Source organism: Phyllostomus hastatus, unplaced genomic scaffold (assembly GCF_019186645.2).
Source record: "Phyllostomus hastatus isolate PE091 unplaced genomic scaffold, TTU_PhHast_1.1 phas_scaffold_1066, whole genome shotgun sequence".
In the NCBI taxonomy this organism is placed as follows: domain Eukaryota; kingdom Metazoa; phylum Chordata; class Mammalia; order Chiroptera; family Phyllostomidae; genus Phyllostomus; species Phyllostomus hastatus.
In genome coordinates this window covers 27,829,998-27,972,936 of record NW_025334004.1, presented here as the reverse complement: position 1 = coordinate 27,972,936, position 142,939 = coordinate 27,829,998, and the positions used below count along the sequence as shown (strand labels likewise).

Below are 142,939 nucleotides of genomic sequence, written 5' to 3'. Positions count from 1 at the left end.
CGGAGGAAGACATTTGGCTTATTAGGAGATGACAGACTCACACAGGGGTCATCAGAAAACTCGTACGAGAGGCACCGCAGCCTGGTGGTTTAAAGTCTGTGCCTTGGAGCTTGATGGAGTTGGGGTAGATGTTCATCCTGACTCTTATCAGTTGACCTTGGGCAAGTGGCTGAACCTTATCCATGATACTGGGATAACAGTGTCATCCATCTCTTAGAGCATATGAAAACGGACCAAGATGATGCTCATAAATGCTGAGGCACTCGGTCAACATTTACAACACCCAGGACAGTGCCAATGGCAAAGGTGCCATCCTAAGCTAGTGCTGGATGCAGTTCAATAGGGGAGCTATTCTTACTCAGGAAGTAGAGACCACCGCAGACCCCTAAAACATGAAGAAGTGACTTCTTCTAAGGCTCCACCCTCATGACCTAATCAATCCCCAAGGGGCCCACCTCCAACTACCGTCCCATTGGGGTTAACGTTTCAACACAGGAATTTGGGGCAGACAGAAACATTCTGTCTAGAGCATCATATAAGCCGAATCTCAGATTTTACATGTCCCATGTTCTGTGACCTAGGTTTTAGGGCAGTACATATCTCTACAGGGGAGGCCACAAGCATACAGCCACAGGAGGAATGAAGAAAACAACCATCCTAATACAATGCCACTGAGTTCTCAGGGCTGAGGAATACGTGTTTCTAGGGAAAGCATGGTACCCAGCTTCAAAGAGTTGTTCGGCTCAGGGACTTAGTAGCAAAGATAATGAATCCGGAAAACTCAGACAAGAGGCTCACATCATCATGGAGACAGCTTTTCTCCAAGAATGAACATGAGAAATTTGAATACAGATGTTTTCTAAAATAATAGCTTCCATCTCTAAGTTGCATTAGCAAAACTTGGAGGGAGTAAATAAAAGCCTATTTAACTTTTCTTTCTCTTTAGATCAGGTCAGAAGGTACTGTTTCACTCCCGACTTTGATGGTTGTGGAAACTGTAGTTTAAATGTTCCTTAAAAGACTTATGAACAGCCTGTAGGGCTTTCACTCTAATTGGAAACAAAGGCAAACAAACTACGATGAATGTTGTGAAGAGGAAGGGAAAACCAAGGTAATAGTGAGGAGGGAAAACCAAACAGAACTTCGCCCCATCCCCAAAAACACCCCCGAAACCACAGAACAAGAGATGGCAGAAGTAAGGCCAAATGTCTAAAAATTACCTCAGTAATTGAAAGTGGTTGAACTTTATCTACTGAAAAGTAAAAGCGAGAAAGCTAGCGTGAGCTCACAAGCCCAGCCCCTCCCTCCCCTGCTTCCTGCAGCCCCAGTGAGGTGACGAGAGAAAGAGGAATTGGGCGGGGGCAGGGCTGAAGTTCCCAGAGACCTCCCCGCTGCTCCTGCGCGTGACCCTGCCTGGAGACCCCTGAGCTGCACAGAGCACCCCACACGGTGCAGGGCAACCTCGTCGATGAAGACCAAGCGCCATGTAGCCTCTCGGAAGTCCTGGAGGTAGTCAGTTAAGTTTTGTAAAAAACAGTAACCTGGTGATGTATTATTTGAGAAAGCAGGAACAGAGTGTGCAGGTGCCCCGCCAGAAGTTTCCATGGACATAGGTTCAGAGAGAGAGGTCTGTTTGCACATTTAAAATCCAATGGGAAATTTTAGGGGAACGTGAGCCAGTGGTGCTTTCCCAGGGCCAGGCTGGACAGCTGCGACCTGCTCTGGGGGAGCACAGCCCTGGCTCCGGGAGCGTGGGCTCTGCTCAGGTGCCCGGGACTCCGGGCGCGTGTTGTGGGACCTGAAACTCAGGCAAGTTTTTGAGCTCTCTTTAAGAAAAAGAGAACAAAAGTATAGCCACCAAGTTTATTTGGAATGAGAAAAGGAATTACAGCAAATTTCTTTTTTTAATTTTATTTTAATCATTATTCAAGTACAGTTTTCTCCCTTTTACTCCCATTCCAGCCCACCCACCCAACCCTCCCCACTTCCCTCCCATTACCACCCTCCCCCTAGTTTTTGTCCACGTGTCCTTTAAATTTGTTCCCGTAAACCCTTCCCATTCTCCCCCAAAATTCCCTCTTCTCTCCCCTGTGGTCACTCTCAGCCTGTCCTCTATTTCAGTGTCTTTGGTTATATTTTGCTTGTTTCTTTGTTTTGTTGTTTAGGTTCCTGTTAAAGGTGAGATCACATGGTATTTGTCTTTCACTGCCTGGCTTGTTTCACTTAGCATAATGCTTTCCAGCTCCATCCACGCTGTTGCATAGGGTAGGAGCTCCTTCTTTCTTTCTGCTGCATAGAATTCCATTGTGTAAATGTACCACAGTTTTTCGATCCATTCATTTACTGATGAATTACAGCAAATTTCAAATGTGACAAGTACCACAGCCTGTAATGTCCAGAGAAATAGCTACCTGTGCTCTGATCTGTTCACGAGACAGCGATTGTGACATTTTCTAACCAGTGGAAGAAGGAAAACCTGGCCTTCGCTCCGGCATGATTGAGCGACACGTTTTTGCTGTTGTCATTACTGTTGCTAAGTTAGAAATATTTTTTTGGCTTCACAACTTATCAGTAACATTATGCTTTTTTAAATAAAGGACTGTTGTTAAATTTGGGCAACCTCTATGATGTTCTTTTTATATATTTGAGATGTGACATTCAGAAGAATTCTCCAGAGACCAGCTGCATAGTTTCATGCAATCCAAACCTTGTCTCTTCGCTTCTGACTTAGTTCCGGTGTAAAGTACCCAGTACGACCTGTCCTGACTTCAGGTGGATGGGTGCACGTGGTGGCCGGAGTATTCCGAGACCTCCTTCTTCCAACCAGAAGGTAAGTGAGAACTTGACTCCACGCAGAAGTGACTGGAAACCGTGAAAACTACCCCACTAACTGCGTGAACTGTCCCCCAGCTCACCCGCCCCTCAGCCAGACCCCCAGGGCGCCCTCAGCCACTCCGGCGTCAAACTGAAGTGGGGCGGGGCTGACGTGGAAAGAGGCAGGCGGTCTGAACGGCCTGCAAACAGAACATCGTAACTTTGCAAATTGTACCAAAAACATGGCCGCAGGCACACCTTGCAGAACTCGGGGAGCAGGGTGTGCCAGAGAGGGGCCCCAGAGTGTACGGCCCGTGCGTTCCTGGGGAACCCCCCTCTGCCTGCACGGGCATCCTGCCTCTGACGCCCACTGGGCCTTCGGCAAATTGCTTACCCACTCGGTCACCTCACCTGTGCACTGGGGCGGAGACACCTACACAGAACAAGACTGACTGTGAGGATTAAGTGCAGAATCCGTGCTTACCACAGAGCCAAAACGTTGGCCGGCCCTGCTCATGCAACCACAGTGACAGGTGCCGACCGTCCAGCTTACACTTGGTGCCCGACAGCATAGCCTTCATCCCAGGTGACCCTCACAGCGCCGCCAAGTGCGTGTGCGGCTCCACAGTGGCTCAGGGAGGCGGGCCCTTGCCCCAGGTTACAGAGGCGGTGTGTAGATTGACCCAAGTCTGTGGGACTCCAGACTCCGGCGCCTCTCCATCAGGCCACCCTGCCCCTGGAGTGGGCCATGTAGGGCCCAGGGCCATGGTCACAGGGACACGGGAGGGAGGGAGGAAACAGCTGCCAGTCGCTGGCTCCCTCTGTGGAGGTGGCAGTGCTCCGTGGCTGGTGGCAATGGAAAGCTCCCTGCTGGGCGGGCTGGGCTCCCCTCCACCCTGCAGGGTGCATGCGCTGCCCATCTCCCCATGAACGTGCTTGATGATTGTAAACAAATCATTTTACTTAAAGTGAGGTTTCAAATTGTGTCCCGGTAGGAATCCCATATTCAAGCATCAAGAGTTTGATTACAAGTGTTTCTCAAGTGATTTTAGTATTCCAGCATTCAAACGGGTTGTCAACGTTTATATTTTGCAAAAAGTAAAAGCAATTGGTTCTTTCAGGAAGCCTGGCCAACTCTGCAGCCCCTAAGAAGACAGAAAAGCCCCCTGAAAAGGAGTGTATACTGCAGGGACCAGAGGCCAGTCACCAGGAGCAGCTCTTGAAAGATGGCATCCCGTGCCTGTCCCCAGAGAGAAAGTCTCCGTGCCCCCATACCAGCAGGGGACAATCAGAGTTCCTGGGGTCTCCGACGCCCTCCCTGAATAAGGAACCCCACCCCCAAGGGCTCCCTCATTTCCCTTCCTCCCCTTCCTCAACCTCCCGGGGACGTTCAGAGCCCCGGGACGACCAGAGTGAGCTGTGGGCTGTGCAGCGCCCCCTCCTCACCGGGCCTCCTCTGCTGCAACCACATCTGTTTATGGGGAGTCACTGGGGGGGGGGGGGAGCAAACCATTGGCTGCGGGCAGGTGGACGGACTTCAAACCCTCTTGCTACAGATCTGTCCTGAAGCCCACCCCAAACCCCCCCTCTGACATGGGGGTTTCTCTGGGGCACGGTGGGGTGGTTTCATTTGTGTTGGGTTGGGACAGATGTTTCGGTCACCATCTGAGGGGTGTGGGCATCAGCTACAGACAGAGGACATCCCTGTGGTGAAAATGACCCATTTGGTGTGGTTGTCAGTCGTGTGTTCTTTATAGACTCAAAACCTGTGGCGTTTCCCGTGTATTCCTTTTCCATGCTATGAATAATATAGTAGAGGCGGCCACCATAAAGAACACATAGTAACCAGCGGTGCCGAGTTGGATTTCAGGTGCCGGGATCCCTCAACTATCCTCAGGAAGTTTGGTGGGTAGAGGGAAGGATAGAGACTGGACCTCGCCTGGGTGGCAAGATGCCTCCTGGAGGGAAGGTTCTGGAACTCCATCAGGACCCCTGCACTGGGCACAGGACGGGGGACGTGGCTTTGTTTTCTTCCTTTGTTCCCCTTCCCAGAAGGAACCCCCACTGAGCTGGGGCCCTCAGGCCAGGCTGGTGGGGACAGGCCAGCCCGGAGCTCAGATGGGGCCACCCCTTCAGGCCACATGATCAACCCACACGCCCGCCAGCCGGGGAGGGAAGTTACCCATCTCTGGTGGACGGCCAGGACGCAGCATACCCAGAGTGACTGTCAGCCTAGGCTCCTGCTCACCAGTCTGAAGCACGGGTGCCCGACAATATCCAGGGGCCTTCAGAAGCAGAGGGAAAAGGCCCTGCAGAAATTCAAGAAAACTGTGGCCGAATTGTCTTCAGCCCCCGCTGCTGTTTTGGGTGAGGGTTCCACAAGGCGAGCCTCTGTAATGTGGTGTTGTCGCCTCCCCGCTGTAATTTATAACCCGTGTCTGATTTCATAACGCGGCCCTCCCTCCCACGCCGGCCGTTCCCTGGTTCCCTTCCTTCGCGGCTCTGGCTCTTTGTCACTGTTCGTTCACGAAAGGACACTGGGGGCAGTAAAATAACGTCCCTGCCATCTTCCCTCTGGGCAGAGCACTGAAGTGGGAAGGGCTGTCCCATGGGTGTCATCAGGACACCTGACTTCTGAGTTCCGTGCCCTTGACCAATAAACTTAACCCCTTGTGAATTGACTCAATTAACTGGAGTTAATAAAGAAGTGGATTATCTCTAGGATCCTTTGCAGCCCCCAAGTCTATGACCCTAAGTAGGGGATCAGGAGCTGTCTGCCAACGATAATGGCAGGAAAATAGATGCTTCACTGATGTTTAAGAGCTGAGTGGAGCACTGGGGATCCAGGATGACTGGGGAGGAAATATCTGCCCTCTGAGCCATTGTGTGCTCTGCGTGAACCATACACTGATGGTCTCCAAGAGCAAAGGCACACTCCCACTCACCGTCGGTGCAAGGAACTCAGCTGAGGCACGCGCAAAGCCACGCCGGTGAACAGGAAGTGAGATCTACATGCCCTCCACCCTGAAACATGAAACAGATCTTGTCGCGAATGAAACTACTTTTCCTGACGGGGAGGGGGAAGTCCTGCTGCTCAGGTAGAAGGCAGTGCCTGGTTTCCTCCCGAGGGCGTGCACGGAAGCTCGTTGCTCCGGGGCTGTCACGCTCAGCTTCTTCCTGCCTCAGTTACTTTTCTCTTTGATCGAAATGAGACGACCCTGTCTGCGGGGTTATGGAGAAGAACACCACCAACCCATCTGCCCGCGACCGTCAGAACGGCAAGACACCAACTGGTAAGCGGTGGGCTGCAGAGGTTTTTATATAAAGTTTGTGCAATGATTGTTACACTTGAAGAACCCCATGTCGCGATAGATGGCAAAGAACTTTTTATCCTTAAAAGGATCGTAGAGGTGTTAGTCATTCCTTGGGGCTGTCCAGCTCAAACCCCTTCTTACAGCTGGAGAAGCAGAAGCCCAGAGAGAGAAGCGGCGTGCCTGGAATTACCAGCAAGAGACTGGAAGAGCCACGCCTGGCAGCTGGGAGGACCCCCCACCATCACGGCCTCTCCCCTAGATGACGTCAGTGGCCCAGGGAGGGACGCTTCATTGGAGGCAGGCCACTAGCTCTCGGCCCCAACTCTGGGGCAAACTTACACCAGCAGGAAGCCAGCTGGGGCTGTCATTCTGGGCACAGGACCCCCAAAGGACAGTCCCCAAGTTCCTACTCCAAGACCCCTAGAGTTGGGCCAAGAGCTTTGTCTTTCTCAGGTCCATATGCCCGGTGTCCTTCAATTCCTTCCTCCCAATACGTATGAACTCCTCCCCTGTCCCTGCTTTCGTGTTACATTATTCCAACTGGTTTCTCCTACTCGTAAGCAAAGAATCCAAACTATACTGCATTGTGACACAGGAATCCTTTGTCTCACTTTTAAATATCGACATTTATGACAACCTTCTAAAATCTGTAACATCCACAGCCCTGCCTTCTTATTCATAGTAGTGAGTGTTTCGTGGGAGAGCTGGCACTGTGAATGCATGCACGCAGAGGGCACCGTGAGGTGGCCTGGCTGTTTGCTGGGCCCACAACACAGAGTGAGGGATGTTCCTGGGGGGGGCATGCGGTTGTTCTCCTCTTCGTTCGGTGCCTGACTTGAACCTCTATGCTGCGCCTGGGTCCCGGGAGTCTCTGGGGAGCCCTGGAGTCCCTGCTACAAAGCCCCAGGCTGACCCGCCCCCAGCCCCAGGCCTCTCCCAGCGTCCTCACCCCCCTCCCACTGTGTTCCAGTTTGGAATAACCCTGCCTTCCACAACCCTTCTGCCTTCTCTTCCCATCCCCTAAACATTCAGTGCTGTCTGCTCGCTGTCTGTCTGTCTGTCTCTCTCTCTCATTCAACTTCCTTCCCCCAGATCTCTAAAATTGCCGGTGCAGGTCAGCTTCCCCATCATAAAAGAAGTTGTATAAGTGAAGTGTCCGCTTCACCCTCCACCCTATTCCCGGCACCTCTGGAAGCACCTGACGTCATCAGTACTGACCGGATGTTGTTGAGTGAATGACTAGATGGTTGGTCCCTCTTCAAGTTCAGCTCTCACCCGAGTGGCCATGACTCTGGTCTCAGACTTTCTCCCACATGAGCCCCACATCCCCAGCTGCCTGTCTGCCTGCTCACATGTAACACACTTGAGACGGAAATCTTTTCCTTCCTCTCCAAACCAGCCTCGCCACCTGACCTTCCTGTTTCCGCCGCAGCAAGGCCAGTCACCCCGAAACTCCGCACGGAACACCCAGGCGGGGCTGCCTCCTCCCCTCCTCCCGCTGACCACAGCCTGTCCTAGAGCCTGCTTGTTCACTACAAGGCCTCAGCCACCTTCCCGCCCTCAGCAGTCCAGAGCCCATGGTCCGACTCAGAATCTCCTCCCCTCAGAGTCGCCCATTACCGCAGGACCCTTGCTGGCCTCACCGCCTCCCGAATCCACTGCACACCCCCCGCCAGGTCAGGGTCCTTGGGTCCCACATCCAGCTGCCGCTTCTCTCACCCAATCACAAGTGGCCAGCCACTCCCTACTGCCCACTGTTTTGAACCTTGGCACTCAGAGTCCTCCAGGGTCAGCCTTCAAACATCGGGTCCAGTCTCACGGCCGGTGACTCCCAAGTTCGGACCCTTCTTCCATCAGGCGCTGTCTCCTGAACGCGTCTTACATCTTCCCCCATCTGGACGCGTGTCCTCCCCCACCCGCTGCCCCAGGGGTCTCTGTCCTCAGCTTTGCCCAGTGAAGTCTCCCCTAGCCTTCGAGGCCAGCCCAGATCACACCTCTTCTGTGAAGCCTTCCCTGACCAGCTCTGCCCACAGCCCTCTCCCCCTCATCGGAATTCTTGCAGCTTACTTCCTCTGCACCGTTCGCTCGGTCTCAGAAAACAGTGCGAAGTGATTACAGTGGATCGTTGGTAATTTTGTCATGTGACTGTCTTGTCTCCCCAGCTCGCTTCTAAACCCCTTTTGAACTGGGCTCGTGGCTCACGTTGTCTTACATTCGCGACAGCAGTTAAGCTCCCTGCCTCCCAGTCCGGAACTCAGTGACAACTGGGTGATCTTCAAGTAAGACAAGCCCGAAATAAATGAACATCGGGCTAGGACTCAAACTACACAGATTCGGGGAACGTCATTTCCTCAGAGTGCTTTTAAATCATTTTCCCTGAATAAAACAGGGTGTTTGGAACAGCATTAACATCACATATTAGACGTGATATATGCTAGTTTACTTTAGAACTTACGTTACTGTTACTAATGTATGGGGGAAAGAAAACGAGGCAACCTATCGAGTTCTAGTAAGGACAGCAGGCCGTCTGAAAGTGGATTGTCATTTTCCACCTTAAGTCACCTTGTTCGGCGATGACGCGGCAGCGTAGGGGTAATGCAGGCTCACAAAGAGACCCTTCTGTAGCGTTTGTGCTTTCAAGCAACAGAACCGAGTTGTTCCTTTTGTTCGACTTCAAATACTGTCGGTTAAACTCCCTACAGCCACTTCGGATTTCAGGAAAGTGTCCAATGTGGCTTTTGAGCCCCGCCCCCACTTCCTCTCCCCTCTGGACTGACTGTGTGTGTGTTCCCCCAAATTCCAGTGCTGAAGCCTCATCCCCAATGTGACATTGTTTCAATAAGGGACCTTTGTGCCATGATTACGTCACGAGGGTGGAGCCTCACGAACGGGATTAGTGTCCTCACAGGAAAAGGCAGGAGGGCCTTGCCCCAGCCTCTGGGCTCCCACCACGTGGCCGGCCATACAGAGAAGGCGGCCGTCTGTAAGCCAGACACAGAGTCCGCCAGCCCCTGGACACCCTGATGCCGAGTACATGTGTGAGAGGTAAACGAGAAATGTCCTTTTGGTTGAAACCACCCAGTCTGTGGTGTATTCGTCATAGCAGCCTAAGCTAAGACACTAAGCTGTCCCCAGGCGTGTCCCCAGGCCTGGCTCAGCCTCTGCCACTGAGGGCATCTTCTGACAAACACAGTTTCCTGGGTCCAATTCTACAGGTATGGCTAATAACCTCTTGGGGCGGGCCAGGGAACAGGTATGTCAGCATGCTCCCCTGGCGATGCTGATGAGAAACAAGCCCTGGGAATCCCTGCTCTCTGGGCACGAGGAAGCTGAGTGGCCTCTGAGAGCCAGGAAGCGGCCACCGAGGCTCCGCCGCCCTCTGCCCACCAGCACCGCCTCCGTTTGGACCACTCCTCTCTCTCAAGATGTGCGCGCACACACGTCTGAGTGTCCACTCACACCTCGTGCCTCTGCAGAGCTGTTCCACCTGCCTGGGTCACCACCCCTGCCCACCTCGCCCAGCCCCAGTCCCCCCTTGGACACGCATGAAACGTCGCTCTTTCTGCGATGCCCTGTGGAATGCCCTCCGGCAGCTCGCGGCCCTTGCTCCGCTTCCTCCCCGTGCGCCCCTCCAGCTGCACATCCTTCGTTCCTGCGCGTGCTCAGTGAGCACCCTGGGGCCCCGGGTGGGTGCCAGGCCCTGGGCCGGGGCCGGGCCCGCGGAGATAACTAGGACACCGTTCCTGGGATCAAGGGGCTGAGAGTGTAACTGGGGACACCAACCAGGACGAGAGGTACCGCTTTGAACACCTCTCACCCAGAAAGAACACGAGAGCGCACCGTGCAGTCCGACTTCAGGGTCAGGCTGTCCTTCTTGAAAAGCTAGCTCTTCAGCGGAGATTTTGTTTTGTATGGTCTTGCTTGGCATTGTATTTTTTTTTTCGTCTGTTTGTTTTCATCAAGGGAAACACTGTGGGAAGATTCAAACAGTGTTCAAGCCTTTCTTGTTCGTTTCAAAGCAGGCGCATGCGCCCCCTTGAGCTGAGCTTTTTTTTATTTTAACCTCCACGCCTTTAAGTAGTGTTCTTGAACTGCTATCTTTTCATTTTTCACCCTTAAGGGCGTTTTTTATCGACTCTCCACCGGGGAAAGCGAGGCTTTGGTGCCCTGCTCATGTGCAGCCTTCTGTCTCCCCTCCTCTGGACACAGCGTTATTCTGGTTCCCACCCTGGTTCTGATCGGATCACCACCCAGTGTTTCCGATGTTATAATTTTATAGCATAACTAACATAACTCTGTTTGTTCTTTTTTAAAAAAGTCAGCTTAGTACACTCTGCTCTCATTATGAACTTAAGATCATATTCATAAATAATTATCTAAACATCCCCCCAAGAAGCTCAGGGCATTCAGTGCTCCTTTGAGCTTGTCTCCCCAGGGAAGCTGTCTCCCCAGCAGCAGCCCTGCCCGGGGTGGGCCCAGGGCCGTGGGTGCCCAGCCCCCAGCCCCCGTCCTGGGACCTCCTCACAGCGGCGCCCTGAGGACACCCCTCCCCTCTCCCCTGTGTTGGATACTGCTCTCGGCATCCCAAGCCTTCCGCTTCTGTGATGGACGGCCTGTGTGGGCAGACCACATTCTCTGGTGTCCTCCTAAAAGTGGTTCCCAGAGGGCTTTGCCTGTCTGGAAAGGTCTTTCATTTGAGTTTCCCCAGAAGCAGATCCCGAGAGAAGGAAGCGAGTACAAGTGGTTGCTTTAGAAAGTGATCCCAGGAGGCACCGATGGGGGAGTGGGGAGCTGAGATGGTGAAAGGAAGGATGCCTGTAGGAGGGTGTTAATGATCGTGTCACTGTTGTGGGCAACTGGGCCTCGGTCCTGCCGGGACCTCTGGCCACTGCATGGAGCACGCCCGAGAGACGTGCCTCCTGAGGAACAAGAATGCCATCCTCCGTTTAATGAGCTGCAAGGATTAAGGGCTCATCCGTTAGAACAGCTAGTCATAAGCCCCCTATACCTGCTGATGTCAGCGAAGCAGGGAAGTGAACACAGAGGAATCTGTCAGGACAAGCATATTGAGAGGTATGCGGGGTGGGGGGGTGGCAAAGAGAAGATCAGGGCAGAAGGGCAATGCTGAGAATCAACTCAGCCCGCTCATTTTGGCTATGATGTCCCAGAACCCCTGTATGGTTCTGGTTTGACCTTGTTAATCAAGCATGACACAGATGGAGAGAAGAGCAGAGAAAGAATTACGCAACACACATTTTCTATTTTTCTCCCTGCTATTTTAGGAAGAAAGAACATGTATGCCTTTGTGCTATAACAAGCACGCAAAGACGGAGCAGACACTCACTCATCTGGGCTCCCCGGCAACTGCTGTCTGTGGAGTCGACCCCAGGTCCTGACCTACTGCAGGTCGACCAGGTGGCCTCCAGACCCTGTCTTTCGCACAGTCTATGCCCAGAGGTCGACCAGCACTCCGATCTATTACCACCTGTCTTTAATGTCCTTCTGCTGCCTGCAGGGACATCTATTATCGGTGGCCCCAGGCGGGCAGCCGACTGAGCCAGTGAGGAATGAGAGAGAACAGAGCAAAGTTCCTGTAACGGGATACAGGTCTGCAAAGGGTGTAATGAGACATCAGAAGTCACCACACACCGGCCACAGTAATCAGAGCAGTGTTTGGAACTCAGCTCCTGTCCGGGGCGTTTCACTGCCCACTCAGCAGGCGCCCCATCCGAAAGCTGGGGGCACACGCCCACTGCTCCTGCATGGTGGAGCTGCAAGGAAGGAGGCATTGGCCGTTCAAACTGATACCTAAAAAATCAGTGTGTGAGCAGCTACAAGGCACTGGGCATGGTGCTGAGCATCTTCCATGATCCTGATTCATTTCACAATGACAGAGTTGCAAGTTTGCCTTTAGGTGAGGACCCTTTCCAGAGCTGGAAAGTGTAAGCGCCCACTGATTTAATGACGGGACCACAGCAAGCATTCCTGAGCATGCGCTATTTGGGGAGGGACCCAGGGTGTAAAGAGCTTGGGCTCTGGAGCTTGGGTTCAAATCTGGCTCTGCCTCTTAGCCCCGCTGTGCCTTGGTTTTCTTATCAGTAAAGTCGGAGTCCTAAGAACATACTTCATATGTGAGGATTCAATGGGAAGCACACGGATGCTCTCGGTAACTAGCAGCTGCTGTTACCTGCACTGAAATCTTGCATTCACTAGCCCTTTCATCTTGACGACAACACTATGGAGTAGGTAATTTATTATTCCCATTTTTCTGATAAGGGACTGAAACTTAGCTAGTGAGCAAGGCCAAATACAGACACACCTCAGGGCTATTGTGGGTTCGGGCCCAGACCACCGCAGTAAGATGGGTGTCGCAATAATGCGGGTGTTGCAATACAGTGAGTCATTCTCTTGTTGCTGGTGGAGGGTCTTGCCTTCAATTTGTGAACAGTGCAACATCTGTTAAGCTCCATGAGAAGAAGTCTGTCTGTATCTTGTTCAAGGCAACAGAGCTGGAGGGAGCCAGGGAGAGGCTGTGCGCCCAGGGCCCCGGACCCCGAACACCCCGTTCCTAATGAAGGTTTTCCCACCTCACCCCTCTACCTCTCGTGTAAAGGACCTTTGCACAATCAAATACAAGCAAAACTACGTTCGGTAAGTGTATTGTCATGTTAGTTCAGGTCCTCTGAGAAACCGATGGGACTGGGTATGTAAGAGATTCATTGGGGGAAATGCCTATGAAAGACAGTGGGCAGGGAGCCTGCAGAGGCTGGGACCCTACCTGGGACCAACCCAGTGGAGGAGAGAGGGCGGGAAGCGCATAGTGGGAGGAGTCACAGACCACAGGCCAAGGCCAACGGGGAGCCCTGGAGCCGACACCTCCTGGCAGAGGATCCTTGGGTCTCCCAGGCACGAGCCTCTCTTAGAATTCCCACAAGCTCAGCCACTGGCCAAGAGCAGTGTGTGGGAAGAACAGTGCAAACGGGGTGGTGGGCTTCAGCCCGGACCATGGCCAATCAGGCTCCTCGCAGTTCAAGGTGAGAGGTGCGTTTTCACAGCTGTCACAACTAGATGCCAGCAGCACCCCCACTGCTGTCTCACCCTGTCCATTGTGACACACAAAAATGTCTCCGGAGATTGCCAGATGTCCCCTGGGGAGGAAGGACAGAAATCCCTCTTGACTGAGGATGACTATTCTGAACAGAGGCTGTGACTACTTGTCTACCTGTCCTTTGCAGCTGCGTGTCCTGCCGGCACTTGGGAAACAGGTCTGCCAGGTGTGGCTGGCCAGGTTATTCACTGCGCGAGGACACCTGGCCACAGGGATAAGGAAGAGCGGAAATCCAGCCCTGGCTCCGCTTGCTGAGCCACGAGCCCTGAAATGGGGCGGTGTCTTGAAGAAAAAGGCCTCTTTAGAACTCACGTATCGATACCTCATGGGCTAGCTCCTATCAGCAAAATTAAAAAGTGTTAGGAACACTAGAATGTCGGATGCTCAATTCATGGAGCCCAGCTCCTTCTATCTTACAGAGTGGAACACCGAGGCCCGGTGAATTCTGGGAGAATAACTCTGAGGGCTTTATCCAGCCTTTAATTTAGGCAGAAAACTAGGGAAGAAAAGAGAGAAGCTATTGAACTTCAGGGACCATCACGCAGAGGAAAATCCAATGCACCTTTTGGAGAAGGGCCCGTCCATAGGCGGGGGCGGGAAATACAATCCAGGACGCGGGCAGGTGCCGACAAAGGAGAGAGGAGCCTTCCGGGGAAAGATGGCCTGGGGGGAGGAACGGGACACACTTGACCACACAGGACCTGACCCCAGAGAGGATCAAGCTGGTGCTCAGCGCAGACTGGGATCAGTTCAGAACCAGGGCTAGCGTCGGACTGATCTTTGTGGCCTGCGGGCTTCTGCCTGGCCCCTACTGGCACGGAGCAGGCACACAGCAAAGCCCAACCCCGGGCAAAAAAAAGTGTTGACTGTGGACCTGGCCGAGGCGGAAACAGGAAGTCCCCCCAGTGGAAAGGGCAGACTGGCCAGAGGAGGCAGAGGGTTCCAAGAAGCCACGGCCCCAGTCGGCTGGACCCACAGAGAGTTCGCCTCTCTCTGTAAGAAGCACGGCTACATGTGGCGGTGCCCTCCCTCCAGAGGATCTGCACGCTGAGGGAGGGAACACGAGTTGTGTTTGCCATTGGCTGCACCCACCCGCCTCGGACTCAGCAGCTGGACCGTGCTGCTCTCCAGAACCAGCAGGTCTCCAAGCTCTGAGCCCGTTGACCCCCTAGAACCCCAGCCCCAGGCATCTGGCCCAGGCCCACGCTGTCCGTGCCCTTGCCGGTTGACTTTGCCCAGACTGAGGGCTCAGCCCCTCTCCCGTTCCCCAGCGGGAATCCTCTAGCAAATGGCACAAGAGCTCGTGAAAAGCCGTGAACATGTTGCGCCTCCCCGGGGTTCCTGCTGCAACCTGGTGACACCTCCCCTTCCCTTCTGCCCAGGGAGCTGGCACTCCCACTGGTTTCTGTCTTTCCTGCTCCCTCAGGGGTGATATGCAAATATTTAGGAAGCAACCACAATGCACCAACTAGTCTGAGCAGGTGCCTGAAGACCCCCTGCTGGGCAGAAGCCAGCGGCTGGAGTCCCTGTAGCTGGATCCCATGGGCCGTCCCTACCGGTACAGGAGTATTTCAGTGTTGTAACGCCAGTAGGGTCCTACCAGTGGATATCTGTCTCAAGCCTCTCCCTCCTTTTGGGGAGCACCACGGGGCTCTGCCTGGCTCCCGTAGCTGTGAGCAGGTCCCCTAAGGGCACCACACGCTCTAGAGACCCCATCGCGATGTTCCCTTGTAGTTTCCCTTTGCACAGAGCACCGGCTCTCATTAAACTGGAAGAATCAATGCAGCAGCAGCGCGCAGCGGGGCAGGGATTCATTTCCCGAGCCATCCTCAATGGCGCATAACCCTCCTCTGGCTGCCATGGCACGTGGCACAAGGCACTGTGCTGGCAGCGTGGAAGCCCACAGTGCACCTCTGGCTGCTCTGCCCACAGCAGGGGTTCGGGAACCAGTCACCGGAGCTGTGACCATGACATGGAAAAACAGTCCGTAGGTGAGTGCTGTCGGGACGAGAGACCCTAAGGCTGGAACTCCGAGAATGCCTCAGGGAGGTCGTAAGATCTGGTAGCAGGAAGGGACCAGCCAGGCCTGGTGTGCCACTGGGCAGAGAGGGTGGGACGCCTGAACCAGGAGAATGAAGAAATAATGTGACGCAGGCTGACACTCCAGACCGAGGTTTTCATCGGTCCAGATCGCCCACCGGACTGCTTGTCTACATCTGCAATCTGCTTCGGTTAACATACGTGTGTGTGTGTGTATCGGGGGGGGGGGGTTATTCTACAATGTGAATTTCATTTCCCATGATTCCTTCTGCTCTCCTCGTTCCACTCTGGAACTGAAGGATGTTACAGCGCAGTGATAAACTAAGTCTGCGTTGGGCACAGGTGCTCTGCAGCCAGCCCAGACTGGAAACAGCAGGGGACCACGTTCCTTACGCTGATTTCTCTCATACATGGTTGGCTTCTCTCCCCCTCCCCCAACCCCACTCCCAGGATATGTCCACCCGAAACCTATGATGTGTTCTTATTTGGGGAAAGAGTCTTTCAGAAGTAATTAAAGAGCTCAAGAACAGATTAGGGCAGGTCCTAAATCCAATGACAAGTACCCTTTTAAGGGGAGAGAAAGGGAGAAAAAATGCAGAGAAGATGATTAGAAGACAGAGGCAGAGGTGGAAGCGATGAGTCTACCAGCCGAGGGTCGCTGGGGATTGCCAGCAGCCCCCGGCAGCCAGGAGGGGGCCTGGAGCCAACACCCCATCAGAAACACCCCTGCCAGAAACCTTGGTTTCAGACTCTGGCCTCCGGGCATTGAGAGAGTACCCACCCATTTTAGGGAAATGCAAACCCATGGTGGCAACCGCAGAGAACCCACACACTGGATGACAGGTGACATGGGCAGTGGCAACTAATGCTGGCCCTGGAGTCTGGGGAACCTGGATGGGGGTTTGAATGGTGCCTCTGCCATTGTCTGCTTCGCACAGCTTCAGACAGATGATCTCTCTGAGTTCCCTTCTGCGTATCAGAGACCTCACGCAACATTTCCCAGGGCTGCGAAAATGAAACCTGACGCGGCTGCAGAGCACCGGGCTCAGAGTAAGTACTGGACCGAGTTCAGGTTGTTATCACAACCTATTATTAGAAGTTGGTTGAGAACCTAAATCAATGACGACTTAAGACAGGGGAAGACACGGTTACTGGGAAGAAGATGTCCCAGCGCTGACATTGGCTCCGCTCCCGAGACGCAGCAGGGGTCGGGGCCTTTGGGAGAAAAACCAGAGGAGCTGGAGGAGCGCTCACTGGCTGTGTTTGAAAAGCGTGAAGAAAAGGGGAAGAGAGGCGTGGGCTGAGACAGACACGGTGGAGGACTGGTTTTAAATTTAAACAAGTATTGCTATTTTGGAAGATGAATGGGGGGTGTTGATCTGTGTTTGGGAGGAGGATGGAAATGGAAAAACTATTACAGGACAGAGGGAGCGAGGCTATAATTATGAAGGGGTATGCCCACCGCATGCTGGCTGGTTAAGTGGATATGCTTTAGGGAGGGGTGAAAAGGAAAAGCCTGGGGAAGGGTCAATGTCCTGATCAGGGTGCCCCCGGGGCAACAGAATGGGCACCTGCCCAGCTCCTTGGCTGGGTGGGGGTCATGACAGGACACTCGGAGATCTCCAGGCAACTGTCCGGCGCGAGGGAAAGGACGTTGGCTGGTGGTTGTGTTGGGAAGAAATTGAAAATGTGCCTAAAAGGGTTCACAACACACCCATGGGGTCTCATATAGCACATCCATGGGGTCTCATCAAGACTGAGCTAGCCCTGGACATACAGTTTTAACGGGAGGAGCATGGAGGTGTTCTGGGAGCAGAGAACAGGCTGGGCAAAGATAGTGGGCGCACCCCCGATGAAGGGGGTACAGGGGCAGGGGAGAGGCACATGGGGTGCACACAGAGAACAGGGGGAGATACGGGGCACCCATCGCCCTGAGCAAGGGGAGCTACGACCAGTGCTCAGGAAGGTCGGTCAGGCAGCTCGGCCGAGAATGGATGCAAGGGGGAGGAGCCCTCATCGTGCTTATTAAAAAGTTTAACTTAGCATAATACTTAAGAATCAAGGGATTTTACTGAAAAGCCAAATCACCGGCATCTCCAGAAAAACCAGAGGGTCTGGCAGTGCTGGGCCCACCCCCTGGTGGGGTGGCCCGCCGGCCTTCTCCGCCGCACGGCAGCAGCGTCTCTCAGGCGCATCCCGCCCAGGCACTGTTCCCAGAGCCTCGGGGACAAAGACAACGCATGGTCCAAACTGGCTGATTAGGTCAAGACGAGTACCTCCTGTCACTTCCCCGAGAGCGGGCCTGAGACACAGGGCGGGCCAGCACTGATAATGGGAAGAGGAAAGGGTTTTTAACACCAGGCTTGGGTGGGCATCGGTGTGGGGGCCCTGGACAGGGAAGACCAGGCCCACCTGTGCCTATCAGCTCTCCTCCCTCAGGGTGGGCTTCTTTATGTGGCTGCCTTCCCACTGAGTTATGATCTCCTCTCCTCCTCCGACCTCCGTGTCTTACTTTCCATTCAGCTGCCTACTGCCGACGAACCACTGGCAGCAGACACAGTGCAACAAAGGCTCCAAAAGACTAGGCAACTGAAAACTTCCACTTCGGGCCAGAGGAACTGAGATACCAGACTTGTCTGCCCACCATTACCTACCAGAACACTGAACCGAACATGCAAAACAGCTGTTTTTCAGGCATTGAACGACAGGCAGCATAAAACTGAGTAGAGAAGAGAAACGAAGAAGGTGAGCTCTACAGATCACCTTGACTTTCCACCTGGAGGCACTTTCCAGCTCTCAGTGCACGGAGAGAGACCCCGAGCAGAACACAGTAGTCTGTTGAAAAGACAGAGGTCAAAATTCAGACTGACTGAGGCAGCTCCTTGGGCAGAGTATTGGAAGGGAAGGAGCTACGTAAAGCAAGAGCTCCAGAAGTCTGCCCAGGCGCCCCTTTGAGTCTCCGGTTGAACATTAAGCTGTGCATTTTGAGAGTGAAACACCACCAAGGGGAGGCCAGCCTGAGCACCCAGCGTGGCTGGTAGAGACTTTACTAGGGTTACACCTTTGCAGGGGGGCTAGAAGAAGGCCACCATGGGACCACTCTGACAAAGCTCAAACACAAGCCCCCATGGGCTCCGTTTGATCTTGAACTGATTTAACTGCCTGCCATAGCAAAGTCCAACTCTCTTTAAAGGAAGGCGACAGAATCCAGATGCCCAGCAAGGTAAAATTTACACTGTCGAGCATATAACTAAAAAATTACTAAACATGCCGAGAAGCAAGAAATGGGGGCCTACAACCAGAAGGAAAATTAGTTCATAGAGACAAAAAGTAAGAAACGAAATCCTTAGATGTATTTTTGTCTCTTATCCAAATTTCCCTTCTCATAATTAGCAACTGATTTTACCTGTGAGACGACTCCTGTTTATCTACCATCTGATGTGCTTGACATCTAATTAACTAAACATTTACAAAAAAAAACATCCTCAGAGACCATCCGACAGCTTCTGCCATGGAAGGGCCAAAGGCGGGGCTTGCTTGGGTGAGACAAAGGACAGCTGTGCACGAGAAAAATAAATACCAGATTCATTCCTTCCATGGAGAGGACGTGCCAACATCCTTTTCAGGTTCTCTGCGATTCGTAAGGTCGTCTCCCATCCCTACGGCCCCAGCCTCACCTCCCCAGCCCCACGCCTATAGTTAAGTACGCACCAATGAGAAAGAACCCCCGTAGCAATGGTTGGCAGACTCCCAGAAGAGGAAAAGAGGGAAATGCAAAAGGGAGACTCTATGTGCATAGCACCTTGGTTTTCTCTGTCATTTGGGGGAAATTATGCCAAGTTGTTTTTTTTCTTTCATGAGTGACCTACCATTCAATAACTGTGATTTCAGACGTAGCTGCCTCCCACCACCTGCAGAAAGTGGCAGTCACCGTGTCCCCTGCAGGCGGCAGGCTAAGAACAGGTGGGGGAAGGAAAATCGCCACCTGGGCTTCTAAGTGGTAGTGTAGGAACTTAGATTTTGCTTAGTTTCGTAAAAAGTGCGATCAATTAAAATTTAAGCCTTTGTTTTAAATGCCCCCCCTCCACACACAAGGTTTTCGATGTATAAGATCTCGCATGTGAAAGCAAGCCCTTGACCCTAAGAAGGATGCCTATCTGCTCTCAGGCTTGGCGGAGGCTCCCTGAACTGCAGGGGCACGCAACAGCTATTCCAAGTGTTTTTCTGCTGTACATCTTGGAGTTCAAGTGCCTTCTGTCATGCCTCTTGCTCGTGTCATGGTGTGGGTGGCAGTGTCCTGGCAACAATGACCACGCACAATTGGGGACGGAGAGACTTTTACAGCCTTCTCACCAGGTTCTGAAAGCTCTCCGGAGCTGACAGCAAAGGGCTAATTAGAAAGGCAATTCAAGTTATGTGCTAGGCAATGTGAGGAAATGCCTATGATTTAACTTTTACGTGCTATTGTTCCCCGTGGGGTTTTTGAAGGGACGTAATCACCTCCTCATTACTGCCAAGTGTTACTTGGGGCATGTGTTGCTGTTGCTGCCATAGTTGTTTCCTCCTCCGAACACTCCATGAGCCTAAGAGTTATTTGTTCCCAACTGGCTCTAGCTTCTTTTGGGCTTTCCAGCAAGAGCACCTCTTTATTTCCAACAGTGCACTGTGAACAGACTCTCAGTGGTTAGTCTGACATTCTCCCCAGTGCGTGAATCCCCTGTCAACACACCCCGAGCGTGCTGGCCTCTGCTTGCACATCTCCAAACAGGGAATGCACGCCTCACTCGAAAGCCCATTTCTCCATTAAGAAAGTTCTTAAAAGCCCTGGCTGGTGTAGCTCAGTGGATTGAGCATGGGCTGGGAACCAAAGTGTCCCAGGTTCGATTCCCAGCCAGGGTACATTCCTGGGTTGCAGGCCAGAACCCCCAGCAACCGCACATTGATGTCTCTCTCTCTCTCTCTCCCCTCCCTTTCCTCTCTAAAAATAAATAAATAAAATCTTAAAAAAAAAAAAGAAAGTTCTTAAAGTTGCCCTTGCCTGTGTGGCTCAGTTGGTTGGAGTGTCATCCTGTAGACTGGAAAATCATGGGTTTGATCCCCTGTCAGGGCACACACGAGAAGACAACTGATTGGTGTTTCTTTCTTCTCTCTCTCTCTCTCTCTCTCTCTCTCTCAAAAGCAATGAAAAAAATGTCCTTAGGTGAGGCTAAAAAATTTTTTTAAAGGAAGTTCTTAAAATTGAACTGAAGTCTCCTACTTACTGGTTCTAATTCTTCTTTCTGCCAAGTGAGAAACAAGTTTTGCAAAACAAAAAAAAAAAGATTTTGAAATGATGGCTCTGTGTCGTACTCTGCCCCAAGCCCTTGAACCACTTCCTGACCCTGTCAGCGCCCCCAGTGTCCTCCCCTCCAGCCCATGACGCTGCAGTAGAACTCTGACCCTCCCAGTTTCTTTCTCGCCCCACCTTTTTTCCTGCTTGTGTTGGTTTTTCTTTCTGTTCTTCCTGCCTCCCTCCCCTCCCCCTTCCCTTCCCTCCTACTTCCCTCCCTCCCGTCCTCCCTCCCTCCTTTCTTCCTTCCACTATTTCCTACAATCTCTTCAGAAGTCTAGACTCAAATGTGACCCCAATAAGAATATAAGCCATTGCTTATAAGAATATGCCATTGCTAATAAGAATATGCCATTGCAAAGGGGCTAAAAAAAAGTATTCAAAGTAATGAAAGGCAAGGACCTCCATCCAAGATTACTCTATCCAGAAAAGCTATCATTTAGGATGGAAGGACGGATAAAGTGCTTCCCAGAAAAAGTCAAGTTAAAGGAGTTCATTATTACCAAGCCCTTATTATATGAAATGTTAAGGACTTATCTAAGGAAAAAAAGATAAAAACTACGAACAGCAAAATGACAACAAACTCACAACTATCCTAAAAAAAAACAAAACAAAAACAAACTAAGCAAACAACTAGAATAGGAACAGAATCACAGAAATGGAGATCACATGGAAGGTTATCAGTATGAAGAGGGCAGGGGGAGAATGGAGAAAAAGGTACAAAGAATAAGAAGCATAGATACAAAATAGACAGGGGGAGGTTAAGAACAGTATAGGAAATGGAGAAGCCAAAGAACTTATGTGCACGACCCATGGACATGAACTAAGGCGGGGAGTGCTGGTGGGATTAGGGGTACAGAGTGGAGGGGGATAAAGGGGAGAAAAAAATGGGACAATGTAATAGCAAAATCAATAAAATATACTTAAAATGCTTACAAAAAAAGTAATATGTTATTGCTCTATGAAAATAGAATTTCGGATCTTATTTACCTAAGAAATCACGGTGAAAGTCGGCTTTGGGGGTCTTACTTTTTATATAGCGCCACTATCTACCAGACCAGGCCTCCACTTTTCATCTCATTGTGTGTCTTCTCAACACAACAGGAAGCTGAGAGTCCGGACATTTATTCACTCAATTAAGATGACAAGCCTTTTGATTGAATGTAGCAGCTGATAGAAGGAAAAACATTTCAGAACACGAGGCCTTCTGGTGAGTGCCCTCGGCTTCCCCACGGCCACGCCGTGCGGGGACAAGGCCTCTGCGGGCCACCGAGCTCAGTGCAGTCCCCCCCCCCCCCACTGAGACGTGGGGCTTCCGTTTTCCCAAACACAAACGGAAATCCTAGAAACTGCCCATCTGCCTGCAGGGGGATATGTCATTTATGAAACGAGGCAACCGTTACAGCCTTCCCTGAAAAAACTAACCTCACAGTGGTAAAAAAAAAAAATTTACAAATGGCACTGAATGTGTTTTATTATTGCTTGTGACGACTGATGGTATATTAACCTACTTTCTTCTTGTTCCCGCAGGAAACAAACCGCAAAGACTACATTTCCCCCTCCGATTACATCAAAGGAAGAGCGGACTTACACGTGTACTTATTTATCCACACACACACACATTTGGCGGAAGCAGACTGCCGTATCTCTGCATGTCCCAAAGGGACATAATGGGGAGCAACACCAGGGTGGCATGGTGGCTCTGAGCCATCAGATGGAAATGGCAGGTGCAGCCCAGCTGCACGCGCACGCGCGGGCTGATGAAGGCAGGCCGTGGGATTCAGACCAGCGCGGCGGTGCTTTGCGTTCAGCCTGTGTCCCCCAACAGAGGAGACACTGTTCCGATGAGGGGGGAGGTTCAGTCACACAGAGTCCCAGTCTACGAGGTTCCGAGCATCAGCTGCATGAATGGAGAGCCGTGGCTGGCTCGGGGGGCGGAGGGTGACCACGAGAAGGGACCGGGGGCAGATGAAACTCATGAAAGAAATGCAAGGCTCAGGCAGACCCCCGCCAAAGGGAAGGAGACCCGTGGGGAGGGAGGAAGGGGGCACACTTGTGTTTCAGAGTGTGGACCACTATTGCTGGCCCTTGTTGAAAGCAGTTCCATTTAGCGTAGCTGCACGGGATGTGAAATGACACTAAACCTGGCTAAGAAGGGGAGGAATTCATTGGCTCAGGTCACGGAAAAGCCAGAGGTAGGGCTGGGTTTGGGAAGAGCTGGCGGAGAGGCCCAGGTGGTTGCACCTGTTTCACTCCCTCCATCTTGTACCTCTGGTGTCCTCCATGTGGGCTCCACCTACAAATATATGTCCATCATCTTCTGGTAAGGTGGCTACCCCAGCTCCAGATTCAATTCCACCCTCACAGCGATCCCAGGCAAAAGAGGGCTTCTCGTTTTCATCGGTGCCCACGGAAGTCCTCGAATAGAGTCTCAGCAGCTCTAATTGGTCTGCTCTGGACCAATCAGTCACTAAGGTCAGAGGGATGTGATATTCTGATTGGCCAGGTTAGGTCACATGCTTCACTTCTCACCACTTAGAGGAGAAAAAAATGAGTAGTTCCCCCCAAAAGTTGAACACTACCAAGGGGAAAGGGTGCAGGATAGAAAACAAAAGTAGGAGACACCTCAAGGTGACTAAACTGAGTGAAGGGACTGCAGCAGGGTTTATGGATGGACTCCTAAATACAACAGAGTGGTGGCTTCGGCCACACTCTCGGGGGAGTCTGCCACTGATCAGGACTATGCTCTTTCCTGTCATTATTGTGACCAGGGCCACTGCTGAAGAACAAGCGCTCCTCACTTGGTCTGGTCTGAGGAGAGAAGCACGCGACGACCCAGAGCAGTGGAAATGAATTTGTCCTCATCAGCAGTCAGATATTTTGAGAACTGATGACATATGAAATATAGAGTGATTGCCTTTAATTATTCTTGACAGCTTGTAAGCTCCCGAGTTTCCTTTACTGACTCTTAACAAATCATTGTTACACTCATGACTTACGATGGAAGTTTCCCATGTGAACTTGTGAAGTCTTAGGCATTTCTTCATTATTTTCTGCCTTGTCAGAAGTGCCCAGGATTAGCGTTGCTACGTTTGTTAATCATGCCGATGGCTCTCCCAAGCATTCTCTTCCTCTTCCTGTTAAACAACTGGGAGGGATTCTTTGGAAAGTCATTTAAGAGGCCACAGAAAAGCAGTATCTTCCCTCTAGAATCTGTTAGTCACTCCTACTGACTCACAGACATTGCCTCTTTGAGCAGAAGCTCCTTTGAGACATGTCCCCACCATATGGCGATTCCAACTGATGAAAGAATCTGGAGTGATGTTTTCAAAGCAAAGAGGTCTTATGACTCTCAGGCAGCAGGTCAATGTCAAGTGGAAGAGGCCGGACTTGGCTCTGGGGCTTATATAGCCCTGGCTGGCACTGCCAAAGGTATCACTTTAACCTCCATACTCTGCTTCACAACCACCCACTCCATGTCTAATCTAGCCATTCACTTCTCCGATGCCCGATCACAGATGATGCAAGGGCTTAAGTGAGGGGGACAGGGAACATAAATCTTTCCTGGTCAGATTCCTGAGCTTTCATACTCATTGTCTCGCATGAGCCTGAAAAAACACCAGTATGTGTCACCCCAAAATATAACACGGAAGGCAATGGAAAAGTAGGTATCTCCCCCCCAAAAAAGCTCTGCTGGCCCCCTACTTGCCTTAAAGCTGGACATACCGTATATTTACAAAGGTGCCCCTCCCCCTCTCTCTATCAGGAAGCACAGAAGCCAGTCGATCTCACTGGAGACACCTTTACATCCTTAGCAGTCTGGAGACCGAACCAGAGAAATCTGCGTACAGCTTCACTCACCAGCCTCTGCCCACCGTCACTTTCCCAGACATTCACCTGCCCACAATTTGCCCCCTTGGGAGCCTAAAATTGCTTTTTTTTTTCTTGTCATTTCTCTGCACATTTATTGTTCTTGGTTGAAGGTGCTACATAAGGCTGAATTCAAAGCCATCTCTCTGAGCTACTCATTGCTGGGTATTCCAAAGTGTCCCATGTGTGTGACATGTGGTAATAAACTTGGTTTTCTCTTATTAATCTGTGTTTTGCTATAGAGCCCCAGCCAAGAACCTAGAAGGGTGGAAATGAAGGTCTTTTTCCCTCCACACAAGCCTGATAGCGTCCCTGTGAGTTAAGCAGGGCACGTGCCATCGTCATTTGATAGATGAGAAACCAAGGCTTTCTCGAGGCCATCTTGGATCCACTACCTAGTAGCGCTGATGAACCCATCCCCAAGGACTGAAGAGTTTGCAGGTCTGTTTGTATAGCTCCATCCCAAACTCTAGGCCTGTTTGAGGCCAATGTCCCTTCCCCTCCCAAGGAACAAACGTGTAAGGCAGCCGAAGGCTCCTTGCTTCCCAGCAGAGACTCCTGTTGAGGCACGTGAAAGGCTCTGTAAAGACATCACCACTCGCCAGCACACTCTTTCCGGTCAGATGCGCCAACGTCTCTGTTTCACGATCTTCTCCACTTTTATTCTTCTTTTCAGTTTATTTGTCAAGATGGTCACTTGCTCTCTGGGGTGGGCTTTATTTTTTACTGGTGGGCCCAGTGTTCCAAAGTAGGGAAGCTGTGTTTGTGAACTGTGGCGAGAGCTGCTGCGTGGACGCAACCCAAACCCTGCCCTGACTTCCCCTGGACGCGACTGAGTTTGGCTGCTCTTCTGCGAACCCAGATCCTTCTCTTAAATATGTTAAGACACTGCATGGTCGGTCCAATTTGTAATCGTGGCTTTTGGCCACTGTTAGTTAAAGAGAAGAGACTAAGCCACGTGGGAGACCCACGCCTTTGGCACTTGGAGAAGGACAAAACTCCCAAAGCCTTCTAGTTCAAAGCTTCATGGTGAGGGATGACTCAGAGTGCCTTCTCCACTATTAGTCAGCAAGAAATGGCAAAAGTAAGAGGCCATTCTTCTCAGGGACTTGTCAGGTGCAAAGCACTTTTCCCCAGTGCTTTATTCTGCACTGATTTATCTCATTCTCTTAGGGATCTCTCAGGCACACACGGTCCTTATCACCACGCTTCAGATGAACAGGGTGAGAGAACGCAGGGAACTTGCCCCAGCCCACGCGGGAGAGCCGGGATATAAATCTGTGGGTGCTAATCTGCTCGAGAGAGGTCTGAGCGGTTCTAGAGCTATTACTCGTACCTACTCTGCTGTGTTACTTTCAGCCAAAACATGGTACCCAGCTCACGAACTATACAGGGAGTAAGGGACAGTATTCTGAAGAGCAAAAACATCCCCTGTTGGTGCAATGCACACACCTTCCGCCCACACCTGGGTGACAGTTGAAAACGGCAGACTTAAGTGGGCAAGATACAGCATGTTACTTTATTTTCTTTAAAGAAAATTCACTTTGACTGAGTCCCCGCCCCAATCCCATTGGCCTTGCGAGGAATTCAGGCTCAGGGAATTGTCCTTACACCGGCCTCATGGAAAGGCTCTGGGCAGTTATAAGAAGGGGAACACTTTGGAGCACCGTGGTTGCCCGAGATTGTCGGCCCGCCAGCAGCCTAAACCCACATGGTTCCCCAGCTACAGAGTTTCCACTGCCTTCCTGCTGCTCTTACACCCATCGGTCCCTGCTGAGGCGGGGGGCTCCGAGGGGCGAGGAGGCCCCCTCCTCTCCGGGCAGATCTCACAACCAAACCTCCATCCCTCTCTGCCTCATTACCCACCCAGACCCCTTCTCCCCCTTCTGTTAAGGCCAGCACAGTTCTCTGTCCCCTCCCAGTGCGACCTCCATGAGCGCAGGAACGCTGTCTGTTCTGTGCTCTGACGTCCCCTCCATGTCTAAGCCAGAGCGACACACAGACCTGTGCTCCTTCTGCCCCTCCCGCCCCCCCCCGGCCCTCCTGCCTCCCCTCCCCCAACGCCCAGCACCGTCCCGACAGTACCCTCGGGACTGGGGGAGAGAAAAACCCAGAGAACAGGAAAGCGAAGGTTCTCACCCTTTTTCATTTTCTGTCAGCAGCAGAGACACAACCTACACCAACATCTCCATAAACGACCCTGCACTTCCTGGAACGGCCAGTGCGTGTGTAGTTCTACACGCCCAACTTTCCGTGGTGGGGGAGACAGGGCAACAGTGAAGATACCTGTAGAGGTTTCAAAGGCCTTTGCTACTAAATGACAGCGTTTGAGAGGCTCCTCCCTCCAGTACCGGGGTAACAAGGCAGCATTCACACCCTTGGAGCGAGCATTCACTCTCTGCGACACTCTTCCGTTCCACGAAAGTGCTCACTTTCGCTGCAGGGGACGTCGGTCAAGTCCCACGCCCACCAACCTCATTAGCACAGCGCAGGCGGCCAGATAATACGACGAGAGAGTCGGAGACACGTGGACTGACACACTGAGGAGCAGAGACACGCTGGCCGGGAACAGAAATGAGCACTAAAGTCACAGACCCACGGTGATGCATGGACGCCCAGAGGAGTCACTCTGAGAGACACAGAGAAGGAACCACTCAAAAGGACCTACAAGAGTTAGGACACACCGGAGCTGAACCGCACATTAAACATTACATCGTTCCCCAAACTTAACCAACTTCGCATTAGAGCAGTAGCTACACTACTTAGGCACCTGAGGGGGGGGCGGGTTTCATTGAATGGGCCAGGTTGTTGCAAACCTGCTTCAAGCTCCGCCACTCAAAGAGATACCATATTTGCAATGCAGTCCTCTGCTGCCTCCTTCACTACCCCCCACCCCTGCATTTCTCCCCCCACCCCTGGGGTTTTGAATTTGCACCCTCATAGCCCTTTGGGGGGGGGCGGCGATGGGTTGGGGGTCTGTTTAAAAGCTACCCTGGCCTCTCCTTTCCTGGCCTTTCTGGCAGATGCCTCCTGGATCACCAGCATGATTTAACCAGCAGGCCTGCAGCTCTGTGTGTGCAAGAGGCTGTTCTCAAAAGACCTCTGTGTCAGTCAAACGGTAATAAACTCTGTCACGTGAGAACAGGACTGGGGCATCTGCTTTACAAATTAGTTGGGGGGTCAGCACCGAGGTTAAGAAAAGAAGGCTTTTGTTAAGTCGGTTGGTCTGCTTTGTTTCTTGTAGCACCTGGAAGGCATCTGGGTTTGGTTGACCGATCTTTTCGCTCCTCTCCCCACATCCCAAGGGCGTAACTCCGAGCCCACCCAGGTACCACCAGACCGGCCCTCCCACCACCTGGGAGAGGAGGGGGACAGGAGGTGGCGTATTCCTCAGGGAGACCCTGGGCAAACTACGGGGTCCCTGAGAGACACGGGACCGAGAATCAGGAGTCCTCTAGCTTTGAGAGGAGTCGCCTTGAGCAGGTGACCTGAACTTGAAGAGCCCCCCTTGTAGGGATAATGGAGAGAAAAAAAAATAAACTGACGAGCCCATGTATTGAGGGTCAGAACTGTGAGCGAGACAGAGGGATCCCTGGGGTGAAGGCAGAAAGAAGAAAGAACAGACACATTCGCTCAAGGGGCTGAGTAGCCGAGGGCCGCAGACTGGGTCCCTGAAACAACAGGAATGTTTGTCTCACGGGGCTGGGGCTCCAAGTCCAAGACCCAGGCATGAACAGGGAAGGTTCCAGGCATTCCTCTCCCCTCCACTGCTGAAGCTGATGGCCGTCTTCACACGGTCTCCCCTCGGTGAATGCCTGTCTCCAAACGGACCCCTTGTCAGGGGACACCCGTCCCGCCGGATAGGGCGCACCCTGATGACCTCATTTGAACTGCCTGCCTCTGTAAAGACCCCGTGTCCAAATGAGGTCCCCTGCTGAGGTCCCCAGGGTCAGGACTTTAAAACAGAAATTTTAAGGGGCAAAATTCAACCCATGAGGATTTATAAGAATGCTATAACTGGGACATGTGGGAACTTAGTGGGAAAATATAACAGGAAAATATTTGTGTGTGTGGAGAGGGGGTGTGGCGAGCAGAGGAGTGGAGGATCGTGGTGGTGAGTGGGGGAGGGCTTGAGGGGGGGCCATCTGAGCTGAGCCCCGAAGGGAGAGTCAGAGCCAGGCCAGAGGCCCTGAGGAGCAGCTGTCGGGCGCCCAGGGCCCCTGGGTGCAGAAGCGAGAAACCGGGCAGCTAGTCTGAGCGACAGAGAGGAGGCACCCTGTGCAAAGGGGGGCGGGGCCAGGAGGAGACCCCTCATGAGGTGGATATCAGGTGGATGGATCGCCAAAAAGGCAGAAGCAGGTAACGGAAGGCCACGTGGCGTGTGACTGTATTTCTGTGACATGTCAGAAAAGGTGAAACTTTAACAACAGTTGACGAGAGAGGACGGAAAGCAGAGGAGCCCCAGGAAACGGCGGGAATGAGGGAGTTCTGTGCCCTGACAGTGCTGGTGGCTGTGCTACTGCACGCAGTGATCACAACTCAAAAAGGTGGGCGCTTGGCACAGGTGACGTGTATTCGATGTAAATGATGGCTTCGTGCAAAAGGAGCACACGGATGCAGTCCGGCCCGCGTGGACCGTGGGTTAGGAAGCGGAGGTGGACGTGGTCATAGGAGGCGCGGCATTCTGGGTGACACAGGGTGGCGACAGCGAGGGCGGGAGGACTGGGAGGTGTGTTTTGAGGGTGGGACCAAGAGGAGTGACCGACGCACCCGACGAGGAGAATCTTGGGAGAGAAACCCTCGGGGAGACGCCTAGGTTTTGTCTTAAGCAGATGAGGTGACGGTGGTCCCACAGCACACACGTGCTGTGAAGTCTCCACCGAAAGTCAAACATTGTCATTTCAGAGTCCCTTCCCTCCCCGGGCAGAGGACACCAAGGAACAGTCCCCTCTCTGTCCTGTCCCTCGGGGACTAAGGAGGCAGGGGCAGGGGCTCCCAGCCACAGGGGCCTGAGAATCGCCTGGGGGGGCGGTATCCACAGACTCCGGCTCTCCTTTCCCCGAACGTGACTCAGGACCCCAGGATGGCACGGAGGAGCTGGTAATGGGAGGAACCAGAAAACCACCCCAGGCCCGTGGGAGCGGTAACCTGAGGGCTGAGAGAGAGGGCACAGCGGCCGCTGTCCCGCTACAATCAGACGCAGGCTCCGTCTCCACCCGAAGCCACGGGGCTGGGGGGCTTTGAGCCCAGAGGCCTCTCTGCACTGGTCTCGACACGCTGCGCCAAGTGCCGCCTACTGAGGACGCACAGGCTACCTGTGGGGGGGCTCGGCGGTTCTCCAGGGGCCGGGCTCCTGCCTCCAGGGGCCATCAGAGCGGGGCCCCGAGTGTGAGGCCGCAGCTCGGCCTGCCCACCGGCCCCGGCCTCGGCTGTGAAGCCCACGCACGCCCGAGCGACCTTCGCTGCACCGCACGGCCAACGCCACATCATCCAGGTGGGAGGTTTTATTATGCTTTACAACCATGAACACAGACAGAGGAAGGCGGCTCGCACGGCAAACGCGGCAGACAGAAGAATCCACCGGGCGGCACCCACCCCGCCCGGGCAGCCTCCTCCACGCGTCTCCCCGGGCTGGGATGGTTCCTGCGTCCTTCCTCTGCGAACTCAGGCGCGCGGAGAGTCGGCACGTCAAGGAGCGGGAACCATCGGCAACATGGAAGCGGAAGGGTCACTGTGAGAAACGACGCATGGCAAACACACTACAGGAGACCTCTCCTACTGCGTGGTGATGTCGGGTGGAAGGGCGCGCCCCGGGCTCACCATCCGTCCCCCTGTCCCCAGGGCGCTGGTCATACGGGGCCCTCGGTGATCCCCTCCAGAGGCAGGGTGGGTGCGGTGTCGGCGGGCGAGCCCTCCTCTTTCTTCAGCGAGGTCGGGACGCGGAGGCTGACGTAGGGCTTGTGACAGGCCGTGTTGGCCAGCGGCGGGTAGTGCTGTCTGTAGCAAATGTACGCGAAAATGAGGCCGATGACTCCGCCCACAAAGGAATCTAGGCAGGAAAGAGCAAATACGGGAGAAACGAGTTACTACTCACTCAAACGTGGCCAGAAAGCTCTTTGCCCACCTGCTCCAGAGACTGGCTCGCTTATCGGGCCAGGACAGGCTGAAGGAAAGAGAAACCACGCTGGAGGTACAAATCTTGGTGGCCCCTGCAAACTTTTCTAGAACTCGGTAAACATCCCTTTGCAAGGTGTCCTTGATTCCTTCTTCTCTTTGCCTCCTTACTCTGCACCCGGGCATCGCATGAGCTCAGGTTTGCATTGTTGGTTTTTAAAAGCGATTCTGCATTCTGCAAGAGGGATCCCAGCCGTCTCTGTAGGATCTGACTACCGTGGAGAGCTGGAATGCCTTTTTCTTCAGCAAGTTCCCGCTGGAGTCCTGCAACATTGCAGGGGCGCCAGCGAGACCCAGCGGGCATGCCAGTCTCCGCTGGGCGGACAGTGAATTCCCAGGAAGAAATGAACCTTCTGAGTCACAAAGTGAATACAACGTTTTATGATACACCAGGACTGGCAAACTCAACAGACAGCTGGTCGGGGAGGCCCAGCCCCTCCGACAAGCTGCAGGCCCCTCAGGTAGGAGGGGCACGTGCCAGTGGAACAGGCCCCTCCACGTGGGGCGGCCCCTGGCCAGCAACAGCGTTTGGCGGGTGGCTGATAGAGACCCCGCCGGAGCAGCAGGACCAACAGCCCTCCTCGAGCGTGTGTGTGCACACACGTGCACACGTGCACACGCTTTTAACTGTGTCTGAGGATTATTCTTCCCCAAAAGAGCTTAACACAACGGAATCCTTCCCCTAACCAGAGAGCACTTTGAACTCTTTCGTGAAGGTCGCCGTCGTGCGGAACCGTCCTTCTCCATCTGGGGGTCTCCGCTTCCACAGTTACCACGGTGGATCGCACACACCTCCATCGACGGGTAGCATCGGCCCCCTTTCACAGAAGCAGCTCAGGCTCAGAGAGGCCAGCGGAGCTCTGCACACACACGCCCCTCGTTAATGACATCACGGACTTGAACTCTGGGGTCCTGACTCTGCACCTGCGCTGCTCGGGGGGCGCTGTGCTGGCTCCCTGGCAGGTTCACTCCGGCTTTCTGCGTCCAGCTGTCAGCAGGCAGCGGGCCGTGACTAGAGGTCTGTCCCCCTGGGTCCCCTCCCCACACCGGTGCGCGGGGGTGAAGCCCCCACGTGCCACCCGGAAAGCAGCACACTGCGTGCGACCTTCCGTTTACGTCACAGGCGGATTCTCCTCGGTCTCTGCAGGGGTCGGGGGGTGGGGGTCCAGGGGATGTATCTTTCAAGAAAACAAACTGCTTAATGCTTAGATCTTCGCACCTCACTTCCTATTGTTTTTTCGAAGCCTGTTATAGGTGTCCTGGCTCCACTCAGATGTATTGGGATAATTTTTGAAGAAGGGAAAATACTTTGGTATTTTATCATCTGTTGAAGAATTGTTTCTACTGTCAGTATTTTTACTAGGCTAATGGTAAAAAAATATATAAAGTTCTGTAACAAAGAGCTCTAATCTCTTTTAAATAAATTGAGCAATTCAGTGTGTGTAATTTCACTTATGTGCGGAGGTCAAGAACACGGGCACTGCTGGGAGGGCGGCACGAGGGCCCACGGGGTGCCCAGGCGCTGCTCAGGCGGGTGGCGGGTGGACACAGTGGCTGATGATGGGCTTATTTAAGCGCAAACAAATGAGGTCATTCTCCTGATTAAATCCTTCCCTTTATTCTTTGGGAAATGAGCAGGTCCCTGTGGCCTTCAAGGCCACAGGCCTGGTCCTCCTACGCCCCAGCCCTGTGCCCTCTCTCCCCCGTTCTCCCACGCGCCTGCTCCCCCATTCTTCCTCTTCCTACAAACGCTGTTTCCGTCCTGGGAGTCTCCTCCTCTCACTGCTCCCCCCTTCAATTTCTACTCGTCCTTCGGAGCTCACCTCAACACCATTGTGCAACAAGGCCTCGCCTGGGCTCCGGGCGAGACCACCCCTCCCGGGTGTGCAGGTTAATTGCTCCTTCCGCACCCCACGTGCAGTCAGAATGAAAACCAATGACAAACTGCCACTGTCTCGTGTTTAAGGTTGGGCTCCAATCTCCGTGAGTGCAGGGGTGGCATCTGTCCTGTTGGCAGTGGATACGTAAACATCTGGAACACTTTCTTCGCGCAGCACTAACGTGGCGAGGGAAACGGATGAATGGCCGCGTGCTCGGTAATTGGCTGCCGGCCGCGTGTGTCCCTGCAGGGGCCCCTCTCACCTCCCTGGGCCCCAGCTGCCTCATGAGTAACACAAGAGCATCCAACAACTGTGTGGAGAGTTAGGGGCCTTCCCACGCGAGTGTGCCAGGAGTCTGACCCCAGGCTCAGCCTACGGAGACCAAGCAAATTATACAGAAACTCTGCCAAGGCATATGTAGGAAGCAGGTCATATCCTCAGTGGGGATAAAAACATCACTCAGAAACGAAAGTTGTTCTGACGGGCCAGAGGAAGAGCCCGAATAATTGCGGCCACTTTCCTCTCCACAGCTGCTCACACACAGCGAGACTGTGTGGCCTGCATCCCGCAGAAAGGACAGGAAGACATATCGGGGTGTGCTCGGCCCAAGCGGAAGACCACCTGGGAGACACCGAAGCCCACCCCCGCTCCCAGGACCGGCACCTGGGGCTGAGGGGGAGGAAGAAACGTTCCTCCACCCTCCTAGGTTCTTCCGGCTGCTCTAACAATTAAGTCAGCATGGTAGACTAATCAGAGAAAATGACCACATTTAATTGCACAGGTACATACAGGAAACCCACGTGCATGAGCGTCAGAGGCTCCCCAGACACGGCGGGTTCAGGGACACGCAGGTGCAATGAGGCCCGTATGACATCCTGAGCTGAGGGCGAAGCAAGGCGCCCTGGCCTTCGCAGCGGGGGGCCGGGGGGAGGGGTGACTCACAAGACGACAGGAAGAGCAGACAACCGGTGATGGGTGTTTGCCTGACACACGGGTAGGTTGTAAAAGGGACTTCTGGTGATCACTCGCGTGACGGGCAAGGTCCCTGCTGTAGACTCGTCAAGGCAGTTGAGGCGCCAAAGGTTGTCCTGAACATGCAGGGTCCTGATCGCCTTCAACTCAAAACAGTCTGCGTGCGAAAGTGTCCCCTCTTAGGAAGGCTTGTTCTGAGCCCCTTTAGGGCCACGACAAGGTATCCGGGACCTCCTTTCCCCTCCACCTGAGACCCCCTAGGCAGAGGACCCTCAAGCAGAGGCAGCGCAGCCCCCGCCGGGGCAAGTGGCCGCCCCCGTGCGGCTCGGTGTCCCCGGCTCCCGGGCAGGGACCGCAGTGTCTGCTCCCTGAGCTGTGAGGGCAGCTTAACGGGGCTGCTCTTCTGAGGATCACGCCACAGGGAGTGCCACAAAATGAAACAGTGTCTAAAGCATAGGGTGCCCACCACTGCTATTCTTACTCTATTCCTTTCCAGAACTTCTAGGAGCTTCCTGACCTTTCCCCATCCTTCACCTCACAGAACGACTCACCAGTCTAGACTTCTAATCTCTTCAGAATGGCCAAACTTCATAGCACTTTAAATACACTTCTAATGAACTTAAAAAATACTCGTCACCCAGGAACTGGAAAAGTAATATGTACCGTGATTTCCTGAGTGGGGTCGCAAGGGGCAACCAATGTGACTGAGTCGAGTTCCTCAAATGGAGCAGCTCTTCATGTAGCCCGTGGCCAGTAGCCTTGTCTAGTTCAAGGTCTCAGACTTGCACTATTGTTTTGTTCTTCCCCCAGCCACAGGGAACAGCCCCATGGGGTGTTATTTTTATCACCATCCGAAACGATCCCCAGCACCAGCACGTGAGCCGTTCACTACCGCACGGACCAAACGGCAAATTTACAAATACGGCCGTTCGACTTCCTATTTTCTGTGACACCGTGTTTCATCAGCTGCATCGCTGACCAAGACACCAGATCGTCCCAAGGGCACGTTCCCCAGGACTACTGAGGGGGCAGCAGGCAGGGGCACAGCCATGCCTGTGGAGGCGGTTTTCCCGTTCAGTGGAATGCATGACAGGTGGGAACTCAGGTACCGTCAGAAGGAACCAGGGCATTGAAAGGTCTAGCTGAGCTGCCTTCTCAGCCAAGTCGTTCGGGGCTTTGTCTTTTGCCAAGGTGGTGAACGAGACCCAAGTGACCACTTACGTTATTCGGGGGGACCGTCACCAAGCACCTCGAGTGGGTTGCTGTTCCTGGTGGACTCGCAGGCACGTCCTGCAGGGCGTGTGCTGGCGGCACAGCGGGCCGAGGACGAGCAGAGTCTCACCAGAGGGAAAACCCTCTTGGGACTGGCTTCGCCCCGCACAGGGCAGCATGGGGCTGGGGGATTCGGAAGGGGAATACATGGGCCTCGGTGTCCCCAGCGTACAAAACACGGCAGGCTCCTTACCCAGCACGGATGTCATCTAGTCATCACGCATGCACTGCACGGTGTCAGGTGTGCTGCCCGGTCCTGGACAAAACAGACAAGGTCACGGTCCTAAACAGTGGCAGCCCTATCAGTGAGCTGCAGCTGTGACCCTGGCCATGAAGGAGAAGCACGGGTCTCTGAGGGCACAGTGACCCACTGGAGTGACCTGGCTGGTCTGGACCGGGGGCGGTCCAATGAGGACGTCACCCACCGGCCAGCCCTGCAGGGGGGCAGGTGTGACCGGGGGAGTTGAGAAGGGGAGGCAGGGAGAGCACCTGCAGTCTTCCGGCAGAAGAGGTGGCCTGGCAAACTCCAGAAGCTGCGGGAAGGCCCACCTCTTACCCTAGGGGTGGTGTCTACCATCGTGTACTTGACCAGGCTGCTGGTGTGGGCCGGAGAGGAGGGTCTTCCCTAGCCCTTCAGGGCTCTGTTGAACTTCAGCATGAACCAGGGGCCCCCCTGGCTTTCTGGGTGACTGTCTGTGTGTCTTTTTTAACCTCACACCCACCACTCGGTATTTTGGTATTGCTCCACCCCCCCCGCCTCACTCATCTTGGTTTCTCCAGAGCCCAGCAGCGGTCACTCAGGAAGTGTCTGCGGAACTGAGGTGCACTAAACAAGGTCCACACGACGCACTGAAGAGGCGACACCACCAGCCACGACAGGCAATGCCTTGTGGGACCCCACGGATGTGCGACGCCCAGAACAGGCCAACCCGGAGGGAAGGGAAGCAGATTAGTCACTGCCTGGGAATGAGTTTCTTTCGGGGGTGATAAAAATGTTCTGGAGTCAGACAGTAGTGATGGTTGAACAACTCTGACATACTAAAACATCACTAAATGGCACACTTTAAAAGAGACAATTTATGAATTATGAGTTATGACTATATCTCAATAAAGCTATTAAAAGGGGTTGGAGGAACCGATACCAGTGGGTTCTGATGGTGGTACCACCAAAGTCTAGCCTTTGAATCAGGCAACTGGGATTTGGATCTTTTCCTATAAAATGGGCATGACCCCACACCCTTATCATGAGGTTCAAGGACAGGAGAGGACCTCACGGGGTCTGGCGCACTAAGTAAGGCGCCGGCTGCACTCACCTGTTCTGGTGCAAGCAAGCAGACACGCTTCCGAAGATGTGCTATCAAGCCCAGGAGGAACACATCCTTCCCTGTCACCATGGCAACATCCAACATCACTGAGCTGGCTGACTTGGGACCTTGTACGGCTTGGGTTCCATGACCCGAGATACTAGGGTTAAAATCAACTCTGGCAAATTCGATAATCTCACGTGATCATTTATGTTTGTTTTATTCTGTTACTAGTAAAGCTTCCTGATTCCGTGACTTTGAGTTTGTTTGAAAGGACTTACACAGCACGGAGCATCCACGGTGTGGTGCCCTGGTACCCTACAAGCTGGAGGGCGGCTGCCATGTCTGTCTTCAATGCTGTGCCTCCAGCCCAGAGCGTGCCTGGCACACGGGCACAAGAGGATGGATGGAAGGAAGGATGGATGTACAGATGGTTGGATGTTTAAAGTGTAATTTCGGTTCATTTTGAAAGGGAAAGAACTTGCGGAGAATAAGGTTGATTTTTGTAAAACCAGTATAAAGAAAAATCAATGCTAGTAGAGAGGGACGTGATTCATTCATTCACTCAGCACATATTTACTAAGCTCTGTTGTGGGTTGAACTGGGTCCCCCCCAAAGACATGCGGACATGCTCACCCCCAGCCCCTCGGAATGTGACCTTATTTAGAGATGGAGTCTGTACAGAGGTCACCGAGTTAAAATGAAACCATTGGGGCGGATTCTCATCTATCGTGGCTGGTGTCGCTGTAAAAAGGGGACATTTGGACATAGGGACAGACACACACAAGGGAAGATGATGAGAAAATACAAGGAAAACACCATGTGGAGATGGAGGCAGAGGTTGGAATCACGCTGCCAGGAGCCAAGCGACATTTGGGGCCACTGGGAGCTCGAAGGGGCAAGGAAGGAGGTGTCAGAGGGAGTGTGGCATTTCTGACTTCTGGCCTCCAGAACCGTGAGATGACTTCCACTGCTCCAAGCCACTCAGTTTGTGGAACTTGGTTACAGCGGCCCTGGGGAGGGGGAGTCGCAGGGGACCGCGGCAGAGGAGTGGCACACGCTGGCGCACGATTTAACGGCTCACTCAGGCCGCGGTGGGAGGGGCAGAGGAGGAAGGAGGGAGACTGGCAGGGAGGGATCTATCAGCAACGATCCAGGCAACAAATGGTGGTGGTTTGGGCTGGAGTGGGAAGAGGAAGTCGGATTTTGGAAATACTCTGAACATAGGTCCAAGAGGAAAAACCAGAGAAAACCCTGGAAAGCAGAGGCGAGGATGCGATGGGGTGAAATGAAGCAAGGCTGTCCGCAGAACTTGGCAGTGGCCGTGATAATGGACAGAGCAAGGCGTCTGAGATGATGCCTACTTCCCGGATATGAACATGCAATTGAGAAACCGTATCACTACATAATGGGTGCCTCCAATTAGGCACAGTGGCTTAGACTGAAATTGAAATGGAGTCATAAAAAGCTCATAATGTTGACTAAAGTCTACAAGGAGAGGCCTCAGGTTTTGCGGATGCCCACGGGGCTCCATGGAGTCTCATCATGATGGATGGCCCCTGCCCATGGCCGCTGGGCAGCTCAGTCTACTGAAGAAAAGCAACTTATTTATCTCAATCAGGCAGCCTGCCTCAAACCCTCACCTACGCGGCAGTCAGAGGCCTCACAGCCTGTCCCTTCTCTGAGCTGGAAGCCTGGAGGCCTCCTTGATGACTCTCTTAATGAATGAGTGTTGCGTGAACACGGTTTCCCACACCTGGAACAGTGCTGCTCCTTAACGTGCAATAAGGAAAGGGCAGAGCTGAGGTGCTGTGTAGTTCAGGGTTTTGCGACCTCAGGGGCAAACCTCTGGGCATGGATGAGTCTGCGCTGTGGGGGAGGCGCTGCCTCGTACACGCAGGATGTTTAGCAGCATCCCCGGGCTCCACCCACTGGGGATGTAGGGACATCCACTCCCAGTTGCGAAAACCGGACAGATGTCTCCAGACATTGCTAAACGTCCCCTGGGAGGTAGAATCTTCCCCGCCCCAGTTGAGGCCACTGGAATAGGCAGTGACAGACGACCTCTTGAAAGGGGAATTCAGGTAAAATGAACCTGACTTAGAGCATCTAAGGAAAGGCAGTAAAGCATCCAGGGAAAGGCACCCCCCTCTCGTGGCTGAGTCGGGGGGACAAGCTGAACAGAGGATGGCACAGCTGACCTGGCCCTTGAGCCACATTGATGACCTGTACCAGCCAACGCGCCTTCAGTTCTGCCTGCAGAAGTCAACTGTGACACGGTGTTTCTTCCCCCGCAGGCCCAGGTACGGCCCTAAACATTACTGAACACGAGTTCCCTCGCTTTGCTTCCCATCGGCCCACAGGGCATTCATCATCTCCCTCTTCTGCACCCCGTTCCTTCCTGCGCCAGATGGATGGGACGGATCTGATACCGCATTGCCAGCAGGCCTCGGGGACACCAGCTGCATAATGGGTCCACCAAGAACGCTCCCTCAGTCTCTCGTCCTGCGCCAGCCACAGCCAGGTGACGAGCAACAAAGCTGGTAGGACCAGGAGTATCCTGGAGAGGCCAACCTTCCGTCTCAGGTTTTCAGGACAAAATCACTACACAAAGGCTCTTACTGCCTTCCGAGAGTGAGCAGAAATCTTTTCAATCCTGAAACCCTTCCTCATTTCTCAAATCCAGAGTGGCTGAGCAGAAGTGAAAACCAGGACGCCCAGCTTTACTAATAGAGCGTGTTCTGCAAACCACTGCCTTTCATCAGCTGCTTGGGCAACACAACACAATTCCGGGCCCCGCTTTAGAAACAGGGCACTAAAGAAGGACAGTACCGATTTTCATTTACAAGGTACATTCAGATCCACTGGCGCCTTCGGTCTATGAACAGCTCTGTGAGATGTTTGGGAGGGGCCGCTCCCAGGCTGCCCCCCTGATCAGGAGGAGGAGCTACAGTTCACAGGGGAGAAATGAGAAGTGGTCACAAAACAGTGGGTGGCCTGTGGTATTCTTCATGGGGAAACGCCCCAGTCATATAGACGATTTTGTTGGAAAACATTCCCAGTTCCAAGGGGGCGACGGTATGCCCCTGGGCTGGTGGCTCAGCGATGGGCTCCCTGCTTCCCTCGCGTGATGCGACTTCGTGCTACCTGGGACTTAATCCAAGTCACTGACGGAAGCAGAGAACAAGGGAGGGCTCAGGGCCCAGCTGGTGGCCCTCTGCTGACCGCCCCTATCATGCACCCACCTGGCCAGACCACGCATTAGCCTCTCTCTCTCCTGCATCCTCCACCCCCTTCACCCCCAACCCCAGCTCAAAGCTACTGCTGGAGGCTCGGCAGGCCCAGAGCATGAGCTCCAGGAAAGTAAAGGGTGGAGCCGAGGCCAGGGGAAGAGCAGGAGAAGCTAGGGAGGTGCTGGGAGGAGCAGGAGGTCCCCAGAAAGGATGGGGTGAAGGCACCCCCAGCTAGGAGTTGCCCTCGCCTGGCCTCAACCGCTGTCTCACTACCACTGGGACAAACACCTGGGAACAAGTGAGCAGAGGGCGGTCCAACGAGGCACTGGGCTGCAGAAGCCGAGAAAGAGGGAGGAGGGGAACAGCGCCCGGTGGCAGAGCAGAAAGGAAGGGGCGGTGCAGGCCACGGACTAATCGTGAAAGGCCATTGGTCCAGGGGAGCCGGATTTGGGCGCACCACATTCAGTCTGTTTGCTTGAAACCGACCCAGTGCAGCGCCTCGCCAGTGCCTCTCACACTTCACCAGAGACAACAGACCTGCTGGTTGGCAATGTGGACTCCTGGCCAGCGTTCCAGACGCACCCCCGGGAGCTCGACTCCCGGCTCAGGGCCCCCTGATCAAGGTGGGCTGAGGACTGCCCTTTAGGAGAGCCAGCCTGAACCCCGTGCTCCCAGAGGCCACACGTCCTGGGACACCGCCTCTGCCTCCTGTTTGCGGCGGCAGCTGTGGCAGCTGATCTGCAGAGGCTCACCACATGGCTTAGTTTTATTCCAGGAGCAAGCCCCCCATGTGTTGTGGTATCTGACTGACTACTTATCGGTCAGCCGCCCCCACCTTGCAGCGGCTGCTAAGAACACTGCTGGCATGGATCCCGGGCTGAACGTGTCCTTTGGAATCACATCCACGGGGAGAAATGTGTCCTCGTGGAATGGATCTGAGTCGCAAAAGGAGCCAAAACCACATGGCACCAAGTCAGAGGACTGAGGCAAATGACCCAGTAGGGAAGTCACGCGGGGGTCCAAGGTCAAGGGCCACCATCCTGGCGGGACTTGAGCAGTCCCTTGAGCTTAAAGGAGGAAAAACTCCAGTTCTGTCCCCAGCAAGGGCCAGAACTCACTTGAACAGGTGTATTTTCTTCAACACGATGCCCCTCTGTCACTCAGCCTACTCTGGTTTCTGACAGCAGGCACTTACCTCTCCCCAGGTGGGTGCCCGTCTCCTCCCACCCCCGCAGGAGACCGGCGGGGACTCACCTTGCCAGTGATGCTTGTAGTCGCACATGCGGGACAGGGCGATCATCATGGCGCAGTACAGCGGCAAGATGGCAGCGCACAGCCTCCAGCTCTTGCCCCGCCCGCTCTCAGTGAAGCAGTGCAGCTTGCCAGCCAAGTAGAAAGTCGTGAAGCCGAGGCCAGAAAAGGCAACTGCCAAAGAGAAACAGCAGGTGTTACTCTGGCAGGTGGCGAGCAGCAGGGACGCAGAGCATCCCGGGCATGCTGTCTGCCACCGTGCACAGCCCCGGGCACAGGACCGCACTGGCACCAGGCACCGTCTCAGCAATCTGTGCTCCTGCTAGAACCACCCTGGTACGAAACTTCCAGCCATGAGAATGACCTTTCAGGCTTTCGGGTGATCAAAATCCCTTCTATTCCATTCTTTCCTTCGTTCATTTGTTCATTCATTTAACAGTGACATAATGGGTATCTGTCATGTGCCAGACAGGCACTATTCCATATTCAGGCGTGGGGAATAAAAAGAGACATCAGATGCTTGTGTCTGGTCTCAAGGCGCTCACAGTCAGGTTGAAGGGCATGGTCATGCTGATAGACAATTTCAACATAACGCATTGAGTTCTACGAGGAAAGAGGTATACACAGAACAAAAGAGTGAGACGGTGACTTAGATTTGAAGGGCAGGGAAAGGAAGGGATTTGGGGCTTGCTGGCATTCACTAGGATGGGACCAGAAAATGCTATGGAGGAGTGAGTTTGCAGAGAAGCCAGTAATGTCTAATTCCTTATTTGCACTCTTAGAAGTCATGGTTATTGATTTTTACTATTCAAAGATAACTTTTGGCTATGCTAAATCCACTGTCCAAAGTGTGGAGTTGGGTGTAGCCTACATAAACCCCCAGCTTTTCATCCAGTCTGGTTTAAAACACGGAAGTCAGTGAGATTGCAAGTGGGTCTTCTGTGGGCTTAGAACTACGGTCCTCAGCCCCGGCTACACATGGAGTCACTTTAAAGCCTGGAAGCTTTAAAAAAAATACCTCTAGCCAGAGCCCATTGCTAGACATTCTGTTGGTTCTGCTCTACTGGTCTGGAGTGGGCCCTGGTGTGTGTGCATGGCTGTGTGCGCATGTAAATATGTGTGTGTGTGTGTGTGTGTGCATATGTGTATGAACTCTAGTGGCAACCAGGATTGAGCTTAGATACTTTTGTTGAAGGCAGGTGCTATAGCTCCCTCCTTCTCTGGACACTGGCCAATCAAAACTTCCCTCCTGATTAGACAAAGACTGCTGAGGGGCGGAGCTCCTAGGTGTCCGGCTCGCACAGCGACTTGGTGGAATAGGTCCTCCGAAAAGGGAGTCCCCAGGTAGGAACACAAGCGTGTAACAAATATCAGCAACCGAATGAGACAAGGCAACAGAGAGGTGTTTTTTTTCTTTTTAAAACAATATTAAACCAGGTTTATCCCAAGGATAAAAATAAAGCACTTCAACACTTTTAAGTAATAATTAGCACTCAAACAGCACAGCAGTGCCAACATATATTGAATATTCTGTTTAAACTCAAAGAACTTATATGCACAACCCATGGACGTGAACTCAGGGGGGGTGGCTGGAGGGTGGAGGGCAGGGTGGAAGGGGGACGAAGGGGGGGAAATTGGGAAAACTGTAATAGCATCATCAATAAAAATACTTTAAAAAATAAATAAGTGTAACAAAAAATAACAAATAATAAAGTCCCTGGCTGGCATAGCTCAGTGGATTGAGCACAGGCTGCAAACCAAAGCATTGCAGGTTCAATTCCCAGTCAGGGCACATGTCTGGGTTACTAGGCCAGGTCCCCAGTGGGGGCCACGTGAGAGGCAACCACATGCTGATGTTTCTCTCTCTCTTTTTCTCCCTCCTTTCCTCTCTCTAAAAATAAATAAATAAAATCTTAAAAAATAATAATAAAGTAAGAATATGCATTGCCCAGGCCATTTGCTTTGATGAAGGCTACTGAATGATATTTGCAAAGTGGCCCCACAGGGCCAGCATCCTAACCAGCACTTCCGGTTCTTAGTTTCCGGTCCTCACCCACTTTCCTGTGTCCCTGCCATTCACTGACCCTCTCCCTTGAAGCATCAGAGTCGGGTGGGTGCGGGCTGGACGGCTGGCTTCGGTGGGCACTGGCCTCATCCTGACTCTCATGGGAAGGGAAATGGACTCCATTCCAATCAGACAGCCTAGCAAGTCTATCCACCTGATTACGCAAAGGTGGGGGGCAGAAACCAACTGCCCTAGGGCTCTCCAGGGTCAGGGATGAGACTCCCCAAGATTCAGAGGGGAGGCAGCCCTGGGTGCTGCCCAACTGGCACCTCTTTGAAAAAGAAACAGAAAAAAAACAGTGAGTGACGGCTGGACATGGAGCAGAAATGTGTGTGTGTGTGTGTGTGTGCGTGCGTGCGTGTGCGTGCGTGCGTGTGCGTGCACGCACAAGCACAACGGCTATGGACTTTCAGGTCCTGAGTGCACCAGCCAACACCGCCCGAGCCTCCGGGCACACTCGGGGCGTGGACAAGGAAGAAGCTGCTGAAAACCTCTGAGGTCAGCACCTGGGGCAGGTGGTTTGAGGCCAGACCCTCGATTCCTTCCTTGTCCACCAGGACCTGGACTTGAACCAGCGTGGCGGCAGAGGGCGTGGCTCACCCTTTGCTGAGCAGGCCAAGTGTATTCCCACCCACTCGGCGGGGCCCATACTGCAGGCCTCCAGAATGCAGAAGCATCTGCTTCTGTGAAAACGAAGTGGGATTCAAAGGCATTTTTAAAGGTCCAGTTCAGCAGCCTAGACTCTGAGGGCTTCCGGCAGCCGCTGGTCCTCTCCAGCACATTCAACGGGGCCCTGGGGCCGTACTTCTAAAGCAGCTCTACGCGCCCTTATTGTTCTAGGTGACATGGCAGGCCCCAAGTCTGTGGAAAACCTGTGCTAGTCTCTTTCTCACTGACATCTCCATAGTTTCTAAGCCGGCGTGATGCCCTTCGGCAAAGGGCTTCGCAGGCACTTCTCTCTAGCCGGGGCAGGTACACTGGGGAGCACGGGCGCGCGGTGCTCCTGCTTTTCCAAACACTACCTGGAGAGGAATTAGGCTGGACCAAACTCTGCTGGATTCAAAGGATCCCGGTTTTTCCACCACCTCCTCTCAGAGACGGGGGCAAGAAATGCTTTCCAACTCTAGCCAAACACCACTGTGTTCTCTTCTCGAAGAAACATGCACTTGAGGCTTGGCCGGGATAGCTCAGTGGACTGAGCACGGGCTTCAAACCAAAGGGCCGCTGGTTCAATTCCTGGTCAGGGCACATGTCTGGGTTTCGGGCCAGGTCTCCACTAGGGGATGTATGAGAGACAACCACGCACTGATGTTTCTCTCTCTTTCTCCTTCTCTTCCCCTCTCTCTCAAAATAAATAAATGTTAAAAAAAAGAAGGAAGGAAAAGAAGTATGCACTTGAGTCACTGAGGGGCTGTAAAGCCTGGCATGCTGGTGGGGAACAAGAGAGGGGATCGGTTCACTCAAGCAGCTGGCTTTCCCTTAGCCACAGCCCTTGCTTGCTCCCCCAGGATCAGAACAGAACTCCACGTTCCCAGACGTCGGCAGGGCACTGAACATCTTAGAAGACGAGGGTTATAAAATAGGGCAAATGCATTCACAGTTCGGTACCATTAATGACAAAAACATAATTAGAAGACTCTCAAGCCAGGGATGAGAGGATGCAGACCACCTCCCGGTCCCGAGGACTCAGAACTTATTGATCCACTCTCCGGAGGCTGAAACACATGGACAGAAATCACACGCGCACCCACAGCGACCGTGCTTTCGGCCTGGAGCAGGTTTTCTTGGCTGGAAGCGGCTGACTGTAAATATTTATGTGTTGATCTGGCTGTGAAAAGCGAAGATGCGCGCGGAGTCTCTGCACTGGAAGCAGATGAAAGCGGAGGGCTCCCCACCCTGCTTCCCGCACTTGAAGTGCTCGCTCAGCTGTCGTCTGTGAGGGCACAGAAGCAAAGCAGCACAGTAGGAGCTGCTGGCCCGGGAAGTGATGCAGGCGCCCTGGTCACGCTGAGGGGGAATCACTGACTCTTCTCTCTGGCTGCGCAGACGGATTGCCAAAGGGTTGTAACACAGTCTTCGCAAAGAAAGGTGTATTTACTGAGAAGGCTTAGGGACGACAATGTGGTTTGCCTTTCCTCCCCACTTGACTTTTAATTTTATTGATTGATTGATTGATTGATGTTTAAAGAGAGTGGAAGAGAAAGGGATAGAGAGAGGGGGAGGGAGGGAGAGGGAGGAAAGGAGGAACATCCGTATGTTGTTCTACCTGTCCACGCATCCATTGGTTGATTCCTGTAGGTGCTCTGACTGGGAATCAAACCCATGACCTTGGTGTATCGGGACGAGGCTCTAACCAGCTAAGTGACCCAGCCAGGGCTCCCATTTGACTTTTAAACTAAGTGGAAGGCCTTTGGACCCAAGGAGGGCAAGAAAAAAAAGCTTCAAGAACAAATAGGATAATAATCAGGGGACAGACACTACTTTTGTGCTACATTTTTCACTTTGGCTAATTATAATATATTGTCCCAAACGGATCATTCTTGGCACTGAAAATGGAATTATGCCCCAATACAGTAATCTCTACAGTTGTTGTTTTTTTCATTTTACGATGTTCAAAGAGTTGATACTGTCTCATCCCAGAGGGAGGCGGGCCTACCAGGTGGCTGAACCCACCTTGGGTTGGAGGGCGTTGTGAGAGGGATGTCGGGCATCTCCGTAAGACCACTCAGCCAAGGCCATGGGGACGAGCGTGTGCGCTCAAGGCCTGCAGGCCCCTCCCAGGCAGCAGCTTGCTATAGGGAACCAGGGACCTGGGTTCCCATCTCGGCTTTGTCATTAACTAAACACATGATCTTCGGCCAGTCACGTCCCCTCTGGGAGCCTCAGTTTGCTTTGTAAAATCAATCTGCTCCATGAGGTGGGGCCCCGTGGAGTCACGAGGGGCCACCACGTCACGCCATGGGCTGGGCAGATGGTGAACATGAACCAAGTTGTTGGATGTTCGAGTCCACGTTTGTGCAACAGAAAACCCTCTCGGTCTGGTTCCTACTCCCCCACCATTGCTAGATGCTCAGAGCCAAGATTTACTTCACTTGCTGAAAAACCAGTGGTCCATTTGTGATAACCAATGGCAACGCATACCCAGCCTCCCTGTGGGGAGGCAGCTGGGAGTGGTGAGGACTGGGGTAGACTGGGGAGCACTGGCCTGCTTGAAGGTGCACCCTGCCTCCGCACCAGCTGGCGTCTGCTGTGGGGAAACGTGGGCTCTGTGTTCCCCGAAGTTTTGATCTTCTGACAGAAGAGGGAAGTCCCGGCATGTATGGGAAATGCTTCCATTTTTGAGTATTAACAACTAAGCAACACCTCACACAGGGCAGACCAGATGAAACTCCCCCGCTGGCCAACAGGGCTGGGTCTGCAGGCTGCCAACGTGAGAGCTCCCTCCTGTCCCGCCTTCTGCTGCTGACCAGCGAGTGGTCTGCTGTTCAGACGACCCTCTAAGCCTGCGCTGAAAAGGACACGTGTCAATTCGTCCCTACCCTCCGCACCAGAGCAAAGAAGCACTTGATAAGTTTGGCGTGACTGCTTTCAAAACAACAGAAACAACAATGTAAGTTTATTATTATTTGGGGACTAAACTTTGGCAGGAGGGAGTGTCTGTGCTGTTAAAGAGCGCGGGGTTTTGAGACAAACCGGGCACACGGTGGCCCTCCACTCTGCCACGTACGCCGGAGTGAGGTCAGCTCACTCCTTGGGGCCTCGGTTTCCGTATCTGTACAATACAGTTAGCAGCACTCAACTCACGGCGTTATCTCGGGGATCAGGTCCTGAGCAACTGTGGAACACTAGCATAGTGTGTGACCACTCTTCCAGTGCTGCTGGCTGCAGCAGCCGCACTCAGTTCTGGAACGTTCCGTTCTGAAAGAGAAGGCTTCCCAATCGGCAGTTCTTTAGTTACGTAACTGCGTGCTTTGGGAGAATCCTAGAGCCAGGTTCTCCAGCTCTCATCATTCCGCAGCCCCCCGGGCTCTCGGCAGATGCAGAGTGATCCTGGCTGTGCAGTAAACAGGCTCGAAACCTGGGTGAGGTCATCACTGCAGAGGTCTCTCCCTCCAGCTCCGCAGCAGGCCTGAGGCCCTGGGAGGAGAGGGTCGGAGCACTGGGGGGCCGCTCCCGTGCTGAGCGACCCACACGCGGCTCCTGTCCTAGGGTTCTTCAGAAACAATTTCATTGTGTCGGAACCTATTTAATGTCCCCATGGCCCTAAATCCTTTCATATAACCAGTCTCTCCATAGGAAGATGAATTTTGTAGTTTCTCAATTCATTTAGCCTAGCTAAGATGTTTGCTCTGTTTTCTTTTTTCGTGACAAGCTCTATTATTAATATTCTATGGTATTAAGAGATTTCACTCTCAGAAAGAAGATGGCCACACGTCTTAGAGAGAAAGCAGGTCTATGCGTATGTACAGGCTAAACCATTCGCAGAGCTCAGGGAGGGACAATAGCTTATTCCTCAGGAAACTGTCCACAACAGGTCATTAACACCTAATGTAGCTACCCAACCAGAGTGACAATTTCACGGAAAAAAATCTGATGAAAACTACAGAATAGATTCAGTACGCATAGTGACTTTTCAAAAAATCTCGCCTTCTCTCTAATCCATCAACAATGAGATCGCTTTGCTCTGATGTGGGAAACGAAAAGCCTACCTGTGTTGAACTGAAGAGCATTCTCAAAATCCTTGAGATCTCCCGAATCTCACACCAATGATTCCTTTAAAACCTCTTTAAAGACAACAGCTCACTGCCATTACTGATTGTGATCATTCGACCACCTTAAAAACGTCCGTTAATGCAACTAGATAACTCGGGGGGGTGACTTGGGTCCTGAGATACCGTAGTCAGTGTCCACGCAGAATTCCTCCCCCGTGTACACGTGCAGCTGGGTGGGCATCGGTCCCCGGGGACAGGATGTGCCTTCTTGCATCCACAGAGTCTCACCCACTGAGAAACGCTTAGGAGGCCCCAAGGCAACGGAAGAAGACGGTGGCCCAGTGTTAGGTGACTGCCATCCTTTCCCTCGCCCATTTTCTCAGTGCTGTTTGTCGACAGCAGCTCTGAGCCGGGGACTTTGCTGGGCCCTGAGCAGAGTCTCATCTGGGAGGGGAAACCTGGAGTAGCTAGGGGGCTTCCACGGCGAACAGGAGACTGGAGACTGGAGTACAGACAGAGGAAAGGGTGCGCGAGACGACCCCAGTGGTCCAGGATCCGGGGGTTAAAGTCATTCACCCCTGCAGAGAGCTGCCTGTGGTTCGGGCATGGTGAGAGCGGCCATCAGCTTGGGTGGCATTACCTACCCGAGAACCACCAGCCCTCAGATGTAACGAGAACAGCCATCCAAGGACAGAGAAGACCGAGTGGACCCTACGCACCTCGGGGAAGGCAGGCTGAGCCAACGCCACCTGACCATCCACTCCGGAGGGATAGAGGGAGCCACCTCGGCCCACCGAGGGAGGCCACGTGGCCAAGCAGACCCGATGGATACACCCCAGAGACGTGAAATGCACCGAGACTCTACTGCTGGTTGGAGGTGCAGGGAGAGTCTACGCGCATGCCCCTGCAGCACAGGCGAGCGGACCGAGGTGCATGTCCTGACCCCCCACCTCCTGTCTGTGTCACCTAGGGCAAGGTGCTGAACCTCTGAAGCTCGGGCTCGCTGTCTGTGACACTGACAGGCAACTGCTGTGCAACAGAGTGACCAGGAGAACCAATGGCCATCCACGATGCACCGGACAAAGTGCTTGGCACACGTCAGACCCGCAGTGAAAGTCTCTGTTCCCTTCCCTGCTCCCTCTCCACTGACACCCCTGCTCAAACCACGCCGCCTCCCGCAGGGGGACCGGAGAACGTGCAGGAGGAAACGCAGCGAGCACACGCACAGGGGTGAGGGCCGAGCTCCGCGGCACCAGGATGGCCCATGACCAAGAGGGTGTCTGCCTCTGTTGCCATTATCGGACCCCCTCCAGAGCCGTGCCAGGCACCTCACTGGTGCTCAGTACCAGTAAACGAACAAATCAGCAAATCGAAGGAACAGCAGGAGCCTATGAAACCTGGACCAGACGATGAGCACTTTCGGGGCTTGTAGGAGACACGGTGAGCAGCACCCCGCTCCTGCCTCCCTAACCCTCACTCCTCCAGTCTCAGTCTCGGTCTCAACGTCCCTCCCTCCCCGGCCCAGGCCACAGGCGGGATAGGCTCTTACTGCCCTTGGTACCCGTCCTGCACAGCACTGAACACGACCCCTGTTATTCATGTGGCCGCCGTGAGTCCACCTCCCCTGTGCTGGACTCTGAGCTCTGTGAGGGCAGGGGCTGGGGCCCTTGTGCCTGAGCTCACTAGACGCTCGAAAACTGTGCACAGTGAAGAAGGACATGTCAGGGTGACAACCTGGTAACCGGGGGAGGTTTCCCAGAGGAGGAGGGCAGGGAGGAGCCTGATGGAGGAGCGTGAGAGTCAGGTTTGAAAGGACACTGGCTCAGACTAGCACGTGGGAGGCAGGGAAGCCAGGGCCTACCCTCGGCTCTTCCAGACCGCAGCCCACCCTGACGTGTTCTCTCTCTCTCTCTCTCTCCCCCCTCCCCTCTCTCTTACACACACACACACACACACACACACACTCTTCCCAGAACAACACAGTGACACAGGTACTAGGCCCATGTTATGGATGAGATATACAGGCTCCCATAGGTCAAATTATTTACTGAAGATTAAGGCAGCCCTTAAAAAACACTGAATTATTTCTAAATAGAGCAAAAAAAAATAACAGACTTCCTTGGCATGAGTGCAGTTGTTAACGCTGCTAACTGCCTGTCTGTTCCACACCCCTGCAGGTGTGCGCCCCCCAGAGCCCCCGCGGAGCCCCTGGGACCTGGCACCCTGCCCCGCGAGGGACGTCACTGACACACGAGGACCGAGGGAATGTAAGTGTCTCTGGACTCTCCCGCACCCCGGCACCCAGCTGAGGTCCTTGGAGACAGACAGACCTGTGTGGCCACGAAAGGTCACGCCCTTGTCCCCTGTTTCATCAGGGTGAGACTTCGGCTCCCCGCGCCAGGCCAGGTTTCCATCCCAAAACGGACATGACTGTGCAGTCTTGGGGGAGAATGAGCCACGGGGACAAGGAAAAGGAACCAAAAAGCTCATCATTGGGCCGAAAGCAAATGCCAGAGGCAGGACATGCAAACAGAAAAAAGCGGAGTAGAGAAATTCCTGGGCGACGCCAGCGTGCATCTTCAAAGAGAATTTTGTTCTGAAATTAAAAATTAAGTAAAAACAGGCCCCTCGGGCAGGAGGCACAGAAAGGGCTGAGGACGTGGGAGGGGCCCGGAAGGAGGTGGCCGTGGGGGACGAAGGTGGCCGTCCCTCTGTCCACCCCCGTGGCACCGATCCTGGGGGGCGGGGGTAAGGCACGCGGAGGGGGGTAAGGACTTTTGAGACAGAAGCCACGCTGCCCCCCGGGGTCCCCACACCGCTCCATAACGATTCTTATTAGGAGCCACAAATGCTTCTCCTCACCCCAGCGAGAGCTACAACGCTCACCAAGAATGAACGGGAAGCGGTTTCAACCCCCAGGACGACCTTCGCTGCTTCCTGTCCTGATTGCACGCCGCCACGGTCTGAAACGTAAATACAGGAACAAGCCTTCCAGAGGGAGGGGTTACCTGGCTCCCCACCTCCACCAGGGGGGCCGGCGAAAGCCAGGGCAGGATCAGGTACAGAAAACATCTTCATGACAGGTAATTGTGCTTTACATTTAAGCCCCAAAGCCCCTACCAGAGCACAGATTTGACGGCAAGATGCGAACGGCAAAGCCCACGTTCGAGAAACCACTAAAAAGACAGGAGCCATTTATCGGCGCCGCCGTGGGTTGGTCAGAGTAGCCACCCCTTGGGGTGCAGGGACCGCGGAGGTGAAGCCTGAGCGGCTGCCACCGCCTAGCGCGCCTCTCAGGACGCAGCCTTGCTGCGCCCACCTTCGCCTTCGGTGACCTTCGGTGACCTTCGGTGAGACGTGACTGCACGGCCTGCGGTCTGACCCGTTGGGGAGAAACAGCCTTTCCGACCCGCCCCCAGCAGCAGGCAACCCTGGGGGCACCAGCTCACGCCGGAAGGGAAGGTGGGAGGTGACAGAAACCATGTGTCAGCCTCGGCCCCCCACCCCCACCCCAGTTCCCGGCCCAGAGCTCCGAAACCCTGGTGGTTTCCTACACAGTAAGAGCACGAGGAGCATCTTTGGTTCTAATGAGGCGGCCACGGGCAGCCACTGGGATGGGTGCGAATGGAGGCCGGTCTCCGGAAGACCAAGTGGTGATCAGAAGCTCGGGGATTCCCGGCCCTGTCCCCAGTCTCCAGACAGGGGAGGGGGTTACAAACAGAGCGCACAGTCGATGCCCACGGGAGAAAGCCTCGCAAAACCCGGACAGCCCAGGGGTTAGAGGCTGCCAGCACGGTGAGCAGTCTGTGCACTGGGTGGGTGTTGCACCCACCCCAGAGACAGAAGCCCCTGCTCTGAGGCCCCCACTGTCCCTGACTGGGCCCTGCGTGTCTCTTCACCTGGCTGTTCGTGGGGATCCTTTATCACATCCTTTAAAAAAGTGGTAAAGGTGAGTGTTTGCCCGAGTTCTGTAAGCCGCTCTCGCAAATTAACCACACCCAAGGAGGGGGTGATGGGACCCTCAGATTCAGAGCTGATCGGCGGCGAGAAGCACTGGCGACAACCTGAGATCGGAAGCGTGGGGGCCAGTCCGGTGGGGCTGAGGCCTGAGCCCGTGCGGGCTGACGCCACCTCCGGGCAGGGAGGGTCAGAACTGAGGTCGACTGTGAGACCCCCGGCGGGGGTCACCGAGCATGCTCGGTGTGGGGAAACGCCCACACATCCGGGGTCAGAAGTGCAGCGTGCAGAGTTTGTGGGGAAAGGAGAAACACTGGAAGAAAGACTGGGCTTCTCCACACAGAGGAACACGGGCTGGGCGTCAACGAGATCTGCCACCCCCAAGGCGCCTGGCTCAAGCGCTGACCAGCAGGCGCAGCCCTGATGGCCGCTGACCGCACGGCCCAGCCCAACCTTCTCGGTGCTGCGCACGTGGGGAAGGGCACATGGGCTTCGCGTGTCTGCCCTGAGCCAGGTGAGGCCACTCGTTGCTGTGGTTACTGAAAAAGACTGCAGCGCCCCGACCGGCATGGCTCAGGTGGTTGGGTGTCAGCCCACGGAGCGGAAGGTCGCCAGTTCGATTCCCGGTCAGGGCATTTTGCCTGGGTTGCGGGTTCAGTCCCCAGTCGGGGTGCATACACTTGGTGTTTCTCTCTCACATCGGTATTTCTTCCCTCTCTTTCTTCCTTCCTCCCTTTCCCTGTCTCCAAAATTACATTAAATCTAAAAGAAATACGGCAGCACAACCAGCCTCAGGACTGAAGCCCCACGTGACTGGGCAGCTGAGGAGAGAGCTTCGCACCCAAGCTGTTCCCAGTTCCCCTGGCAACAAGCCCCACCCCCAGAGACCACGGCTGCCCACCCCCCATGCTCACCCCCCATGGACACGGACCACAACCAGGACAGAGCCCCCTCGTTCCACCTGCTCCACGTCTCCCTGTTACGTACACAATCCAAATTCCATACAAGATGTTTTGTACATATTAAGAGTTGTGGGTGTTCTTTCAGTTAGGAGGGCCATTTAAATGGGCGGAAGTAAACGTGGCATTTTTATCTCCTGTGACCTCGGCAGACCCTGCCAACTGATCGAGGGACTATCACGAAAGTCAGTCTTGGGCTCAGAATCTTCTTAAACACAGTGCCCGCGCAGCGACTTGCCCCACGCACCTGCTGGCTTCTTTGATATCATTTCACACAGGACAGCACGAAACAGAACTCTCCCGGGTGCTGGAAGACAGGGGTCCCAGGTCAGAGTGGTGTCCCCGCCAGGGGTCTCATCCATCTGCCAACTGGTCACAACATCTGCCTCACCCAACTCCCACAAAACACGGTCTCTGTAAAGGGAGCTTGTAAACAGGTATTCGGCCTACAAATGAAAGGTGTTGATGGTAAAGTGAGGAAATGGGCAACTGGAAACACTGAACGTCGAAGCTGGTCTTGAACCGAGACCCATCTGCCTCGAAGCCCAGGTCCAGTCCTCTTTTCCAGACCACAGATACCGAATCATTGCCAAACCCAGGGTTTTATATCCAGCGGTGTGGCAGCCTATGTATCCCGACCGAAGTAATTAAATGTTGGGAGAAATATAAAAACAAGCAAACAATCCTCTAAACACATCCCTGAGTTGACACAAAGAAAAGAATTCACGAAAGCAAAGTCTCCCGGAATGAAGGGAGAGCAGGTGTCTTGGGCACCAGGAAACTGCAAAGCCTCAGATTCTAAAGTGTTAAGAGGAGGCAGGAGCCCTGACTGGTGTGACTCAGTTGGCGCATCGTCCCACACACTGACGGGCTGAGGGTTCAATTCCCAGTCGGAGCACAGGCCTGGGTTGCGGGTGTGGTCCCTGGTCAGGGTGCACAGGAGAGGCGACCAGTCGATTTCTCGCTCACACTGATATTTCTCTCCCTCTCTCTCTCCCTCCCTTCCCCTCTCTCTAAAAATAAATAAATAAAATCTTTTTTTAAGGAATAAGTAGGAAAGGAAGCCTGCTCTTTTGAAGGAAAGAGCAGGGGAGCTTCCTGTCTCCATCGTTGAGCTGTGTGGAGAGATCTCACAACCATGGGACATCGCTCATGGGTTTTTGCTGTTCGATTAATGCTTTTCCTGTGGTTCCCAAAAACCTTAAGAGCAGAGTTAATTTGGGGGTGGTCCTGGAGTGGGCAGTGCTCCCCAGATAACAGGCAGAATCCTCTCTGGAGGATTCCATCTTCAACCCAAGACATTAAAATACTCCCTGAAATACAGTTCTAGGAGAGAGTACAGCATCCAGAGTGAGAAAAGTCGAACACAAAAGGTTTCAGGGCACACACAGGAAAATCTGATTTAGAACCACTTTGGATATTATAAGGCACAGTATATAAAATAATTATTTGCAATAGATTTAAGGAAACCATAGGGAAGCATAAAAAGAAAGATAAAGAACAAGCATTATAAAAAAATAATGAAGGCGACTTTTTTTAAAGACCAAAGCAGAACCGGTAAAAATAGAGTAATTGAACTCAAAAACTCAATAGATGGAGTAAATAGCATGTGCGGCAGAACTTAATAGAGAATTAGGATTGGAACATGATTGACAGGTCAACAGATGAAGTAGATAAGACAGATGGATAGGTAGATACAGATCAATAAATATGAACATTCTGAAGGAGAGATTAAGTGACATGGGTAATATGGAGACAGAGTCTAGCAGGTGTCTAACCGGAGTTTTAAAATTAAAGGAGAAAGTGATAGAAAAAAAATGGGGAAGCAGGGAGATTCCATCGGACAAGGGCCGAGGGTATCTCGGAACGTCGGGGGCCGGGCCCGAGACCCAGCAAGCTCGTCCATGCGTCTCGGGCAGCACACGTCGCAGGAAACCCGCACCGAGACACTGAACAGTGACACTCCACGGCACAAAAGAAAAAGCAACCTGGCTGGCGTAACTCAGTGGATTGAGCACGGGCTGCGAACCAAAGCATCACAGGTTCAATTCCCAGTCAGGGCACATGCCTGGGTTGCAGGCCACGGCCCCCAGCAACCACACATTGATGTTTCTCTCTCTCTTTTCCTCCCTCCCTTCCCTCTCTGAAATAAATAAATAAAATCTCAAAAAAGAAAAGAAAAAGCAAGATACGAACAGCACCCAGAATGGAAGCCCGAGATGCCCACGAAGGAGCAGCAATGAGATTTACAACTGACTTCCAAAACACCAACACTCCGACGCTGACGCACAGCAATATCATAGCTTGAGAGTTCAGAGAGACAGGAGCTGTCATATTAGAATCCCAAATGTAATAAAGCCGTCTTCCAAGACCGAGGTCAACTGAAGAGCATCTAGCAAAATCTAAACCAGAAAGCAATGACCACAAAAGCATGTTCAGGCAGAAGGCGAGGGGTGGGGGGGCAGGGGGCTGGGATAGAGAGGACGCCAGAAGCCAAGGTGCCCGCGTGAGTGCATGGGTCACTGCCCACAGGCTGACGGTTGTATTAGGGGGAAGAGGAAGAATCGGGCTGAAATGAAGACACTAAACAAAAGTGAACTTACCAGATACGTTTTTATCAGAGTGTATTTAATGGCTTTCTACTGCTCAGAACAAGAACAGATATTAACTTCATGTCCCATTAATTTGAACATTCACACACACCCAACCCAGCCGAGTACACGCTCAGGGGTTAACGCTGGCGACCCCTGGGCAGCAGGAACGTAAAATTCTTCCTGTATATTTACTTCTCCGTATACCCTGACTTCCTACAGAACACCTTTACTGCTTCTGTCATTGTGGAACAATTATTAGAATAAATACATGAAAGAATGAATATGCGGGTGGTGGGAAGCAACAACGAATAAAGATAACAAAAGAGACAAGCACAGAGAGAAGGAAGTGCTTTTTGGCACGTTTAACGAGCAAAGAACTAATGGCCGGGGTTTTTTTAAGCCCTGTGAGTCAGTGAAGTGAAAGCAGACCACCTCACTGAGAAGCAGGCAAAGAGACGAACAGCAGTGTCATACAGAGAGAGAATCTAAATTCCATTACGTGGACGGGACGACGGCCCAGCCCATGTGTCATCAGGAAGAGTCACATCACAACCTCCAGGGGCCACAGGCAGGCCCCGAGTCCTGCAAAAACTAAGCCCCTGCGAGGCCCAGGGGTGGCAAGGCTGGGGGCCACGGGGACCCTCATGACTGGCGGGTGACAGCATCTAAACTGTTGGGCCTTATTTCTTAGAGAGGAAGATGAGCCAAGGCCTCAGGCATCTTACTGCCAGGAACACAGCTGAGAATTATTTCTGCAATGTTCATAGTCGGTCCAAAGTATCACAGGTGGACCGGACCCAACATCTGCGAACAAGTATTCGAATGCCTTAAAAAAAATGCCTGGTACGGTCGTGCCCAAGAGCACCACACAGTAACGACAGGGAGTGAACTCCTGCTGCATCCGTCAGTAAATAGAGAATCTCAACAGCAACAGTGAACAAAAGTAGAAAGTTACATGCAGTTCACAAGCAGGTAAAACTAAGCAATATGTTGTTTGGGAGTATGTACGTGTGTGTGTGTGTGTGTGTGTGTGTGTGTAAGACTGCCTAGAAACACAAAGAAGTTATTTTTAAAAGTCTAAGCTAATGGTTAATGGGAGACAGAACAGTAAGACAGCAGGGAGGGTTACAGTGAGTCTCCAAGGGTATATAGTTCTGTTTCTTCATCCAAGTGGTAGGTGCATGAGGGTGTTTCCTGGCGTTATTGAACATTTATTGTTATTACTTAAAATAACATGATGTAAACCATGCTGATATGTTTTAGATATGATTTTGTACATTTCTTCTCACCCTTAACTAATTCACCCTGTAAATTGGCAACAGCTGGGTGCTAAGAAAATTATACGGTCCAGGAGCAAATGTGGAACAATTACAGCCCATCATCAATCCATTTGCACTGTAACAAGGACTATCCGTTTGGTCACCCAGCAATTTGGATCACTCAGAAAAGGAGCCACCAGTTCAAGTCCCCCGACCCTGTTCTCCTTCCATCACAAAAGCACGACATGAAAAGCCCCGTGACCACGGGGCTACGCACACCACGGCTGAGTGAGTGCCCCGGCTCGGGCAAGACGGATGAGCACAGAGTACTACTGCATCTGGTTTTAGGACATCCTACCTATCCCCATTACGGAGCCTTTAAATTGTACTTTTCATGATGACAGCGATCTGTTTAACCAGGGAAATAGAAGCAATGCTCCTCGAGAAAAAAAACAACACAGGAAGCCTATGGAACATCACCTCATTATTCAAGTGCAATGAACTCCAACTAATGCTTAATTACAAGAGGCGTTTGGAGGCCCCGAGCAGAATGGAACCTGGCATTCTCCGGAGGCACCTGATGGATGTCTCAGATTACAAAATTCAAGCCGCCGAGAATTCTGAAAACATTGATTCTGCAAGAGAGAGACGAGGGAGCTCTCACAGCTTATAACAGGAATAAATACAGAATAAACGAAACTGGCCCGGCTGCCTGCTACGGATCTTAGACTCCAGGATGTATGTCAAGCTCCGCTGCTGTTTTAGTTTCCTAATGTAGCTGTTTCTTATGGGGGAAAAGGCAGGCCTCACTCCTTTGTCTCCCAGTCACTGCAGCACGGGCCCTGACTCTGTGCCAGCGGCAGGGTATTCTGCGGGGTTTGTTCCGGCTCAGAAATCTGCTCGGCCCAGGAACTGGATGGTTTGCTTTCTCTGAAAATTATCAGCCGTGAAACAGGCCCCACAAACATGAACATGCCCTTGTCACACAGTTTCCAATCAGCAAGTGGATGTTTCCTCACTAACATCTTAGTTTAAACGTGAGACAGATGTTTATACAAAGTAGCGTGCACATGCCTGCACTGGAATCCCAGCTTCACGACTCACAAGCTGTGTGACCTTAGGCAAGACACTTAGCCCTGTGGGTCTCACCTACCAAAGGGGACTAATAAGAACATCTACTCATAGTGGCTTCCTGAGGATAAACTAAGACGATGCATGTAGACTATGCGGTGCGTACCCAGAAGATAGTAAATGCTCGATAAGTGTCAGCTACATATAGTCAGTACAAAGCCCGTATGCTTGGTTCCACATACTGCATGGGAGACCGAACGTTCTGTGTCCTCTCTGTTACAAGTTTTATACTCACGTCCGCACCCTGTGACGTCCTACCCATGACATCTGAATCCATCCTGCACCCACGAACAGAGGCTTGCCAGAAACAGTGCGTCTGTTCCGCTCCACGGAATCCCAACAGGAGAAAGAGAACAATTCCACCCAGGACACTAAGACTCCATTCCCCGTGTGATCGAAAATTACTTCCAGGAATTTCTGCAAGTGCAGGGATCACAGGAAAGGTGCCAGGAGCCCGATGCCAGGGAAATATCCTGAACTGTTAAAAAAAATTTTTTTAGAGGCTTAAATAAGAAATTAGACTTCTGGAAATTCAAGACAAACATCTAACACCAGCTTCTGGCTGTATTCACAGAACGGGCAGAGTGTGCGATCTCCTACCCGTTTTCCTAAGGCGGGGAGGGGAAAGGGAGTCGGTCATGCAAGTCACCGGTCTGCAAAAACGATAGGTCTCGGGCATAATCACACCTGCCGTTTGGTCTCAAGGGGCACGGAGCCAGTCACTCTCCTAGAAAAATTCCCCCTCTGTTGTTCTGACGTCCTGACTAGACCAGACTTCCTTGAGGACACGTGCTACCTTATTCACCTGAGCAACCTCGACACTTAATTCAGGGCTTGGAACCAAGGATACAGTCAACACATGCTCGTTGGGTGAATAAATGAGACGTCAAATAACCTGCTCAAGGTCACTGCTAGAAATGAGAGATACTCATAATTAGTTCATTCATTCATTCACTCATTCATTCATTCAAAGAAGCTGGCACTTAAGCTAGTCAGACCTCCCCGGTCCCCTACCCTTTCTGCCTGGCACATGGATGCTCTTGGTGGGTGTGAATGTTAGCAGGGCATTCGCCGAAGCCACACCTGAGGACTTGAACAGGCTGTTCGAGGAACAGCCTCGGGCAGCCTTGGAACAGGGGCGGGCTGTTCCGGAGTTTGGGTAGCTGACTGAATAACGAAACTAGGAAAGCACCGAGTGCCGACCTGACCGGGAGCCCTTGGCCTCACGCCTGCCCGCCATCTTCCTGGGTGACTGGGGTGAAAGAGACGGAAAGTGAGGAACCAAATAAAGTCCTCGGGATGCTGACAGAACGTCAAAGGTCTTTTTACCCACGCAGCTCAGCATGCCCTGGGCAAAATGCAGGGGAAATGCAAAATGTGGTTCAAGCCAGTTGGGGCCAGCCCACCATCTGGGAGCTTCTACGTTAGTGAAGCTCAAGGACAATCTCTTTCAATCTATCTGCGGGAGTAAAAGTTCTTCCATGGGGCCGGGATTTCCCTTTTCTTCTAGAGGCAAAAGTAAGTGCCTTGCTGTTTGGGGTCTGCTTATGTTGGTGCGCTGTGCTTGCTTCTGCCTTATCTGTGCACTTCCCATTCCCTTCCGCCCCACTTCCCAAGTTTGACACTCACATTAACACTAGCAGCTTCTGGGAGATTATCTGCGTTCCCAAAACTTCCTAAAGGCAGGTTTGGGGCCAGGCAAGGCATATGCTGCCCAGAGTGGGCAGGCACAGCCGGCTGCTGTGGCTCTGGGGGCGGGCAGGTGCTGGAGACCCCGAGGGGAATGGCTAAGGCTGGGGCGAAACTCAGGCCACCGCACGGGGCCTCCCAGACCTGTCCCATCAGTGCCGCGTGGTCCTCCGGATGCTCAGGCACAGGTGTCAGGAGGTCCCAGGTTCGGGGAGCCAGCTCCCCCCAGGGACAGGCCATCTCACAGACAGCAGCAGTGACTTGAAGTGAGTCCACTCAAAACGGGGAGCAGCATCCCACATCCAATCGTGGGTAATATCTTTTAACTGAGATTCCAACTGAGAGCTTCAACTTACGAAAATAAATCCGTTTTACCTCACGTTTAACACAACAGGGGTTATAACTGCACCTCAGCTGACGTTTAGGATAAAGAATCGATTCGATCATCTTTGACGTCATTCTGAAAAGTGCGCAGCAACACAACCCCTTCCCTCGAAAAGACCAAGAGGACGTTTCTGTGATCACAGAGCGATAAGCAGCGTTCTTCAGTCTCCCTCGACCGCATCTCCTGGCCCTCTGTCTGAAGGTCCCATCAGTCCGGCCCGGAGCACCTCTGCTGGGCTCCTCCTGGGGTTTGTCACTGTAACTGGCCTGTCTGGTCCAGCGGGTACTGGCTCCACGGAATCCTGCGTCTTTCTCGAGACGTGCGGGTCGTCGTCAACTTGCAACGTGCTTGCACTGCACAGTCACATTACAGCCCCCGCCCACCAGTGAGAGCCGAGCCAGGAGGAGAGACTCCCACCCAGGGCCGGAGTGGACACCTGAGAGCAGGCTGACGTCCGAGGGGGTCCACTCGTGGCCATACATCAGCTTCTCCGTGCAATCTCCTAGCCGCAAAGGCCCACCTAACAATAACTTAGGTGTTAAGAACCCCAGTGTCCGCACCCCCCTCAGATTCAGCGGAACTCTGCCCATTCTGTACGAAGCAGCAGGAGAGGAGAACTTCAGGGGCAGGGACCCCACTCCGTGTGCGTGGCAGTTTTCAAAGACCTTTCCTGCATCAGTTCCACCAGCTCCAGTCCTCGTCACCCAGCGAGCAACTTGCAGAGGTGTGGAAACCAGCACAGCGGACAGGCCTCCCCCATCACCGAGCAAACCTGCCACTTGGGGGAAATGAGGTTCAGGGGTGAAAGTGGGTTCATGTTCTGCAAGGCCACAGTACGTGGGTCCAGTCAGTTCCTTTTTTGGGGTGAAGGGAGCAGCTGCAGGAGCGGCCACTTGTCCATTCAGTCAAAACGGTCCGTCTGGCCCACCAGCCAGACTGCTTTCCTGAGCGCAAAAGTGCGTGCATTGGGAGCTCCAGAAATGATCAAGCTCTGGACACGTCCCTGAAACACTCCTAGCTAGAATGAGAAGGAAAATGTTAAAGTGCTGCAACCAAGTCAGGTTCCAAAGTAGGAGAGAGGCGATGATGGGTGGCCCCGACTTTGGCTTCGGTATTTCACCCACTGGAGAGAGAAGCTGTCATCCGGTGCGAGGCTATCCACTACAGGCGGTGAGATCCCGCCGTTTAGCCGTAGTTTCTGGATTAGCATTCGAATTGGTGGGTGCAGAGAGCAGCCCACCCTCCCCAAGGTGGGTGGGCATCACCCAATCTACTGAGGGCCTGAACGGAACGCAGAGGTGGCGGAAGGGAGAAACTGCCCTCTCTCTGCCCGAGAGCTTGAGCTGGAACTTCGGTCTTCTGCCCTTGGACTAGGAGGCCTCACACCATCAGCGCTCCCGGTTCTCAGGCCTTTGAACTTGAACTGGACGTTACGCCACCAGCTCTCCCAGGCCTGCAGTTGGCAGACAGCAGATCACGGAACTTCTCAGCCACCATAATCACATGCATTACTGATTACAGCTCCTTACGATCCATCTCATTACATGCACGCCATGGGTTCTGTTTCTCGGGAGAACCCTGACTCCCGCAGAGAGAACTGATTCCCTCGGCTCCATTCCAGCCTGGCTCGGGAAAATCCCCCGGTTCGAATCCCCAGTGAGCGATGAAAGGAATGGCTACGTCGTCGTCAGTGATGCAGATCCCTGCATGCTCACGGCTGGTGCCACGGAGGAGCCCTGGGGCTCCTGCTGCCACCCCGGGTGCCAGAACTGAAGGGGAAGGTGGCACAGCGTGCATTGGAGGGTCCGGGAAGTTGACCCAGGTCAGCGTTTCATCCCCAGGAGGGACGCAAATGAAAAGATGGATCATGGGCGAGCCCACATCCCATGGGCCATTGCACTGCACCAGTTTGTCTGGGCCCTCACTGGCCGGCACGCCGGCCGGCCGGCCTCACTCGGGGACCTTTCAGGTGTGGGTGCGACCGTTAACCAAGGTCCCTGGCCTCCCCACTTCTAAGCCTACGGCTGGCAGGCGACAGTGCAGCGCTGAGCCCCTGACCGTGGCCGTGCCCCATGCCTAGCTCTAGAGAGGGCTCTGGTGCGCTCACCCTGGTTTTCAAGACTGATTGGCAGGGTGTGCCATGATTCTTAAACGCACGGCAAAACACGACTGGAAAAATATACTTTTGACGTTTTTACTTTTGCTTTGAAAAACTGGAAGACACTGTTTCTGAAGTGTCTAGATCTGTACTTAGAAACAAATCAATGTGGTGAGAACCAACACGAGAGGAATGCTGCTTGATGTACTGCGCACCTCTCAGAGCAACACACACACCAGAAAGGAAGTGATTAAGAGTGTAGTAATCAAACACATTCCTTTCCTTTGGGAAATAAACTGGAGTGATACATTTGTAGCCTGCTCTTTCACCGAGTTGGAAACGAACAAATTCAAACAGACACCTGTCTATTCAAATACCTGTCGCACGGAGGCCTAGTTGACAGATTTCCACTCTGGCCCTCCATCTGCCACAGGGGACAGAGCCCAGAGCTTTCTGACTTTTCCCAGAGGCAGAGTTCAAGGGGGAATGGCACTAAGTTATCCCATTAAATTCCCCACACACACGCCTCAGAAAGTGGGGATTAGTCAGCACCCCTGTGCACAGATGAGGAAACTGAGGTACAAAGTCGTGGAGCGACTCGCCTGAGACCGCGTCATCACTGAGTAACCCAGCCCAGCCGGACGCAGGTCTGCCCGGGTCTGAGAATAATCCTTCCTTCACTACCGCCAGCGTAGAAGTGTTCTTGGACGTAAGACAGTCCAATCAGGTAGAGCAAGTCAGCGATTGTAAAAGCGAACACATCCTAGTCAGCCCCACGCTCGGGCTTCGGATGGCCTTCTCTGGACACCCCGCCACATGCAGTCACGGGCTTGTGGGGGAAGGAGGAGCAAACGAAGGCTCGCGGCAGGTAGACCAGAAGTCCACGAGCCATAAATGACCTGCGGGCCTGGTCCTCTCCGCCACACGCACACGCCGAGGGGCAGGCGTGCTCGGGGCTCTTCCGGCCGGGAGCACTCTCAGCCCCTCTTCCCCCGCGCCTGGCTCCCGTTTCCTTCGGAATTAATTGTCCCAGATGCCTCTGTTTATGCAAGAGACACCACTTAATTATTATATATTGTACATGTTTCCTACCGGTCCACGTCAAAATTCAATTAAGTGGCCATTGGTGTGATTATCTGTTTAATGTCCACTGCTGTCCACCGGAGCTGCCGAGAACGGTCACTCGGAACACTCGCGGCCCAAGGGCGGCCAGCTGACCAGGCAGGCTGTGCTCTGCTCGCCGTGGCCGGACCTGGGGCTGCACCTGCTGGGGGAAGGGAAGCCTTTGCCTACCGGGCCTGACGTGCTGCACGAGCCCACGGTGGCCCCGCCCTGCAGACCCTCCTGGGACAGGGGCCTGTCTGTCTCACTCGCCACTGTCGCCTCCCCCGTCCCGCCCACAGAAACACGTGTTGAGGGAATGGGAGAACCGCTAAAGAAACGGACGAATGGATGCTTCTTAAAGCACACGCAGAGTCCTGGGCGTGTGCCCGAAGCTACCGTGAGAAACGGAGGCCGGACTGGGGACGCACGAGGTGGCCCCTCACTCGCCCCAGCAGCGGAGGCCCAAGGACAGCAGGACACGACCCCTCGCTCCGCCGGACGACAAAGCTCCGGGACGCACGGGCTCTCGCAGACGCTGCTCGAGTTTCTTCCCTTCCGGAGGGGATATTTTCGAAATAAGTGGACTCCTGTTCTATTTGTAAGGTGTGGTAAATAATGCTCAAGCCGAAATGTGTGAACATTTGACCGAGAGGGCATGTGAGTCAAGGACAAAAGTATGAGCCGTATTTTTCACAAGGTCACTAGTCCCCGTACAGGGATCTGGACAGGCCTCGCTGGAGTCAGGCTCCGCCGACACCTAGTTGGTGCGTGAATTACAAAGGAAGCAAAGGCTTCTGTTCCTCCCTCCCTTCCTTCCTTCCTTCCTTCTTCCTTCCTCCTTTCTCCCTCTTCCTTCCTCCCTCCCTCCCTCCCTTCCTTCCTTCTTCCTTTTTCCCTCTTCCTTCTTCCCTCCCTCCCTCCCTCCCTCCATTCCTTCCTCTTTTCTCCCTCCCTCCTTCCCTCCCTCCCTTCCTTCCTCCTTTCTCCCTCCCTTCTTTCCTTTTCTCCTTCCCCCCTCCCTTTCTTTTTGATGAAAAATTGTACAGTTTCTCATGACCCAGAAAACTGAGGGAGATGATCCTATGACAGGGACCAACCTATGAGCCAGAAATGAAATTTGTTTATTGGTGGAAATAAGCATAAAGAGGCCTCCAAAGAACTTTGAACTTCTAAAAATGTCTGCTTATTTTTTAAAAAAAGATTCCAGGAATGCCATAGCCCTGGAATGAAGAGGCTAGTCTGTCTCTCTTCCTGCCAGTCCCCCACTTCTCCACCCCCAGGTCCCACCCAGGCTTCCAGGACGAAAGGACCTGAGTCACAGTGGCGTGCTGGCCTTCCCAGTCATCAGCAGGGTTCCCCAGCTCTGCCGGAGGCGGCTGAGGGGGATCCAGCATGCACGAAGCACCTACTACATGCCTGGCACAGTGCAAGGGGCTCTGCACCCTTTCAATTCTCAACTTTTACCAAACAATGTCTTTGCTTTGGTAGGGATTGTTAAAACCTATTATAAAGCTGACGAAACTGAGGCTGGAAGAGACCACAGAATTCCATAGCTCAGAGTGAGTTTGTGTGAAACTCTACCCCAGCCACATCCCTTCATCTTCTGAAAGGAAAAGAGGAGACCGAGCGGTCGAGGGTGCGCCAGGAGATGACACGGCCGGCCGGCAGGAGAGCCGGCCGCACTGTCCCGGCTGCCCGGGTCTCTCTCCCACCCAAGGCCCAGGACGCTGTGCTGAGACACCGGCATGGATGGTAACTTTGGGGTCCTGATCACACACTCACAGCCTGACTGTGGCTTCAGTCAAGTCTTCGCTCAGTTACACTAATGAACCAATGAGCACAATCAACCTTTGGGGCGGGGCGGGTCAAGCACGGGTCCCTCGCTGTGCAGGGCGCTTGGAGCACATGGTCCTGGAATAATCGAGGCTCCTGTCGTCATGGAGCTGAGAGTAGAGGGCAGAGGGCAGGCGGAAAGAGAAGTCAACATGTGAAGATGATGACAGACTCAACTAAGTGCCACAGCAAGGATTATATGGGAGGAGAATTTGGGGCATTCAGACCACCAGACTTAGGCAGACACTCAAGGAATAAGCAGCATGAGCCCCCATTGGGTGCTGGTAGTTTGGGTATCCTCAGGATGGGACCCTGAGATGGGTTCAAGTGCAAGTAGTTTATCAGGACGACGATCCCAGGAAAGACCAGCAGGTGTGCGAAGCACGTGACCTCAGCCAGGTACGGCTGTGGGTGGCAGGAGCATGGCCCCACTGGGGAACTCTGGGAGGCCGTGGGAAGTGCTGGGCATTTACACGCCAACGCCCACGAACTACTGGCCGGCAGCTGCCCTGGGGGATGGAGTGTTTGTTCATGAGCACAGGCACGACAGGGTAACCGCCGAGGGAATGTGGATGGGGTTCCGACAGGGTTCGAGAAGTACGGGAGAAGGGCAAGTTCAAAGACCAAGGAAGGGAAGAATAGGAGTATCTCACGTTGAGAGAGCTGTCGAGAGTCGGCCTCTGAAGTCAAGAGTCTGGTTCTGAAGTCAGACGATCCGGCCAGGAGCGCCAGCTGGGCGACACGCTGTGTGATGGGGGGGCAGGGGGAGTCATGAACCTCCCAAATCCTCGGTGTCCTCGTCCAGACCCGAGGGCTGATAACAGCCCTGACCTCAGAGGTATGCGGAGGAGTACGGAGGGTAAATCCTTTGAAGCCATTCACCCAGACCGGGACACATTTTCTTGCTCAACGGATGGCAGCCATTGGCATGCTCATCGAAACAACGGGGTGACGAGAGGGAGTGCGGGGAGAGGGACAGGAGGCTGACGAGGCAGCGGGGTCAGGGCGTGTGAGGCCCGCAGGCTGTGCTGGAGAGGCCGGACAGCCTGTCCCTTGGGTGCTCTGGAAGCCGCCGGAGCCGTGCACGCCGCGGGGTGAGCCGACCGCATCATTCCAGGACGTCGACCTCCTCAAAGTCTCGACGTGCTTTTTCTGCTTCCACATCCCCAGCGCCAACCCTACCGCTGGCGCAAAAGGAGGCTGCTACTTAGCACTAATTAGCGGACGCCAGGGGCTGACGGAGGGAAAGGAGCGTTGGTTTGGATCATCCGAAGACCGCACTTGGCTGCGGAACGATGGGTTTCATTGTCCTCCGGCAGGCTTCGCTTCCCAATCAGGCTGGCTCCAGCCAGCGTTCAAGTGACTCTGCGTTTCCCAAGTTGATGCAGCAGAGGCGGGGGAGGCAGCCCCTCACCCACCGGGAGGCGTCAGGAAGCAAACCTGGAATGAAACGTTCGCTGCAGAGACCCCAGTGGGAATGACATGTGTGTCTGTGAGTTCTGTCCGAAAGGAAAAAGAAAAGCTGCACTGGTTCTCAGATGTGCACAGTGGATGTGAGTCAGAGAAAACACCAAGAAAGGGCCGGGTGGGTCTGCACCCAGAGGTGACGTTTCCATGGTGGCACCCCAGCGTGAGGACCGGCACCCGCCTCAGGATCTGGATGACTTCTGCAGAGGAGGGCTCGTGAAAACATTGTGGGCTCACGACTGCCGACTCATTTTCTACCTCCTTCCACCCATACATCAATCCATTATCTCTAGATCCCCAAAAGAGGTCTATTACAGAGGACACGTGGTCATTTGAACTTTTATTTTTAGAACGCATGTAGCATCTCGAATGATCTTTGGGTCCAAATTGGAAGGCGGAGTTAAAAGTCAGTGGTCTGAAACAGCGGTAAAAGGATCCCGCACAAAACAGCTGTCTACCCAACAATTCCTTTCTAGTTCAAGTACATTTCATCACCAAGGACCACGAACAAGGTCTCCCTTATGAAAATGTTTCACAACTGTTGGGTTCCTGGGCTTCGCGTCCGGAAGTCGTTACGCGACGTAGGAAGAGAGAAAGTCACGAGCAGAGGGTGTTTCACGATGACAACTGGGTCGCAACATCAGGAGTGCCTGACCATCGCAAACGTGCACGAGCCTACCACCAGCGTCCGCGCAAGTCAGCCGTGTGCCCAGCACGCCACCCAGCAATGCCACTCGGATACTCAGTCAAGGTATGTGGCAACAGAATGCACTAAAAGAACTGAACGCAAATATTCATAGGAGCTTTTCCGACATGTGAAAACACTGGGAACAATCCAAATGTTTATTAAAAAGAGAAGAGGTCAACAATCTGTGGAATACTGATTACCATGAAATACACGTCAGCAATAAAAGAGAACAAATCACTGATATATGAGCTCTGTCCAGAAAAAGACCAGCCACTGTTAATATAATGAGAATGGCTTGCAAGACATTGAGGTAGCCTGGCAGCCAAGGAGCGTGGACTGGAATGCACATGTGTGTACGACAACTTCACTGTACACCGTACACTGTTGCCAGTACACACAGAAATTTGCACTGTGTGGCCATCACATTCAAAATGACTGAGCAAGTAAAGTAACGAAACTGCATCAGATTTCGCATTAAGCTTGAACGTTCCTCCACAGACACCATGCGGATGCTTCGGAAGGCCACAGCTAGGGGCAGCTAGTGATCGGCAGCTTTATCACAGCAACATGCCTGCTCGTGCACCAGGTGTCGTGCACAGTTCTTTGGTGAAACCTCAAATCACCCAGGTGACTCAGCCCCACTACAGCCCGGGTCTGGTGCCCTGTGACTTCTGGCTTTTCCCCAAACTAAAATCACCTGTGAAAGGGAAGCGATTTCAGACCATTGATAAGATTCAGGAAAATACAACAGGGCAACTAATGACAACTGGGAGAACCGTGTGAGGTCCCAAGGTGCCTACTTTGAAGGGGACTGAGGAGTCACTGTCCTGTGTACAACGTTTCTTGTATCTTGTATCTTTTTCAACAAATGTCTCTGTGTCTCATAGTACACGGCTGGATCCTTTCTGGACAGGCCTCAGAACAACAGGAAGAATTTTCAGACTATTGAACTGAATAAAAGCTGGTGGGCGCGCACACACACACACACACACACACACATACACACAGAGTGAATCTAAAGTTAAAACCCTGGCCAGGGGCTGACTTAAGGGGGTGAAGGCCGACTGGAAACAGACAGGAAGGGGCCTTCCAGGGTCGCCTGGGGACAGGCACATGGGTTGCATGGTGTGTCCGTGTGTCAGACCTGAATGATCCGTGCATTTCCATGTAAGTCTTACCTTCGAATGCTAAAATAATTTTAAAAATTCGCCATCGTCACTGAGTGCCGGCAGGGAATGGACAGGGAAAACCAGGCCGCCGGAACGGCAGCTGTTGTGTCTGGAACGCGCACACTCATTAGGTGTCTGCCTTCTGTGCTGTGGGTCTGGATGTTTTTAATGATAATAAGTTCAGACAGACAGAAATAAAAAGGTATTAGACTTTAATTATGACCTTTAATCCCACCCTGGTTTTCTTCCCCACAGACATCAAACAGTGAGCCAAGTCTTTTTTGAGGAAGAGTATTTTGATTAATTAAACAGTCCTCATTTCTAAAAAGATTCTCCTTATTCAGACCAGGAACTGGCAGCGTTGGATGAACTGAATACGTATGCGATCCATCTCTCCCACATGCTCGCCTAAGTGCCCGAGAACAGGGCTTCTCAGCCCAGACACGATGGACACTCTGGACCGGACACTCTGCTGGGGGGACTGTCCCGTGGACCGCAGGGTGTCGGCAGCAGCCCCGGCCTCTGTGCGCTCGACACCACTCGCACTCCCCGCCCCACATGGTGCTGGCCAAGAGGGTCTCCAGAAGTGACCAAACGTCCCCTGCGCCCCCGGCCGGGCAAAACTGCGGTGAGAACCACCCCTGGCCCAGAGCACGCCTGCTCCACCCGGACATTCCCACCCCCAGGGGATGAGAACTGGCTCCTGGGGAGACGAGAAAACCTTAGACACTGCCGTCGTTCGCAGTAGGCCTGCAAAGGGCCGCGGCATGCAAACAGATGTACAGTCTCCCTAGGGCATTAAAATGTCATGGTAGAGAGGAGCAACTAGGGGAAGAAGTCGGAAAATGGAGGACGGGGCGGTAATGAAAGGAAGGTTGGAAAACACCACCCCACAAAGTGGCCTGATTCTCCTTAACGCCACCCCCTCCACAGGGCTTTGCACCCCCCAAAAAAGCCTCTTCAGCGTTCAAAGGCGTCTCCACCGGGATAGGGAGACACGGTGAGGTCAGTGCAGCCGCTTCCCCGAACCCCTGAACGCGTCCCGGAGGCCTGAGACGCGGAATCTCACAAATCCAAGCGAAACGCTCTGAGCGGCCCCTGCTGGACCTGACGATGCCCCTCACGGGACAGGGAGCCCGGGCGCTTCCGCGTCTGGGTTTCCGGAGAAACCACGCACGTGAAGCCGACCTCAGACAGAGGCCGCCAACTGTCCTGGTGGAACCGAAGCCCCACGCGGCCCACGCCATCGCGCACTGCTTTTAAAAGAAGAAGGGGGTGGTGGCGTGTGGTGCGCCTCCCCCCTACCAGCCACATCTGCGGGCAGCAGTTTCGTTTCATGAAACGATGCAAAGCAAATGAACCCTGTGATTTCCTCGGCGCTCCTGTCTCCTGGCTCTTCAGGCCCAAGCCCGCGTAACTTACTCTCAGGACCACCTGGCTTACCGTGCTGGGTATCCATGCCTGATGGAGTTAAACCTGGCTGGTCTGCAGAGATGACACACCTTGTGACAATGTCTCAGTCCACAGGGACAACCCACGGGGATTCGTTCAGCCCAGACCTCCTGCCTGCAAGACCCTCCCTCCGGTGTGCACGCTCCCCTTAAGGACTCTCCTTAAGGACTCTGCCGCCACGGCGACCCCACGGACGAACAAGAACCTTCTAACAGACGGTACCTCTGTAAGGAAGGTGTGTCTGGTGTTAAAACCATAGGAAAGGCAGGAACGACAGGGCGATGGCTACATTCACCTGTCCGCTGGGCCAGGCCATGGTGCCCAGCTCTTCGGTCGACACCAGCCTAGGTGCTGCCACAAAGGTCTATCTCGGGTGGGGTGAGGAGTCCCCATCGGTGGCCTTTAAGTGAAGGGCCGCCCCTGCATACCCTGGGTGGGCCTCGTCCAGTCAGTTGAAGGCCTTAAGAGCAAAGACTGAGGTCCCCCATATAAGGAATTCTGCCTCAAGACTGCATGTGACACAGAAGGTCTGCCCGAGTTTCCGGCCAGCTGGCCTGCCCTGAGGACGTCGGACTTACAACGCCAAACCACCCCCTGACCTGTGTTTCCAGACCTACTGGCCTAGCCTACGAATGTCGGATTTGCCAGACGCCACAATCATGGGAGGCAATTCCTTAAAATAACCCTCCCCCCCACCCCACACACACACACCCTTTGAGCTCTGCATTGCTGGAGAACTCTGACTTTGCCGACAAGAAGACACGTTCTCTCTTACATGGAAGAACCTGGACTCCACAGCACAATGTAGGGAGACAGTAAGCAGATGGCAGAGTGACACTGACTCGCAGAGACAAGGAGCGTGTGCTGTGTCTGCAGAGAATGGTGCCGGGGGGGGGTGTTGGGGGAGCTCCTTCTCCTCCAGGCAGGACCCCACACAGCTTTGAACGGCAGGCACCAGGTACTGCCAGCGGCGGGAAACAGGGAGGTAGGTGCAAAGCCCCTAGAAACACGGTCACACTCTCCAGGCTGCCACCCCAACCTGCAAACCAGGAAGCCGCCGCCTCCCTGCCTCTTGAAGAGGACAGAAGGTCTGAGCGGCTGAGGCCCTGGGCTTGGGAAGAGCAGGCAGGCAGAGCACAGGGCTGAGCAACCAGACCAAAGGCAGGGGGATGAAGGGGCAGTCTGCAGTGACCTGCGCAAACCCGAGCCCCTTCTGCAAGGCCCCCAGAATGCCAGGCTCATGGACACCCGGCAGGAGCCTGGGGAGGCTCCGCCTGTGTAACCCAATAGCCTCAAAGTGAAGGGCAGATGCTCATGCTCAGGGCCAGTCTGCGAGAGCCCAGCTCACCCCCGACCACCCTGCAACACAGCCCGATTAATGAGCTCCGCCCAGTTGGCTTCCGTGGCTCCGCCTTAAGTAAGAGCAGACAGCCGAGGGTTACCAGGTAGTCAGTAAAAAGAAGATGCAAATAAACAGAAGGTGGGGGCTGATGGAACCTGCAAACGAAGACAGGGAAGGGAGAGTGTACCCAGGGAAAAAAGAACAGGATGCTTTTTGAAAGATCAGAGCTCAGGAAAGACCTGTTGGACATTAAAAACATAAAAATCAGCCCCGGCCAGTGTCCTCAGTTGGTTGCAGCATCAGCTGGTACACTGAAAAGTCACAGGTTTGATTCCCGATCAGGGCACATGCCTAGGTGGCAGGTTCGATCCCCAATCAGATAATATATGGGAGGCAACCGATCGATGTTTCTCTCTCATACTGAGGTTTCTCTCTCTCTCTCTCTCTCTCTCTCTCTCTCTCTCTCTCTCTCAAAAATCAAAAAATATATATTATGTATACATAAACCCTAATAAAATTCAGTAGCAGGGTTGGTAAATAAAACTTTAAAAATGTCGCAGAGAGATGGACAAAATACACAAAGCAGCAGACAACAGGAAGTAAAAGATAAGACCAATCCGGCAGATTCAACATCTGTCTCAGACAGGACCCAGGGAAAAGACACAGAAAACAGAGGGAAGGCACACAAAGTTCCAGGCTTAAAGGGCCCACGGAGTGGCCAGGACAATGGAGGAAAAGAACCCCGGTAGAAGGCGTGTCATCGCGAAACCGCAGAGGGCCACAGGCAGAGGAAGGATCCTGGGAGCTTCCAGAGAGAGAAAGAGAAAAACAAAACAAAACAACATCCCGTAAATGCCCCTTTCACGCTGCACGGGAGCTGTTTAAAAACAAAACACCCAAGTGCACAAGCCAAGGGCATCGGTCTGGCTTTAGAATTGCTTTGTGTTTAGTCTGTTACAGCGGCTTTAGGTTCACAGCCAAGTCCAGGAGGCACAGAGACTGCCCACACACCTCCCGCTCCCGCACCTGCCTCTCCCGTCGCCAACACCCCTACCATGTGTTACAACGGATGAACCTACGCTGACACACCAATTCACCCAAAGTCCACAGTTTAACCCAGGGTCCGTTCTTGGTGTTGCATTCAATCCACGGGCTTCGACAAATGTATGATGACACGTGTTCATCACTACAGGATCACACGGACTATTTGCACGGCCCTAAAAACCCTGTGCGTCACCTCTGCACCCCTCCCCCACCCCAAGTCCAACCCCCGAAGTAATGCTCTTTAATACCGTTTGTTGGGAGCGTGGACAACCTGTTTTTTCCGTGCTGTGAGCCGTGTCTCTTTTGCAGCTACTCAGCTCTGTTACTAGGAAGTGAAAGCCTCCACGGACAACATGCAAACAGACAGGCATCTCTCGGTTCCAATAAAACTTTATTTACAAAAGCAAGTAGCCACCGAATTGGGACCACGTGCTGTCATTTGCCAACCCATGGACAATGGTATCGTTCCCACCATTTTTACAGGAGAGAAATTTCTTAATATCTCCACTGGCATTAATAATTCCGGGTTTTTTTTCCTATTTTTCTCTCTAAAATCTATCCTCTTTCTGGAAGAGTAATCAACACACAATCAAAAGCTGAGATTGTGCAATGAAAGATAATTCCCTTCTCAGAACATCCCTGTTTTAAAGCTACATTACATTTCTCCCCTTTAATTCTCAGACTTCCCAAAAACTGTCTGAAGGAAATCCTTCGCTCTTTGAAACGGTGGTCTCTGCTGTTCCGACCAAGGGCGGCTCAGGCCGCCTTACAGAGCAAGTCCCACAAGACGGCCACCACGGGGACACGCTGTTTGTGGACAGCCTGCCGAGTGACCGCTCCAGGGGAGTGCAGTTGGACTGCTTATGGTAGCCGCTTACGGTAGGTTAAGAACAAGATCTCTTGTTTCAAAAACAAACCACTGTCTGATCCTAAGTTCAGAGGAAACGGGCCGCTCTCCAGGATGATGTGGGCATCAACCGCCCTCCAGCCCCCAGTTACCTGCAACAGAGCGAAGGCCAGCCCGTGCCTCCCCAGCCTGGGGAACCCGTCCCACGAGACCCCCTGGTCCAGAACGCCCGTGTCCACTCACTCAAGTACAACCTGCAAACTGATCCACTGAAGCGAGAGTGTGTGTGTCAAAGCAAGAGCCCACGGAGGTCACCCCCCTGAGGTCCAGCACCTCCTCTGAGGATCGAAGCGTCATACCAACCACTGGGCTTCCTAGTAGCTCAGTTAGAATCCAGAAAACATTCCCTGCAAGGCAATCACTGGCCCGCCCTTTAAAAAAGGAAAGTAGCAAGTTAGGAAGGGAGGGAGGGAGGGAATGAAAATACCACCATCAAAGCCTATGCCCAGAGGACAGACAGGATACTATGTCTGCCAAGTAATAACAATTTGTAACGTTTTAAGCAGCATCTTAAGCAAAAGATAGTAACAGCCTCTGTCAAAAAGCTTGTCAGGCATGGATGGGACACCGGCCACACAGTGACAAGGCAGCTGGCGGGCAGCCCTGTCGGAAAAAGCTTTTGACGCGCAAGGTGGCCGTGCATCTAAACTAAACACTCTGGCGGGGCCTGCGCCCTAGTCTCCGCGGCCCGGCCGTCTTCCAGCTTGAGTTAGTCACGTGAAAGCTATTCTCTTCCCAAGTTCAGATGCACCCGCAGATACTAACTTGAGCTGCAGTCCTCAGTCGACCGCCCAGAAGCCAGGAGGGAGGTTCTCCCATAGGGGTTCGCCTTGCGCTGCTTTTAGTTGTTGAAGGCTCTTAAAGCTCAGCACCAAGTCTTTGAAGGGACAGCACTGCCCTGAAGTGACAGAGACCTTGACCGACCCCGCAAGGACAGAGATGGAGAGCCGGTGGGAGCCGGGCCAGGGGCCCCCACGGCCAGCGCCGGAGGCCCCGGCGATGAGGAGACAGCATCTCCGCAGGTGTGCCTCCAGCCGGCATCTCTGGGGGCCACCACTGAACCCCCCCAGTCTCCGACAAACCAGAGGAGAAGCCGAGTTATTTACTGGAATGAACGCGGACTGTAAACACATCCTTGTATTTAATCACTAAGTTCCCCAAGACACTATCATGTCAGAGGTCGGTGTGAGGGTCCGCTAAGTCTCCTTGGACGAGACAGAGTCTGTCGGAGCCTCCCGCCCGTGTGCACCACTGAGACAACCCGCCCTGGCAGGCTGCCGTGCAGGCCGCCGGCCCCTCCCGCTCAGAGGACCCGGCACCTGGACACTGCCGACAGACCCAGCCCCCGTGGCCCTGAGCTAAGTGTCCAGCAACCACGCGGCAGGAGAGGGCCTCCAGTTACTACTCCTTGACCCAGGCACCACTGGGGTGCGCCGTAGATACCCAGGAAAAAACAGGAAGGACTGAGGTGGCAGGCTCGCCCAAGGTGAAGAGGACCAGTCTCGGGGAATCAAGGGCTGCAGATCACGGCCGCACCTGTCCGCTCCGGCGGTCACCTGTGGTTGTAGTCCTTCTCCTCTCACCCCACAGCCACCAACACACACCTCCAGTCTGCCACAGCCTGGCGGGGGGGGGCTCCCCAGGACACACGCCGTAGCGTAGTCACCTGCGTGCCCCCCGCACCTGGCACAGCGCCTGGCACCGAAGTCCTTCAATAAGCTCTGACGGAATGGAGGAGCCAGGAGGCTCTGGGAACCCCAGCTCCGGGGATAAATGACGACATGGTAACCGCTGTTTGCTTAAAGCACTGCACTAGGTGCTTGACAGAGTGGATTAGACAAGACGAAGCAAGTAAACATTTAGGCACCGCACACGCCCCAGGGGCGTCCGCGATCACCAGGGCGTGCTCTGACCCTCAGCCCGGCCAGGAACGGAGGCACCGTCCTCCCGGTTTACCAGCGGGAACCGGGGCTCAGAGACGTGACGCCCCAGAGCCAGGAACGCTCGCACGTCATCAAAGACCTTGCTCTCCCCTCTGCACTTCATTCACATTATTTCACCTTGGCCTAAGGCTGGTCCCAGCTGGAATATCTGCAATCAGATTATAGATACTGTGTGTAGTGTGTATGTATGCATACATTTACACGCTACATAGGGGTACACACACGCGCACACACACACACACAGCACCTTCACTGAAGGAATAAACTAGAGCGAACACTGAGCTAAAAAGTAGACGGTCCCAGTGAGCACAGTGAACTCCCAGCAAGGTCAAGTCCCTGAATCCTATGGACACAGGGTCCAGTGTCACGTGTTACACCCTGCTGAGCCTGCAAATCCAGCACACCCCAAGTTCTGTCAACTCTGGAGCCTCGTTCACAGACCTATCACTTCCAGCTGAAGGTCCTGTTTGTACGCCGAGGCCCCGACGGTGGAGACAGGGGACCTGTGCCCGGCCCTCGCGAGCCAACACTCCGCCCGCCCCCTGACCTCCCCGAGAAGCGTGACAGGCAATAGCAGCCCCCCGCAGGGAACTCACAGGAGGAGTGGATGCTGGGGAAGCTTTTGCGGCCCTCGGAAACCAGGTCGGGGTCCCCCGTGCAGTGCATTTCCGAGTTCATCACTCCATCTGGAAAGCAGCGGTAAAAGAAATCGGGGCGAGGTCTACAAAAGACACCATGGACATTTTCAATATAAAACGCTGCCATCGCCAACGAGCCCCGAGCTGACCCCCACCCTCCCCGGCCGTCCCCAGCTCCTTCTGCCACCAACACCCGAGCTCCACGCCGAGAGCCCCACGCACGGCGGTCTTGGGCAAAGCTTAGGCTTCGGGGTCCGGGAGGTCTGAGTCGGAACTCCCGCTCTGCCACTTACTGGTTTTCCCACCTTGGGAAGGCCATGCTCCCACATCCGTAAGAGGGGGAGGTCACACCTACCCGAAGGTGAGGGGCTGAGGGTTCACGCCCTATAGGAGGAACCTGAGCTCGGTGCTGGTGACGTCACAGGCAGCTCCCGCCTCGACCTGGGGCCCTGCGGGCAAAGGCTGCATCCAGGGTCCAAGACTCCGGGCTGTGCAGGCCCCTTCATCTTGACCCTGGATGGCCCACTGCCCTTCCTCCGAGAGCAAGTCTCAGTTAACCTCACGGAGGGGACCGGTCAGCCCTGCCCCACGATGCCGAGCCCACAGCCACCCAGTGTGGTGGGAGAGACCCGGCAGGGTGGGGCGGAGCCTCCGGCCACGGCCACGGCCACTTCGAGTACTTGCTGGGGACCAGGCACAGCGCTGAGCACTGCACCGTGCCCCGGGGCCAATCCCAGGACTTTTTTCTTTCTACTCACACAAAAGCAAAGGCTGCGAAAGCTCACACCCCTGCCCGAGGTCACACACAACCAGTAAGTGGCAAAGACCAGCTCCGGACCCCCACAGCTTTGGATTCCTGCGCCTACACCCCTCACCCCACGCCTGCCTGCCGGCTTCACTCAGGCGAGGACGCCCCCAGGGGCGTGTAGTGGCCGCAGGCCAACCACTTCACGTCAGTGCGACCCCTGGTCGCCGAAGGCCCCGAACAGGCAAGGCTCTGCCCCCGCCGCCAACGCAGGGCCCCTTTCCTGCACAGATATCGGGTCACAGCTCACACACGCTGACTCACTGGAGCACCCCCCCCCCCCCCGCCCAGCTCCGGGATCTGGGCCCAATAATAATCCATCAATATCTATATCCATAATCAATTTCAGTACTCTATCAGAGATGCAAGTGTACTTATTCACCTAATGAACCCAAGCCTCAGAGCAGACCGGGCCTGGGAATCAGCATTTTGTGGAGGGGGGGCCCCCCCCCCCAGCAACTCTGAGCATGGACTGCGGGAGGACACGGCAGTGTCAGGTCCGGGCTGCCCCATTTGGTCCTCCCCCTGCCCCCCTGGTGCCTGGCAGCGCCCTGCACCGAGCAGACAGTCAGTGCATGCTGAGTGCTGAGCGGGGAGACACCCTGCCCCAGGCCAACCCTGGGTGGGGGCCAGAGTCAGGCGTCGAACTCAGGCCTTTGCCTGCTCCACTCTGCAGAGACTGGCTCCCTGCCCGGGCAGTCGGGGGCCGGGCGGAGATAAAGGGAGAAGAGAAATCGTCTCCCAGGAGTGTAAGGGAAACGTGCCATAAGCTGAAACACAGCTGCCAGTCCATGCCTCTCACCCCCAAGAGAGTGACCTTATTGCACGTGGGGGTGGGGGCAAAGCTGCCACATGAGTGGGTGTCTGCTGAGTGAGGCCCTGGGAGCGTGGTGGACGGACTGGCAACGCCAGCAGCTGGTCCTGACCCGCAGGAGAGTGACCCCTTCTCTCCACTTCCTCTCCCGCTGTCTGAGAGAGGGAGCCCACCATCCAAAGCACAGAAAAGATCCGTGCTGAGGACAAACGCCCCAGAAGGACAACGACCTCAGCAGAAATCAGAGAAGAGCTTGAATGCGTCCCATACCGCGTCCTGTGACCACGGCTCCTACACAGATGACCCAGAGCTTCTAAACCACCGATCGCTTCTTTTCAGAACTTACCTTCCCACTATTAACTTGATCGTGTTGGTGCAGACTCCATTCAACGCGAGAGCCAGGGACACCGCTACAAAACAAAACCGGCAGACAGAAGAGTAACCAGCTGGCTCCCACCTCACTGTCGCCACCCACCTCGTCATCACACTGGTTAACTGACGGCCCCAGAAATACGCGCCGACGCTTTCAAAGGCAGAGGGAGGTCTGGGAAGCCAGGGTAAAACACAACCAGGACAAGACCTGGGAGAGTGACTCACTAAATCCCAGGTCCCTCTGACCTGAGCTTTCTCCCGCCTCCTTGGCTGAAATTTCCCACACAGCAAAGGGGCCCACCGATCACGCCCCGGCCTGACACGGACAGATTTAACGCCCCGGCAGGCAGCATCTCTTTTGCGGGTGGCGAGAAACGGGAACTTTTTAATTTCCTTCTGGCAACCCTCTCAGACGTAGTTCCCACCGGAGCTGCTGCTGCTGGAACCCTTCTGCAAACTCGGACATCGCCTCTCGCAGACCCCGTCACCTGCCAACGGGTGTCCCTTTGTCATCAGGCTGGTCACTGTTTCCGAGAAGGTGAGGAGTCCCAGGACCTCGCTGGGCTTTGAGAAGGCTGGCCCAGGCGGTGCTCCTGGCCGCAGAAAACCGCAGGAACTTTCAGAACACGGTATTTTAAAACGTACAGCCCGGGGCTTTCTCCAGGCGGCTCCGAAGGACTTGGACGGATGAAGTGCAGATCACCCGCGGCGTGCAAGGGACACGTGTCACAGCGCTGCCGGTGCACGGGCCTCGCACACGCGGGCACCAAGGCCGCACCAGAGGCAAGTCAGCGTGACGGAAGGTCAGACGCTGGGCGCACGCCGTCAGGTGCCCCGTGAGGTGCCCGTTCCACTGCTGTGCTGACAAAGCCGGGAGCTACCGCTTCCCTTTGGCAAACACTGACGACTCCATACCAGCTGCGGTTCATGTAGGGAAACAGCAGTGGGGGGGGGACATTTTCGGGAAGGGGCTGCCTAGAGCAACTCATGGCCACGAAGCCCCCTGCACCCCCTTCTGCCTGCCCCCACCCCCTCTCCCTCCGGCGGTCACCATACTGCCGTCTGTGTCTGTGAGTGCCATTTATGTCTTGCTTACTACTCCCTCCACCCGGCCCGCCAGCCCCCCCCCACCTCTGACCGCTGTCTGTCTGTTCTCCGGATCTATGAGTCTGTGTCTGTCTCGTTCACTAGATCCCACATACAAGGGAAGTCGTAAGGCATTTATGCGTGTGTCTTTCTCTGACTGGCTTATTTCCCTTAGCACAATGCCCTCCAGGTCCATCCTTGCTGTCGCAAAAGGTACCATCTCCTCCTTTCTCGCCGCAGAGTCGTGTATCATCACCTCACACCTGCTGGAACGACCACATCGATAAACCTACAAACCGCAGGTGCCGGTGAGGCTGTGCAGAGAGGGGGACCCTGGTGCACGGTGGGTGGGATGCAGACTGGTGCGGCCACTGGGGACAGCAGTATGGAGTTTCCTCAGAAAATTAAACATCGATCTGCCTTATGACCCAGCGATCCCACTTCAGGGAATACATCCTAAGAATCCCGAAACACCAATCAGAAGACTATATGTACCCATGTGTTCACTGCAGTGTTATTTACAATCGCCAAGACAGGGAAGCAGCCCCAGCGCCCATCAGCAGATGAGCAGATGAGCAGAAAAGGTGTGGTACACCTGCACAGTGGAACACCTACCTGCTTTTAGCAAGTGCTGGGAGGCAGAGAGAATGGGAGGGGCCGGTTCACATGAAGACCTCTGTCCAAGGGAAACTCATCACCCAGTGAGAGACAGGGAACACTACTGTATCTCAGTGAGGCAGCCAAGGGGGGGTGGGCCACCGGGGGGGGGCGGCGGACAGCGGAGCATGTGTCAGCAGCCCGGCAGCACCACTGAAACGCCCAGCGGGCACCTGGATGTAGACATTGAGCCCAAGACTGCGAAATGCAGAGAAATCCTCTGATTACGTTCTGCACGCACTGACCCTTCCTTCCTCAAATGCTGGCCTCCCGTCTCTCTCGCCAGCTCGGAGCCCTGCTCAGAGGCGCCCTTCGCAGAGAAGCGGGGGGGATTCCCTGGGCTCCCTCAGCTGCTGCGTCCCCCCGGAGCCGTGAGGCTGAGCAGGCTGTGAGGTCGCCCAGAAATAACTGGGGTCTCCCCGCCAGGGTCGGCCCGGCGGGCTCGCTGCTGTGTTCTCCAGCGGCATCAGACTTCTTCTTACCCTGGTCCTAATGTGGCCTTTAGCACAGAAATGGTCTCTGGGAACAAGCCTCCCCAGCTGACCTTCCAAAGTCCTTGGGGAACTTCGAGGCCACTGAATTTCAAGGGTGCTGCATCAGACCCAAACACCACCCCTACCCCGACTGTGCACCAGCTGGGCCCACTGCAGCACAGCCCAGCCCTTTGAAACGAGTCAAGCAGCGGGGCCAGAAAGTGTGGGCATGTGACGTAACCCCCAGTGGCTGGCAGCTTCCCCCTCTGATCCAAGAGGAGACAGAAAGGACGGGGGTCTGGAGCGGCAATATCGAGGGTGGACCTCCTCGCAGCATTCTGGACGTAAACTGACTCAATGATCACTTTCATCTGGAGAGCCCAACCCCCAGGGCACCGATACAGGGCTCCTCGCTGATCCCAGAGAGGAGGCTGGCCGAGCAGGAAAGGAAGACCCTCACTGGGCAGGGAGGGGGGCTGCTGATTAATAATAACCCAGCGGGCCTGCTTTGAAAGGGCTGTGTTTACAGCATCCGGGGGCCTGAGGAGGTCACAGAGACAAACCAGACTGTGTCTGGCAACACAGTTCCAAGCCGCGTGTCATGCGAGCTGGCCTGGCAGCGGCCTGTCCTGAGCATCCTCTGTAACGAGCATCCCAGAGGCGCGCCGGGCTTCGGTCGCTACGTTCGCTGTTGCTGGGACCTAACACCTTCCTCCCACAACAGGGTGCTCCGTGACGCAGGCCTGGCTGCCCTCTGCCTGCCTCCCGTCAAGCCCCAGGCTGCGTGGGCCAGCCTCCCTCCCCTTGTCCGACAGCAGGTGCGCAAAGCTGCCCACTGCGACATGCAGCTGAGGGGCGCTCGGGGTGCCCAGGTCCGAGGAGGAGGCCTGAGTGGAGGAGGGCTGAGCACGGAGCCCCCCTCGCTGACAGAGTCCCGAATTCCTTGCCTTTTAAAGACCACCCCCCACCCCCTATGTCTAAGGCTTCCTAAAAGAAGTGACTGTATCTTTAAAGAGCATGGTCAGCACGAGGCTCTCAGTCATTCCTGCGGGACCGGCTGTCGGTCACCCAGGCAAGCAGAACAGCCAGCGACTCCGCCTTCTCTGTTAAGTCCCCGGAGGCGGGGCGTGGGGTGCGGTAGTGAAACGCCACCGCAGGGAGATGCAGCCGAGAGAGGAGAGGGCTGGAGAGAGTGATGGGGAGCTGCTCGCTGACGCAGCGGCAGCCAGACATCAAAGGCCGGCAGTGAACTCCCGTGAACCTCTCGCCCAAGGTCACGGCATCGGGGGTGTTGTTCCAGGGGGGAGACCAGGATAAAAAGTGGGGGAAGGGATTTCCAGAGCACCTGAGAGGGCTCCCAACAGGACGTTCTGGGGACCACAGCGACATGTGTCCGAACACTGCCCGAGCTGCTGGGGCCATGCATGGGAGGGACACCAGTGCCCTTGTCGGAAGAGCTGACCTTCCCGCCACCCAGCTGGGGAGACTGGGGCCATGTGGCCACCAAACCCTGAGAGCACAGATGGGCAGCCTGGGGTCCTCCGCCGGCCGAGGGCGGGCATTTACCAGCTGGCCAGAGGCTCGTGGCCCCTGCGGCCAGGACTGAGGGGTGGGCGGAGCCAGAGCCTCTGCCTGGGGGGTCTGGGCCACGGGTGGAGGCGGGACTTGGAGGTGGGCACTGGAGCGGAATGGACAGGGTGGGGGCTCCCACCACCGCCAAGCCTCACACCCACCAAAGGTGCGGGCGGCAGAGAGGATGTCCAGACAGGAGAAGGAGGCGTGGAGCATGCTGACGGGGAAGGCACCTTACAGAGAGCGGCAGTCGGGACCGGGTGGTGTCTCCACCCCTCACTGCCCAGGTTCCTACCTCCAGCCCCCACGAGGCTCCTCCTGTCCCTCCCCCCCTGGTCTTGGATGTCTGTGAAGTGGCTTGTGTAGGCCTGTAACAAAACCCCTAATTTATCGGAGCTAATCTGAAAGGGATTCTGGTCTTCGCAACGAGGCAGAGCCTAGCCAGAGCCTGGGTGCATGCGCAAGGTTCCGCGCCCTGCCTCAGGGCGGAAGGTGGGCCCCTTCCCCCTCGGTGAGCCCAGACTGTGCCCTCACCCTCACGCCCTCGCCAACACAACCAGGACCACTCTCTGCTACATTTGCATTTCCTCAAAGCCCCATAATTTACAAACGTCTCCTTTAGAGGGGTATCGCCTATTTTCAGATGTACTACCTAACTGAATGTTAAGTCCACATAACATAGCAACAGCAAAATCCGTGTGAGGGCTTGAGTACCTTTCATCTGTGATGTCAAAAAATAAACATAACTCACCTTTCCTAATAATCGAAAAGCTGAACACCTGGCCGCTGGGAAGTTTACGCTGGTTGCTAAATAAGCCAAACAGTTCTGGCTTTCCCCGTAAGACTGCCACCCACTCAGCGTTCGACTAACGTGCAGGTCAGAAAACAAATGCATCCCCAAACACCTGTCGCAGGCAGGCAGGGCTCGGCTCGGGGAGAATCAGCAGTGACGCCGTCCTGATGGCAAAGGCTGCAGCGCCCCGTACCCAGTCCCAGCTGCGTGACCGCCAGCACGTCCCGAACGTGAACACCAGTTACGGAGCCTGCCTCTAACTTCTCCGCTATCGGACACCTGCTTCCGCCCAATGTGGCCTCCCGCCCCGGGTGATCGGCCCAAGGGTCCGTGGTGGTCGGTTTCTGACCGGCCTGGAGTGTGGGCCCGTTAGCCACAAGTGTGAGGTCGGACAGTCCGTGGTGACAAAGCTCAGGTTCGCTGTCCCTGACCACCAAGAGCTACCCCGAGGCTGGGCCCGGGCGGCCCAGATTTCTGCGGTGGAAGTGGGCATTGAGATTCAGCACAATGGACAGCGGCAGCCATGGCCACTGAAGAGATGTTGCTTCTCATCTGGGCCTTGGAGCTCCTGAGGGCTTGAGTGCATCTTGTCTTGCTTCTCCCAGGCTCAACTCGGCCAAGAGAAGTGTCAGCTGGGTGCAGCTGAGGTTCCTTTACACCGAGCGACCTCACCCCGCTCAGCCCCGGCCCTGACAGGGGAACTGCGGATACTCTACCCAAGAAGGCTTCCTTGATCTCAGTCTTGTCCGTCCGCCGGATGATCTTTACCACACAGATGACGGCCAGGGGCGTGAGGAAAGAAATCGCCTGGAAGAAACAACAGACAATCCCTCGTGAGGACAGCGGCCGGCCATCGGGGGGGCTGGTGGGTAATTAGCTGCAGTTAGCTTCGTTTAGACTCACCAGCTGAACGGTCTCACTGAACACCCTTGACCTCCTACAAAGAAGGAGGATTTATATCCGCACTTAGACACTCCACCACCTTGGAAAACTGGAGGTCACTTGCAGGTCATAATTGACTTACGATGGCTGGGGAGCCATGTTTAAAGTGGTGGTTTTTAAACAGGAAGGAGTAGCCTATCATTACAATGACTCATTTTGGCCAGGAAGCCCCATCAGGTCCTTCCTGCAGAAGGGTGGAAGAACCCCCAGCCGCCCGTCCCCAGCTCTGTGGCAACACGGGAGCATGTGGGACTGGCTTAGCCCCCAGCGGTGCACGCCCTCTTGCTGCTGTTTTGTTGAATGTTCATGTCCTCGGCAAAACAGAGGTCAGCCCTTTTGCACTAAGTCTCTCTTCTTCCTTTCCCCCACCCCCTTCCTTCCCGGGCCCAAAGCACACAGAAGTGCAACAAGTGCTCCGTGAGCCGAGCTGGTGGGAGTCAGAGGCAAGCAGCACAGTACAGAACCGGCCGTGCGTGAGGCCGGGACTGTGCTCAGGTGCCACCAGGTGCTGGAGTCTCTTAAACCCTCAGCATGGCTCTGTGACCCTCCTGGCCAGGCTGGGAGCTCAGAGTGAGAGCGGACACAGGGCTGGTGAGGAGCGAGGCCAGGCTCCGGACACCAGGTTTCCTGCCTGCCGTACCTGGTCTTCACTCAGCATTCTAGAATCAGGAAGTTGTCTGCAACATTCCGACAACCAAGAAAAAGATATTTATGTTACTTCCTTAGGATGGTAACATCTCAGGAGAACGCTGTCAGAAGGGACTGCGTGTCTCACGGATCCACCAGGGGCCTCACAGTCGGGGGCGGGAGGGGTGGAGATGTGATGAACTACGGACCAATACCTTTCACCCTTCTGGAAGTCTCCACCTGTGTCCTATCGCAATGCCACTTTTTGGAGAGGGGCTTCCTAAGAGGGCTCAAGCATGGCTGGAGATGCTTTTGTGAGAGCAGAACTCCTCCGTCTGAACACGCACTGCGTCCCGACTACACCCCAACGGCCAGAGCTCACAGCACCCTGGGGGGGGGGGAGGGCCGCTCCGGGAGTCGTCTCCAGAGACAGTTCGTGAGACACGAGAAGCCCCCTCCTCACTCCGTGGTGTTTCTTCCTGATCACAAGGGGCCGTAACAACCTCGATGAGCTCCCGCATCAGCTGTGGCCCTGAGAGGCTTGGCGGTGGCAACAGCGGACAGCACGCCCGGTCCCGCGGGGGCGTGCACAAGAGTGCGTGCGACCTGGGCCCGAGGGCGGCCGCAGGGGGAGAGACTCGGGGCGAAGCCGACAAGCAGAGAACCTGCCCAGCGGGGACTCCAGCGGCAGCACCTGCCGGCTGCTTCAGAGTTCCCTCCCGCGGGGCCGGCCACGGCTCTTGCCCCTGAACACACAGCACAGGACGGCGACGAGGCTGAGTCCCTCAAACGTGCCTCCAGGGCGGGCCTGACAGCCTGCGTCTCTGAGAACACCGATGCCTGCCGGCGGCTGAGAAACCTACCGCGGGGTCTTGCCTCTCACATTCGAGACCGAAGGGATGTTTCCACAGTGGTGGCCGAAGGCCACGCTTACTTAAGTCCAAGGTCACCCCCCCACCCCCGACGATCAAACCTCACCTAAGAGCACACAGAACTAAGACGCCTTACGGGCTGGACAGAAAGAAAGCCCCAGAAGCAGCACGTGGGGGCTGCCAGCGGGTCTCAGCTCCGCCTCCTGCCCCCTCTCCTGCACCGAACTGGACCCTCGCCCCCACTCGCCGACCAGACTGCACTTAATTCAACGGCGTCTGGAGCCGATGCCAAGCGCCCGGGACAGCCAGGCTCCCCACTTGGTGAGCGTCAGAGGCGAGGGATCGTGGCCAGCAGACACAGAGCCACACCCTGGCCTGGGTGACAGAAACATGGGGCCACACGGCGGTGATTCTCCCCTCCTCCTCCCCTCCCAGCGGCACGACACAGGCTCCCTTCTTCTTCCTGGGAACACGCCCACCATCTCCCCGGGCAGCGCTGCCCTTGGGTCAGGGCAGATGGAGACGCTCAGGGTTCTCATCTGCCCCTTCTAACCACCGGCTTTTCGGCTGGAAGCAGGAGAAGCCGACCCTCGGGAGCACATCCTCCTCTTGGGACCACAGCACCCTGACGGGCAGCGAGAGAGGGATGAAGAGCCAGCGAGCGCCCCGCCAGCAGCCAGCAGCCCAGGCTGAGTTCAACTCCTCGCCACTCCTGCCCTTGTGACCAAAGCCTTCAGAGAAGCCGTGGGCGAGAGGAAGCCGGGCATGGAGACACGGCGTGGGGGGGTGGTTCCTTCTACCTCCAAACAGCAGCGGATACGCGGGATGAACAAGGGCCAGCAACATCTCCCCTGGGGTTGTTTCCTTAGGTCAATGTTTCCCCGGCTTAAAAAGAGAGTCTGGAAAGCCTGGGAGTGAGCCCGGCGTAAAAAGACAGTGAGTGACTACTGCTCGTTAAAGGGGACCCACGAGGGAGCAGAACAAGGAACTGCAGCCAGTCACGGCTGCGGGGTGCAGGGGACGCACTGCCCTCTCTCTGCTTGAGACGTCCCCGCTGGCCATGAGTCCCGGGCTGCCGAGTGTGCACGCTCACGTCGGATAAAGGCTGCCGTGTTCTCAGACCTCACCAAGGGCTGTGGGCTCGTCTAGCGCTTCATTGCTAATTACCTCCTTCAACCCTCCCAGCAACTCCCTGGAGAAGGCTCCTTACTTCATGGACAGGAAACAAAGGCACAGAGAGGTCAGGCGACCTGCTTAAAGTCACACAGCTCCCAGGTGCTAATCCTGGGTTTTGCACCCAGGCAGGATCAGGCTCTGCACTTTAAATCGCAGCGGCATCGATGTTCTCACTGCGGAAAGTTAGATGCAGTAACAAACCCTGGCACGTGCCTTTTCTCCGGAGCGCAGGGGGGAAGCACGGACGCTCCTCTCCAGACACGAGGATAACTCCCAGAAAGGCGAGTGGCAGCAATCATGGGTGAAGCGCCCACTATGTATTTCCCCAGGCTTGTCTAATCCTCTCACTGCTCTGTGAACATTACTACCTGGAAACGTCTTCCTCCTTGCACAGATAACAAGACAGCCATCAGAGAGGTAAGTGACACACACAAGCACGCAGCCAGAGGGACGAGGGAGCGCCCACACCTGGGCTGCCGAGCTGCCAGGTTGGAGTCCTGAACCACAGGGGTCCCCGCGGCCCAACAGCCCATCTTCCAGATGGGGAAACTGAGGCTGAGATACATCTCATGTTAAAGAACATTCCATAAATTACTAGTTAGTTGTACTACAAAGCACCCCTTGTCAAGATAACGTATACAAATCATCGAGCAGGATCTGGTACGTGGCTGGTCTTGCGTGAGGCTGTTCACGCAGGCTGGGAACAGAGCTCTATGGAGAAAAATGTGTGGGACACACGCCGATCAAGGGGAGCTGGGTTCGAGCCCCACCTCTGATGCTTACCAGCTCTGTGACCTTGAGCAAGTCACTTAACCTCTTCACCTCTGAGTGTCAGCTCCTCACCTGTACGATGGGTACGATATTACCTGCAGAAAGTACTATTGCCAGCATTTAAATGCAATGCACTGCCAGTTACTGAAGGCGTCTAACGTGCCACACACAAAGAGAAGTGTCATAAGTCTCAGGTAGATTTTTTCCTCCTAAAGCCGCAGAGGAAACCGGGGAACCCCTACTATTGCTCAGGTTCACATCTGAGTCTTGCTGGTCATCTGTGTCCAGGGCTTTCCTGTGATCGGATGCTCTCAACATTGCGGGGGAGGGGAAGGGAAGTGTTGTTACAGACCCTTTTACAGACGGGGAAACCGAGGCACTGAGAGGCTAGGCGGTTTTCCCGACCTGCGGAGCTGGTTAGCAGCAAAGCTGGGAGTCGACTGGAGCCAGCAGTTCTCGCTGGAGCCCACGCCAACTGCCCGCCCACAGGGTCCAGCAGACGGTCAGCACTCAGTCAAGGCCGCCTGTGGGCGCCACCGAGTCGTTCCTCCCAGGGAAACTGCCAGCAAATGTCCCAAGGCAGTGAAAGGGCACCAGGGTCCCGTGAGCAGGCAGGAGGGGACAGGTGTGTTGAGCTGCGCTCCAGCCCCCTGTGGCCTCGGGTCTGAGGAGCCGGATCGGGATGGGGGTGGGGGGCACCTTCAAGTGCGGGAAGGAGGTCGGGGCAGGCAGAGCCTAACCTGCCTGGGCACCTCGTCCATGTCCCAGGTGACCCACGTGACCCACGCCTCCCGCCAGGGCCCTGCCTGTGCACCCCCAGGGAAACCAACACAGGAAGTGCGGCTGCTGCTCCCTAGGGGGGTCCCCCCACCGTCCGCGTGCTGCTGCGGGGCGGTGGGCTTCCAGAAGACTTCGGGGGGCTGCCAGGAGGCTTCAGGGGGCCGCCAAAGCACAGGGCAGCGTGTCTGAAGGGCGCAGGCACGAGCACACCCGACACTCTGAGCAAGCCAAGGGTCAGAGCACAGCAGCTGACAGCAGGGCGCCGGGCAGGGAGGAGCTTGTCTCGGGGGCTCACTCGCGTCAGACACACGAGGGGCCCGCCCGCCTGAACCTCTGGCAGTTGACAGGAACACACGCTGCTAGGTGCTCAGACAGACAGACAGCCCAGGACGCGCAGACACCGGAGAACAATCGGAGCTGCAGGCGAACAATCGGAGCCCTTCGCAGACAAAAGCGCCGTCTGAGACTTTCCACGGGTCTAAAAATTAAACTGTCACGGGCCGGCTTTGTCTCTTTTCCTCCCCTCCTCCCCCAAAATGACTTTATTTCTGTCTTCCTTAGAAGCATCCTCTTCCACAAGAGGAAACTGTCATCAGAGCAACACAATTACCAATACTGTTCTACAGAAACACCTTCTGGAGGCACCACGGCCCAGGCCCAAAGGGACCAGGGCAGAAGTCTGGGGCAGACTTTTGTCAGCCAAGGAGGTGAGTGGGGACGCCACCTTCCTCACTTTCACACGTGACTCTCGCCTGCTTCTCTGGGGCCTCCCTGTGATGCTGAGGCGACCGGCCCACGTCCACGCCCACGTCCCCCACTAGACTAGTGGCGACCTCATTCAGCTTTGCACCTCGGCAATTAGCCACCCTGAAGCTGTCCACCGGCTGCTTCTATCGCCGCCTCCCTCAGCCCCTCCGTCACTGGGCCGACACAGCCCTTCCGCCCCCGAGTCTGTGCCTTTACACGCCTGCTCTCCCGTGTGCGACCCGCCACTCGCCATGACTCCACGTCACCCGAGCCCCCAGGGAGGCATCCCAGCTGAATGGGCTCTGGCAGCTGGCATCCAGGTCCTGGCCCAGCCGCCGACAGGTGCACAACCTCGGACAAGCTGCCAAATCTCACCACGGTCTCACTGTCCCCACTGCAATTATGGGATGACAGAAGCACGACCTCAGGGGTTCTGGGAAGGATGGTCCAAGGTGCTCTTCAAAGTGACGAGCACCATTCCTGCACGCCAGAGATGTCAGCTGTTGTGACGATGATGATGATGATGATTGTGACTGTGACGATGGTGACGACAACAATGACAATGAGCCCCTCCTCTGGCCCTCTCCAGGTTCTGTTTTCCTTCCAAGGAGCCTGCAGGGTCCTGAGGGTGTACCCCAAGGGTCTGATGTCACCTCCCGTCACCGGCAGCTCCCCTGGCTTCCCTGCCCGGAGCAGACTCCGAGCGTGCTCCCTGAATGTACGGAGACCTGGCAACCACAGACGACACAGAGCGCGCTCAAAAGCCACACGCAAAACACCCCCAGAGTGCTCCTTCACCGGAAGGAGGTTTTCAAAGACGCTCTGATAAGCCCCACGTGCTCAGGAAGGAGCCACGACCTCTTCTGAATGAGGGAGCAGCCAGTGGCTTGGGTACATGCAAGAAGTGCTGAGTCAGACTCGGGGCCCATGAAACCAGTTCTCGGCCCGTCTGTCTGGTCCGCCGGAAGCCAGAGTCTGCACGGGAAACGAGCTCCAGGAAGCCGAGGGCCCAGCCTCAACCAACTTCCTTGGGGACGGACACGGTCCCCTTGGCCGAGGGTGCCAGAGACAGGACACGCGCTTGAGGGCTTCCTGGCGAGGGCAGTGCCACTTGCTCCGCATTTAACGCAGTCCCTTAACCATTACCTGCTCACATCTTCCGTGACATCTGACCTAGCGGCTGCTCTGAAACACACACATGCTGGGAACACTCATTTCCCAGGAATGAAACATCAAGGTTTAATAGCAGCTGCTTTTAACAGTATCTTCATTAGAAAGTTTGTCTTCAGATTAAAATATTCTCACCAAAAGTACAAGAGACCTCAGGACTGTTTTATCATTCATTATGTATTCAAATAATGAAATTTGAGCTTTCTAGGGAAACCAAGTTATTTCTTAAAAACAGTAAAAACATATGTTCTATTACATTTTTTTTCTATAAATACCTGAGGTTTTTAAAAACCCAAAGCAGACCGATGAGGCCTCCTATTAAAGTCTTCATAAAACCCAGCAAAACGAATCTAACTTACATGACGATAAGGTATTTTCCATCTCAGGGTTCAGGTATCACAAATGTATCTACTGCTTTCCTTGTGTTACCACAGAATCTCGCCATATCCTGTGACTAAAGGAACGAAATTCGTCAACTGCTATTAAGGAAACAGAAGGTCGAACTCTTTTCGTTAGGAGATCAGTGGGTGTGTATCAGGATTCGAGGCTGAACACCATTCCCCTCTCTGAGAACCCCAGCCCTGAATAATGCCTTCACCGGCCTCCTCCCCGCCCCTGCCCACACGCAAATGGGCTCCCCCCTGCACGCAGCTGCACCCAGCATCTTTGGAGCATCTGCATCGAGACTTCAAAGCAACCCATTGTTCACACACACCTAGCACACAGCCACCAGGTTCTCACATGAACGAGGCATCTCCAAATGGTGTCCTACCGCACATGCAGTGCAAATCTTTGAAGAGTGGGGTGCGGATAAGCAATAAAGAAAAGCTCCCCACACTGAAGCCATGGGGTGCACTAGTCAGATACACAGTGGTTCCTTTATTTCTAAGACTTTTAGAAGATTTGAGTTGGAGCCAAAACGGATAAAGTCTTGTTTTTATACTCAAATGCTAGGTAGCGTTCTGCTCATAACCACCCTAATTTTTCTATTTCCCTGAGATTTAGGAAAGTCCACGTTTATTTTCCAGCAGAGAAAAAAAAAGCCATTATTTCAAAAGCAATTAAAATAACACTTGAATGCTCACATAGTGTTCTGGGCCTTTGGGGGGAGTTTGCAGACACAGAGATCTTTCTAGTCATCACTAATTAACAAGAGTTCCTCCATAACATCGGAGGGGTTCCTTTCAAAACGCAAAAATATTTCTGGCGTGCTCTGTGAAAGCTTTGGAGCACGCACTTCAGCTTGCACGGGCATGGAACACAAAGGCTGGGCAACAGGCATAACCTTCCTCTCCCAGGTTGCCATCCACACGTTACGTTACTGCTGAGTAGCAAGGCGGAGCTGACACATTGCCCCTGCTGCAGAAAGGCCTGGTGGCACTGGCACCAGCGAGGAGCCCCGAGCACGCCCCCCGCCCCCCTGCAGGGAGGGCAGCCTCCCGGCTGAGAGCTGGGCGGGAGCTGGCTGCTGGGAGGTGACTCCCGCTCTGCCGCCCCCAGCTGTGTGCTTTGGGGCAACTCCCTTCTCTCTCCGGAGCGCAGGTCGGTCGGCTGGCTGTCTTCGGGAGGGTCGGCTCACACTAGGGAGGGCGCTCAAATCGGCCATGAAATCACGGTACTTACAAACATGAGGCGGGTGGGTATGTTGTCGGACTGCACCAGAGGGTTCTTATACAGCCAGATCTCCTCCGGCTGGATGACTCTCTGGAACGGATCCAAAAACTCTGTAAAACTGAAACGAAACAAAGAAAGGCGCGTGAGGGCTGAGCACGCACTCAGCGGTGGCCCTTGGTCCCTGGGAAGGCCGCCCCTGCACACCCTCGGGGGAGCGCCGTGCTCTAGGGAACAGGAGCAGGTGGGTCTCAGCCAGGCCCAGCTGGGGAAACAGCGGAAGGACTACTGAGACTGGGCAGCATCTCCTGTCGCCACCAGCCAGCGAGGACCCCTTCTGGGCCTGTGAGAAGAGCTGGGAGGGTAACCCACCGAGACCCTAAGAACTGGGGGCTCAGGCAGACGGGAGCAAGGCAAGGCCCCAGCCAGTCTCGGGAATAAAACGGACCTGTTTGGGGGCAGAGGCCAGAGAGCAGGGGGCACAAAATTCCCTCCACGTGACCCTGATGGCAACCGGCCACCCTCTAGGCCACCAGCAGGGGGCAGAGTGAGGAAAAAAGCTTCCAGAAAAGAAGAGAGAGATGCAGAGCAGAGGAAGGAGGAAGGAAGGAAAAGGGGGATGAGGAACATTCTGGGGCTGCTGTCAAGAAACCCAACAGCTCTGCCCTGACGGGTGTGGCTCCGTTGGGCAGGAGTCATTCCACAAAGCGAAAGGTCACCGGTTCGATTCCCGGTCAGGACAAGGGCCTGGGTTGCAGGTTTGGTTCCGGGTCAGGGCATGTGGGAGAGGCAACTGATGGATGTTTCTCACATTGATGTTTTCTCTCCCTCTCTTTCTCCCTCCCTCCCCTCCTCTAAAAATAAATAAATTAATTACATTAATTTAATTAAGTAAAGAAGACAAACAGCTTTAAGCATCCACCTTGGATGCTTGAAAACCCTGGAAGAGAAGCATCCATCTCTTCACCCTCCCAACCCCTCTCACGCCCCCAGAACCCGCGACACCCGGGCACGTGAACAGTGGTCACCACCAAGAGAAAAACCGGGGGAGGGGACAGGTGGCTGCGGCTTCCTCTGTCAGCTCCCAGCCAGCAGGCCACACCGCCCGGCTCTCCCTCCAACTCCCCGCCAGGTGAGCTCGGCTCGGAACGGGGGTCCCAGGAGAAGCAGGCGCAAGCGGCACGGCTTCCTGACCACGCGGCCCCAGTCTTGCGGTGTCATTAGGTGCCACGTGAGTCTCGGCGAGGTCGGCCCAGACTCAGGAGGAGGGCGGACTGGCTCCACCCCCGGCAGGGGTTGGGCAATGTGCGGCCAGAGACGAGCGGGTACGATGAGGGAGAGGGACGCAGCCACCTTTCAAACATAATCGGTCACCCACGGGCTGCCATCCCTGTCGGGGTCCCACAGCCCCCACTTCAGAGACCCCCGGAGCCCCGATTCCCATCTCCTGCCCACAGAGCTGGCCACGGGGCCCGGGGACAGGCCCACCACGGAGCACCACAGTGGGGGGCTCTGTCAGTCCCCACCTCGTTTGTCCCCCAGGTGCCACTGTCCTCATGGGGGGCTTTAAAGCCTCACGCCCCAGCCTCTCCCACGATCCCTCCCCCCTCCCCGAGTCGCTGCAGCCAGAACACGTCCTTCAAGCAAATTATATCCCCAGGGGCAGCGGTACCGAGAAAGACAGCCACACCACAGCCACCGGCCTCTGCCACGGAGAACCCAGAGAGCAGGCAGCTACCCAGAGGACGTGGGCCTCAAAGAGCATGTGGGGCAGAAGTGGGCAGGTGGTGTCCAGGAAAGCTCTGGAGACATGAAGGGTGTTCCCAAGAGGGGGCCTGGCCGCCTCCTTCCACGAGCCCGTCGTACCCGGTCTGGACACCAAGGCACGGAACCCCCCCTGCTCACCAGGGCTCACTCTGCACGGAGGACTCCCAGCATTGTTAGATCAACGCTTCCCAGGCCTTAACGCGCCCGGGAGCCACGCGGGGTCTTGCACCTACAGACAGAGCCGGTCCAGGCTGACCTGGGGGTCGAACCCTGAGCCCCAAGGGGCCAGGGCATCGGCACCACCTGGGAGGGGGCTTGTTGAAAATGCAGAATCCTGGACCAGCCCAGACGAACTGGCTGGGGATCTTTCGTGTGTGGCGAGCTCCCCAGGGGATGTGAGTGGGACACAGCGCGCTCCAGAGAGCCGGCGTCTCCCCGTGGTGGCCGTTTCAGAACTGAGCTGTGCGGTTTCGCCTCACCCTCTCGCCACCTGTGCTGTGAGGTTTCTCCCGACTTTGTAAACCAGTCATCCTACTCTGGAAGAAGCTTCACGTCACCGCTTAATTACAAAATCAACACTCGCTCCACAAACAGCTGGTGTACACACAATAAATACAACGAAAACCGAAGAATGCTGCTACTTTCTGCCTTGCAGCCACCGCTGCTGCTGCTGCCACCACCAGGGGGCGTTCAGGATGGAGGGGGCAGTGGGCGGGGCTGAACATGCCTCAGGGGGGTCACATCCAGGGAGAGCCTAAACTCGCAGTGTGAAGCCCCCAAAGTCATCCCCACCGCCACTTATTAGGGAAGGAGACAGAAAACAATGACAACTCGAAAGCACAGCAATCTCCCCTGGCTGGGTGTCTCGGTTGGTTGGAGCATCGTCCCACACACCAAGAAGTTGTGGGTTCAGTCCCTGGTCAGGGCGCATGCCTAGGTTGCGGGTTCGATCACCAGTTGAATGGGGAGCAACCAAAGTTTCTCTCTCACATTAATGTTCCTCTCTCTCCCCCACCCCTTCCTTTCTCTTTAAAATCAATAAACATATCCTCGGGTGAGGATTAAAAAACAAAAAGCACAGCAATCTGGGGCCAGCTGGTGTAGAATAAAATTGCCCCTTCCGCCGTAATAACTCCCAGCAGAATGGCTGACACCCTTGAGTTTTCGAGAAAAGGCAGAAGGAAGTGCCGTGGGTCTATGACCCCTGGGAGGTGGGAGAAGCCACTTAGTGTACTTCTATTCCCAACACATGCAATGCAGGCAGAAACATCTTAATGCCCAAAGGCCGTGTGGCAGACTCAGCACCCCAAGCCTCTGGCGCTCTGGGGATGGGAGGAAAACCTGCTCTCGCTGTGAGTGGCTGGCTTTTCCCCATCTCCGCACAGACTCTCGAGGCAAAGGAGAAGTGGCGTGATGACCCAGGTGACTTGGGCTCTCGGGGCCCCTGGGACAAGGATGGCGGCCCCAGCTTCCCCCTCCACATCGAGGTTTGCTGACTCGCGGCGTAGACTCCTGAGGCTCCATCAGGCCCGACGACCGGAATAGAAACCAAACAGAAAGGGAGAGGCTCCTCGAGGAGGAGGCATGGAGCTCTGACAGGTGAGCCGTCTTTCACCGCACACACACACACACACAAAAAACCCCCACCTCAAAACCAATTAAGGATCTGAATATAATATCTGAAACCATAAAATACCCAGAAGAAAACAGGTGCGAACCTCCTGGACCCCAGTCTTAGCAACACTTGGTGGCTCTGACTCCAGCGGCACGGGAGACGGAAACACCGTCGAACAGACGGGACCGCCACAGACCGACCGGCTGCTGCGCAGCAAAGGAGTCCGTCCGGAAAACGGAAGGGGGGCCCGCAGACCGGGAGAGGATATTTGCAAATGGTATGTCCGATAAGGGGCTGCTGTCCGAACTATGTCGTACAAAGAACTCGCGCAACGTTACAACAACAACAACAAAAGAAACAATAAAAAAACAGGCAGAGGATCTACACAAACATTCTCCCAGGGAGCAAATACAGAGGGCCCACAGGCACCGGAGAAGATGTCACATGTCACTGGTCGTTAGGGAAATGCACATCGAAGCCGCCGTGAGAGAACGCCTCACGCCTGTCGGGGGGGCTGCCAACAAAAAGACGAGAAGTGGGTGTTGGGGAGGATGGGGGTCCTCGCTGTCGGGGGGACTGCACACTAGAGCGGCCACGTTGGAAAACAGAGTGGGGGTTCCTCAACATGTGTAAAATGGAATACTACTCGCCCACAGAAAAGACGAAATAGCACCACTGGCGACCACACGGATGGACCTTGAGGGTGTTACACTGAGTGAAGTATGTCAGAGGGAAGAGATGAAAAACATACGATTGCGCTCATGTGGAATATGAAACAAGAAAGGAACTAACGGAAGGAAGCACAGCAAAGACGAAAGTCACAGACGTAGAGAACAGATCAGAGGGGAACGGGTACTGTGGGCAGGTGTGGGGTGGGTGGAACTGGACTTGGGATGCGAGGGTAACGAGCCCCCTTTGGGAGTGGCACAGCAAAGTGGGGGGGGGACTGTCGGGCCAGAGAGGCATGAGTCCTGGGTCCAGCTCCCAAGCACTGTGCGACCCCAGGCAAGTCCGCTCTTCTGGTGGTGCACATGCTGCAGTGCACAGATGTTGAATTACAATGGTGTCCACCTGGAACTTACATAATGTTATTAACGAATGTCACCTCAACTTAAAAAAATTAAATTAAAAAGAAATCTAACCCATCAGAGGGTATCATTTATTAATCATTTCAAAGGAACAAAGCTACTTAATGAGACTGTGTAGGTGTGAAAGCAATGTTTTCTTCGTCGTCATCATAAGCTTGGATGCAGCAGCTCGTGCCCGTCCGGCTTCAAAACAACTGACTCCTTTGTCCACTGTAAGTGTTACTTCGTGTTGACTCTTGTCAACCAAAGTAGGAACAGTGCTACTTGTTTTCTCCTTACGCTTCTGATGATAGAGTTTGTAGAACTTGGGAAACATACACTATGGAGTTTCAAAGATGTTATTCTAACTTTATGCTGAGCAATTCCCTCTTTAATGCATGCATAGTTCATGCATAGGATAGATGTTTGGATCCTCCTTAGAGTGCTTGGCTACACCTCTCGCTCTCCCCCCCATCCCCTCCCTCCCTCCCCCCACCCTTTCTCTCTCTCCTACAGGCTAGTCCTGCTTCCATAGCACAGTGTGATCTAAAGCAGCCAAAGGTACGTATCTGCTTCTATAGAAAGAAGCCTAGTCAGGGACAGACAGTGAACTGTCATCTTTGCCTATTATCTATTCATTCAGTGTTTCCCGAGTGCCTGTGATATGCCGGGCGCTGTCCCGTGAACCCTGGTGAGTAAAATACACACAGCCCCGACGCTCGTGAAGACTATCATCGCGGGTCTTTAGCTACGAGGTCAGAATGCCGTCCTCCCTGCTTGAGGAGACATCAGGTTTGGGGTGCCTCGGTAGTGGGACCCGTGGGATGGCCTCCGAGCTGGAGCCCCCTGTGTGTGAGGACTCTGGCCCATGCGGGACGTCCCGGGGAGCGTGTCTGCCACTGTCCACAGACTGGATGCGGCAACCGACTCAGCCCGAAGCCGGAAACCCAGGAAAACAGCCCATCCTGACATCGCACTAGCAGGAACAGTAAGTCCCTGACCGAGGACCAGGGATGCCAGGGTCCCTCGTGCCTGTGCTAACTCAGAGTCAAGATCCCAAAGCCCCTGAATCTCTCTGTCATCTTCTAGAAGACTCCATAGAGCTGTCAACGACTTTTAACTCACGTACCTTGAAAAACACGCCTTTTTCAAGATACGTTAACACGTCAGCCACATACCGGACACAGATTTCTACCCCCTTCCCCCCAACCACACAGGACACAAGACAAGACGGCAGCTGCTCTTTGCAAATGTGAGTAGGAGGAGTGATGCTGAGACAGTGACCGGGTCTGAGGGGCTTCCCCACCCTCCCCGTGTGCCACCGGGGGCAGCGAGCGAGGTTTCCGGTTGGGAGGAGGGGATCAGGCAGGAGAGCGTGAACATCCGCCACTCACCACTTGGCCATTCTATGAGCAAACAATGGCCCAGAGAGTCGCTTTGAATCTTGCGACCTGAAGGAGGTAGAAACGAGGTGTGTGACAAAGAAGCTTTCCAGGAGAGAGCAAAAAGTAAAGCAGGCTGCCCGACTGCACTACAGCCTCTCCCTCTCCAGCCAGCCTCCCCCGTGCCAGAGGGAAACTCGTACAAAGGGGCCTCGTTGGGGGGGCAGCAGAACAGGCAGCGGCTCCACCGGGCGGGCCGGACTTTCCATCAGTGCTGGGACAGGGGTGAGATGAGGCTACTGAGAGGTATGTTGACCAAATAGCTCTGTGAGCCACTAAAGCAGCCCCCCGCCTCCAGACAGGCCTCACCTTGCCGGGTGGCCGCACAAAGACAAGGGTCACAGTTGTAATAACGACAACCAGCTATCACGTCCGGAGGCCCCTGGTACCAAGTCCTTTACTTGGTTTTTCCCACCATTACTCCTTCTGATCTTCATAAGGCCCCCATGAGGCATCCTCTCCCCACTGTGGTCCCTCCCGGTAAGGTCCCCAAGCCAAACAACACTCCTCACCGAGGGGACCGGGTAGGTTCAGTCCCTGCTTGTCCCTGAGTATCGGGTTTCCGTCTCCCACCAATCACACCCTCCTGCGGAACCAGGGGGCACCCCATTCTCCTGCTGCTACAAAGCCTGCCTCCCAAGCCACTCCCCCCCGCGCCAGCTGTTCATTCATCTCTCCTCCGTGGCCCTGCCTGGCATGGCGTCCTCCTTCCCCGGGATGTGGCCAACACAACCGAATCCCGCCCTCGCCAAGGGGGTGCACAGCAGGTGATGAAAGCATGCACTCCACAACTGTGCCCCCCTAAACACGACGGGGCAGGATGGGGTCAGTGAGGGACAGCAGTGGAAACGTGTGGACCGAGCCCGGAGGTGCCAACCTACCCAGCTCCCAGGAAGGAAGGAGAGAACTGGGAACCGGCTGCATGGAGGGTAAGTCAAAGCCACCGACGCAAAGATGCTACCTGCATCCACCGACTCTCCTTCATCCTTTAGCAAACGGCACTAACCCGCGTGCCTGCCCCGCCCGCACTCACCGATACTGACACCGACCACAGACGCCGTGGACCCCTGGCACGTGCTACGAGAGGCAATCTCCCCAAACTCGTATACTCGGAACCTGTCAAGCCCCCGGACCCAGCCTGCAGCTTATAGGAAACACACGGGCAGAGAAACAACTCAAACACCCTCAGGGAAGCAGGCAAGTCCCGGAGTAAAGCTAGACGGGATGCGCCAGCGTTTACAAGAGTCTGAAACAGCCAGACGACCACGTGCAACATACATGCTTTGACTGGGTTTTGATTCAAAAAAAAATTTTTAAGCTATTAAAAAGAAACTTTGAGGATGACTGGGGACATTCTGGGACTGGAGTGAACTAGATATCAGGTGATATTAAGAAAATACTACTATTTCCCTTTGGTGTGGTAATGACACGGCTGTATAGAAAAATGTCTCACTTTTAGGAGAAGTAGCTGAAACATCCAGGGGGAGTAGGATATAAACCCACAATTTACTTGCAAACAGTTCAAAAAATGTACATACAAACACATAAATACAGAGATAAAGCAAATGAGATACAACATTAACAACCACTTACTCTAGGTGGAGGATATGGGCAGTTTTGCTCTGTCCACGTTTCTGTCCACCTGAAGTTTTCCAGGATAAAACGCTGGCACGGTCAAGTCCAGGACAAGGACGCCGAAAGCAAGGGACATGGCGTCCAAGGCAGTACGACCATGAGCACACCATGGTGGCATCCAGAGCTGTGGAGTTGAAAGGCCTACCTTCTACCTTTGCCGCCTACTAGCTGTGTGACCTTGGGAGACTTCCACGTCCCCCTGAGCCCTGGCTGCCTCCTCTGTGAAGGGGGGACAACCCGCGACCTACCTGCAGGGCCGCGGTGGGCAATGCGTGGGGAGCATCCGCGCGGACTCAGCAGGGGCTGCGCCGTGCGGCCCCGGAGACGTCTCCTTCCGCCAGGAGGCGTCTCCAGCAGCAGCGGCAGCAGCAGCAGCAGCAGCACAGCGCCCCACCCCTGCATCTCAGAAAAAGGAGGACCCCTCCGAACACGCCTGCGACGAGCACGGGCATGCGCGGCAGCCTATTGCGCAGAAGCACTATGTTGAGACACCACAGCCACCGCCCCAGAGGTCGAAACCTTTCAAGCAACTGTTTCCAAACATTTCCACAGAGGGCGCCTTCCCTTCGGAAGTCAACAACAGTCTGCGAATGTTTTCACTGCTTGTGCTCAAACGGGAAATCCTGGTCCGCGTAAACCCAGGCTGCAAAAGCCGACACATCGGCCCGCGGAGACTTCAGGGCCTGAGCAAGCTGCTGAATCCCCTCCCGTCTGTAAAATGGCCAAGAGCCTGCTGGGAGGTAACGAGGGTTTGGGATAATCCTCCAGGCCCACAAGAGGCACTGAACCACTGGCAGGACACTTACCATCCCTGAAAAACGCCAAAAAAATATAAAGCAATTCCTAAAAATCCCGCAGACCAAATAACAATGTGTGGGCCTTACCTGGATCCTGAGTCACACACGAAAAAACAGTGTTCATGTCACTGGGTGATACAAACGGCATTATGGTTTGGTGGGTGGGGATGAGTGGGGGGGGGGTTGATTTTTTTTCTTTCTTTTTTTTTGTTCTCATTGGTTAAAGTTACTTTTCGAAGTATTTACATACGGAATGGATGCCGTGCCTGAGAGCGCTCGAAAACACTCCACCAACAAGGGGGAGGGCGAGCAGATGAAATAAAAGTGCTGACCCCTGGTAGAGGGCCCTTGGAAATTTCTACACCAAAAAGGGTTTTGTTAATGATTATAGTCATTGGCCATAACAAAACTACAAAACTAAGTGTTTTAGTGTTCTATCAGCCAAAGCAGCTGATACTCCTGGGAAGAATTATTCGCTTTGACTGGACTTCATCCAGTCAAGCGTAACAGAGGGAAGAGTAATTTTTAAAAAATCAGAAGGAAGAAAAGGGGGGAGGGACAAAATCAGGAACAGACGAAGAGGAAGGGGAAGAGGCCAGGTCATTCACAAAAGGAGTTGCCTTCAAACACCAGCACACCTGGCCGTACCTGCAACCCTCAGGTGACAGGCGCCGCAGAGCCTGCGGTAGTGAGGACCCTCTGCCTGGCTCAGGCGTGTCCCCATTGGCCACCTGGGGAAGCAGGTGCCCGATAATAGAAGTGGGTGAGCCGTGGGATGGCAGGTGACTCGGGGCAGAGCCAGAGCTGGGACTCAGGGAAACCTGGGGGGTCTGCCTCCTACCAGCTTCTGGGGCTTCCTGGAGCCCGGACCCCACCCCCGCACAGTGGAAAGTGGTGTTTGGCACAAACAAAAGCCACTCTACACACTAAACAAAAGAAAACACTAGCAAAAAATGGAAGGACAAAAGGGGGTATTCTTTGCTAACAGCACCTCTCTCTACAATGAACTGTACGGTCTGAAATGCCCAGTGAATCATCCACTCCTGGATTACCGAGAAGTCTAGGAATTTAGCCTTGGCTTAAACCCACGGGCTCCTCTGTACACCCACACCTGGAGTGGGCCACAACCGGCTCCTCTGTACACCCACACCTGGAGTGGGCCACCGCAGGGCCCAGCACACGTCACGGCGCAGAGATCTGGGCAGGAGAGAATGCCACTCAACACAGGGCCAACACGGTGAGGGCACAATTTAATTTGAAAGGGTTTCTAAGTTGCCATTTTAATTAGAAAACAGCAGCCAGACAGCACATGCTCCTAAACAGGAGCCTGCAAAGTGTCTTTGAGATGTTCCTCCCTCACAACCTCATCTGAACTCCCCGGGCGTCCGCCAGCCACGGCACGGCCGCATCCGGCTCTCCTCACCGAGGCCTGGGCAGGAACCAGCACAGTCCTGGCCTCCACAAGGCCCCTGTCCGCTCTCTCCAGGACCTACACCTTCCCCTGAGCAGGGATAAGGCCCCGTCCTCCCAGGACGGCCTTCAGTTGGGCTGGTAGGACAGGAAGGGGTGGGTGGGCAGGGTACAACAGCCACCAATCACATGGCTGAGGGCCAGGGACAGCTGCGATCAGGCAAGAGGCTGCCGCAGGGCAGGGCGCGGGCCACCGCTGAGAACACGGGGATGTGCCCCAGCAGTCTGCAGCTGCAGTCTGGAGTGGGTGGGCAATGCCTCTCTACCCTGCGGAATGCTCACCTCTGTGGCTGTGAAGCAGACACGGAACTTTCACTTTCCCCCACAAAGTATTCTCTGTCTGTGAGCATCACTAAGCGATTCTGCGGCCACCTGCGCTACAAATGCTGACTTCCTCAAAGCAAAGTCAAATTGAGACACAGGCCTGCAGGCCTGGGCTTGACCTTGGACAGCTGGAGACACCCCTATGCTGGCGTCTGTGGCCTGAACAATGGCCAGCGCCAGAGTCAAGCACCAAGTAATGCCTGCCCATCGGTATGACCGGGCTGCACGGCTGGGACCGAGCTGCTCCCTCTACATCTTCCTAAAAAGAGGGTCAAGAATAACCATGCCGTCGTCACTGCTGCAAAGATACGGCGGCACAGGGCAGAAGGTACGGCCCACAGCAGAACGTCAGCTCACCCAGAACGTCTTGCCTGCTTTTGACCACAGCTGTACCCACAGGGCTTAGCACAGAGCCTAGCATGCAGCAGGTGCTCAATAAATGTCTGTTGCATCAAAACTACACAAATACATCCATGGCACCTGTTTCAATAAAGACCCGACCTGCTGCCACGTGGCATCTTCAGTCCGAAGCAGGCAGCCGGCCACCCTTGGGCCCAATGCAGCCTGCTGCTACACCGGTTTGGACAGTAGCGTGTTTTTGTGTTTTCTTTAATGTGCAATTTGTGGCCTATGTTTAAAAACCAGAAGCTCTCACAGCAAAAGCTACCCTTCTGGCTTCTGTGGAAGAATCTGGTCTGGCAACCCTGGGCCCGCATCCCTCCAGGGGGACAGACAGTCGGAGGAGCCAGAAGCAGCTGCCCGGTTTGGGCGAGACAAAGCCCTGTCCAGGGTCCTGCCCGCCCATCTGTGTTTGGGACCCACCCCTCATCTCGACTGTGAGGTATGGTATGTGTGCTCCCCTCTCTCGGCTGCTTCGAGCTGGTTGCTGGTTGGCCTGGGACGGGGGGGCGGGGGTAGTTAACATTTCACACTCCCCAGGGTCCCCTGAGCCCGCTGTATGAAGACAGCTCCCCCTGGGCGTCTCTCTCTCGGGGTGCCTGGCTTTGCTGGGTGCTCATCTGCCGATTCAGGACTAATCGATCCACCGCAGTTGTGTGTCCAACTGCTCCTTGCCAACACCACCGTCTCCACCGCTCCCCCACTTTCTTGCTCCTCTGCCCCCAGTGACAGAACAACCCTGGGCCCGCGGCACTGCCAAGAACAGGGTCTGATCCATCACAGCCTGCCTGGATGTCGTCTTCGGAGACATCCAGAGGGAAGGAGGAAGGAAGGAGGGAATAGAGGATCAACTGAGCACCTCCCGAGGCCCCCCTGCCCAGTGGGAGTCTGCGAGACACTTCCTACACCTTACAACCGCCATCGCTCCTCACAGCCAACGGGAAGTACCGTTACCCCCGTTTTCCATGGAGAGAAACAGACTGCGAGGCTTTGTGACCTGCCCAAGGTCATTTAGCCAAATACGCAGCAAAACGAGAACCCACATCCAGGAGCTCCAACCATCATTCTGGGCCACTTCCATGGCCTCCAGTGTTGGGAGTGTGGGCGCGAGCACCCTGAGGTGGGAGGGGGCACCGGGCGGCTGCCCTCCTGTTCTTTGGGTCTTTGGCCCCTCCCCCTGCTCACGTTCTCTTCCCCAGATGCCCCTCCCTTCCCCCAGACCCTTCATGACCCGTGTCAGCCCCGTGCGGCCGTCTCGGGAACCACGTCCTCTGCCGTGGGACCACATCCGCTCCCCAGGGCACTCCAGCCCCTAACTGGTGGTCTTTCCAAGTGGACAGCTGCACCCCTGAGCTCTCCCGCCCCCTCTCGAACCACATCCCCAGGTGCTTCTGGGCTGACAGCTCAGAAGGGTTTCCTTTTGGAATCAGAAACAAATCAAACCCCGAGCAGGCAACAGCCACCGACACCGAGAGCCAGAACACTGTGTTCCGTTGTCGGCTTAGCTGCTAAATCAACTTGAGTAGTCCATCTCATCTCTCTGCTTCCCTCATTAAGAACCCGGGCTGCATGACTTTGGAGTTTTCTTTCTGTCTCGATGCTGTGAATCTCCCCTCCGAAACAATGGGGAATCCGACAGATAAGAAATACCTTCTCCACTCCAGGCACAGAAGTATACACTTAACATAGAGATTATTTCTTCCCCGTCTGGGTATATGTCCAAAGGAAATAAAAACAGGATGACAAAAAAATATCCTTACTCCCATATGTAGGGCAGCCGTTATGTACAGCAGCCAAGATCTGGAAACAACCTACGTCTCCATCAACACATGAGGGATAACACGCAGGCGTTGCGCACACGCACACAAAACGAAATATCGTCCAACCACGAGACAGAAGGACATCCTGCCGTTCGCGAGAACACGGACCTCCGGAAGTTGTACTCAGTGAAATAGGCAGACGGGGAAAGACAGACACTGCATGATCTCACTTATACGTGGAATCTAGAACGGCCGGACTCGGAGAATCAGAGGCTGGAATGGTGGCCCCCAGGGGCTGCGGGGTACGGAGGGGACATGAGGAAATTCCAGTCCAAGGGGGCATACGCACAGTAAATTCGATCAGTCAATTCTAGGATCTACCCTACAGGAGTTAACGACACTGTGTCACATACTTGGTATTTTCTAAGTCACTGGATCTTAGGCATTCTCTCTACAAAACAGAAATGTTCATTATGCGGCGTGATGCCAGTGTCAGCGGATGCTATAGTGGTAATCACTATACCAATACCTTCGTGCATCCAATCAACACGGCGTACAGCTTCAACCCACACAGTGCTCTGTGTCAACTGTGTCTCAGTGAAGCTGGAAAGAGAAAGGAGAAAAAAAAGAAACTGAGTGTAAAGGTCAGGTAACCCTGGTCAAGGGAGGCAAACAGCGCACTGCTAAATACACCAACTGTTGCTTCTCCGCCTCGATGTTTGCCCAGGGCCCTTTAACTTGTTTCGTGAATGGCACCCGTGTCTTCAAAGGCTCGGGACCCGGTGCCGCTGGCCATATCCCCAGCCAGGATCATCCCCCCGGAGCCCAGCAGAGGCTGGTCTGAGCCCCGGCTCACCCAATCAGCAGAACCGTCGGTGCCGTCCCTCCGCTACTGCTAATTGCTGTGTTTAAAAGCGGAACAATAAAACTCCCCGCTGCCTCCGATATATAAGAAATCAGAAGCGGAGGAGTTATTCTCGCTGTTCCCAACCGATTGGCAGACTTGTCCGACTTGTGAGACAGACCCCCCCCCCACCCCGAATCTGCGGCCGGTATTGGAAGCCAGCCTTAATTGGCTTTAGAGATTTCGCAAAGCGCCGCAAATCTGAATAATCAAGTTTGGGAAAGAGTGTAATCAAGCTGATTTATCCGCAATTATCTCCCCGTTATCCTGCTTGTTACCCCGGTTCTTCAATCACTGGCACAGACATGTTTATGCAATGCGGACGGACCGGGCAAGTCAGTGGATCCTTTCTGAATCCTCCAGGGAGCGAGGGGCCTGGCCCTGTTCCAGGGGCCTGGGCTCCCACGGGAAACACCCCCCGGACAGGCTGACCTCGAGATGGGTAGGATAAACGAGAAGCAAATGCCCAATGAGCCCCTCTGCAAAGCTAGCAAGCTCCCTGTGCCCTGGACTCCCTTGGAAACTGGAAATTACCAGCCTCCAAGAGAAGGCCCGGCTCGTGTCTGGCCAAGGATGGACACCGCGGACCAACCCAGGCACGCTCCAAAGCAAGCCCCGCAACACACATGAAAGACGCATCCGTCAATGCCTGGGTACTGACTGACACCTGAACTCCACTCTCTTCCTCTAGTCGTAGCGATCTGAAACAACATTGTTTGTAACACTGGCATTCACGTGCCATGCACTGTTCCAGGCCCTCTACCTGCCCATGTGTCTTCTCAACCTCACAGTCCCTGTGGAGTTCTACCGGCATTACCCCCTCTTTACAGATGGTCACACTGAGGCCCTCGGAGGCCCCCCGGTACTAGTGCAGCCAGACCTGAGAGCCCGTGCTCACAGCCCCTCAGGGGTCCTGCCTCAGCAAGGGGAGGCGGAGAGAGAGGGGCCCCGGGTCACAGCGAGGGACCAGCTGACCTTTTGAAGAAGCCCTTGGAGCCCTGGTGGGGGCGGCTGAGTTGGCTGGGCATCGTCCCACAAAGCGAAAAGCCAGTGGTTCCATTCCCGGTCAAGGTACAGACCTGGGATTCGGGGCCAGCCCCTGGTCGGGGCATAGACGGGAGGCAACCGGTGGCTGTTTCTCTCCCTTTCCATCCCCCTTCCTTCCCCTCACTCTAAAAACAAGTAAGTAAATACTCTCCTTTTTTTAAAAAGAAGCATTTGGAAAGAAGCAAGAAGACCTTAAAGAAGCTGAAAGAAAGCCGTGGGAGCCCCCCCCCAGATGGGGCTGGCTGGGGCCGCCCTGCTTGGAGGAGGCTGGCAGCAGCAGTCGGCCGAGAAGCCCGCATGCGGTGGGGGGGAGGGCCCCCCCCCCGTCTGAATTGGGCCACCGAGTGCCGGGTGACCTTGCATGTGAACCTCGGTGTCTGCACCTGCGAAGTGCGCCCGGCGGCCTCTAAGCATCACCCTCTAATTACCTTTAGGGCTCGCAGCGCTTCTCAGTGAGACAGAGCAGAGCAGGAACGCCCTGCAGCGCTGGCCCTCCACCCCGGGCCGCAGGTCGCACTCCCTGGGGGAAGCTTGAACAATGCCGCTGTTCCTGCCTCCCGGTGAGTCAGAATCTCCGGGCCACCCCCAGCGGGGAGGTGGGGGTGCGGCTGCTCCGGAGCCACCCCTTCCGAAGAGACAGGCCGGAGGCGACTGGGGAGACCAAGGGGACACACCTCCTGATTCTTCCACCTTTTCCTGTTTTCTCTCTTATTCGGATCTTCTCTTCGATGTTCGTCTTTACCTCATTTATCTCCCAGCTGAATAAATCCACAGCGGTCCTTTGAACCGTGGGACAGGGAAGCCACAGCATCTGGCATCAAAAAGCACACGCACGTTTGGAGCCCCGCCCAGGAATCTTTCTACTTCGAGGGGACTCCCCTTCTGAGAGGGACCCTGTTCGTCGTGAGCTAAGCCGGGGGGCAGTGCTCTGGGCCACCCGCCTGGGCCACCTGGCCTGGGCTGAGACTGGCCTGGGCTGGCAGCAGGTCCCTAAGCCTCTGGAGGCCACTCCCAAAGGACAACGTCAAGATGAGGGTCTGGCTTTGGGGAACAGAGACGCGGGGCAGCCCTCCAGCCTGACTTGGAGGCGGTGACCCCCCCAGAAGGTGCAGAGCTGGTAAACGTCTGCCGGGCTCACAGGCTGTGCCAGGCGCTGGGAGCCGGAGTGCACGAGGCACCGCCCCGGCCCTGAGGGAGCTCGGTCCAGTGGGGGGGGGGGGGGGGGGTCAGAAGTCTCGTGCAGACCTCGCTGGGCTGAGATCTAGGTGCCCGCAGGGCTGCATTCCCTTCTGGGGGTCCAGGGACACTCTGCTGCTCTGCCTGTCTGGCTGCTGGAGCCACCCTTGCTACGTGGCTTGTGGCTCTTTCATCTTCGAAGTCACAGCAGGTCCAGTCCCGTTCCCACTGCATCTCTCTGACCCTGTCTCTCCTGCCTCTCCTTCCACTTGAAGGACACGTGTGGTTAGACTGACCCCTATAACCCCCATCTCCAGGCTAGCTGGTTAGCGACCTGAATGGCATCCACAAGCTGAATCCCCTTTGCAGGTGAAGTAACATACTCACAGGTTCCAGGGATTAGGGGGTGCACAGCTCTGGGGGGCATTATTCTGCCAATAGGTCAGTTGCGATGACACGGGGTTACATGAAAGGACAACCCTGTGCTCTCCCATTTGTGTTATTTATTTTCCATGCAAACATGCAAACATTACGTGTCTGAGAAAACAGACAAGAAGGAACCCCCCAAATGTCAGCGATGGTTACAGCTGCTCGGCCACCACTACATCACCTTCCAGTACCCTGTGTGGCCCTTCCTACCACGCAGACGCTTGCTCGTTGCTGGCGAGGTGTTTGCCCACCAGGCCGAAAGCTGCTGGAGAGCCCGGTCCTCATCTGTCCTCCCCTCCCCCACCTGCCCCAGGGCCTGGGGCGGTGGCAGGCCTGCGCTGGTGACCACAGTGGACGCTGGCAGAGGACTCACAGCGCGCCCGGCACATCCGGGTGCTTTGCGAGCACCGACTCACTCAGGGCTCACAAGGCCCTCAGAAGACAGCGTTGTTGAGCTCCAATGTGTGCACATGGGCAAACTCCTCCTGGCTGCCTGTCTCCAAGTCACCCTCGGGGCCCTCAGAAGGGTCACCCGGCACTGTTGCCCACCTCCGCTAATGGGGACCAGTACCGACTCCATGTCCCGTCCGCAAACATTAACGTCTAATTTGTCCCAGTTCTGACCTGGATAAAGGCTCTTCCCAGAGAGCACGTGGACGAGCCCGAAACCCCGGCAGGGAGCACCTCCTGGGGAATTGGGGGGGGGGGTGCGCTCTGTTCCTGGTCAGCGCCCGGGGTGCCGCTGCTGCCAGGCGGGAGTGCCCAGGCTGGGGCCAATGGTGCAGGGAACCAGAAGATTGCCCGGGGAGGCGGGGGACAGTGGGCGTCTCCACCAGCCCAGCACGGTGAGAGGGGTGAGGACTGGGGACCCCGTGTGTCCGGGTTAGGATTCTGGCTCTGCCACCTGGAGCTGTGGTCCTGGACGTGTGTCACCGGGCGGCCCTGACTCCCCGGCAGAGACCACGGTCTCTGAACACGGGCGTGCACAGGAGATGTGCAAGGCGGCTGGACCCAGGGCCCAGAAGCGACTGCCCGGTCGCTCTACGTTGCCACTGTCCTCTTGTCTCCCACCCATTCTGGTCACGGTGGCCTCCCCTTGAACTTGCCAAGCATGCCCCCACGCCAAGAATTTTGTCCACACTGTTCCTTCTATCTAGAATGTTCCTCCCCAGACACCCGCATGGCTCACTCCTCGCTTCCTTCGGGTCTCTGCTCTTGGACATTTATACACAGAACAGGGACATACGGCCGCCCCAAACCGGCCCTCCCCCTCTCCTGCCCACCCATGGTTTCACACAGCCGGAACCCCACTAACCCCACTCCATACCCCGAGAATGGAGATGCCACCCACTGGGGCATCACTGGGCACGTGCCGTGTGCCGGCCACGGTGTCCCCCCTCAGGACAAAGCATCTAACGAGGCAGATACCATTGCTGGCTTTCAGGAGCCCTGCGTTCAAAGCAGCAGACAGACAGACAGATAATAGCCACGTCACTTGGAGAGCACTGTGACGGCGGAGAAGGGTGCTGTCTGGCCACTTGAGAGAGCATGAGTGACGTCATCTTGCAGACTCAGAGAAAGCTCCCTGAAAAACGTCAGAGCCCCACCGGGGCCTGAAACCCAGTATGAGAGGGGTGAGGGCGTGGGAGAGAGGCGCCGCTGGGAGAAGGGTTTCGGAAGGACGCGCTATGAGACAGTTCACCGTCCTTTCGATGTGGAGCTCCTACTGCAGTTAATAATATATAAGGCGTCGTTCATTTTTAAAGCCACCACCCAGGAAACCCACCGGCCTTGCTGCGCACAGACCGCCTCCCAGCCAGGCCTCCCCCACGGCGGGCTCTGCTGCGGCCGGCTCTGCGGGGAGGAGCTGCGGGACTTGCCCGTGTAACCCAGTTAGGGTTACCTTGTTACTTTCAGACCCATCATTCCTGCCAAGGTTTTTATGACGCTTGATTCTATTATCCTACATATTAGCCTTCCATCCTGGTTTCGCGTCATTCACAAATTTGATAAGCCTGCTTTCTATGTCTTTATCCAAGTTGCTGATAAAAAAAACCCTTTGACAGAGGAGGTCAGATTCAAGGTCCTGAGGCAGGGCCCCCGACGGCAGCACCCCCCGCCCCAGCTGTGCCCCAGAGGCAGAACCAATGGCCATGCTCCCTGGATGCTCTGCATGTTCAACTTCAAACTACTTCCCTGGTCAGAAGACCCTCTCCCCTCGCACTCCAGGGAGGCACAGACTCAGTAACAAGAAACGCAACACCTCACTCGTGCGGAACTCAGCGACGAGCACCATCCCTCCAGCAGAACCAGCCAGCAATCCCGAAAGCCTCCCGGCCGACAGATCACTCCAGCTCTTAAAACAGGAGAGCTACTCAGACCCTCGAGATACACCTGCTAACTCTTGTTTCATGCACAGCAATGTTTATAAGGTGACCATCTCCTTTCGAGGCCTTGGCAGGTGAGCAGCTTAAAATCAGAAGTGGAAACGGAACTTGCTTTAAGTAAGCACACAGTCTGTAGCCTTGCAAGAAGACAGAGCAACGTTAAACTCTAAGAAGCAAACCACAATAATTAAAATCCTGTTAGTGCGTGGGAAGGGGGCCTTTGGTACCCTTCGGTGCACCAAAAGCAATCCCAAGACCACCCGAGGGCCACTGGCTGCCGGCAGAGGTTAAATCGTGTTTGGCGTCCTTTAAATAAAGAGAGCGCTTTTTTTAAATGCACGATTCTATGAGTGTCACTGACAATGTGGGTGACGTTTATTCATTCGGCCACCCTGCCCTGCGCACAGAGATGCACAGGTGCCGTATGAACGGTGGAAGGGTGGAAAGGCCCTGCTGGACAGCAGTGACCCCAACAGGCCAGGCCCCTACACCCGCAGAGCTTACAACCAGCTGAGCGGGTGGCCAGTAAACAGAAATGCTAATGAGTAACGCACAGTGTCCTTTCAGAGTAAAATCAGTACAACCCAAAAAACTAAAACGAGGAAATGTGATCACGCAGTAGGGCAGGGCACGGGGAATGGAAAAGAATGTTCTGCGAAGGTTTCTCCAGCAAGAGGCAGGAGAGCACCCATGACGCAGAGAACCACCTGGACCAGGTGCTGCCCGCAAGGAGGAATGCACGCTGGTACAACCTTCCTAGGGGCAATTGGGAAAGCAGAGGGAAAGGTGCTTTAATGCAGAAGTTCCTCAACAGGTATTAAGCCTAAGTATTAAGTAACGCCTGAGCGTTACTTAGTGTTCAACACAGTGTCATCGACAACCACCAAAAACCAGAGCCTGCCTACTGAAGTCCAACACCAGTGCGCTGATGGTGTTACACTCTTGGCCTCCATTTACTGGACTGCACTGCAGCTACGCGGGAGGAAAAACTTTTCCTCAACCCTTCTGAGTTCTCGGCTGGGACCCCTATATCAGAAGAAGACAGATTAACAAGAGAAAAAGAAACAGTGTGTTAACATGTATACCTCCTGTCTACATGGAAGATACTCAAGAGAAAGAGAGTAACTCCAAGCTGTGGCTTAGAACTCCAGCTCACATCGTACCCCCAGGAAAGAACAAGAATTTGTGCATCAATAACAGGAGACGTGAAGGGAGCTGGGGGCTTCTGAGGGCAGCCAACTGTGGAAGGAAACAAATGAGACACAAAGACTAGTCACAAAGTCTGTTATGTAGATCCCTCTGGAGGCATCTCGAAGCTGACAGGATTCAATGGCATCCAGTGTCCGACCTCTGTCCTTCCTGGGAGACAGAGGAGGAGGGACACTCTTGAAAATGTATGACCTGCTTTTAGGCAACTAGAGAGAAGGAGCCTTTTCTGCAACTGGCTGTTCTCAGTTTTCCTTGGCTCAAAATCATCTTTTATGCCAAAGTGGCAGATTTGGGGGTAGCATATTCTGTTGCCCTCCACAGCTTTAAAAAAAAGCAAGTTGGGGAAAAGTGGTGGTTTTTTTTTTTTTTGGCATAGAAAGACGTCGAGAGTGCAATGCCAAGTGAAAAAGGCAGCCTACAAAATTTTATTTCAGATGAGGCATATTCTATGTGCAGAGCAAGTATTACGTGTGACGATGGGTGGGAAGGGGGAATCGCGTAAAAGAACACACACTGAAATGTCAGCTGTGGTTTTCTCTGATTTATAGAATCCCAAATAATTTCATTTGCTTTCAATGTTTCTCTGTCTCGTCTACGTTTCCTGCACCGAGCCTATATATTTTTCATGATTTGAAAAAATCACTTCTTTAAAAGAAAAGAAAAAGAATTCCAGCAAATACAATTTGGTGCAAAGCCGTCCTCGTGGAAGAGGAAATGCAGCCACCCGAAACAGCTCACGCCCTGGGAAGAGATGCAGAGTAGCTGACCAGGGGGTCTGCCCCTGGGAATGCAGACCTGACTTCACTAAAGACCCTGTACAAGAAGGCTGCATCAGCCAGCTGTGGGCGTGGGACCCAGGGGGGATGGGCACCTTGCAAACCACGGGTGTGTCTGGACATTTAATCAAACACACACAGCCACGCCCACTCTCCCCGGTCACCTTCACCACCTCCCTGCTCTGTCCTACCCTGCACAGCCTCCAAACGACAGAGCCCAATGCAGGCAGGCCAGGGGTCACCCTCCCCTTGCCGGGGACCCGACAGCGTGGCACACCCACAGGGTATCTCCACGTAGCACCCGGCATTTTCTTCACTGCCTTTCTCCCCGGGGATGCAGGTGCCTCCCTTGAGTAACCCACGCCCTCCCGCACCTTTCCCTCTGAGCTCCTGTCTGTCGGGAGGGCAAGCCTTGACCCGTCTTCCTGGGTGCAGGCCCAGGAGACCCCGACGGGAAGAGCGCCTTCCCCCAACAGGCAGAAGTCCCCGCACCGCAGCTCCCTCCTTCCCTCCGTATTTCCTGAGCATCTACTACATGCCGGGAACGTATTGGGGGATGGAGGGGATGGGAGGGACGGTGGTGAACACAAAAGTCAAGGGCCCCTGTCTCTAGAAGCTCATGGCCACATGGGGCAAATGCTTTCACAACCCGAGGCCACAGACAGAACTTACGCCCGGACTCACCTGCATCTGACATTGACCTGTACTTAGCACCGGCCGCTGTGCCGTGTGAAACGGAACCCGGCTCCATCCAGAGCGAGGCCCGCTTCCTGACCTCCAGCACACCCGGCAGCAAACCCCAGGGTGATTTCCAAGTCACCCCAGAAACAAACAAACAAAAAACCCGACACCGGGAACGCTCCTTCCTGGAACACGACGGTCACCGAGTTCCGCTGCGTTCTTCTTCTTCTGCAAACTCGAAGTAATTGGACCTCATCCAAGAATTATCTGACACACCTCTAGACTCTCCGAGAAGAGGAACAAAACCCTCCAGCCGTGATCCTAAGGGCTGACGCAGCAGCAGCAGCGGGGAGACCTTAGAGCACAGTCTTCCTGGGTTCATTCAACGCAGACGCCGCACGCTCTAGAGGGACATGAGGCCGGGACCCACGCCTCCAGCACCGAGATAATTAACCCAGCTTCCTCCGAGGCTCCGGGGGCCCCTTCTGCCGGCTCCCCGAGGCAGGCTCTGGGCTCCAACAACGCCTGCTGTCGTCAGAGAGAAGTTCCACTTGTTCAAGAAATGACAATGATGGTGGCCTATAACAGATCATTCCTATAAACGATGGCTCCTGGGGACGCAACAAGGCCACAGTGAAAAGGGGACCATGGGGAGAAGGGTAGAGAAGAGCACGTTTTACTCTGAAGGCAGGACGAAGAGGAAGACAGGGGACATTTTAGACGAGCAGCAATGAAGGTGAAGATGACAGCTCACGTCTGCGGCGCACTCTCTGCACGCCAGGGTTCACCCCTGCCAGGTTCCAGGAGCTACTGTTCTTATCCCCACTCTGCAGACGCATACACTGAGGAACCCATGCAGAGGTGGGGGCGGAATCTGATGCCAGGCAGTCCATTCAGATCCTGGGATCCTCGGCACGGGCCCTGACCACATATGACTATGAGTTTGTTAGGACCAAGAGGCACCGTGGGCAGCGGGCTAGTGTGTGGGTGGCTCGGGAAAGCTATGCCCCCGCCCAGCTGCAGCAACCGAGCGATGGGAACAAAGAGATGTCAGAGCCAGGCAGGCCTGGGCTCCCATGCCACCTCCTGCTGCAGGCAAATGACTGGGGACGGATCACTCCCTGCCCTCCCTGCACGTCGGTCTGCCTACCAGGGAAGGGAGGTGGCGGCACCCCCGTGCTGTGGTGAGGACTCCGTGGGCAAACGGCTCACGCAGCACAGGAGCCTCGCCGGGCACAGAGCGAGCACGCAGAGAGAGAGAAGCTGCGTGCGATCCTGCAAACCAGCTGGAGAGCCGACAGCAGGGTCCACAGGGAGGAGGGCCCAGCTGACCCCGGGCCAAGCTGCTCCCACTCTGGGCAACGAGGGCAAGCCCCGACTCCACTGCACCCCCATAACCCCTGCCAAGTCCCCCTGCACTGGCCACTTCTCGTGCCGCAAAGACTGGCCTGGCTGCGTCTCGATCTCCGAGGGCCCTGCTGTCCACCAGCAACGTGACCTTGGCCAGGGAGAATGGCCCGTGGCATCGGGCATCCCCGTGTTCCCACGGCCCAGCACAGGACCTGGCACGGGGGAACACGACCAGCGCACAGCTGAGGCTGCAGGCGTGCAGGAGTGGACAGGGCTCTGTCACCCCCTCTGCTCCCAGGACAGGGGAGCGGAACCCAAGGAGGCAGCAGGGTGCCAGCTGCGGATATTCAGGCCCAAACTCGGGGATGCTCAGCGTGACGGGCGGTGCCCTCCAGGCGCTGAAGCCGGTCTGTGCGGGAAGAAACACCTCCCTGAGAACTTTCGGTCTCGTCCCTCTTCCTGGTGCTTCAAACCAGGTCCACAGGAACCCTCCCGTCACGGGGGTCGTGTGGACGTGAGGACACCGCCCTGAGGGATGGCGTGCGTGCCACCTCACGTTCTCTGGGGCTGCAGACGCCCCACGGAAGTGGGGCACGTGCACAGGAGGGAACAGGCAGGACCTCCTTTCGCCAGCTTCACTGAGATGCGATGGCCACCGTGCATGTCTCTGGAGCACGGCCCGCTGGTTTGACACGCTGACGTAATGCAAAATGGTCACCGCCCTGGTGCTGGCTAATGCCTCCATCACGTCACAGAACAACCGCTTCTTGTGACGAGGACATTTAAGATTTACTCTCTTAGCAGCTTCCCAATACATCACACAGCATTGTTGCTTATAGTCACCATGCTGTAGGTCCGACGACTGGAACTTGCTCGTCTCAGAACTGGAAGCGGTGGGGAAAATGGGGAGATGCCGGCCAAAGAGCTTCCTTTGGAGAAAGAGTGTGTTTTTCTAGGAAGCAGCAGCCCTGACTAGCTGCCCCACAGAGGCCGTCGGGATCCCCAAGACCCCAGCAGGACAGGGAAAGGGCCAGCTCAACGTGCAGAGGAAGTCACAGGTGACGGCCGCCTGGGGGGCCAGGAGTCAAGGGGCCGAGGTTCCAGGCTCAGCTCTGGCGCTGAGCGACAAGGAGGATCCAAGTAACGTCTTCGGTTTTTTAAAAAGATGAAGATAGTAAAGAGGAAAGTGAAGGAGGAGGAGGAAGAGCATGGAGGAGGAAGGGGGAGGAGAAGGGAGGGAGAGGAGGAGGAAGAGCATGGAGGAGGGAGGAGGCGGAGGAGGAGGGAGAGGAGGAGGAAGAGCATGGAGGAGGGCGGGGGAGGAGGAGGAAGAGCATGGAGGAGGAAGAGCATGGAGGAGGGAGGAGGAGGAGGAGGAGGGAGAGGAGGAGGAAGAGCATGGAGGAGGAAGGGGGAGGAGGAGGGAGGAGAGGAGGAGGAAGAGCATGGAGGAGGGAGGGGGAGGAAGGAGGGAGGAGAGGAGGATGAAGAGCATGGAGGAGGAAAGGGGAGGAGGAGGAGGAGGGAGAGGAGGAGGAAGAGCATGGAGGAGGAAGGGGGAGGAGGAGGGAAGGGGAGGGAGAGGAGGAGGAAGAGCATGGAGGAGGGAGGGGGAGGAAGGAGGGAGAGGAGGAGGAAGAGCATGGAGGAGGAAGGGGAAGGAGGAGGGAGGGGGAGGCAGAGGAGGGAGGAGCCCAGAGACTCACCTGAGTCAGACCTGGGGTGTAATACAAGTCACTCAACGACACCTATGGCACAACGTCAGCATGGCACTTTTCTGCCATGTCATCCCTGTCATGTCCAGACGTCACTGAGGTTGTCAGTGCCGTCTCATTATCAGAAAGCCCCACGACCAGTCTCTTCTCTGCGCCCCCTGCCCCCCACACAAATCTGATGTAAAATCCCGTACATCAGATTTATGTGTTTTTACCCGTACCAACACATAAAAACATAAAACACGCAATTTAAAATTTCCCCTGAAAGCACTTCCACGCCACTGATTAACAGTGGGACACGGGGCACGTCCTTTGCCCTAAGCCTTGATTTCTCATCCAGAAACGTGAACTGTAAGTGTCCTAACCCAAGGGTCGCTGGAAAAGATTTAAGGAACGAATTGCCTTGGCACATTCTCTGGCATGTAGTAGTGCTCAACAAATACCACTCACTCGTGTTATTACCATCATCGTCAGCATCACCATCATTGCAACCATCTTCCTCCTCCTCATCATCATCATCTGTGGAGCCAAACAAGCCCAGTTTTCTACTTTTAGCAAACAATAAGAGTCTTTTACATTTAAAAAATCAAAGTAAAGCATCTCTGTTTTATGGGGCTTTCTATAAGTAAAACATTCATGATGTAAAAGTCCAATTTAATATGCTCTCATTACATGGCTGGAGATCTTTCCATTGGTCCACAAGACTGAATTAAAGCACAACACATCCAGGAACCAAGGATTTCCATCTTAAACCAGGATAAATGTGGGACTTCTGTGTAACTCTGTCATCAGTATTATACACTGTATTATATACCATCAGCATTATATTCAGGGATGATACGTTCACACCAAATATCACAGAAAAGCAAATGCTAGGACATAGAGTCTGAAGTAGACATTTCTCCGAGTTACACTTTCTACTGAAACCTCAGCAGAAAGAGCCAAACCTTAGGAGTGAAAAACACATCCCAGGACTAAAGGATACCCCCTAGGATCAAAGGAAAAGCCAAAACAGACATATCCAAACAGGGCCTGGAACAAAGGTTGTACAGTTAAAGAGACCCAGCAGTACACTAACTGCACGCAAGAGCGAAACTCAACACTCATCAGGGGACAATTACAATCCAGAATCCGTGCAATGCATGATACACAGGAGCCAATACACAATAAAATATTACTACACGTGCAACAAATGGGAGCCATAATCAACAGAAGAAAACAAAACAGAATCATTGATCACCTAGTGTTGGAAGTAGCAGAAAAGCACTCTCTATTATCAATACAATAGAGAAAAATGCAATGCTAACGACTACTTGATTAATCTAAGATGGGAAAAAGAGGAACAAAAAAAACAGATGGGACAAACAGAAAACAAATAACAAAGTGGTGGACTTGTCAACTTTACAAATGAAACAGCCAGTTATTTTACCAGCAAGAACAAGTTTACTCCGGAATAGCAGAGGAATTACGATGCACGACCTGCAAACTCTGCCAAATGACAGGCAGGTGTGAAGAACAAAGGAGAAATGTGTTATTTTTTTAGAGAAAAGGGAGGAAGCCGGGAGCAGCAGTTACGAACAAAACTCCATTGGAGGAAAGTGAGAGTTCAGAGTTGAGGTGGCATCTCATTGGCTGAGTGCGGTGGTTTCTCATTGGCTGCACTATTGCTAGGCAAGGAGAAAATCTTCCTTCCTCTTGCTGGGGTTGTAAGCTTCTTCCTGCCCAAATTTTAAAGTAAGCTTCCATGGGTGGTACCTGCATTAGAACACCCCTTCCAGAGCCTGCCAACTCCACTTTGAATGAGGTTTTGCTTTATCATTTTCACCATCTTAAACTCAACCATATCAATAATTGATTAACTGTAAATGACTTTACCACTCCAATTAAATGGCAGAGATTGGCCAGACCGGATCAGATTAAAAGATAAAACTAAATGCCGTTTATAAGGGACATAAATTAAACATAAAAATACAGAGAAGTTGAAAATAAAAAGATGAAAAAAATATATTCTGTGCAAACACTCATTTCAAGAGAAATACCACAGCTACATATCAATATTAGATAAAGCAGACTTCAAGGTAAGGTTTATTAACACAAAGAATGAAACCTTAATGCTGATGAAAGTTTCATCAGAAGCAAAACTTAAGAACACCAACTGGAAATATAGACAGGAGTTTTTCACTTCCAAATCCTCACTCAAGGAAATAAAGGAGGGTAGCAAAACAAAAATTTTTGAACTATTCAGTTAAATAAAAAAGAAAAAAAAATACTAAAGTGAAGCACCACAAAAAGAAAACAGAATAAGTTGGCAGAAATGAGACAAAATATTATTTCTTAAGTGAATGCTTTAATTACCCTAGCTTGACAGCGGTGGCTTCTTCGCAGTAAAAATTACAAATTAAAAATTAAAAAGAGTGAGGATATAGAGGATCCGAATAGCACAGCAGCTGACTTGCTTTAATATATTAGAGCTTTGTAGCCACTAAAAAAACTATCCATTATGTTCAAACTATGTACATTTACCAAAAAAATGACTATGTGGCCACACAGAAAACCATAAATAACACAACACAGAAATCACACAAGCCGCAGCCCCTGATCTCAGCACAGTGAAACCGTGTTCGCACTGTCATTACCCCCGTATTTCAGATGAGACCACTGATGCCCGGAGAGATAAAGCAATGCACCCAAGGTCACAGGGCTGGTAAATGGCAGGCTAGCATCTCGAACCCAGGCACCCCAGCTCTGGGGCCGCAGCCCTAACCACTGTGCTACGCTCCTCCCCAGGGAGAAGGGGCTATTTCCCCTCAGATATCCAACTATACTCAAAGCTACAATAACTGACATGCTCTACTGAACTGTCCGTTTGTTCCATGGGTCTGCACCCGTGGTAAAATTCAACCCCTTGTACCCCAGATGGGACATGACTGACAGATCTCAGAGGGGGTGGGTGAGGGGACTGGAAGAGATTAGCCAAAGAGCATATTTGCATATATGCACAGCCCATGGACACAGGCAACAGTGTGGTACAGGTGAGGGGGGGTGCACTGAGCGGAGGGGACAAAGGGGGAGGAGGAATAGGGGAAATCTGTAATACTGTAGCGTATTTTTTAAAAATGTTATACTGAGCTACCACTGGGCAAACCAATTGTCAGAACAGAATTCATTCGCAATGCCATGGACACAGGAAAGTTTGTATCCAATAATGGTTTCACTGAGAAACGGTGTCTCTTTCCATAACTAACAAACCATGTGCAAGAAAAACTGTAAATCCTCATCCTCACTCCGTAAATTAAAAATATTTCTTATAATTAAAGAATTAAAATTAAAGCACAACAGTGTAAAGCACTAGACAATATGGAAAAATATTTCTATTTTAGATGAGAAATTACTTTCTAAATAGACACAAACTCTGAAACCATAAAAGATTGATAGATGTGACTACATAAAAATTAAAACGTGCCTAATAGTAGAAATTGAAAAGAAACATAGAAGTCAACCATAGACATGGAAAAAAATACGTACAGTAATAAAAGATTAATGTCTTTAAAGCAGAAAGCACTCTCACACAATGGTGAGAGAAACTGAAAGATCCAATAAAAGCATGAATGAAAGGCAACAGATATTTCATTTAAAAATACAAGTCGCCAATACACGAGTGAAATGATGCGAATGTGGCAGTCCCTCTCACGGCATACATATAAAATAAACATTAATGACATCCAGCATTGGCAGGGATGTTGAAAAACAGACACCTTCGCACTGTGGGTGGCATTAAGTCCAGCCCTTCAGGTGGAGGATTGGCAGCATCCAAGATCCATGTGGCCTTTGACCAAGAAACTTCATTTGCCGAAAGTTATCACAACAATACTTTAACAGGTGCACTACAAGGCATGCAAAACTGCAATATTGTTTGTTATAGCCAAAAAGGAAAACACCCTAAAATCCCATGAAGAAGTTAATACAATAGAATACCAGATAGCCACTAAAAAGAATCAAGTAGTTCCATATAGATAGAAAATATCTCCAAGACCAATTAAGTTTAAAATATGCTAAACTATAGATAAAATGTGTTCCCAGTTTCTTTTTTTATTATGTAGAAATATGTGTTTAAAAGTTTAAAAAGTGAACAGAATAGAACTGGCAGAAAGAGGTATGAGCTCAGAGAACCTTACACTTTTTGTATTGTTTTAATTTTTACAGCTACTTCATAAAGTTAAAAAATTTTTAAGCGAGGGATTACACATTCATTCCCCTTACATTCACTTTTTGGGTAAACCTTTCTAATATTTGCTCAAATCAGCCATGTTTCAGATAGCTGTCTGAGATATATTTTCATATAGTGATCTTTTCTCTATTACCTCATAAAATTCACTGCATTTCTTCATGGTTTTCAAAATGATTATTCTAAAAGCTCTATAACCTTCTCTTTGTGTCCATATAATTTACCACTGCATTCTTCAAAGTTTGACCATTGGAGTTTTTTCACTGACTTATTTTTATCTGACAAACGTATTTGCTTTGCACTGTACAGAACGCGGCAGTGAACACCTTCACGCAGGAAGGGTTTTGCGTCTGTTACAGTAACGCCTCGACACATGCTTCTGACGCGTCTGGGTCACAGGGCAGGGGCCGCCTCGCGCACCACAGCTCCGCCGGGGGCTGTGCCCACGTGCGGTTCCTGCCACGGCACTGGCCCCCACCCGCCCTGCTATAGGCTTGCACATGCTGGGGGCTCAGCCTCACGTTTTGATTTTTCTTTAAACATTTCAGCTGACATAAAACATAGAGAGGTTGATTCTTGACACATGCTCCCCCGAGATGTTTCTGAAGCAACCACCGAGAACCACCCAGGGCCCTATCTGAGGACGCGTCATCGTTTTTCTGCCCCCAGCGGGACACAGCTACGTGGATTCTTCTGATTATGAACAAAATGAATAAATTTTACTGTAAAAGAGTGTAGACCATAAACAGTATAAGAAAAAGCAAATATTACAGAATTCCATCGGCTTGAAAACCCACCATTAAGATTTTTGTGTGTGTGTATCTTCATCAACCTCTTTGTCACAGAAGCAGACCCACGTGCATTCTGCCGTTTGCCTGAGCACCTTGCAGGAGCACTGCCCACACTTGCGCAACTTGCTCTGTATCGCTTAACCTCAGGGGTGGGCATCCTCACGACTCATCTGCATAATTAAGTTTCCTGGCTGCATGTTCTTTTCATGGCAGCACATAAAAAGCTTGTGCTGATCCACATTCAGTGTTATTTTGTTGTTTTCAGATGCATATCTGCCTTTCCGTGGAAATCACAGATTTAAAGGTGCATCCTATCTGTCATTCATGTTTTTGGGGAGTTCCCTGTTCTTATCCGCTGCCCATTCTCCTGTGGTAGAGATCTTCTCCGTTCTTACTGACTGGTAAGAGCTCTCTGTGCATGAGGAGCATCAGCTCCTCACTCAGTCAGTTAGGACAATAGTACCACCTCCGGGCAGGTGCAAAGACTCCATCATCTAAGGCATGCCACGTACCTAGCACAAAGCCGTGTCCGTTCCTTCCTCTCCCTCCCTCCCTCCCTCCCCGCAAGCTGGAGATACAGGTCAGCTCAAAGATACCTACCCGTGGGCCCCTTCTCTTCCCAGTGTTGGACAATCATTCAGAATGTCTCCCCCAGACTTCCTGATTCCTAGTTCAAGGGTCAGCTCTCCCGCGGGGCTGAGAGCTGCCCGCTTCCTACCACGTCGTGATATCTTCTCCATTGTGGAGTCTTTCGAGTGACCTGTGTCCCCACCCCTCCCAGGAGAGAAGGCAGCTGGGGGAAGGAACGGAGATCGGCTTTAACTCGCGCCAGGTGCCAGCATCCGTCACACACACGACATCACTTCCTCCCCACAGCCTCCCTGGACGTGATACGTGACACAGAGCAAGACGCTTAGATACACTGTAAGATTATCGGGCACATCTTTATAACCAGCGGTCAGGATGTCACTCCAAAGCCCAGGAGCGGACCACCCTCCTGCAAAGGGGGCACCCAGCTCCAGGCCTCCTTGTGCCCCTCCCCCGGACCACCACGTGCCGCACAGAAGGCGGCTGACGGAGACTGGAGCAGCACACGGGTGAGCACTCTCGTTCGGAATTAGCCCGGACAGCGAGAAGCCAAGCCCTTCCTCAAAATCCTCAGATGAATGACCCAGCGTTTCCACTCCTAAGTGCAGACCCAACAGAAGTTCCAAACATTGTACCTTCACCAAAACCTACAGAGGCATTACGTGTGACAGCCAAAGGCAATAAATAACCCAGATACCCATAAAGAGTGAAATGTATAAACAAACAGAGGTACAGGCAGGCGATGAAATGCTTACAGCAATGGAAATGAACAAACTACAACTACACACAAGGACACAGTGTGGATGAATTGCACAAACGTGCCAGGCCAAAACAAAACAAACAAACAAGAAAAGGCGCACCCAAGAGCCCACACTGCATGAGTCCACCCAGAAGTCAGGGTGGCCGGGACCCTCAGAGGTGGTGGGCGGGACTGGGTGGGTGAGGACCGCTCCGGGCAGCCATGCAATTATGAATCGTGTACTTTCCTGTGTGCCTGTGATGTCTAGGTTGAATTAAATGAAATTCCCATTTTCTTAGGTCAAAAGAGTCAAAGAACAGCGATTTCATGTGGTTTAAATTAATATTTCGATAAAAACGCGTTTTTAAAACCCTCTGGTAAAGGAGAAAGAAACGTCCAGCATGAGTTGGCAGACAGTACTTTTCTGAAAACCAACCCAAAAGCTCCCCTTGAGCTCCCTTCTGGCCCCCTCCCTTGCCCCTTTCTCCTTGGTGGAGACAGAGCCACCACCAGTCCCTCCCCGCCGTGGGACAAGTCTTCACTGTCACATACGGAAAGTCTGCGATGAAGCCGGTCCTGATGTCCACCCTCCCAGCTCGTCTCCGCCGCCCGCCTATTCCGGGCACCTTCCCCTGCCCACCTCCCCCCCGACACACACACACACACACACACACACACACACATACACACCCTCTGTGCCTTCAGCTGACTGATGAGGACACACGGGCAGTCACGGTCCTGCCTGAACCCACCTCCTCACTGGGAACCAATCCACCCACAGGACACCAGGACTGTATCTCTTAAAGAAGGATTATTACTAAGATGACTTTCGCATTTTTTTTTAAAAAAGGACTATCATAAAAAATGGAGGCACGGAGACTTTATGAGCCTTGTGTGAGTCATAAAAGGTATAATCTTTATAAGTAATTGCGATAATGTTACCCACAAGTTATGAAACGAATGGTCCCCTTTCGCGGTGCCAGAAGCATTTATCTCCCTGTGCAGACACCTGGCCGTTGTCTCAGAGCGCGGGGTGCCGCCGACTCGGTTTACAGTGGCAGACAGCACTTCAAACGGAAGGATACCCCACTTCTGAGAGGACAAGGCAGAGGTGTTCCCAGGAGGGAGGAGCCCTCCGCCCACCGGCGGCAGCACCCATCGGCTGGGGGCGGGGAGGGTGCCCATGAAAAGAGCGCTCATGCCCCAGGCTCCTCACGGCACTCTGTACGGGGACAGCACTGTCCTGACGCGTGATCTAATGCACTTACGCCGACGGCTCTCCTGATTCGACGTCCTGGAATCGCCCTAGCAAACGGCCAGCAGTTTAAGTCACCAACGAGACAGCGCAGGGCTGAGACCAGGCCGACCTGAGACAGCAAGCCACGCAGGTTGCTACGCGGGGCCTCGGCTCGCTGAGTGGACCCAGGGCAAGGGACATGGATCCCTGCTGTAGGGGCTGAGAGAAACCAGCTCAAACACGCTCAACGGAGTTTATTATTTTATAGAAACCCTGGAGTGACCATTTTATAATAAGAATATCATTCTCCGTCTACGGCGTTCCTCTTTACTGCACGCTGTGAGTTCATCTTAATAAAAGGAAATCAGTAACGACGGTACGATTTGTCGAGCGCATGCAATGAGCTGAGTTCTCTCTTGGGGAATACGCGCCAGCCTTGCCTACGTGGGCACTGTTAGGACGGGCACTGGACACATGGGGGACAGAGACTTGGGCTGGAGAGATACTTCCTGCAAGGCTCACACAGCCAGTGACAGGCAAAACCAGGCCTGGAGCCCCAGGGGCAGAGGCCCCGGTTGTGACCGCTCTGCACACTGCCATTCCGAGACCACTCGTGTCCACGACAGAGATTCGCAAAAGTGGGGAGGAGGGATCTTTTTGTCCCGTGTACCACAGGCACACCCGATCTAAGAAAACCCAATGAAGTAAGAATTGTTCCCATTTCCCACGTGGAAAAAACCCTGAGACCCAGAGATTTCAGGCAACCGGCTAGTTAGAGGCAGAGCCAAAACCCAAACCTAGACCTGCCTAGCTCCCAAGTCCACGGCCATTCGCCCCACCACTTGGCCCCAGACACCCCTTCACCTCCGGCGAGTGAGCAGAACCGCCGCAGGTGCGGGCGTCACACGGGACACACGTGTGCTGCAGCGGCTCGTCAGCGCCAGACCGCAGCCAAGACGGCTGCTCTTCCCCCACCGAGTCCACTGCCAACGTCACGACGCTCCAGCTCCACGGCAGCTGTCCTGCCGCTTGTCATCTCAACGCACAGCTTCATGCTCGCCGCCCACGGAGGACAGTAACAGGCCACCGTGGGGATCTGTGCTGCCTCGACCTGGAGGTGACACCTGTCATTCCACCCTCATTCCACCCACATTCCACTCAGCCCCACCCGTTTGGGACAGGTGGTCTCCTGCGTGGCCAGAAAGGCGAGAAGATCCAGAGGAGACCCTCGGTCACAAGAAGATACCGACTGCACGTCAGTGGCTCCCAAACGTGGCGGACGGAGGCCCCCTGTTGAAAATGCAGATTCCCAGGGCTCCAGTCCATGTGTTGGTTCAGGTAAGTGTGCGCTGGGCCCAGGTGACCCTGGCAGAGGTGGCCGGCAGACCGCACTGTGGGAAGCCTTGCTCGGGACGGACGCGGGACACTCAGAGGTCTATCAAAACGACCATCGGGCAGGCGGGGCAGGTGCTAACACTCCCGGCCCCGACCTCGCTCGTGCCCGGCTGGGAATGCGAGAGGTCAGGAGGATCGAGATGCAGATGTGGCCCCCACTGCCCACCAGTGGACGGTCCCGAGCCAGACGGGGGGCAGGCGACCAACTGCACTGGAGCAGAGTAAAGCGTGGCTCCCAGACAGCACACGGGGCTGTGCACTGTCACTCGCAAGGATAAACGGTGTGTGCCCGCGGCGGCCGTCACTGTTCACCGCGGGGTGCAGTCTGACACAGTCCGGCCCCAGTCGGTGCCTCGGAGGGACCGTCCCCACCTCCCAGCAGCACACGCGGACCGTCACATTCAGGCCCACTTCCGGCCACTCTTACCACCCCCCACCCCTCCCAACACACACTCTGTGCCGAGGCCACACCTTGCCACCCAGCCACCCAAAATGAGCGTCCAGGCCTCCAGGTCCTCACCCCAGGACACTCCGTCCGAAGGACTGTCCTTGGGCCAGGTCCTCTATGCCTGTCACTCGGTGCTTAAGACTCAGGTGAGATGTCAGCTCTGAACGGCCTTCCCTGGTGCCTGTCTCCTCCTTCTCATCCCTAATTAGTCCCTCCTTTTCGGTAAAGTGAGCGCTCTGCTCCAGCTACCACAGCGGCCCGGGCCTGAGTCCTGGACGGGACTCTCAGGGGTGACAACGAAAGATCCACAAGGTACTGTCAGTATTCCAAAAATCCACCTGCGAGCCAACCCCCCCAAGCAAGTCACCTGGACCAGCTAAAGCACCAAGTTCCCCCATGCCCAGTTAGAACTACACCAACCAAAGTTTATTCATAAAGGGGAAGGAAAATAACCGTTGTAAGTGCAAGCATCTAGACGGTGCCAAATCAGCAGCTGCCAACTGAATAAGTGATGAGAGAGAAATGTGTGGAGGCGAGAAACTTTCAAGCCGGTGAGTGCACGGTTTTGGGGTGGAATAACCAACCACAGTCCACTGTGCACTGGGTCTATCCAACTATGGGCACCCTGGCAGCCCTCCCCCTCTCTTTACCGTCATCCCCAGCACCTGCCCGGGCCTCCCACACAGGAAGCACTCAGAGGAGGATGTTGGATTGACCGGAAGTGAGACGAACACCACGGACCTGAACAACAGAGCATCCTGAGCAGGCCCACGGCTCCTGGGGGGACATCCCAGGGAGGGAACCCCCAGCAGCCACGAGGAGGCCGAGAGAGGGGAGGGGAGGGACTGAGGGAAGGACCGAGGACCCCGGGCTCCCAGGTGAAACAGACGGATCCCCTCCCCCCAGGCCAGCATTTCAGATCATCATCCTCTTTCCAGGATCCTTTCTGCAGAGCCGTGACAAAGAGTCTTCCGCACTAACTGGTCCTGGAGGGCGATGGCCGACAGCCGTGTGACAAAGGGGGCTGCCGATGACTGTTCAACATGACCGTTGACGTTCTTAGCAGCACTGGACTCACTGCATCGTGCCCCTCCAGGATCCAAAGAGCTAAGACTCCTCGAAATCAGTAACACGTCCTAGTCCCATCACTTAGAGGATGTGAGCCACAACGGCCACTCCCCCACACACACTGTTGAGGTGTCATCCCAAGAGCCTGATTTCAGAGCTGGAGTGACCCCTCTTCCCACACTGTGCTTGCTCCGCAAGGTCCGGCGCTGGCTTGGGCGTCTGCAGACATGCTCGCAGGATCTCTCCTGGAATGCCGGGTGGCCACAGGGCAGCAGATGCCCGCTGGGCCCCTGCGTTCGGCTCTGCCCTCGGTCCATACGGGAGAGCAAAGGCACCCCCGGGCCCACAAGCCTCACAGTGCTGCGTGTGGCCTCGACACCGCACCGGTACTTCGGTGTTTCCCAAACACGGCGTTCCTCTAACCAGTTTACACCCTGTTCGGTCAAACTCTCTGTGCCAGCTCCGACGTGCAGCCCTCGTTCCTGCGTTCTCCCCAGCGATCTGAAGTTCCTAGGAAGCACTGTCCAGGCACCACTGAGCACCTCTCAGGCTGTCTATGGGGGCTGCCTGGAGAGCACCTTCTGAGGATTCTGAATCAACCAAAATCTGCTCCACAAACCGAGAACTGGCTCCTTCATTAAGTGAGCCTGGGAAAGCGTTTGTCCCTCCTACCCATGGCTGCCCAATGCACCTCACCAGTGCCACCTCAGTCGAGACAGGAGCACGTGGCGGGGGGCCTGCCCTCGTGCAGAACCCACGTGGCCCAAGGACAGGCGCATCCCCAGAGGGCGTTTCCCCAGAGGCACGAGTTTGCAAAGTGAGATACCCCCCACCCCGTAAAATTATTCTCTTATCCCGGGATATAAACAGGGTCGAAATCCCAAGTAGAACCAGGTGGATTATCTCAGCTAGACTGGACTCAGCCGTGGAGAAGCTGGATTCCGCTTTCCAGACCCACCCAGGCGAGGCCCTGCGGCTGAGCCCGGCTTCCTGAGCAGAGCTGAGGACCAGCCACGGAACCTGGCCATGCGACCAGCGCTGGCGAAAGGAAGAATGACACTTCCCCCAGAAGTCAGCCCCTGTCATCTCGCCAGAGGCGCATGTGAGAACACAGAGGGCCGTCTGTACCTGGGTGCTCTGAGCCTGTCCTTCGGGGAGCCGTCACCTGCTTGAGGATGGCAGATCCCCCCCACTCACCCCAGGGTGGTCCCCCAGCCCATCCCAAAACTGGTCTTTGCACCAGCAGCCGGTGCAGAGGAGCTACAAGTTGACACAGTGCTAATATTTCCCATTCCATAGGAAACGGGAGAATCAGCCAAAAACGCCATCAATGCCCGAGTGTTTCCCTTTGGGAAGAGCAGACTCCCCATTAAGTAATTAATACGCAGGGGAAGTTTGGAGGAAAGAACGCACACCGGCTGTCTGGCTTTTACGTAACATCCCGAGAGGACGCAAGAAGCACAGAAACAAGAACTGTCAAAATTTCAAATCCACTGCAAAGATCGTTACATCTTCGTAAACATCTCATAAATGTTTGAGGAGGTCTGAAGGAAAATCTGAAAACAATATAAACATTATTGGACCCTTTCTTTCTTAATCTGAGGATTCCCAGCAGCAACCAGACCAGGCAGCCTTGGGGCTCACCGCCGCTGCCCACGGCACCACTCACAGTCACCCAACAAATGTCCAATCCCACGTGCCCCGGACACTTTGTCATCTCTGTCACGCAGTAACCTAATGAGGCTTAGCCTCTCTGCCCACTGGAAACCAGCCCCCCCTGCCACACCGCTCTGCCCCAGGACCACACGGCAGTCACCAGCTGTAATGTTTATTCCAAAGGGGAAAAGTAGAGTCGGAGGAGGGAAGCGAGCTTTCCGTGTTCCCAAACGCGCCCAGACCCACTGAAGTTCTCCTGGTTCCCCGTTCCCACTGATAATAATCACACTAGTGTTTGGGGAAGCAGGGACGAGGCGTTTGCCTGCATGAGGGGGAGCTCACGGCCCTTCCTGCTGGTGTGAATAAAGACTCGGGGGGAGATTTCATCCCTGGTGAAGAAAAACGTGCAAGAAAGGGCATTGCTTCCCATGTGGACACCCCTCTGGGCCGCCCGGGGTGGGTGGGGGGAGTCAGCTCGCAGTCTCCGGCCCGCCGTCAATGACTCTGGGTCCCGGGCACAGATCCACAGATCCGGAGAGGAGCCCCCGGTGTGGGATGCCTCCCTGGGCTTTTCAGTCAAACCAACAAGCAGAGACAACCTGGCAAATCCAGAAAGTTCGTGCGACTGTGCCATTTAAAATGTGCCCGGAAACAGCCACGGCCACAGGGGAAAGAGGACCTGAGAGCCAAGTGCGGCTGTGAGCGCCTCGGGGCCGGGAGGTCAAGGGGTCTGCGCTGCTGTTTGGGGCTCGGGTCTGACAGGCAGAGAGGCGCGGCAGCCCCCTGACGCTGGCGCCGGGGGAGGCCGGCGGGTAGCGGGCCCAGGGGCGCCGACGTTTCTGGAAAAGCCTGTGCCACGGCTGACCCTCCTCTTTCCAGGATCTCTGTGTGCAGGTACCGGACGTTCGGAGCCAGCAGGTGCATTTCGCTGCCGCCTCAGAAGCGCCCCCGCCCGCACCCTAAGCGGACGTGGACTCGGCACCCTGGGCTGCGGACCCCCAACTTCCCGAGCCTCCGCAGCAACAGTTTTCCAGCCGGACGAGTACTGCCAACGCCTCCTGGGAAAATGCCCGCCAGCACCCAGGGCGCTAAAGGCAGGGACACGAAAGGACACCGAGCCTGGCCCCGAGGACGGCGGGGGGCGGTGGGAGGCGAGCCAGGGGCCAAGACTGCAGACGCCATCTCCAGAACTCACACAGTAGAAACTTCCCGAGGGCGCGAGCGAGGTGCGCGTCCCCTCCAGGGGAGAGCCCCGAAGCTCAGGGCAGAGCCGGAGAAAGGTTCAGGCGAGGGGACCCGAGCGCGGCTGGATCCGCTCCCCGCCCGTTGGTGGTGGCCGGAGCGGGTCTCAGACTCGCGCACGCAGCTACCTCCGCGCGGAGGTTCGCGGAAAGGGGCCAGGAGGGTCTCCTTCAGTGTCACAGGGCGAATCCCGGGCACCGCGCTGAGCCGGGACCTGGAATCCAGGCCCCGGCGGGACGCGTTGGCGCAAACAAAGTTGGGGCGCAGAGACACTCGGTGCGTGGGTCCCCGCGTCCGTGAGCCCCTGCCCGCGGCGCGCCACTACTTACACGAAGACCCCGAAGAGCAGGGCTCGGACCCCTATCTCGATGGCCAGCTCACGCATGGTGCAGCCGGAGCGGATCCCGCGTAGGCGGCGGCTGGTGCTCTCCGCGGCTCCCGCAGCTCGGCCGGCGCCGGCTCGCTAGACCCGGGGCTGGGAGGGAGGCGCGCTCCAGGCCGCGGGCGGGGACGGGGGCGGGAGGCGGGCGCCAGGCGGGGGCGGGCGGCGGCGGGGAGCGTTCAACCCAAACCTCCCGCGTTGGATCCCGGGGTTCGAGGACGCCGCGGTAGCTCGCCCGGCGCTCCGGGTCCCGCGTCCCCGTGCCGAGCGTGCGGCGCCCCTGGGACTCCCCACTCCTGCGCGCCGAGCGCCGCCTCCGCGGCCGGGTTGGGGAAGCCCCGCCGCCGCCCCTGCGCGCTCCCCGGCTCCCCGCCAGTGGGCGGCCCCTGGGCAGCGCGCCGGCTGAGTCTTTGCCCGCAGCCCCTCCGCGTCTCCTCGCTCCCCGGGCTCCCACCCCCGGGCACACACACGCACGTGGGCAGGTAGTACAGGACGCTGTAGGGACTCTCTGGCGCTCCAGGCAGCCCTGGCAGCCGCTGTTCGTGCAGAGCAGAGCTCCTCCCTTCGTTTTCCGCGCTCCCTACACCCTTCCAGCCTGAATCCCTGCCCTCCCCAGGAAGTTTCCCCAGGCCACTCGCAGGCTTCCTTTCTCCCTCAGGAAGAGCCGCCCAGGCGAGCGCCGGCCCCGACGGAAGGCGGGGGGGGGGGGGGGGGGCTGGCTGCTCCGCATGTCGCCAGCGCCAGGTGACCCCTAGGAATGGGCCCGGATAGTCCGTGAGCTCGTTCTCTCTCTCTCTCTCTCCCTCTCTCTCTCTCTCTCTCTCTCTCTCTCTCTCTCTCTCACACACACACACACACACGCACACACAGTAATTTATCAAGGCAGGTCCCTCTTCGGGACAGATAAGCTTCGCTCCCCATGATAGGAGTGACGATGGCAGGACTGGACCACAAACCCCACGGAACAGCCGGCCACTCCACGGGTTCGGAGGTGGCTGGCTCCAGCAGCTGTCCAGCTGTGGACCTGTGCCAAATCATAGAACCTTCCAGAAGCGCCACTTTGCTGCCCCAGCTGACGAGAGCATGGACGAAGAAGTGAAGCAGTCAAGGCAGGTTCAACAAAGCGATCCAGCTACAGCACCCAGGTGCCCCCGCTGGCAGCCCCGGCTGGGTCTCCCTGACCCCCGTGGAGTGTGAATTGTTTGCAGGGGAAGGAAGCGTGGGTCGGAGGTCCCAGACGTCTCGGAGACACTCTATCATAAGGGACCAAATACACACGTTTGCCCCTCGCCTGAACATTAACCAGCACCGTCGCCGTCAACTGTGAGACTGAAGTTTGAAAAGTCACTTCAGAATGGGGCACTCGAGTGTAAGAGCCGCTCCCTGCGGTGCTTTGGCGGCTGCGCGGTCCCCGAAGTGCCACTTCGCGAACATCGCCCGCATTTCACGGGGCGCTTCTGGGCATGTCCCGGGAACCACCACCCTCATCCCTCCACAGCCGTGCCTCTGCTGTTGGATTTTTTAAAAAATCCCCAAACAATATTGTCCAGTATGATCATCCCATCTCGACCAGACTTTTGCTATTTTCAAAAGCCGAGGTCACCTTTGGCGAACACAACTTTGCAACAATGTCTTATAACCCCGTTTCCAGAGGTTATGCTTTGTATCTCGCTGGCCCCCGCCTAGCTGCTCTAAGAGTACGGCCTGGCAACAGGTGGCCACATGGGGCCCTTGCCTGCAGGGACCCGCCCATGCAGGCTTTCCGGGGTCACCTGCTGTGAACTCGCGGAGATGCTGAAACCACCAACGACCCAAGAGGAATTTCAGAGGAGGTGGCCGAGTTCAGCCTGGTACATCAGCATCTTCCGTGCCGGTCTCAGGGAATACCTGTCCTCTTGAATGCCCCCAGGGATGTGGCACTCACTCACTGCTCATTCCCTTTCCTGAAGAGAGCTGCTGGGGTTGCTCAGGCACAAACAGACTTGCAGGATGTAGACTGGCCCGTAGCCTACCTCCCTGGGTCCAAATGGTGCTCTGTGGCCCACACAGAACAAACGTAACGCCTGCTCTTCTGCATTCTAGCTCTTTGTTCTACAATGAGAAGGTGGGGAGATGGTGGTGAGGATGGAGACGGACACAGAGGGGGAAGGACAGGGAAGGGGAGATGGGGGTGGAGAGGGGAGATGTGGCCATTGTAGCTGCAGTTTGGGGTGTAATCATGCTGATTGAGTTCATCTCAGTCATGAACCAGTGAAAAGGGGTGAAGTCTTAAGCTACAGTCGGTTACTATTAGCAGAAGAAGGAAGGGGGGGTGTTGGGAAGGCAGATTTCCAATGCCCAGCACACAAGCTGCCCACCGCAGAGATCTCCCTAGGAGGCCATGGCCGCGAGAACAGGACCTGTTTCCCCATTCCCTGCCATGTCCCGTAGGGGAGTGCCTGGCGCGGAGCAGGTGCTCGGTAAACACTAACGTTTGTTGTGTGAAGAGGTGAATGGATGCACCTCGAGCACTGGGGGAACCTGGTAAATGGGGCATCACATGATGTTGTTCTGCTCATCTCTGCCTTTGTCCAGACCAGGACCTCACGGAGCAGTTGGGTCCCCAACCACAGCTAGCAGCCGTGTCTGTGCATGTTAAACCGCCTGTCTGGGCGTCCCTTCGCCGCTCAAGTTTAAAGCAGACAACACATGCTATTTTCTGTCACGTGCAGGTGACCTTGATGAGTTTCACACATATATATAACATATAATATATTCTATATGGCATATAATAATATACATTACATACATAACAACATATATAATATACATTATATGTAAGATGTATGTGAGAGGACTAGAGATCGTATCTTGGAGCACAACTTCTGAAAAGCATCTTCCCAGTCTGTATTCTCCCCCAAAGAGATTAAGGAGGGTCTCCTGCCGGGCACACTGTGTTTAGAGGAGTGACAGAGGGACACACACACGCCTGGACACAACGGCCCAGCACCACTGCCGGTGACGGGCAGGTGGGCCTCCGGATTTCCAGAGCTGTTAGCCGGTCAGTGCGCAGCCCTCCCTGATGGGGACCACAAAACCGCCCCCCCCACCAGGAGTGAAGGCTGCCTCATCGGGCTTTCTAGTAGCCGACTTCTCCAGGTGTGACTCCCAAAGGGATGGTGTTTTCCCACCGTAGTGTGTGAATAACGCTGGGATTTGGGGGAGCACGTAAAACCCCCATAAATTGTTTTTGTAAAGTTCGGGGTATGTTTTCTGAGAAGAGGGTACATGATGTTTATCTGACTCTCTGAAAGCTGGCGTCACACACCGTGAAGCTAATAGGCATGAAAACAGGTAAGACCTCGAGAAATCAGACCCCACTGACCAGGAGTAAGGCCCTGCGGCTAGCTGTGCCTGTAGCCCCCAACACTGGGGCTTCCCAGCGACCTAAGCCACTGCAGTCCTGGTTGTGATCAAGACAGTTTGATTGGGATCTTCTTTTCCCATCTCTGAGACCTGACTGAACTCTTAGAATCTACTCGATCTCTGTTTGCCAGGTGGCTCCCTGTGCGCAGCACTGCTGAGGGCTGTGTGGGAAACCCAGGAGGCACAGACGCTGCGAGTTTCCTTAGGAAACCAAGATCAACACCCCCACAGCAAGACGCCAGCGACTCGGGGCTCCATTACATGGTGCAGACACTGGCAGAGCAGCTGAGCGAGGCTGTTCTGCCCACCGATCCGCGGTAGAATAGCATTCCGTTCCAGAATGCCTCGCTCCTTCCTCGGCCTCCAGCGATCCTACCTGTGACCAGGAATGGTCCGTGGGGGACAGCAGCAGAGAGGGATGTCACCAGGACAAAGCTGGCCCTCGCCTGTTTTACCTGCCGCTCATCTCCTTAGTTAATTCACAGGTCTGTTTTGTAACTTTCCGGGACACGAGATGCTCTGACACTTGAGTAATAAGTGATATTCACGTGATGTTTCCCCTTTGTCCGTGCGAAGGGTGCTAATGAGAATGGACGCCAGAGTCAAGTAACAGGCCTCCCTCCCTTTCAAGTTCATGATCATTACTACCAGCAACATCCTTCATCTACGCAGGGAAAAGGCAAAATGGAGATGCCAGCAGCGCAGAAGGTTTTCCTCATGTTTGTCCTGGAGTTGAAGCAGAGGATTAATAACAGGCCAAGGGCCCTGGCTGGCATAGCTCAGTGGATTGAGTGCGAGCTGTGAACCAGAGCATCGCAGGTTCGATTCCCAGTCAGGGCACATGCCTGTGTTGCAGGCCACGGCCCCCAGCCACCACACATTGATGTTTCTCTCTCTCTCTCTCTCTCTCTCTCCCTCCCTCCCTTCCCTCTCTAAAAATAAAGAAATAAAATCTTTAAAAAAGAAATAACAGGCAAAGGGCCAGGGGACCCCCAGGTGGGGCGTCCAGGTATCCCTGTAATCACTAAGTGCCATCTCCAAAGCAAGGGCTCCCCGGGAGGGGTGGGCAGGTGAGTGGATCAGCCCTTGGGCACCGACAGAAGCACTCCAAAAGGAATAGTCCTGCACTAACAACCAGTGCGCTGTTCATACAGCAGACACCTCAAGTTCCAAGGAATTGTTGGTAAAGACAGAAGTTAAGGGAGGTGGGAGGTGTACGGGAGAGACACTGTGTGTTCCACACATCAACTGGCTTGTTGTAAAAAGAGGGAACGTGATCCTGCATGATTCTTGATCAGTGTTTATCAGTATTATACAGACGAAAAGACACCCTGTTTTAGGAAGAGAAAGGCCCTCGCTTCCCGCCTGTCCCCATCTGTGCCCTCGGGGACAGTTCATAAATCTGTGGACTGGCGGAAAAGGGCACCGGCTTTTTGCACGGAGGTCCATCAGAGGTGTGGTCTTGATGAGGCCTTTGGAGCTGGACAGACCTAGGCTTGAACCCCACCTCTGTGCCCCCTCGTCTTTGTGACATGGGGCAAGTGACGGAACCTCTCTGCTTTGGTCTCCATAAGATGAGGGTGGTCATTGTACCCTCCCGGAGGAGCAGTGGGGGCCCCGGTGAGACGGAGCACTGAAGTGCTGAGTCCTGGGCACGGCACCCAGTCCGGGCTTGGGGGCCTTGGGGGGCTTGGGAACCGAGCGGCGTGTATAGCAGACAGACGAGGCTGGGGGCTGGCGTTGCCCCGCACGCTGCATGCCGGAACGCAGTGGTTTCCAGTCTGGCTCTGCTCCAGGGGCTGTAGCTTTAACATATATTTCAACCACTTCAGAAACTGCAAAACCAGGAACGTACACCTGCCGAGGTGGCCTACTACATCGCAGCGCGTGGAAGACTGCCCGGGCATGAGCCGGCGCAGACACCGGAGCTCGTGCTTGTGGGTCGGCCTGACTTTGGCACGAAGCAGGCAGGGGTCAGGGGCACTGCACTCCGCACTGGTTGTTTTAAAAATTCCGGCCTCTGCCCGTTTCTTTGCACCAAATGCACAAGTGAGGACACCGCTGTCTGGCCCACACGTGCCCTTGTGACTTTGAGGCAGTCAGCTGTGTGCTGACAGGGGAACGGGCGGGGAGTCTCGCAGCGTGGACCGGACCGCGTCCCACCAAGATGGCCCCCTGCGCTGGAGGCAGGCTTCCCTTCCCGCAGAACGTCCTGCGGCTCCCTGCCTGAGGGGGATTTCTGGAATGAAACGGGCGCTGGTTCGAAACCTCGGGAGCTTCCTGAACAGAAGTTTGAAACTGGACCCCAACGTGGGGAGAGAAAGAAGAGATGCAGGAAGGAGGCGGGGCCCCTCCAGTTTGGTAGGTGACAGGTTTAAGTTGCTAGGAGGCTTTGGGGGGGGGTTATAAGCCAGGTGGACCTCCACCCACGCCGCCCCCTGCCCCCACCAGAATCTTAGAGGCCTTGGTGGAGGTTAGTCTCACATACCACCCAGATGGTCTCGGGGACACGGTACTTCCTCCAGGCTGAGTCCTTGATGGGCGGAGCGGACACTCCACGCCCAGGGGAGGGGGAGGAGCCTCCGATTGCCCGGGCCCAGCTCGGGGGCAAACCGGCTGTCGTGTCCTCTCCATGACCTCTCCCAACGAGCAGGTATTGGAGCTTGCTACTGATTCAGTTCTGAAGACAACGGCCGCCCATCTCTCATGCGCTGGCAGGTCAACTGAAGACTGTACCCTGTGACAGCAAAGGGAAGTCTCAAAAGTCCGTTCGCCTGTGTGGCTCTGTGCCTGTGTGAAAACAGACTTTCTTCCCCAGGTAAGGCAGACGAGAAACGGAAGTAAACGCGGTGCCAAGAGGAGAACCAGGCAGCGCCTAGCAGGCATAGCCAGGCTTCGGTGGGTTCCCCTGGGGCACCCCCAGGACAGGATCTGAGCGCTTGTCGCCCACTTAGAAAGCGGTCCCAGGACGCCCTGCGGGAGAGGGAGGAAGCGAGACAGGGAAGGGAGGAAAGCCGACGCACGGCCATCATGCAGCAGGTGACCGCTGTGGGCAGTCCCATGGGGCAGCACCAGCAGGGAGTGTCTCAGAGCCCCCCCCCCCAATCCCACCCAGGATCCAGGGTCTTATCCACCGGCAACTGCCCATCAGCAGCTCAGAGCCACTCCTGGGGAGCTCAGCTATACCTCGCACTTCTCCGAGCGTCCCCGAGCTCCAGCCTACCAGATGACTACCGCCGGAGAGGGGCCCCCAGCAACGAGCCGCATGCACCAGCGGCAGGAGACTGGGATACCACTGCGCCCAGGAGCTGGAGGGTCCCGCCATTGTTGACAGGTGTCACCAGCGTCAGTGACTCCCCCGCTCCCCATTGACTCTAGTAACAGCTCACAGACCGGGTGTGCCAGATGCCGGGCCAACATTAACTCCTGTGATCCTCACACCAGCTCCAGGACAGCGCTACCATTCCTACCCCCACTTTCCCCATCTGTATGGGGAAACTGAGGCTTGGAGGGATGAAACAACCCGCCTGTGACGGCATCCAACAACCTGCACATCCAGCACTCGACCCGGAGCCGTCGGACGTCAAAACCTTTGCCCTTTGTCACTCCACCAACTTTCAGGCTCATTTGTTCTTACATGATAGTATTAACTAACTGGTTCCTTTATCTTTTACCCCCTAGCAGATTAGAAATAGAAAATGCCAGACAGACAGACAGCCATCCGTCAGCAGCATGTCAGCATTCAGGGGTGAGCAGAAACTGTCCCACCGAAGCGCCGCTTGGCCTCGTGATGGGTACCTAGCACAGGGGGTCACACAAAGGTGACGTGATGTTCAAGACCCCCTCTTTTACACGGGACACAAGGATGCCACGTGGATTCCGATAGACTTCCAACAAGAACTGTGAGCCACGGCGAGGTCTGCGCTACGGAAAAGCCTATTTCCACGATGTGGATCATCCATTCCTGGCAGAGTGGTGAATGAGGCGTTAGGTTCCTTGTTACAGCAGCACTAGGCCAGCCGGGGAGTGCAGGACCCAGGAAGAGAAGCAGCCGAAAGACCGAGGGGCTCACTGCAGAAGGAAGGCACTGACTGCAGCCTCTCAGTGGGTTAGCAAAGCCACCCTCCGGAAGGAGGGGCCAGACCCAGAAGGAAAAAGCAGAAGGCACGGCACTCTGGCCTGCCCACCCAGCGCCGCTCCAGGGTGGACGACGACTCTGAGAAAGCACCTTGCAGAGGAAGTAGGCTGGTGACCATTCCCTGAGTCGCAGCCGTGGACACGGGAGGTATGCCGTCTGGGGTCTTGTTCCCGGGGATTGGCCGGCATTTGGGAGGGGGGGGTTCCCACTGGGGGCTCAGAAACTAGCCCTGCCCCTGAGGTGCAGGTCCTCCCTCCTCGCGACTCAGAGCTGCAGCCTTACACACCTGCCAGACAATCGGCCAGCAGCGCCGGCCTCTCCTTGCCCATCGAACGGAGTTCACCGGGAATTCTCTTCTGCCCCGCCGCGGTGCAGCGGAGGCTGCGGCTGCGAGTGCACGCTGCACACAAAGCAGACGCAGCCCAGAGACGGGGAGCGACATGTACAGTATCATCTCCATCCCCCGCATCTTATTTCTCTGTGCTTTCCAACCATCTGACAGAATGTTTAGGTCTCATTCCATGAAAAATAACAAGTCTGCCTACAGGATGGGTTAAGGGTCTCCTTGGGCGGAGAAACGTGAGAGCTTCTAAACTGACGGGCTATGTGAGAACACTTAGCCTTGAGGGGATCATGAAGAGCCTGGCCAGGATGCTGGGAGCACAGCCATCCACTCACCCAGCCCATCTCCCCTCGAGTGTCACTCAAGCGAGTCCCCTGCCAGCCCCAGAATCTCTGACTAGGCTTGGCAGAGGGTCGTTGCTTTTTATTATTAAAACCCCCGCTGAGGACGTGCGCACCAGTGTTTACAGCAGCATTATTTACAACGGCCAGATGCTGGCAACAGCCCGTGTGTTGCTCCCTCCGTTTGGCTATTGACAGATGAACGGATAAACAACGTGCTTACAGTGGAGTATGATTCATCCTTAAAAAGAGGGAGATGCCGATTCCCGCTACCACACAGAGGAATCTTGAAGACGCTATGCTCAGTGAAATAAGCCGACACAAAAGGACGAGTACTATGTGACTCCTCTCATAACAGACACCTAGAGAGGTCGCATGAGCAGAAGCAGAGTAGGAAGGCCGGTGCCAGGCGCTGGGGGGAGGGGAGAGAATGGGAAGCCAGTGTTCAGCGGGACAGGGCTGCAGGTGTGCGAGGCGAAAACCCTCTGAAGACAGATGGCGGTGGTAGTCGCACAACCACATGAGTGTGCCAATGCCACAGAGCCGTGCGCTCCGGAATGGCTCACAGAGTCCATTTCCTTTATGTGTACATCTCACCACGATGAAAAAGAAACCCCTGCCGGGAGAATTTCCCATCCTGACGCCTTTGCATCCGTCAAGTAACCAAACGCAGCCGTGATTCACAGCCTCCCTCCACACGCAAATTGTTAAACTCTCTAATTCTCATTTGCATCCTTATTTGCATGTTCACCTCCTCTTCTCCGCGGCTCACAAGATGTTCTTCCCCCGCAACCGACTTTTTCGGAGCCAGAAGCACCACTGGATGTCAGAAGTTGGGGAGAGGGAAACGAAAACAAAGACTGGGTTACGACATCCTAAACTCCAGGCTTCCTCGTGCCAACGTGTGGCACAGAACCTCGCATGCGTTTGAACTTTTTCGTATAGAATAATAAAAGGTTTACTTTTTTAGCTACATTTTTAGGCAGATATAATGTTTTGCTAATAGTCGAGAAGCATTTTATATAATGTTTCATAGTAGGCAAGGAATAAAGAGGTCAAGTGGAGAGAAAAAAAAAGCTCTAACGTTTTGAAGTTCTCTACACATTATACATTCATTCTTCATCCTGATGTCATCGCTAATGTCTATCTGGCAGCATTTTTTTTTATTTTCTTCCTTTCAAAAGGGACTTTTCCTGCCAGCAAAGAATTAATTGCACAGAAGATTCTAAACCGATAAAAACCAACAGATACAACCCCCGCACCTTTAAAACGAGATGGAAACAGCACTTCCGAAAGTATGTTCCACGGACTCAGTGTGTCCGAAACACTGACGTGCTCATTAAAGACGCAGACGCCGCAGAACTGGAGTCCCTGGGAATGCCGCCCCTGGACCTGCCTTTCACTGAATAAAGCCCCTTATTTGCCCAATAAGAGAAGGCCCTGCTGGGGCGAGTGTGAGTTCGGTCAGCAAGGGGACGGTGAGGAGCACACTCACGTGGGTCCAGGCCTCCCTGACGCCACAGCCCCACCCCCTCCCCGGTGTCCAATCCCATGTGCCTCCTGGCCCGGTAGCCCCACCTCCAATATGCTAGACACTCCCATTGGTTGACTTTCGGTGGGACTGCGGATCTCCGCTCCCTTAGATCTTTGGTTAAGAATGACCAAAAAAGCAACGGCCAACCTGGTACAGGAACCTCAGCTGCCCACTCTCGGCTTCCCTGACGGGCCACAGCACCACGGGGGGACCAGAGAGCCGGGTCCCAATCCACCATCGCCGTGGGCCCCGGGGACCTGCCGTGCCCCGCCTGGGCCAGCAGGGGCGGGACAGCCTCGGGTTCCCAGCAGCCCTCTCTGCCCCGTGAGAGCTTTAGGACCGTATTTCTCACCATCTGTGCACTATTTACTCCTGTATTTATTGATCAGTACTTATATAGCACTTTCTATGTCCAAGACAATCCCCTAAGTGCTTGATAAGCAGGAATTCATTTCATCCTTTTAACAACAGGGAAACTATTTTTATCCTCTGTAAAACCGAGGCGGCTGGAGCACAGAGAGGGTCAGACTTGGCCCACAGTCACACAGCAGGGAAACGGCAGAGCCGAGCCGAGCCACGGCGGGCTGTCTTCACCATTTGCTCCAAGCTGTTTAAATGGGGCACGTATGCGTCAGTGGCAAAATAAAGCTCTTCGACAAAAACAACCATGGGCGACTTCTGGCCCCCGCTGCCTGTTCCGAGGCTTGCTCCCTCTTTGCTCGAAGGGCGTACCTGAGAGACACTCAAGGATCCAGCACAAACCCGAGGCTCTCTCACCGACATCGTTGGAACTGGAAGAGAGTAACTTCTTTGTTTTGTGGGTCAACGTTATTTAACGCCACAAAGGGCGTCATTTATGGTCCTTCCTAGGGGAACCGGCCGCTAACTCCTGGCTTCATAGTTAGCACACCTGTGACTGCGCGAGGACAGCGTGTTTTCTCACCGTGTAAGCCTCTTCTTGAGAAGGATGTGTGCTGTTGGTCTGAAAACGCCTGCTCGCCCTTTGACCCACAGGACAGCTCCGCCCCGGTCACAGGATCGGAAAATGTCTACGAATCTCGGGCCAGAGTCGATGGAGTCTTCAGAGCTGAGTGTCTCCGGTCAGCGCACGGGGGCAGCTCCTGTTGGTCCGGGGCGGTAGCTCACAGCGTGCGGACCCTGGGCCAGCAGGGCAGCGTACCCCGAGAACCGGTTAGAAGGTCAGGGTCTCTGGCCCACCCCAGATCTACTGAATCCAAAACTGGGGCACAGGGCCCAGGATTCTGTGTTTTCACAAGCCCTCCAAATTGGAGAAAACTGGTCTAGAAAAAAATAACCAAACATAATATGGACCATCCCGTAGTAAACATTTCACGTCAATTCCTAGCCGTGAGTTAGATTTCTAAGAGCTTACCTGGGGTCAAATCCTGGCATTAAAATTTACTACATAGGTGGCCCTAGGCAAGCCATTTAATATCTCTAAGTCTCAGTTTTTTTTATCTGTGAAATGGGAATAATATGACCTCAGATATAGGAATTACTTGGATTAAATGAGAAAATGCTGACAGTGCATACATGGAACAGGACAAATGATCAAGATTTCCTTGTGCTGGATCCACTGCCGTTACCACCCTTTTGGGCGCGAGAGCATCTGGAAGGAATATTTTCCAAAGGGGGAGGGTTGTGTGTGAGTCGCGGGAGGGAGTTCTGAGAGAGGAGGAAGAGGCATCCCACCCTGCAGCTCAGACGGTGTCGGGGCACAGGCTGCAGGCAGACCCCGCCCTGTCCAGCCCGAGCCTGCCTGCCTGCCCAGACTCTCCCTCCTGCTGGCCAGCTATGAGCCTAGAGCATCGACAGCCCCGGCTTTGAGGGTCCCCGGAATGGAGAGATGACCCTTTCAACAGACTCTTTGCCAACCAAGGAAATACCTGAAGAGAATGAGTGAGGAGGGCCATGGGGGGGGGGCAGGAGGATGGGTGAGATGGGGACAGGCCAGGGGAAGGAGGGTGGGGTCATTCCTAGGCAGATCCCAGCTCCTTGCTCACCCCCACCCCCCCAGACCCCTCCCCCTGGCCCTCCTGCACCACCACGGTCTGCCCTTAAAACGTGCCGCTCTCCTGTCCCTGGACGCAGGCCTTTCCCTCATCTCCTCCCACACCGGCTGGAATTTTCCAACCCAAACTGCCTTAAAACCACAAGAGAGAGAAGGGAAAAAGCAGGAAGGCATCAGAGAAACAAATACACATCCCAGGAAACCAGAGTAGCTCACCAAGGATCAGGGACCGGAGCTTGATCTTAAAATAACAGCCCAGTAAAAATTGCTAATTGATTTTTTCCATTAAACTGTAATCACGGGGCCACCCAAAGAGACGTATCGACAGCCGAGGGAGCCCACGTCGATGGGCAGGCTCCTTTCCCACGTCATCCGGGTTTCTAACTCAACCCTGCTCTTCATTGTGTTTCTTCCCCCTGCGCCTTCGGGCTGAGTCAACAACACAAGTGAGGTCACGACACTTTGTACAGAGGTGACTTGACCACACCTGACGGATGAGAGAATCCATCAGATGAAGGATGATAATAATTAACTGCCGTTGCATACCTACTATGTGCCAGGAACTGTGCTGAATTTGCTGCATCCATCACCACAGTTAATTCTCATAACGATGCCACAAGGCAGTGATAATAATAGCTATTGCCATTGAGCACTGGCTCTGTGCCAAGCACTGTCCCAGACATCTTACATGTCTCCATGAACTTAACTCTTATGACAACAGTGTAAGCTGTACGTGACTATGCCCGTTGCCCAGATGAAGACTTGGAGATACAAAGAACTTAAGGATTAGGTACAGAGTCACAGAAGTAAGTAGCAGAGGCTGGAGTGGAACCCGGGGACTCAGATTTGAAAACCCACTGTCCCAAGCACCGCGTTTCCAGGAAGACAGGCAGGTAGGCCTGGAGATGAACGGCCATCCAGGGAGAGCCAGCGGGTGGGTGTTGGCTGGAAGGTTCCTTAAATGCTGGGAAAGTGCATGGTTTTAGCTTCAGGAAATGATTTGCATGAGTCCAAAAGAGACTGGAGCCAGCCCTGGGCAAGAAGCAAGCGGCCGGGGGTGGGGGGGGGGGGGTGGACCACCTCATCTCAGATGAGAAAAAAGGATTTAAGAAGTGAAGAAAGTAGCTACTTGGAAGGTCTCGGTTGTATAGAACAGAAACCAAGGTTAACAGCTAACTTAACAAGCAATTCTTTAGAGGGGTTTTATAACGTCCACAGAAAGGACAAAGAACCAGACTTGAAAAACAAAAATAAATAAGAACGAGGAAGATCCAAGCAGCAAGAGACACACCATGGTCGCACTGAAAGAACAGTCTGGCTAGGACACTGTACTAGGACCCTCATCTGTGCCCTGGCCCCAACTCAGACACCGCTGGCTGTGAGTTACCTCTCAGTGTCCATTCATTGGTGGGCCACACCCTCAGTGTCCAGTCATTGGCGGGCCACACCCTCAGGTGAAGGCCTCAGACTGGCTGGGCTGAGGACAGCCCTCATTCAGCTTCCAGAATTTCTGACAGAACCCTCTCTGCCATTGAGAGATTCACACAATACAGGATTCCCTCCCCAGGGTCCCCAACCCCACGACACCCACGACAGCTGCTGAGGCCATGAGCGTGGACTCCTGTGCCAGGTCCGCAGAGACTCTGAAGGCCAGCAAGCCTGGGTGCGGGAGAGCCAAACCGCCCGCAAGGTGTTCAAGACAGAGGGAAACCAACCTGCCTTCTCATGAGACAGTTAGGCGTCACAGGCATCTACGCTAAAAAGTCTTGTTCCTCGAGGCCCTCGTGGCCAACCTCGAGCAGAGGCCGCCTGTACTCAGGAGGGCGCTAAGACCTCGGAGACTCCATCCCGGCAGACAACGAGCCCTATTATAGGGGACGGATGTGCGCTGGCCAATGACAGGCCCGAATGCTCCTGGAATACGTGGGCCGGAAGCCTCTCTGCGCTGCCCGTGAGAGCCTTGACTCCACTGCTCTCAGCACGACCCACGTCCAGGGAACTGTAGCAGGACGGCGAGCTGGATGCGGGGAAAGTTCAAGGCCGCGTGCTGACCTCGCGTGAACAGGCGTCGCCATGACCACGGGATGTTTTCTCCACCCGAGCGAAGACTGGGCCTGCATCCGGATTCTCCTGCCTGTGCTTGTGCCGACCTGCAAATCCCAGCGTGACTTCCGCTGCTGCGTGAACTCTGAGCGATGCCCCCACGTCTCCCGCTGGTGTCGATTCCTCTTTTTGCTTATTTCCAGCTCGACGCCGGAGGGTCAGACGGCGACAGGACGCAGCAGGGACTCCACGCTCACGCAGGGGGCCTGACAAATCTGGCAACGGAAGCCGAGGGAACAATGACCACTGTGAACGTGACCCCAGTAGCTGACCGCGAGTGCGGCAGGAGGAAACTATTACTGGGGAAATGTAATTTCAAAGGAAAAACCTCCAGAAAAATTATAAATATCGTCATTTGATTTATTCATCGGCACTGGAATAGCTGTGCCTGAGAAACACCTTTAAACATTTATAAAATTAAGATGCCAAAATTAATGTTTAGCTATTATAGGAGTGCTTATAACTACGCGACAATCATGCATAATTAAATAGCAATTTCAAACGTTACTGGATCGGGCCCCATTCAATGAAACTCAGTCAAAAGAGAACATGGAAGATCCATTGGAGGAAAAGTTCGTGTGCTGTGAGCCCTCTTGTGGCCCTAAAGAGCAGTGCAGCCAAGACCTCCACCCCCGCCGTCCCTCCGACCTGGAGGAGGTGGAGTTGGGGGTCCCAGTCTAATTGGGAGGCTTTGATTCCTTTCCCAGGCGGTGACCTCTGATTCTAAGGAAACTGCCCGGCAGTAGCAAGGGCACCATCAAAGGCACCATCAAGGGCATTCGGACAGAGCGCAAACTTTCCCACCTCTTCACGGTGACCCGGGAACGGCAGGTAACATTTATGGAGCTGAAGTCGCGTTGATAGGCGGCGTCATTGATCTGGAAGGACAGCACTGTCACGCCTGTGTGCGGCCGTTGAAACTGAGGCTCCGAGAGGCTCTGTGATTGGCCCAAGGTCTTTCACTCTTGCAACCTGATGTCAAATGTCACCGCCTCCCGGTTTTACACGTCAACTGATTTTAAATGACTTTTCTGACCACTCTGTATCAAGTCACAGC

The 142,939-nt window shown here is 54.5% G+C and overlaps 1 protein-coding gene across 1 annotated transcript; it reads right to left on the bottom strand.

Moving 5' to 3' along the window:
• Nucleotides 1–29,978: 29,978 nt before the first annotated feature.
• PLPP4 (phospholipid phosphatase 4) lies at nt 29,979–128,050 on the bottom strand. Its single transcript, XM_045854384.1, has 7 exons — nt 127,934–128,050; nt 90,278–90,386; nt 82,286–82,376; nt 76,963–77,026; nt 74,956–75,080; nt 40,565–40,735; nt 29,979–30,524 (listed from the first exon to the last, which is right to left on the bottom strand). The coding sequence occupies exons 1-7, from the start codon at nt 127,987–127,989 to the stop codon at nt 30,325–30,327; spliced, it is 816 nt and encodes a 271-aa protein (XP_045710340.1). The 5' UTR covers nt 127,990–128,050; the 3' UTR covers nt 29,979–30,324.
• Nucleotides 128,051–142,939: the final 14,889 nt, after the last annotated feature.

Excerpts from the sequence above, each read along its gene's own strand:
- PLPP4 (XM_045854384.1), bottom strand. The coding sequence starts at position 127,989 with ATGCGTGAGCTGGCCATCGAGATAGGGGTCCGAGCCCTGCTCTTCGGG. Across the intron at positions 90,387-127,933 it reads CTGCTCTTCGGGGTCTTCGT|TTTTACAGAGTTTTTGGATC; the intron begins GTAAGTAGTGGC and ends GTTTCGTTTCAG. Across the intron at positions 75,081-76,962 it reads ATCAAGTTAATAGTGGGAAG|ACCTCGCCCCGATTTCTTTT; the intron begins GTAAGTTCTGAA and ends TGTCTTTTGTAG.